Source organism: Trichomycterus rosablanca, chromosome 6 (genome assembly GCF_030014385.1).
Source record: "Trichomycterus rosablanca isolate fTriRos1 chromosome 6, fTriRos1.hap1, whole genome shotgun sequence".
NCBI classification, from domain to species: Eukaryota; Metazoa; Chordata; class Actinopteri; order Siluriformes; family Trichomycteridae; genus Trichomycterus; species Trichomycterus rosablanca.
In genome coordinates, this window is record NC_085993.1 from 36,220,274 (window position 1) to 36,364,452 (window position 144,179).

The following is a 144,179-nucleotide window of genomic DNA, read 5'->3' on the forward strand; positions in this document are numbered from 1 at the left end:
ACACTTGATCTAGAGGGTTTGAGCTGCTTGTAGGACATTGTACTTGCTGATGTCATCTGTGTAGCACAGATCTTAAATCAATCGGGTTAAAATCTACTGCTACATTAAAGGACTGCCTATTTTAAAGATAAAACAGAGAGAGAAATTGTGTAACACATTGTTTTACTTCATTAAGAAGAAAAAGGAGAGGAAAAGGAAACAATAGAAGGTTCATGTCATCTTACTCCAATAAAGACAAATAAGAAATTACTATGTAAATACAGTTAAAATAAATGTACTGTATATATGTAGCTCATCCTACTGTTACTACTACTTGCAGTTTGTTACATTCCTGTTGGATTTGTGGGTCTCTCAGTGTCTCCTCACACCCTCATCCGCTCCGTTTCTTTTCTCTTCACATGCTTTCAACCTCTCCACTCCCCTCCGATCCAATCTAATCTACTCTGATTGGTTTTGAACGGATGTATCGACAGTCCCTCTGCCCTGATTGATCATTTCATTATCCGCGTACTAGATGATCAGTAGGTAAAGCAGCAGCACCTCTTTATTTACATAACCAATCACATCCGAGGTGGAGCCTCCCATTCACACACACACACACACGCCGCACAGTGGCTGAGTTTAATAATCCGAGTAACGGGACTTAAACCTGCTCCAAACGGAAACGTTTCAGTGTGAGTCAGATGGGTAAGGCTATAGGTGTGACCTTGAACACATGTAGATAATATAACAATATAAATAAATAAATAAATAAATAAATAAACTTTTAGGCATATATAGTAACTAGTATAGGAGGCAATACTTAAAGCCTAGAGGCCTGGATTTTAGAACTCAAAATGCACACTAGCTTACTAAAGAGGGTGAAATAATGAGAATGAGACTTCACCTATCTTTAACACCTTGAACTAGCACTGTAATACATTTAGTGCCTCAGAACATTATGATGCAGTACACTCCTTTACTTATTATTATTATTATTATTATTATTATTATTATTATTATTATTATTACAGTCAGACGTTTACCTTAATCAGGTATTTAAAAAAAATCTCAATTTAAATTAAATTTAAATTAAAAAATCTCGTTTAAATGTCTATTTCAAGAACACAATAAAAAGTTAAAATATTAGCTTATTCTGTAGTTAAGTAATTATTAATGACTATATGATGTAATGTGCCAACTACTGTCATTAAAGAAAATAACCCTCTCCAGTGGGTCTTATTAGGTCTAAATGACCAACATTAAAAGGCAAACATGTGTCAAACAAAGAATTTAAGAAAGATGTCAAAAACAATAAAATTAATGTTTATTTTATTTTGACGAACTTGCACCACCTAATCCACCTACTATGTATATATATATATATATATTAAGTTGGCTGTTAAATAGCTTGTCGCGTCTCGTCGCGTTGTAGGTATATATATATATATATATATATATATATATATATATATATATATATATATATATATATATATATATACACTAAATTTATTACCCAAGTTCTAACGCCCCAAATCACACTACTTAACTAGAGATGTTAAAACAGAATCAAATGACAACTTCAATCCCCTGTGTTAAACAGTAAGTAATAGTAATAGTGTACCTACCGTGCGATTTGGGACGCGGCCAAAGTCATTCAACCATACATTCAGCGAAAGCAGATAGTCGAAGAGCGCTATGTACTGTAGAATAAACTAAGTTCGTTAGGGGATTTTTAAGGTTTATTTTTGGCCAAAAACTCAACTAATCCCGTTTTGGGTGATCCGAATAATAATAGTAATAATAATAATAATAATAATAATAATAGTAATAATAATAATAATAATAATAATAAAAGTAAACTAAAAAAAAAGAAAAAAGAAAAAAAAAGTCTAATTATTATAAGTGTGCAGAAAGTCCCAAGTGTGTTCGAATACCTTTGTAAAGTTAGTCGCGTTGTAGGGTCCCGGAATGTATTCTTGAAAAAAAGAAAGAAGAGAGACGGAAAAATGAAACTGGACCAAACAAACAAAAAAAAAACGTCCTCACGTTTATCAGGAGATGCTCCCGGTCGGTGCGCTGCTCCATTATCCCTCCGCGTGTAGATAGGTGGCGTGTGTCGTCTCTCTCTCTCTCTCTCTCTCTCTCTCTCTCTCTCTCTCCCTCTCTCGCTTTCTGTCTGTCCTCTGTAGTATTGCAGAAAAGAAAGGGGAGAGAGAGAGAGAGAGAGAGAGAGGGAGAAAAAATGTCATTAGAAGAGGCGTAACGCGTCAGTCGGTGCCCAGGTTGCTTTCCTGGAGTGGCTGAAAGGAATCAGTCCCAAACCTGAGCGCCAGGAATAACGCTCCTTCCCTCCCGAGCACTTTTTCTTTTCCTTTTTTCACGCTGCTGCCGCTCGCGTTCCGCTCAAGGATCCGCTGCTTTTCTTCAACCGGCTCGGACAAGATAAACCCACACCGAGGTAGGTCTGCCTTCTTTTGTTTACTGTTTACTTTCTTATTACTTATACACATAAATACATGGATGTATTTTATGTATTTTATTTATTTATTTATTTTTGCCCAGTTACGCGTGAGCTTACCTGCGCAGGTGAAAGGTGCGCGTTTTCTTGAGCGCTTTTCAAAAAGTGCGCTCATACTCTACCTGCGCGCTTTTACCATCATCCAGACTAAAACGCTCGTTTATTTACTTAACAAATATTTAAAAAACATGGCTTAATCTTTCAGTCATTAATTACCTCCTTGTAAAAACACTATTTTTTTTTACTTTTTTTGTTTGTTTACTTCACATTTTACTCATTTTGTTCATTTACAATACTTATCATCCCATAATATAACGGCATCCTCTTGTTTGATCCCTAGTCTTACTTTCAAAGTACTTAACAGTTTTACCATGCCATGTGTTTTCTTTGCATTCTTTTATTTACCACAGCAATGCAAATACACATGGCAGAATCAAGACTGGCACAAGTTTAAATGTAAGTCGCTTTGGATAAAGGCGTCTGCTAAATGCTGAAAATGTTAATGTAAATTAGAAAGTCAATCGATTTATTTATTTTACAATGCCCCTAACCAGGACAACCAGGACAAGATATAAATATGAATTTAATCAAATGATGGAACAGTAAACAAATTATATTCCATTAATAATAATAATAATAATAATAATAATACACTTGCTGTGTTTTTCTTATTTATGAATTTATTTATACTAATTTCTTTAGTAAGAATACAGAGCAACTACAAATTCTTGGATTATATTTTAATAAATTTTTCTTTCAACTGTGTCAAAAGCAGACACATGTAGTAAATCAATCTATCTTTTTAATAGAATTTGTGTTTACCTAACTAGAGTGTGAATACTTCATAGTAAAAGTTCAACATTTTATTAGGGGTGTGATTTGTAATAGTAGATTTTGGATAACCAGATCAAATTTGCCTAAATGATACTAAATTATTATAGCAACCAATGTATTACCTTATGTCATGTTTATTAAAAAGGTTTAAATGCAACTGTTTTCAGTTCACACTGGGATTAGGAGTTGGATTTCCATTTTTCAGTGTTCTTTCCAACCTAGCAAGCTCACACTTTTGAGTCTGTTATTTTAGACTAGGATTACTTCCATCCATGTTCAAAATGCATTTGGAATCAGATCCACTTTCTTCAAAGATCCTTTACCCCTTATAATACTGATACTCACAGTTTGTCTGTTCTGTGTTTGCCCTCTTCAGATCCTCGACCCTGCCGTTGCTGACTGAAGGAAAGGAAAGAAGAGTCGCGTCCATGCGAGCCGCTGTCTGATCTCCACGCACCCATTCACACACACGCACACCCGCGCTCCCGATGAGGCAGCACCAGGAGCAGCAGATCATGGCGGATGGCCCCCGGTGCAAACGGCGAAAGCAAGCCAACCCGAGACGGAAAAACGGTAAGAGGAAAAAGCTTGCGAGAAGTTGCGCTGAGTTGAGTGCGCGACAAAATGAAACGCGCTCCCGGTGACCGGGGTGCGCACGTTGGTTCGTTAGTTTATTTATTTGTATTATTGTGTGTGTGTGTGTGTGTGTGTGTGTGTGTGTGTGTGTGTACTTTTATATCTTGTTGGTTAAGCTAAATACTGCAATGGCAATCCTGTGCGCTGTTTTGGTTCGTGTGTGTGTGTGTGGTGTGTGTTGTGCTTTTGCTAGAAGTTAGAGTTAGGAGTGTTCGGAACAAACTTTGACACGGGCGACTTACTCTGTGTGTATTTACTATTATTATAAGAATTCAATTCTCCGCAAAAAAAAAAAAAAATGCACCAGTCGGTGCGCGCATTTATGCATTTTATTTAAAAGCATGTGTTGCGTTTTATCAGTAGGTTTATATCTAGTATACAAGGCAGGTTGTAGACTTGTAGATTTGCCTCTGCTTGTATATGTTATACTGTATATGCACTTCATATGTGTCAGGTTTTAATTGCCGCATGTGCAGAAATATCAATTTTCATCCAATGTATTGCGCATTGTTACTTTGCGATTGTTAGTGATGTATGTACTGAACCCCAGACACCCCATGCGTGGCTGATTTGCGTAAAAGACAAACACTTACTGAACACAAATCTTTCCGGGACGTTTGGCTCATAGCGTGCATCATGTTTGCATCTTCATAAATGCGCATTTTCTGTGCGCTTTGTGTGCATGTGTAACTGCGGCTTTTTGATTAGCCCGTGCGTGTGTGGATGTGTGCACGTGTTGAAGGGTGTTAAGTATTGAGGAGTGCGTATGGGATCAGAGAGGAAGGTCAGTAACCACGCACATTTTTATAATTATATATGATATATTTTATTATTATGCACAAAATGCAATCTGTAGCACTGTTTGAAATATACCGTTTATATGTAAATGATCCGAAATATCAATTTCCATTTCATGTCATTTATGTGTATGTAGCCTTTATGAACATGCATCCTGTGCACTTTTTTCTAACTCACATGCTCCAACTACACGCGTATTGCGCATATTCCTCAGTGTCCTCATGTGCATGTAATGTTTGTATTTCGCATTGTTACACTGTTTGTAAGAGCTGTTTATGTTGGATCCTGCGCACAACTTGCGTGGCTGATTTGCGTGCAAAATAAACACACTGATTTAAATAAATCGTCCAAGACGTTTGGCACATGCGGCTCCTATATCACACTTTAAATACTCGCTATATTTCTACTGCGCAGTTTTGGTTCTTGTATTGTGCGCGAGTGCGGCTTTTTTGCGGGATTTTTGCATGTGAGCTCAAGTTGAGGAGGTGTTGAGGAGTGTGTTGGTGTTTAAAGTATGTATGTCACAGAGGAAAGTAAGCAATGACAGTTTGTTGGTTGGGATATTCATGTTGTATTGAGTGTGGCATGTTTAGGGTATTTTTTGGATATATTTATTACTTTGATATGTAATAAAATTAAGCTATATTAGGTTATGTAAACAAAATTAATTATTGCATTTTGATTGTGCATTAATGATCCATCTTGCTGTTGCATTTGCAATGTATTATAACACACAGGGTGAAGCTTGGGTGGAGCTTATAGAATTATTGTGTAATTTTTATAAGTTTTAGGCTGATATTTCATCCAGTGAGGATTCATGTCAAGTCTGTTCTTTTATGATATGTATTATATGTATAAAAACCCTGTGCATAGATCCTGTAAAATCATTGTCAGTTACTTGTAGATGAACATTCAGAAGTCTTCTGCATATAGGGGTTGCACATGTATTTAAACTCCTAAAACTCCTTCTTTGTTCTCCAATTATATAAAAACTCAGCTAAATGAACAGATATATTGCAAATACAATGTATATAAAATAAACCAGTAGGTCTAGTTTGACACCTAGAACACCTATTTTTATGAACAGTTCATGCTCATGAGAGACCTGTTTGCATATCAATAGAACATATTTTATTAATAATATGACATGCAATATTATAGAAATGATACATCGTGCAGAAAGGACTCACCTTTCAGCTTTGTGCCTTGTCATGTTTCAGCTCCTTTCTATTCTTTCCCGTCTTTTATTTATTAAACCGCTTTGCATCGATCCTGTAAAAATCAATGCCAGTCGTCGAGGGTCTTTTGAGCAGATTCAAATCCCGGCGTTCTACCCTGGATGTGGCTCCCAGATGATACATGATAAACAAACACACTGTGTGTCAGGATGTCACTGTTCCCTGTTTGTCGAAGCTTTATGGTTTGGCAAAAGTAAAATAATAATGATAATAATAATGTAAATAAAATTTGAATGATAACCAGTTCACTGTGACATCTTTGCAAAGCAATTGCATTTTGTTACATAGACAGACCCTTAAAGTAAAGTAAACCCTTTATCTGTTATTTCTCTGTGTATTTTAAGTAAAGTCATTGACACATTGATGACTATCGCCGGGCTATTTTTCTCATCACATCCTCTAGTTTTAAGAACATGCGGCAGTTTATTCAGCCCTCGCCCATGTATCTCTTCCCTGTTGCACCACACCAGGAAAGAACTCCACTCGAGTCCTGTCTGATCCCTGATGGAAGTCATCATCCGAAGAGTGACTTGTGCGCAGTAAAATCCCAGCGTTGAATTAACACAAACAGGTTTACGAGGCCAGCTCCAGCTGGACACAAATAAACATCGTATGAGTTAATTCAACACTGAAGCTTTTATTTTTTTTTTGCTGTTAGGAATGCTGGCAGGATCTTCTGTGCAAGTGGTGTGTGTTTTTGCATGCATGCCCAGAAATATACACAAAGCTGGCTTTCAAACTAGGGCGTAAATTAAATATTCAGTTTTTGTGCATTGTGGCGGCTGAAGTGACAGAATTGTGTTGTAGTAAGAGTGGGGTATTGATTTAAGTCCTGATTGTACACTATTAAAAATAATGCAAGAAAGGATTATTTAGAGCGATGCCATGGATAAACCATTTTTGGATGGTTATTTGAGTTGCGAGCACCACATAGAAGCAAGGATTTTCCCTTCATTAAGAACAACTCAAATCTTAATGTAAACATTTTAGTGAAAAATGATTCTTTAGTTCTTTGACAGGGCAAAATGCCATAAATCTAGGGAACCTTTTATGCCATTTTAAATAATAAAGAAAAAATATATGTATCTATTGTAGTCATGGAATTTATTGTTGTCTTGTACACTTGCACTACGGAACTGCTTTATACATGTGGGACATTTGTTATACTAAATTTGATATCATCAACTCTTAGGATTTTGATGGTTGATAAAGACTCACCTTTTTCCCCGCTGGTATCTACATATTTGCCTACATATTAGTGTTACTAAATAAAGAATATTAATGAATAAATATTAAGATTTAGGCATGTTAAATAGATCCCTCATGTTAAAATTACCCTCAGAATTTAAATGCAAAATAATCATGGTTTCAGTGTGTCCTGTTTTTTACGCCTATATTACTACAGTGGTTATTACTATATTACATCTATATTATTAATTCAGTTTTTTCTAGTCTAGCCTTCTAGTCTTTCTAAGTCTAGTGAACCCTTTCATATCATACCTACATATGTTCTATTATACAGTACATACAGAATAGCACATAATAAATAAGAGTACTGGAATTTTCATCTATAATTATAGATTCAGGTTCTTCTCAATGTTCACACCTGGGGTGTTTACTTAAATATTGAATACTAATACGAGTGTATCATTAAGTTAATGACTAGTCCATGCATACTGGACATATATTATTCTAGATCTTTGGAGGGTTTAGGTGTATTTAACCTGTTCCTTACGGTCACTTGTAGTTACTATAGAGTAGGTTGCAAAAGCACTGAATTTGTTATGGAGGTTATGGGGTTTAAAAGATTAAACCTGTAGCTTTTATATGTATTATATTTAATGTGTTGTAGGGACAGTTAGACACCCTTTAACAGACAACGTAACACTCATTTATAGCGTAACACTAATGCATCACTTCATACATGTCTGATATATATGATATTGATAATGTACAGGACTGGACGGTGGATCAGGACTTACATTCAAGTAATTATTCATTTGTATTACTTAAGAACGTTGAGTTACCGAATCTGGGATGCACGGACAGTTTAAAGGATCAACATTTTGTAATTATGTTCTTTTCTATACCAGTTTCCCTCATTTATTCCTTTTAATAACAAAAAATGTACCTGGATAAAGTGTAAAGTCTAGTCTATAGACAGCTTCGTAACAGAATGGACCAATAGCATCTCCGTCAAACTGAGACCTTGAGACTCATCTTAAAAGACAGATGTCTTATATTTAGTTTTTGTGCCTGCAAATATGCCCCCCTACAGTCATTTAATAGCCAAATTGAAGTACGTTTGTGAGAAGTTAAAGTCTACTCTATAGACATCTCCGTAACAGAATGAACCAACAGCATCACTGCCACGCTGAGACCTTGAGATGCAGTTTTGTGCCTGGATGACCTGAGGCTCGCAGTTCGTGTGTGCTGTCCCGCTTAGTCCTTCATACAGTCGTGCATTAATTATATGCTGGCATGACACTCGGGCTTATATTTCATAGCATGATGTAACTGCAAGTGTCCATCCTAGAAGTGTCCATGCCCCTCGAGTCTGTCCTGCACCGCCCTCTCTTTCTGATCCCCTCGTTTTTTTATCTCTGTATGTTCCAGTGTTAAGTATTGGGTCAGGGTCAGGATGGTGGAATCAGAATCTGCTATACAATCTCTCTCTCTCTTTTCCTCGCACTCTGTTTCATTCTCTCTCTTTTTTTTTCTCCTTTCGCTTGCTCTCCAGCTGTTGTATCCTTCGCCAGCTGTGAACATTCATTACCTTTGCTTTGTGTATGCATGTGTTTATTAATCTAAAGCTACACTCTGTATCCCGCAGCACCAATTCATTTCGGCATGCTTTTATTTATTTATTTTTTTACTTTTCTAACCTAAATGTACACCGACAGTGCGAATCCACTTACAAGCTACGAGTTGCTTTATTTCATGAGTCAGTCGGGATTCTCTCGTCTGGGATAGCAATTTTGCGACTTCGTCGGGGTCTGGGTTTTTAAAACACGGCTCTATACAGCGTGACGGGGCAGTCTGCAGAACCCTTACGCGTTTATTCGACTTCCTGCCGTACGTCGGGCTTTGTACTTGTGAACTTGTCCTACAATGTGCACTGCTGCTGTGTTTCCTGTAACACAAAGCCCTATTCATTTTCAATCATCAGTATCCCATTCAACAGCAGATGCTCCCACTAGGATCTATCGATTATATAATTTTAGTCAGGGGGAAAACAATCTCAATTCTCTGTTACTGGATACGGCTAATACAGTACCTAGGGGTTGATTATAGCGCATTTGGGCTGAACCTGTGGTTTGGGGTGTATGTGAATTTCTGTGTGGCTAGACTTTACCCACAGACTTTCTTTAAGCCCAAACAATAACCCGCCGCCCCCTACCAGTCTAAACAGTTGCAAAGTCTCATACACTCTTTAAGGTGCATTCTTTTCTCTTCAGTCCTCTATGAGTGACACAGGATATATAGGCGAAATTCATGACAGGACACTTTGACTGACAGGGACAGTCTGAGCACGCTACTTGTTTTCGTCATGCGTTTTGGATGTGGCTGAGGAGTCTGTGCCATGCACCAGTGTTCAGGGACGGATTATTTTGTTTCAGCAAGTGAAATAATTACAGCTGATGAAACGTGCCAGGGAAAAGCAGAGGGCATGGGGGCAGGATGCCTGTGCTTCACTAGTATGTCATAACAAGACACAACCTACACAGCAAAACAGTAACCTATCAACTTCTTGACAATACGTGGTTTTAATTTATTTTTGGTTGACAAGTTAATGCAGTGGTTAACCCCCCAACACACACATACACACATATTCATACTGATGATGAAGGATCTATAATTTGGGACTCAGTTATACGGAATAATTTAAATAAATTTAGTTCTAAACTGGAATGGCAACCTGTAAATTTCAAATAAACTTATATGTAAGAATTGGATTATAAAAAAACAGAATCATGAAATGTGCCATTAAATGTTTAATCATTTTTTTAAAAATAACAAATAAAAAAATAAAATAAAAAAATAAATAAATAAAATTAATAAATAAAATTAATCAATAAAATAAATCATAATAAATAAATAAATAAAATCAAAGAAAACTTTATATTATATTTTTATATTTGTATTTTATTATTATAAATATTATTAAATTAAAATTTTTATATTAATTAAAATTTAATATTATTAATATGTTAAAATGAATCTAAATTATACCTAAAAATCATCAATCAAATCAAATATTTAATTATTATTATTAATGTCATTCATTAATTAATTAGTCAAATGATTTGCTATGCTAATGTACAACATATTAGCAAATAAATTTCAGATTATTTTTGTTATTTACTAAATTATTTTAGGTACTACAGATACTACAAATTGAATTAATTTATTTATTTTTTTCAGGTTAACTTTTGCATATAAGTAATAAATTGTCAATAATCCAGATGTGATATGTGATGTGAGCTGTGTGTCAGTATCAATAATATATGATGTTACAATATTACTACAACAGTAGAACGTGGCCATCCATCATGACCAGAAATGAACATTCAGTAAGCTGCATTTAAAGACTCATTTAAAAGAATATTTATTTCTCCTTCCCTTTCTTTTCCATTCTCCTCTGGCTCTGTGTAAATGTGTGTATTGGAGTAAGTGTGTGTGTGTGTGTGTGTGTGGATGGGGGGGATGACTGGACACAGTACGGGCAGTGTCAGCTGGCCCTGAACTCGGCGCTGCGCGGAATGCCTTAGGTATGATTTCACTTTCGCTCACATCAGTCGTGACCCGAATGCCTTTCATATCTGATCCGCCGCGTCTCTGCCGGTAAACATCCCCTGGGGGCGGAACAAAGAAACGCAGCCTCTCTTCTTCCTTAATCACGATGCGGCCTCTCAGCGCCGGCTCGCCCGAATTTACATTCAACCTCCGAAAAGGCTCGCTTGAAAAGCAGGGGGAACAGAAGAGAGAGAGAGAGAAGGGATGAGAGAAGCCAGGGTGGGCGGCGAGAGCAAAATAACTAAGGTGTTTGTACGTGTTTGTGGGGCCTCCCTGGTTACGAGCCTTATATAGGCCTTACTTTACACACAGTGCACCCCCACACGCTCTGATAGTGTTACAAGATGCCATGCCACTACTATTCATGGCCACTCACTCAAAAAAGCTTGTGTGTCTGTCTGTCTGTCTGTCTGTATATGTGTGTGCATATAGGTGACAAGCCAAAGGTGTCAGACCCTGCATAGTTATACACCTTTTATATCAAGCTGATGTAACGAGGGGTGCGCTATGACCTTTAAACGATTACGTGATTTACATTTCAGTACTTTTTTTCCCTCCTCCTCCTCCTGATTTTGAAGTTTTCGTAAAGAAAAGAAGGAAAGGGATTAGCATCACACCTACCCCCCCTCCTGACTGACAGGATTTCGCCGGCTTTAGTTCAGCAAACACCTTCGGACACTGAGAGAAAGAGAAAAAAAGAAAGAGAAAAAAGAGAGTGTTTGGTAAAAGAGGCTTTGTTGAGCTGAAGGCTTTACAAGGTAGCCCCGATATTAAGTTATACACACATACACACACACACTACACACACCGAGGCTTATTAACACTTTATCAGAAATGAGTGTGTGAGGACTGTCCGTGTAGTTTTTAAGTTGCAGATGCTCCACTGGGCTTAAACACCATAAAACAAACCTTGTACTCTAAGCATGTGTGTGTTATCTAGTTAAGTAAATGCCTTTATTTGTCATATATACATATACATACGTACAGTACAATGAAATGATATTTTTGCATATCCCGACTTGTTTGGAAGCTGGGGTCAGTGCACAGGGTCAGCCATTGTACAGCCTTGCTGAATGGCCCAAAAGTGGCTGTATGGCAGAGCCTGGATTTGAACCGACAATCTTCCGATTGATAGCCCAAAGCTCTATCAGGAACCAAAGTTATTCCATGCAGTTTTTAAGACCTGAAAGCTAAGTCCTGTATTGGGCAGTTGTAGCCTAGTGGTTAAGGAACTGGATCAGTAATTGAAAGGTCATCGGTTCAAGTCTCACACTGCCAGGCAGGGGCGTAACTACCGGGGGGGCCTCCACGACATGAACTCAACCCCCCACTGCACTGCCCCGCCATTGGCTGCACTCGCCAGGTCATTATTATTATATTACAATATTGTAGCGGCGATATTTGAGTGACATTCAGCTCAGCCAATCAGAATGCAGCACCCGGTTTATACATGTGCGTTCGGACGTTCTGCAGTGAGTTAGTTTTGTATATGAGACTCACCGTATGGCCCGAGCATTGAACCCAGTAGGTAGTTCGGGTGCTGGAGCTAGGCAGTCTAAAGCATTGTAACGCTCATTAAAGTTTATTTTGCACTGGGGCCCATGAGCTCCTAGTCACACCACTGCTGCCAGGTTGCCACTGTTGGGCCCTTGAGCAAGGCCCTTAACCCTCAATTGCTTAGATAATATACTGTCACAGTACTGTAAGTCGCTTTGGATAAAAGTGTCTACTAAATGCTGAAAATGTAAATGCAGTCAAGCTTTGTATTGGATGTTTAGATCTATAGGACTGTAAATACTTGGTCTATATTTAAAAGGACACATACAGTTTATTACACAGTCTATTAAAAGTTACATGGTTCCCTGTCTCAGTTCAGTAGTGATGAAGGTACATGAACATTCTCAATTCCAGTTCAGAATCTGACCCAAATCTTCTGTCAAATCCTCCATTAAAGTTCCACTACAACGGTTATGGTACCTTCTTAAAATTGGTCGAACCATCACACCTGTTCATTAATAACTCTTCCCTAACAGAGTCTGGGATCAGACCAGTTTATAGATTGCCGTCATACTTGATTGTGTGTAATGTGGAAAAATAATTTTGGTGGATTAGCTGGATCTGTCTTGAATACAGCGTCAAATCCTGCTCACCATGTCAAGATTCTTGAGCAGAGGTGCCAGTAGGTGTAAAGACTTTGTTGTATAATTTCTTCTTAATTCATTCTTGGTTTCTTGGTTCTTGCAGGGAACAAAACATACCTACTATCTGTATTTTACCAAAGAGTCTGATTCTGGTTGTTTTATCAGACCCAAAGTCAGTAGGTCCTTTAGATCTTCTTTGCAAGGAGGTCCTTAACCATTAACGCCCACTGACAGATTTGACATTCTTGGCTTCATATATCTTTATGAGGCTACAGGACTGGAACTTGTGTCTCATGTGACAACAAGACTGGGATTTATGGTCCTACAGGACAACACTACAGAGGCCCTGAGCAGAAGGGCAAAGTAGCAGGCACCTGGAATTGTCCTAATCTGTCTTTTAAGGCACCATACCCAAGGCTCAGGACTTGGTCTCAACTACCTAAATCCCAGTTATTTAGTCCTATATACACCAACCTGGCATAACATTATGACCACTGACAGGTGAAGTGAACAACACTGATCTCTTCATCACGGCACCTGTTAGTGGGTGGGATATATTAGGGAGCAAGTGAACATTGTGATGGCTAGACGATTGAGTCAGAACATCTCCAAAACTGCAGCTCTTGTGGGGTGTTCCTGGTCTGCAGTGGTCAGTATCTATCAAAAGTGGTCCAAGAAAGGAACAGTGGTAAACCGGCGACAGGGTCATGGGTGACCAAGGCTCAGTGATGCACGTGTGGTCCGATCCAACAGTCGAGCTACTGTAGCTCAAATTGCCGAAGAAGTTAATGCTGGTTCTGATAGAAAGGTGTCAGAATACACAGTGCATCACAGTGCATCACAGTTGCAGGGCTGTTTCGGCAGCAAAAGGGGGGACCAACACAGTATTAGGAAGGTGGTCATAATGTTATGCCTGATCGGTGTATACATATCACTGTCTTATTAGAGCTTAATTTTTAATTGAAGTACTATACAGTGTATAATTTCATATCTGCTATCCCACAATATGTAGATCCAGTGTCTTTTAGTTAAGTCATGTAGATTTGAAGTCTTAGGCCTATTGTCCTATTGACTTTTTTTTAAGTAGTAGAGCCTTGTATAGGGCTTTTTTAGTCCAGGCCATGCAATACCAAAGATTTTTGTCTCAGCTCAGTAGTCCTGTAGGAGTCCCAGTCCTGTTTTATAGTCCTACAAGACTTAAGTCTTCAGTCTCCATCTGCTCATCATTTATAGTGTTGTGCTCTTTTAGACTCCTATGTAGACATAAAGTCAAACAGTTCGTCCTATGGACCAATAGAATCCAGTTTTATACTATTTCCTGTAGTTGTTTAAATAAAACACAAACCCTGGGCTTGGCGACAAAGTGATGATGACATGCTGCTGTCTGTCATGGATGGGAATAGAAAGTAAAGCGTTCAGATGCCTAGACACAAATTATTCGGTGGTAAATTTAACTAACAGTGGTGAAGTGCCGTAAAAGAACGGATATACATCTGGCGGTGTGTGTGGTCAGTTATGAAAGCTGTACTTTAAATGCTCAGTCGGGGTGATGAATGAGTGGGTGTCGGAGAGGAAGTGACAGGTGTGTATGCGAGTGTGTGACTGTGTGCTGGGTTCTGTCTCGCTGTCGCCTGGCTCTTAAGATTTGACAGTTCATATCAACTTTGGTCTACGGTGAGGTTCGCCTGAACCACGTCACACTCCCTCAGAGTCGACCCCCTCTCGACGATGTCCTTACAACAGCGCCAAGCAAAGGGAATTGAAACATCACTGGACTGGCAAATAATTGCATGCGTTTTGGCACTTTCATTTATGTGTGTACCGTGCCATGCTAAGCCACCATGTTTTATGCATTCGACGAAAAGTACATTCTGAAATCTCACGCCTCATTTGAGTTACTGGAAAATCAAGGACCTCGCTCCTTCGGTGTTGTCTTCCCAGCATGGCAGTTTAGGTATTATACTGTTTTGTGTCGTTTTTTGAATTGTAAGGGGAAAAGAAAGAAAAAAGAAGAAAAAAGATGCATTCTCAAGTGTCAGCTTTCCCGTTCACACGAAGGCTGGTGCATGACAGTTCGTCTGTAAGCTCCTCAGGTGTAAACACACTTGAGTCTTTAATTCATCCACACAGAGGTGTTTCACAGGTTTGTAATGTATAAATTAGCATAAACACATGATCAGTCTGATGGTCATGTTTTGCCGAGTAGACTCGCTCAATAGCAGCTGACAACACTCTGCTGATGAGCGAACAAGAGAATGAGAAAGAGTGAGAGAGAGAGAAAGCAGGTGTATATATAGCTCATTGTCAGTGTACACCTGCTTTCTTTCTCTTTATATATATATTAAGTAAATGGATCTAAAATCTAAAAATAAATAATCTTTATTGATTCTTGATACTATACATGTCATGTCTAATAAATACATAAATTTAGTTCTAATTTTTGTTTTACATCTAAACTAAAACTATAAGTAAAGAAAAGAGTATAACTATACTGTATATATATATATATATATATATATATATATATATATATATATATATATATATATATTATATACAGTGTGTAAAGTAAGTAAAGAGTATAACTATAAGTATATAATATATATATATATATATACTGTATATATACTGTATATACGTATATACTGTATATATATACATATATATATATATATATATATATATATATATATATATATATACATTTTATATATATTTTGAAAGTAAATAGATCTGCAAAATTGTATTAAACAATTACAATATTGCTTTGATTGGCCTTTATTGATTTATTGATTATTGATATTATACTACGTCATGTCTAATAAATAATATTAATAAATTTCTAATTTACATTATACATCTAAACTACGATCATTGTGAGGAGTCACACATCTTGTTAAGTTGCATACGTCAATAAATACAAGTGTAGAATTAAATTTAAACAATTTTAATGTAACTAGATCAATAATTGTAATAAATAAACATTTAATATTTAATAATGACCAAAATATCTGCAAGTTTTAATTTAGCCATTACAGTCAAAATTACATGCAAATTTCAATCCATTTTCTATGTATTTATTCTTTAATTAAACATAATCAATATTAACATGAGCTTAATTAGATATCAGGCCTTGTTGGTTACACACTTGCTTCATTATATTTACATCGACTCATATTGTATATTGTATACAATACTTCCTATGACTCGATAGATAGATAGATAGATAGATAGATAGATAGATAGATAGATAGATAGATAGATAGATAGATAGATAGATAGATAGATAGATAGATAGATAGATGAAAACATAATGAAACATTGTGATAAATAAGCACAAATCAAATATTGAATAAAATATTTGTAACTATTATTAAAATATTACAAAAAAGCTGACATTTTATATCAGTATTCATTAATCCTGGATAATAATTGTGACTAAAGACAAAAAGCTCACGTTAATACAATTTTTATTGGCTAAGAATGTAAAGTAACTAAGAATTGAAGTAATTTGAACTCTCAAGATTATTGGACGAGGATGCTAACTGCCTTTTTATCGTACACTTTGATTGACTAGTGGTCACTTGGTCTCCATGAGTGTCTCTATGGCATTGTCTGGGCTTAAACTTGCAATGAAAAAAGGAATAAAAAATTCCTAGTGTTTAAGGTATTGGACTAGTAATCAGAGGGTCACTGGTTCAAGCCCCACCACTGCCAGGTTGCTGTTGTTGGGCCCTTGAGCAAGGCCCTTAACCCTTAATTGCTCAGAATGTATACTGTAACTGTAATGTCGCTTTGGGTAAAGGCGTCTGCTAAATGCCAAAAATGTAAACGTTAATATTTTAAAAATGCCATAAATAGCTGTGTTTTTATTTCTAAGCCAATGTAATGTGATTATCAATTTTGCCAAGATTGTTTGCTGGCAAATATAATAACACGAGCCCTGATAATGAGCTTCATGTTTGTAAGTGTGTAGGTGTGTTACGTGTAAGTGTGTGTTAGTACAGGGATGAATCGGGCTTTCAGATAAAGACTTCGTACAGAAGAAGCTTATTTGTAAAGTGAGCTCGGATCAGGTGCGTTTGGGTACTAATTGGTTTGTTGAACACTGTGATAAGCCGCTTTGTCTCCCTCTCTCCTGCATCGAACGTGCAAAGATGTCACCCATATTTGATTATATAGTTGTATTTTTTTCAAACAGGGTGTTGAAAGCAGTTCTCGGTTTGATCTGTTAAAATCAGTCCTGTGAGCACATTGTAGCAAGTCCAGAACACACACACACATACACACACGGTGATGTATGTTTGATTGTCGGGTTGAGAAATACTTCTGGCAAGGTCGCGTAGAACAATCAATAACAGATCGCCAGATTACACTTCGTGACCACCACAATCTGGAGCTGAGGAGACAAACGTAGGCTCCATGGCAACTATATGAATTAAGCAATACATTTTCCTATTTGTTTTCGTTTTACACCCAAACAGAAATGCTAACTGCATCGACTGGACGGGACATTAATCCAACGCAGATCAGCACACAGTCACACATTCGCTTGCTTACTCAGACCTAGTGCCAATTTAATGAAGGAAATCCACCTACTGTATGTTATTGGGAGGTGAGAAAACACATAGAGAACCTATCAAACTGTTTATAGACTGTGCAGACTGTGCAGCACCCATTCTGTCAGCTGTGCCAATGTGCCACCCTTAAACTTACAGTATGGCAAAAAAGACATTTGTAATTTTTACTAATCTGATAGACTTCAAAAAGATATTTCCTTTTGCGTGCAAAGACTTCTTACTCAGGTGTTTTATCTCAAAACTTCTGGCACGGTTGGCAAGGTAATCATTTAATTCAGATTAAAGCTATTTAACAATTACGGGGGTAATAAAATGTACACACTCAATGAAATATAATAGTTTACTGGTTTAAATACTGGGCTATATAATTTATTAACAGTCTACATAAACTGCATGGCCAAAAGTATCTCAACACACCTTCAAATAACTAAGCTCAAGTTTCAGCCATACTATAAAATAAATTAAATGCTTCCAATTTTATAGCAGCAGTTTGGGTAAGGTCACTTCCTGCTCCAGCATGACTGTAGCCTTGTGTGCAAAGCGAGGTCCATACAGTTAATACACGGTTTGATGAGTTTAGTGTGAAGGAACAATAATGAGCTGCACAGAACCCTGACCTCAACCCCGGTGAACACCTTTGGCATAGATTTGAATGCTGATTGACAGGACGTTTCGTCCACCATTAGTGCCTTTTGATGTGGGGGACACATGGGCGGCTAATCTATGTGTAATAAGAGATTTAAGACGGTCAGTGGTAGGGGGTTATCAGAAGTCTTGTTAAAGTACACTATAAGGTAACATGGATATTTTACCTACTACAGCTATATTTGTATCCCACTGGTGGTCTAGTGGGTAGGATTCGGCGCTCTCACCACCGCAGCCTGGGTTTGATTCCCAGTCAAGGAACTTCTGCTTAGGGAAAGTGGTAGCCTAGTGGTTAGAGCTTTGGGCTATCAATTGAAAAGTTTGAGAGTTTGAATCCCAGCTCTGCCATGCAGCCACTGTTGGGTCCTTGAGCAAGGCCCTTAACCCTCTTAGCTCCAGGGGCGCCATCCAATGGCTGACCCTGCGCTCTGACCCCAGCTTCCAAAACGTTGTGTTGTACACCTGTATATGTATATATAACCAATAAAGGCATTCTACTCTATTCTATATATACAATATATGGCCAAGGGTATGTGGTCACATAACCATGGCATAGTTGGCAACGTATAGTTTTGGTCACCACTTTGCAGATGTCACAGCCTACTCTGTTCGACAAAGGCTGTAGAAATTTGTGCACATTAAGGAAAGAACATCTGTAAGATCAGACATTGATTTGGCCTGCAATCGATGTCCTGAATTCCTCTTCAGGTGTTCAGTAGCATTGAGGTCAAGGATTTATGCAAGCCAACATATTTCCTTTCTTTATTATCCTCACTTTGTCAAACTGGAGTAGGATAGGGCCTTCCTTAACCTGTTGCCACTGTTGAAAGCAAAAAATACAATATCTATTAATAATTAGTAGGGGTGTCCACATACTTTTGGCCATATAGTTAGTATATACTGAATATGACTGAAGAAAATTGAGAAAATTGGGTTCACCTGTGCCTGCACACCCATACACACCCTCCTTAGTAAAGAAGAACAAGAGGTTAACACTCATACGCCCTCTTCACTTTTTTTTTTTTACTGTGTGTGCTGTCTACATGTGTTGTGATAATAGGTTGTGACTCAAGACAAATTCGTGTGCTGTCACCCCTCCACATCACGCAACTGTCACACACAAATGTCAAACAAACACCTCTTCAGGTAGCAGCCGCCTAATCACAGCGACAGTCTGTCTTTAGCCTTTCCCAGACACATCTACACACCAGCACACACTATTAAAGACCGGAGGCTGTTATTCAGGCCCAATACCTGTGTGTGTGTGTGTGTGTGTGTGTTTTCCTTCAGTCTTTCAGACAGCCCTGCTCAGCAGTGAGGAGGTGGTTATCAGTCTGACGTCTTGTTCCAGCATTCCTCAGATAAACTCAGAAGCACTTTGTTATTCTTACTACTTAGCTCTAGCAATTAGCAAAGCCATCAAAGCTTCCTGTGTGTTTCCTTTCGATAGCGGTTCATATAAAATAAATCTCAGTGAATCAGTGACCAAGGAACTGTTAGGTCCAGAACCGAAGATTTTACCTTAGTTTTTGTTATAGCTAAAAACGGGCACTAACACGACTTAATGGTACTTGGGACCGGGTATAGCAGCAGAGCACGGTGGTAATAATGTTTTAACAGGTATTTGATCTCAGTCAACTCCCAGCTTTCAGCCACTTACATCTTATGACATAGTCAGGATTTAAACTCTCTAGGTCCATATAATAGGGTGAACGCTTTTCTGTTTTACCACATTAGAGCCTCAACCTAAAGTCCTTTCTTTTACATAATGTTTACAACTTTACTAACGTTACCCTTATGACATGTTTTACATCCTTTTTGGAATCTATTTTTAATATTAAAATCTATTTTTAATTACATCCAAAAATCAACATTCTTTACTGTATGTAATTACATAGCACTTAGCAATATTTTCTATTATAGTATAGAAATAGAAATAATTTTCTATTATAGGTAATTATAGGTATTTTTTCCGTAGGTAATTACATGACATGTAACATTATTTTTTCCATAGGTAATTGCATAGCATGTAACAATTTCTCCCGTAAGTAATTACATTTACATTTTTGCAATTTAGCAGATGCTTTCATTCAAAGTGACTTACAATTGTACAAAGTACAATGCCAGTAACAATATTTTCCATAGGTAATTACATAGCAGGTAACAATATTTTCCATAGGTCATTACATAGCAGGTAACATTATTTTCCTTAGGTGTTTACATAGCAGGTAACATTATTTTCCTTAGGTGTTTACATAGCAGGTAACATTATTTTCCTTAGGTGTTTACATAGCAGGTAACAATATTTGCTGTAGGTAATTACATAGCAGGTAATAATATTTGCTGTAGGTGTTTACATAGCAGGTAACAATATTTGCTGTAGGTAATTACATAGCAGGTAACAATATTTGCTGTAGGTAATTACATAGCAGGTAACAATATTTGCTGTAGGTGTTTACATAGCAGGTAATAATATTTGCTGTAGGTGTTTACATAGCAGGTAACAATATTTGCTGTAGGTAATGACATAGCAGGTAACAATATTTGTTGTAGGTAATTACATAGCAGGTAACAATATTTGCTGTAGCTAATTACATAGCAGGTAATAATATTTGCTGTAGGTAATGACATAGCAGGTAACAATATTTGCTGTAGGTAATTACATAGCAGGTAATAATATTTGCTGTAGGTAATGACATAGCAGGTAACAATATTTGCTGTAGGTGTTTACATAGCAGGTAATAATATTTGCTGTAGGTAATGACATAGCAGGTATTAATATTTGCTGTAGGTAATGACATAGCAGGTAATAATATTTGCTGTAGGTAATGACATAGCAGGTAACAATATTTGCTGTAGGTAATGACATAGCAGGTAACAATATTTGCTGTAGGTAATTACATAGCAGGTAATAATATTTGCTGTAGGTAATGACATAGCAGGTAACAATATTTGCTGTAGATGATTACATAGCAGGTAACAATATTTGCTGTAGGTGATTACTAAGCGGGTAATAATATTTGCTGTAGGTGTTTACATAGCAGGTAATAATATTTGCTGTAGGTGTTTACATAGCAGGTAACAATATTTGCTGTAGGTAATGACATAGCAGGTAACAATATTTGTTGTAGGTAATTACATAGCAGGTAACAATATTTGCTGTAGGTAATTACATAGCAGGTAATAATATTTGCTGTAGGTAATGACATAGCAGGTAACAATATTTGCTGTAGGTAATTACATAGCAGGTAATAATATTTGCTGTAGGTAATGACATAGCAGGTAACAATATTTGCTGTAGGTGTTTACATAGCAGGTAATAATATTTGCTGTAGGTAATGACATAGCAGGTATTAATATTTGCTGTAGGTAATGACATAGCAGGTAATAATATTTGCTGTAGGTAATGACATAGCAGGTAACAATATTTGCTGTAGGTAATGACATAGCAGGTAACAATATTTGCTGTAGGTAATTACATAGCAGGTAATAATATTTGCTGTAGGTAATGACATAGCAGGTAACAATATTTGCTGTAGATGATTACATAGCAGGTAACAATATTTGCTGTAGATGATTACATAGCAGGTAACAATATTTGCTGTAGATGATTACATAGCAGGTAACAATATTTGCTGTAGATGATTACATAGCAGGTAACAATATTTGCTGTAGGTGATTACATAGCGGGTAATAATATTTGCTGTAGATGATTACATAGCAGGTAACAATATTTGCTGTAGATGATTACATAGCAGGTAACAATATTTGCTGTAGGTGATTACTAAGCGGGTAATAATATTTGCTGTAGGTGATTACATAGCAGGTAATAATATTTGCTGTAGGTGATTACATAGCAGGTAACAATATTTGATGTAGATGATTACATAGCAGGTAACAATATTTGCTGTAGGTAATTACATAGCAGGTAACAATATTTAATGTAGGTAATTACATAGCAAGTAACAATATTTGCTGTAGGTGATTACATAGCAGGTAATAATATTTGCTGTAGGTGATTACATAGCAGGTAACAATATTTGCTGTAGGTAATTACATAGCAGGTAACAATATTTGCTGTAGGTGATTACATAGCAGGTAACAATATTTGCTGTAGGTGATTACATAGCAGGTAATAATATTTGCTGTAGGTGTTTACATAGCAGGTAACAATATTTGCTGTAGGTGTTTACATAGCAGGTAACAATATTTGCTGTAGGTGATTACATAGCAGGTAACAATATTTGATGTAGGTAATTACATAGCAGGTAACAATATTTGATGTAGGTGATTACATAGCAGGTAACAATATTTGATGTAGGTGATTACATAGCAGGTAACAATATTTGATGTAGGTAATTACATAGCAGGTAACAATATTTGCTGTAGGTAATTACATAGCAGGTAACAATATTTAATGTAGGTAATTACATAGCAAGTAACAATATTTGCTGTAGGTGATTACATAGCAGGTAACAATATTTGCTGTAGGTAATTACATAGCAGGTAACAATATTTGCTGTAGGTGATTACATAGCAGGTAACAATATTTGCTGTAGGTGATTACATAGCAGGTAATAATATTTGCTGTAGGTGTTTACATAGCAGGTAACAATATTTGCTGTAGGTGTTTACATAGCAGGTAACAATATTTGCTGTAGGTGATTACATAGCAGGTAACAATATTTGATGTAGGTAATTACATAGCAGGTAACAATATTTGATGTAGGTAATTACATAGCAGGTAACAATATTTGCTGTAGGTGATTACATAGCAGGTAATAATATTTGCTGTAGGTGTTTACATAGCAGGTAACAATATTTGCTGTAGGTAATGACATAGCAGGTAACAATATTTGCTGTAGGTGATTACATAGCAGGTAACAATATTTGCTGTAGGTGTTTACATAGCAGGTAACAATATTTTCTATAGGTCATAACATAGCAGGTAACAATATTTTCTACAGGTAGTTACTAAGCAGTTAACAAGGTTTTCCTTTGGTATTTACACAGCAAGTAACAATCTTTTCTATAGGTAATAACATAGCAGGTAACAATATTTTTTTATAGGTCATAACATAGCAGTTAACAATATTTTCTACAGGTAGTTACTAAGCAGTTTTCAACAAGTTTTCTGTTGGTATTTACATAACAGGTAACAACTTGTTCATAGGTAATAACACATCAGGTAACAATATTTTCTACAGGTCATTACATAGCAGTTAACAAGGTTTTCCATAGCTATTTACATAGCAGCAGGTGGTTATATAGCAGATAACAATATTTTCTACAGGTAATTACATAGCTGTAGGAAATTACATAGCAGGTAACAGTATTTCCTACAGGTAATTACACAGTGGTAGGCAATTACATAGCTAGAGGTAATTACATATCAGGTAACAATATTTCCTACAGGTAATTACATAGCATTTAACAAGGTTTTCCTTTGGTATTTACATATACGTAGCAAGTAACAATCTTTTCCATAGATAATAACATAACAGGTAACAATATTTTTTTATAGGTCATAACATAGCAGTTAACAATATTTTCTACAGGTAGTTACTAAGCAGTTAACAAGTTTTCTGTTGGTATTTACATAACAGGTAACAACTTGTTCATAGGTAATAACACATCAGGTAACAATATTTTCTACAGGTCATTACATAGCAGTTAACAAGGTTTTCCATAGCTATTTACATAGCAGTAGGTGGTTATATAGCAGATAACAATATTTGCTGTAGGTAATGACATAGCAGGTAACAATGTTTGCTGTAGGTAATGACATAGCAGATAACAATATTTGCTGTAGGTGATTACATAGCAGGTAACAATATTTGCTGTAGGTGATTACATAGCAGGTAACAATATTTGCTGTAGGTGATTACATAGCAGGTAATAATATTTGCTGTAGGTGTTTACATAGCAGGTAACAATATTTGCTGTAGGTGTTTACATAGCAGGTAACAATATTTGCTGTAGGTGATTACATAGCAGGTAACAATATTTGATGTAGGTAATTACATAGCAGGTAACAATATTTGATGTAGGTAATTACATAGCAGGTAACAATATTTGCTGTAGGTGATTACATAGCCGGTAACAATATTTGCTGTAGGTAATGACATAGCAGGTAACAATATTTGCTGTAGGTGATTACATAGCAGGTAACAATATTTGCTGTAGGTGTTTACATAGCAGGTAACAATATTTTCTATAGGTCATAACATAGCAGGTAACAATATTTTCTACAGGTAGTTACTAAGCAGTTAACAAGGTTTTCCTTTGGTATTTACACAGCAAGTAACAATCTTTTCTATAGGTAATAACATAGCAGGTAACAATATTTTTTTATAGGTCATAACATAGCAGTTAACAATATTTTCTACAGGTAGTTACTAAGCAGTTTTCAACAAGTTTTCTGTTGGTATTTACATAACAGGTAACAACTTGTTCATAGGTAATAACACATCAGGTAACAATATTTTCTACAGGTCATTACATAGCAGTTAACAAGGTTTTCCATAGCTATTTACATAGCAGCAGGTGGTTATATAGCAGATAACAATATTTTCTACAGGTAATTACATAGCTGTAGGAAATTACATAGCAGGTAACAGTATTTCCTACAGGTAATTACACAGTGGTAGGCAATTACATAGCTAGAGGTAATTACATATCAGGTAACAATATTTCCTACAGGTAATTACATAGCATTTAACAAGGTTTTCCTTTGGTATTTACATATACGTAGCAAGTAACAATCTTTTCCATAGATAATAACATAACAGGTAACAATATTTTCCATAGATAATTACATAATTACATATACAACTTTTCTGGTTATTATATAGCAGCTAACAATTGTTTCCTTAGGTAATTACAACAGATTATATTTATATATATATATTTTTTTGTTTGTTTGTTTGTTTGTTTGTTTGTTTTTTCATTGGTAATTACATTTACATTTTGGTATTTAGCAAGCGCTTTCATCCAAAGCAATATTTTCCGTAAGTAATTACATAGCAAGTTAACTTTTTCGTAGCTAATGATATTTTCCTTAGGTAATTACAACAGGTAGCAATTTTAAATAGGCAATTACATTTACATTTTTGGCATTTAGCAGACGCTTTCATCTGAAGCGACTTACAATTGTGACCAAGTACAATGCCAGTAACAATATTTTTCATAGGTAATTACACAGTGGTAGGCAATTACATTGCTAGAGGTAATTACATAGCAGGTAACAATGTTCTCTACAGGTAATTACATAGCAGGTAACTAAGTTAATTGTTAAAAGAGTGAATTAGACAAAGGAAGAATGGTAATCTGTGTCCTTTTACTATGTAAAACTGACTAAAACACTGACCTGTCTGCTTTTCAACAATAATGCAGTTTGTTTACATGTTATAAACTTTCAATTGGCCCCCAGTCTGATAAAAAAATCAGGTTTAGCTGGTTTCTTTTTGGATTCTAGATTTGAAATGTAAATCAGAAAAAGTGAGAGGAACAAATAAGCAGCAATGGGACAGATGTCTCCCTCTTTCACTTTGTTCTACATGGCAGGTGTTAGTTTTCCGTTCGCTGTAAAGTCAGCTCCCTCATTTTCTCTCTGTCTTCGCCGTCTCTGCCACTGATTGTTTCTTTTACCTTTGTAATTTCTTGCCACAACATCTAGCGTTCCGCGGTAAACTGGCAATCACTGAATCTTAAATGTTATTACCGTTCATAATTAGTGATGCCTCCCTGCCTCCCCTCACTCTCTCTCTCTTTCATTCTGACTGCTGCAAAAAAGGACTATGTTGGAGTAATTAAAGTAATGAAATATTCATTTCTACCTTTTCCAGCCGTGGCACAAATGAGGCAGGCGGCGTTAATGTGTGCCACGCTTGCCGTTTTTATTGTTATGGCAGACGGGCTCAGCTGCAATTAGCTCGGTCACGCTGACAACGACACTACGCTGCGAGAGGGGACCCCGACCATTACGGACCGCAACCTTACTGTCTCTTTAACCTTATGAGTGTGTGTAAGGGTGTGTTTTCGTCTCTGACGCTGAGGTTACCTTTTTTCCGGCGGTGCAAAATCGGCTTGACATAACTGTTCATCAGGCTGGGGACTCTCCCTCGAGGTATTTGCATCAAATCAACGCAGTCAAGCTTCACGCTAAAATTGGCAGGCCAAACCAGACAGGGAGGGAGAGAGAAAGTTAAAGAGAGAGAGATGGGGGTCTGGGGTTGGTGTTCAGGGGTGAAATGAAGCCATGTGGAATAAGTTCTGTATGTGTGTGTGTGTGTGTGTAAGAGGTGTAAGAGCCTAGAAAGAGCCAGGTCAAAGGCAAATAGGCGTACAGTTCAAACAGCAATTACACTGTAATCATTTCTTTTATCCTTCTCATATTTCTTACTAAAACAGCTTCGGTTTCTTTCTCTTGGTTGTTAGGGCTGAGTCGAACCATGTGTCTTGCTGCCAGTGTGTGAATGTATCATATATCATGTATCATTATGTATTATATATAATGGCCTCATCCTGATCAGAGTCACCATGGGTCTGGGGCCTTTCTAGAGATACCGGGTACAGGTTAGGAATACACTCTGGATAGGGCACCAGACCATCCCAGGACAAACATTCACCCATTTATTAACTTACTTTTGTCTGTATATATAGTTTAGTATGTCCTCTTCAGGGACAGTGGTAGCCTAACGGGTAGAGCTATAGGCTATCAATCTGAAGGTAGGTTTGAATCCTGGCTCTGCCATGCAGCCACTGTTGGGCCCTTGAGCAAGGCCCCTAACCCTGTCTGCTCTAGGGGTGCCGTACAATGGCTCACACTGCGCTCTGACCCAAGCTTACAAATAGAGCTGAGATATATGGAAAAAAAATGTAATGTACTGTACATGTGTAGGGTGGCACAGTGGCTCGGTGGGTAGCACTGTCGCCTTACAGCAAGAAGGTCCTGGGTTCGATCCCCAGGCGGGGCGGTCCGGCTACTTTCTGTGCTGAGTTTGCATGTTCTCCCCGTGTCTGTGTGGGTTTCCTCCGGGAGCTCCAAAAACAGGTTAGTTGCAGCCAGGTTAATTGGAGACACTGAATTGCCCTATAAGTGAATGGGTGTGTGTATGTGTGTCTGCACTGCGATGGACTGGCGCCCCGTCCAGGATGTTACTGTGTGCCTTGCGCCCATTGAAAAACTGGGATAGCCCCCCCACACACACACACACACACACGACCCTAATTGGATAAGCGGTTAAAAAAGTATGTATAATGGCCTTCTTCTATATGCTTCATGCAGAGATCTTTCCGTCATTGAACTAGTGTTACTGTTACGCTGTAGAAATGGCCACATAGCTAAAAATGAGTTAATATATACAAACTGTTTTGTTTGGGGTTGACACATATTATTTCATCATAACAGTTAAGAACCACTTAGGTTCAAGTATGCAAATACAGACCTTACAACCCCAGTAAAGAGGTTGTTATTAGTCACTCAATGGTTTGTAGGCGTTTCCTGTTTCCAGTACCAGCGTTTATAAAATAGTCATGGGTAAATAGGCAGGCATGTTAAATATTCCATTTCCGATATTTAGCAGATGCTTTTATCCAAACATGCAACCTTCTGCTTACTAGTCCAGTACCTCCAGTAAATCGAACCCAGGTCTCAGAACAATAGTTACTACATTATCATTTTCAGCATTTAGCAGATGCCTTCAAATCAAGTTGGGTGATTTCAAGACGTTGTAACCCAGGCCGAATGTGGATGAAAAGCCTTTGTTACAGACACAGAGGTTTCCCTATTCTTTATGTTGAATATTCCAGTGTAGCCGAGCTTACTGTCCTGACGTGATGAAACTTTCAGAGCTGCTCCAGTTCTGTCTCTGACGTTTAGCGCCTTCTTTGTAAAGCAGTTGAAATCCTTTAAAAGCAGCCTACTGGATGAAGAAGCCTCTTGACTTAGAGTTTTATTAACTAGCATTCATATTTGTTCTGTTCTTTTTATCTTATAAATACTGTATAAAATAGTAAAAATGGAAATAATTCATGCGCCATATTTCTTTCTACGTGGGTTTGACTGCTATGGGTTAAAGTCCTGTAACAGTGGCAGAGTTTAGTTAAGCACTGAACAAAGAGCTTGCTCACTGCGTTTTGGCCCCGTCGTCCTCCTGCAGGATTTAATGCTCCGTTTAGCTCTCTGGGCCATGCCAACATTCACCCGGCCACTCGCCTCTCCAATACCTTCTTACGCCAGCAGAAAAAAATATGACATTTTCCAGAGAGTTTAGTTTCTTTCCAAAGGTACACCTTAAAAGAAATGTACATCTCTCATGTAAGAGTAGTTTGCAGCATGTCTTTCCTTCATACACATTTATATAGAAGTATAAATTATAGGTCAAGCAGTTTATGCTATCATTTTATAGTTGTATATGATGCATATGTACAAAAAACATGCACCATAATCAAACTGCCAGCTCTGCTTGATGCCAGGTGATGCTAAATCCCTTTTTTTTAACCATACCTGTTATGCACCACAGCTTCAAGTTCATACAATATTGTCAAATCATAAAAAACCTACATGATTACAAGTGCTAATCTGGTGTAGCTCACATTTCTGTGACCCTGTAATATGTTGTGCTTACTCAATTCAGTCATTTAGAGCTATATTTTGTTCCCAATGTCTTGTCCATCCACTGTGATTACACTGTGGTCCAAAACTCGCAACTTGGGTCTCTTCTGTGTTCCACATCCATGCAAAAGGTGAATTAATTATTCCACAATGACTCTAGTTGTAGATTACTGAGTTAATAAAGGCATGGGGATGTCTGTTTTCCTTCGCACCCAGTGTTTCTGGGTAGCACTTGGTCTGTGACTCTGTATTTGAATATAGAATAAAATAGAATGCCTTTATTTGTTATATATACAGATACACAAGTACAGTACAATGAAATTCCTTCTTTGTATACCCCAGCTTGTCTGGAAGCAGAGCGCAGGGTCAACCATTGTATGCCGCCCCTGGAGCTAAGAGGGGTAAGGGCCCAACAGTGGCTGCATGGCAAAGCTGGGATTCATTTCTCAACCTTTCAATTGATAGCCCAAAGCTCTACCCACTAGGCTACCACTGTCCCCATTTAAAAATTCAAATTTCCCCATTTTTACCATTTGAAAGTGTAAGCAGTGACTAATACTGGCGAATAAATACAATGATCTTTAAAACGCATTTTCATTCTACATTCAAAGCAGCACTTTCGGGACAAAATGGTTTAATAGGTAGAAATATTTGTGTTAAATGGACTCCTGGCTCGAGCAGGAACTCAGGAGGAATCTGCAGAGCACCGTGGTATGGCAATCACGGGGTTGAAGGAATTAAACAATTTGCAAACAGATGAAGTCAGTCAATCTTTTTTTATTTGCAAAACAATTACAAAATTACAGTAGATAAAAACTGTTCTCTGTCACTATTTATGCAATCAACATAACGAAGAAACAAAACAATTTAATGTGGGAAAAAAAAGCCCCGTCCTTCATCTGCATTATAATTACTTCTTTTTTCACATCTACACGCCGGTTAATTAAAATTGTGATTAAATGCGTCTGCGCCGCCTAAGATGTCTTCCCCCAAACAGGTGGTACGGAATTTAAAAGTAAAGCGTAAGAGAGAGAGGAACGTAATTAGCATTGGAAATGGAGAAATTGCCTGCAAGAATCGGTGTTAATTTCAGCCTCTGATGAGGTAATTTATAAAATGCGCCACCGCCGAGACTCCGAGTACGCGCGATTGCCATCCGGACGCCACGTGCTGTTTTTCCTCAGCAGGCACACACAAAGTGTTTGCAAAATACTCCATCTATCGTAAGGATGCTCACTTTGACTGCTGCTCCGATTGTAAGACTAAATTCTTCATAATGCTGATGGGAATTTAGTCTAAATTAAATTTGCCATACCTGTGACCCACTTTTGCCCTTGTTAAAATTTTATGATGCTACAGTGTAAGTAAGAAGCTGTTTAATATAGATATCTATAGGACTGGTGAAAGGTGCTAATAATAATACAAGGGGGGCACTGCTGGAGGGGTCCCACCAACATTCCTCGAGTTTGTTGTAAAGGGGGCAAAAAGTGCAGATCAATATTTTTTATGAGGGTTCGGCATTCTGAGCTATGCCTCGGGGTATGTGATTTGTGGTTTGTATTGGATACAGTATGTTTTATGAAATGCTGCTAATATATCATAACCAATGGATATTGGAGTATTAAGGGCAGTAGCCTAGCGATTAAAGTACTGGACTAGTAATTAGAAGGTCATTGGTTCAAGACCTACATCTGCCAGGCTGCCACTGTTTGGCCCTTAAACCTAAGTGGCTTAGACTGTGTACTGTCACAGTAATGTAAGTCGCTTTGGATAAAAGTGTCTGCTAAATGATATCATTTAAATCATATCAATGTGCCAATCATAAAGCCTGTATATGATGTACTCATGGTGTTTATTCATTAAGCATTCTGACCCTTTAAAGCTTGGGTGGCACACTGGCACACTACTCCAGGATCCATAATTCAAATTTCCATTGGTGCTATTGGCCAATTGTGAGTCTACATATGGACATGATTGCTATATGATAGAGCTTGAGAGTATCTGCCATGAAAAATGACATAAACTGCCTAAATCCAGATGTGCAAAGATTGTAGATATGTATCCACAATAGACTTTTTTGGCAGCTGTCATTGCTGAGAGTATCATATATGGCTGATCTTCTGACCCTTCGAAGCTCGAGTGGTGCAGGAGTAAAATGCACTGGCACACTACCCCCGGGATTCATAATTCGAATTTCAATTGGTGCTATCTGCCAGTTGTGCATCTACGTACAGACATGATTGCTATATGATAGAGCTTAAGAGTATCTGCCATGAAAAATGGGATTAACTGCCTAAATCCAGGTGTGCAAAGCTGATGTACATATGTATCCATAAAGACTGTATCCAAAAGCTGTAATTGCTGAGGAACAGGCTTTTACTAAGCATAAATTAAAGGGTCTGGATACATTTGTGAATAAGAGACTCAGCAAATGAGGTGAAAGCATGTTTTCCTGTCATTATGGGTGATTAAGTGTAGACTGATAGGTACATATCACAATATGCAACACAAAAAAGTGCACATAAAGTAGGATGTCTGAACAACCCACTGTGTACACCCCAGTAAATAGTGGAGTGAAATATGGAGATGATCCACAGCTGAAGAAAAGCCCAGCAAATGTATGTGGTGGGTGGAATATTGTAGCCCACAGCCAAAACAAGTTTGCTCTTTGATGTTTGATGCTTTTTGAGTTTTAACTGACATGTATTGGACATCTATGTGACCGAAGATCTTATTCTATAAATATATCACTAAGTTTTAATACACTTTTCTCAAACAACAGTTTCACACCCAAAAAAATTTGTTTTTAGATTAAATTCTACAATTAATTTTGCCACCGGGTGGCACGGTGGCTCGGTCGGTGGGTAGCACTGTCGCCTCATAGCAAGAAGGTCCTGGGTGGTGGGCGATCTGGGTCCTTTCTTTGTGGAGTTTGCATGTTCCTCCTCCGGGAGCTCTGGTTTCCTCCCACAGTCCAAAAACATGCAGTCAGGTTGATTGGAGACACTGAATTGCCCTATAGGTGTGTGTGTGTCTGCTCTGCAATGGACTGGCGCCTTGTCCAGGGTGTTACTGTGTGCCTTGCGCCCATTGAAAAGCTGGGATAGGCTCCAAACCATACATTTACATTAGTTTTACAATGCTCTGAAATGATTTTCCATTCTGTTCATGGTATTATTTTAAACCTGAATGGAGTTCAAGGAAAACTGAGTGGTAGATCCATTACCCTTGCAAAACTAAAGAGCCAAACCCTAGACACTGACCATGTCTTGTTCATTGACTACGTCTGCAGAAAGCGTGGCATTGCGTAATTCTTGCGTCTCAAAAAATAATATAGAATACATATATCGTATATGGCTGCCCCATTGTCCACTGTCCTGCTTAGGTTAGGCAGCTAAAGCTTTTCACTGAGAGAGGAGAGACACACTGATGGCTCTTCCTCCTAACATCCACCATCTTAATTACACAAGTGCTCGTCATCAGCTCAGACTGATTACAGGAGGACTAGAGAGTGCGCAAGAGAGAGAGAGAGAGCGAGCGAGAGAGAGACTCGCTCGCAGTGATCATTATTGCTAGCGGCAGGGTTTCACTGGGCTAGTTACACATTAGATGTCATTGAGTATGAAACAGCAGAGGTGCTTTGCTAATCTTATTATAACGTGGCACGCTGGTAGATTTATAATGCCATGCTGGATGGCTGCTCGAAAGTGAATGCTGAACTGCAAAATGGGCTTTGTTTAATTTGTAAACACAACCACGGTTGATAAATGAAGCTTGGGGGCTGAACAGCTTCTTTTTCACACACTCTCTTGGAATCCTTTTTATCCTGTAGCTTGTTGCACAGTGAAAAGCTAATAATGGCTAACAAATGTGTACACACATGTGCTTCTTATAGGGTGGCCAGGGTGGAAAAAAATCACCTGTTTTTTTAGTAGGTTTTGGATATGTTTATGCTGGTCGAGCTGGCTGGCAGCTGGTTATGCTGGTTGTGTTGATTGGTTTGCTAGATTAAAACCCAATTTGGTCAAACTGCTTATGCCAGTCAGGAGGGGAACAACCACATGTGGCAACATTTTAATTTCATGACCGGTTCTGTGATGCCAAAGCTTTAAAAAAATCACCTAATTGTTCCATAAAACTATTTAAATGTCATTGTTGACTATTTGTCACCGAAAACCAAACTCCCAAGGATAAGTTTGGTGTGAGGTACAAGCAGCCTGCAATATATAGTTCAGTTCTTGTCTGCTTGTCTGCTTGATACAGAGACAGCAACATCATTGGTCCAAAAATAATAAATAATGCATAAATAAATAAAAATACAAATATGAAAAAGTCATTTTAAGGATTTAAATAAATAAATAAATAATATAAATAAATAAACATTTCTGACCATATTGTTTATTTTATTTATTTATTATTTCATTATTATTATTATTATTTTTTTTTTTTTTTTTTTTTTTTTTATTATTATTATTTTATTTATTTATTTATTGCTATTAAAAAATATAATAATTTTAAGGACCTTCTAAATCACCTCGTACAACCTCTTGAAAAACTTACTTATATATATATGTGTTTGTATATATATATACATACACTGGCTATGGTCTGTTAGCTAGACACAAGTCCCTGAGACAAATTGTCAGGGCTTTTTTTACACACCGATTTTACTGTAGGCTGCATTTACACGGGTTGCTGCCCTCTGAGACCTGTGATGGCCCCCTTCACTGGCACATGTCAAATAGGGCTCACCATGCACTCCCATCCCAGCATATCCCTTTATTACGATTTTACTGTATTCCTTTCAGAGCTACTTGACTTGGCCGGGTCATGCTCTACCTGACAGACGTTCCAGCGTTTCAAACACAGATTGCTCAGTGTGTACCTTAACAGGGCTGAACACACACGGAGACACACTGAGAGAAAGAGTTATGTATGCAGTAACTGAGGTACATGCTGCTCATCGGAGTGTGGAGAATAAGATCCAGGGCAGCTTTAGGTTTTTTTATTTCCTCTCATTGTAGGATAGCAAAGCAGATTTTGTTAGTAGATCTTTATCTTCTCACTCTTCCAGTGGTCTCTGACCCCACTTGGATCCAGCTAATATATAAATTGGAGAAATTAGCACTGTACTGGATCATTGGTTGGACCTAAATGAGACATTTGCTTTGAAGTAATGTAATGTAACTTTATCTTTTTACATGAAGTATTGATACATAGGGGATACATAGTACCGAATTGAGGTGTGACATGGAACGTGGGGTTAATCTTAGTAGATTAAGAAAGTGTAACCTGCAGGATGTTATATTTTATTTATTTATTAGGATTTTAACGTTATGGTTTACACACTTTGGTTACATTCATGACAGGACAGGTAATTACGGGTTACACAAGATTAATTAATTTAAGTCTTTAATGTCAAACACAGTCATGGACAATTTTGTATCTCTAATTTACCTCACTTGCATGTCTTTGGACTGTGGGAGGAAACCAGAGCTCCCGAGGAAACCTTCCTGCTCCCAGGACCTCTTTTAAATATTGTGTGTCCCATTAGTACTGATTCATTGGAAAGCACTGTAAAACCTAAACAACAGTAAAAAAAAAAGGTTTGCTTTACTACACTGGTTTTATAGTTCTTTAACACAAAAGAAGCTAACTAGGGGCACTGGGGTGGCACAGCGGTAAAACACGCTTAGCCACCAGTGCTGACATTTCAGTGCTGACTCGTATTGGCCGATCAGGCACCTAAAAGAACAACAACTGGCTTGGATTCTTCAAACTCTTGCAGTTACAGCCTCTGCTAGCTGTTCGATCCGCCTATACAGGGACGGGTGATAATGGAGAGTAGTGCATTAGTTCATATGATCCCCATATGAACTCACCTCATGCAGGGTCAAAGGGGGTGTCTCTTTGGTCAGGAACCGAGGTCTGCAGCAGTAGTGGTAAAATATGATCAGATGATTGGATACCACTAGATTGGGACAAAGTTGGGTTAAGCTAACTGGTATGATGTCACTAGTCCATGACTCTCATATGGTGTCAGCAATGACCTTCTTGGGATTCTAGCTAAAGAGAAAGAAGCTATTTTTTCCTGACATCTCACCTTACAACTGTGGATACAAATTATAGGTTTGTGTGAGTAGTATCAGTGTAACATTAGCATTACACTGGTATAACATTTGTATAACATCAAAGTAATATAAGGTAACAGCTATGTACTGTGGTAAGCTTGCCATCCTGGAGGTAGAAACTATTAGTCGGAGGTGCGTTATTGAATTTGAATCCACTATAGCAGCATCTTTGCAAGATATTGAATACTGTATGTGACTCACATATATATAATACTCATAAATCCTTGAGTCACTCACAAGTGCGAGACACCAAGAAGAAACCTGGCACCGGCACCTCAGAGAGTGTTAGCGCACACTGAGCGAGCGAGCGAGCGGTGGCAATGGGTGGACTATGTGAGGATTTCACAGGTAACCGGATTACGTGGGCACATAATTGATCCATTTGGGAAGAAAATGGCAGCGCCCCGGAGAGGCCTTAGCTTCGTAGATGGACTTTATAAAACAGGCGTTCGTAAATTCAACCGAATCAATATGTCAATTTTATTACGTCTCCGGGCCAGATGGGTTTTAGAGGAGCATTATCAGTCAGTCAGCATCTCTATGAGTGTGTACGTGGACACGTGTGTGTAAGTGGTTTCGTGTTTGCGATCCATCTCAGACAGAAAGGTCCTAGGTGGCCATTTTCCTTGATGTCATCATTTTATTACGTGTACGAGATGCTTTAAGGTTGTGCTCTAAGTAGCGTTTGGGGATCGGTTTTTAGAAAGACATTTACATTAGGCAGATGCTTTTATCCAAAGTACCTTATGAAGTAAGGATACAGTTCAATACAGCTGCTCACAATACAATATGATATTATTGAGTGTTGTTAGCGACATAGTGGAGCAGCAGGTATTGTGAACATTGCACAGCTCCAGGGATCTGTAGACTTGGGTTTAAATATCTGTCTGTGAGGAGTTTTGGGACTTTTAGACTTTAGAATTTAGACATGAAATGGGTGGTAAAGGCCTTGCTTAAGACTTTGCAGTGGTTGGGTTTGAATCCTTAATCTTCCTAGCGGTAGTCCAGTACATGAACTGCTGAGCCACCACTGTCCCAGTAGCCAGTAGATGTACTGGCTACTGTAAACTGCCTCTAGTTTTAGAACGTCTAGACTTTAGGCATCTAGATTTAAGAACTTTATCTTGTATTTAATGATGAAGATTGCAGATTGACCAATTGTTAGTGATTCTAGAATTTGTCACTATACATTATATACTGTATGTTCTATACACCAATCAACCATAACATTAAAACCACCTCCTTGATTCTACACACATTATCCATTTTATCAGCTCCACTTACCATATAGAAGCACTTTGTAGTTCTATAATTACTGACTACTGACTGTCTATCTGTTTCTCTACATACTTTTTTAACCTGCTTTCACCCTGTTCTTCAATGGTCAGTACCACCACAGAGCAGGTATTATTAGGTGGTGGGTCATTCTCAGCACTGCAGTGACAATGACATGGTGGTGGTGTGTTAGTGTGTGTTGTGCTGGTATGAGTGGATAAGTTTTAAAATACTGTGTCCTCTCACTGTCCACTCTATTAGACACTCCTACCTAGTTGGTCCACCTTGTAGATGTAAAGTCAGAGACGATCGCTCATCTACTGCTGCTTTTTGAGTTAATCATCTTCTAGACCTTCATCAGTGGACACAGTATGCTGCCCACGGGGCGCTGTTGGCTGGATATTTTTGGTTGGTGGACTATTCTCAGTCCAGCAGTGACAGTGAGGTGTTTAAAATCTCTATCAGTGCTGCTGTGTCTTATCCACTCATACCAGCACAACACACACTAACACACCACCACCATGTCAGTGTCACTGCAGTGCTGAGAATAATACCTGCTCTGTGGGGGTCCTGACCATTGAAGAACAGCATGAAAGGGGGCTAACAAAGCATGCAGAGAAACAGATGGACTACAGTCAGTAATTGTAGAACTACAAAGTGCTTCTGTATGGTAAGCGGAGCTGATAAAATGTTTTAATGCAAATATGATTCTGCTGTTAATGGCAGCCTATTAATTTCAGTGTTGGTCTAATATCCTAATGCAAATCAATTATGCATCGAACAGTTGATGCATATAACAAAGATAGTGTCTCACTTCAGAAAAATAAATAGAATATGATCAATACGGGTTAGCCAGCTCAATCGTGGAGCATTAACTAGTGGGATTCCACATAGGCAAGTGGAAATAGGGGGAGAAACAGGAGGAAAAAATAGAGGATGCAATAAAAACATGTAATTATGAAGCCTAGTTGTCGAACAGCGCTCGCTATTATATGAGTTCATATTGCAGTAAATAATAAGAAGTTGGTGATGCTTGCGTTTTTAATTCCGCTCTCGGTTTTGTTCTGCTGGCTGAATGGCATCTGCTATCAATGCCGAACAGGTGTGTGTGTGTGTGTGTGTTTGTGTGCAAGAAGGCTGATTAAGGTGCCTGTAGATGTTTTACACACAGAATGGGTGACTGCCTGCGTAGAACGCAATTACATCAGCCACATGTGATGCACAAACACAAGCAGATCAGCAAGCACACACACACACACACACACACATTTAATATCACACGATCATGCTTTTCCTTATTCAGGCCTGACATGAACGACTTCTGAAAAGGTGTGCTGATGAGTCGAGTTGGTTTTAACAATGAGACGGCACACTGTGGCACTGACACTGGTTCACTCTTTCACACACTGTCACACACTCAGAGCCGTCACACTCCTCCATTCCCACAGAGCAGAACACACGAGGGCCGACTGGAGCGGTCACTCCGCTCCTGTCAAAACACCTCTGACGGTTTGAATCCACTGTGCCTGATAATGAACCGTGTGTGTGTGTGTAGGTGTGTATGTGTGTATCAGCAGGACTTCAGGATCCTCGGTCTTCACTTTAACAGAACTTTTATAACAGTTTTAATTAAGTGATTCACTGTAACAGCTTATTAAACAATTAATTGAAAGCCACTAACACAAAAAAAGGACTTTCACTAATATATAAGGTGGCCAAAATAACAGAAACACAGTAACAAATGTAGGCCATAAAAATATCCACATCACATAGCAGAGAAAGTGGACAGAACAGGGATAGTGCAGAACTGAGAACTGATTGTCACAATAAGACAAGCTGCTAACTGGAAAGATAGAAAAACCCGAAAAGAATACTGGCACCACACGGCAGTGGAAGACTGGGCCGGCCCAGTATCACAGCTTCAGAGAAATGCAAGTGTGCCAACAAAGCAGCTGGCAAGTCTTAAAGGGAGAAACCGTGATGCATAGAAAAACTTCCACCTGGAGCAAATTAAAGCTTATTAGGCCCAGGTGATTGTAAAATCAATAATCTGTGCCGCCTCTGCCTACCAAAAATGGCAACACAGTGGGTCACCGACTGCCAAACCCATTAGAAGATGCCACGTGACATAAAACATTTTACTTTATTTTTTTGGATTAGTGCTTTAATATGTAAAACAAATAAACACATAGAGGTTATATAAATATATTATAAAATTAAGTACTTATTATTATAAATATAAAGATATAAAAATATATATTTATATTATTTAATTTAACAAATATAATAATAATAAATAACAATTAAAATGTTAAATAAAGTAAATAAATGTTTAAACACAACCTTAAACAAACACTACTAAATTTATAATAGTAATAATTGTTATTTTTATTTAATTGTTGTATTATTATTATTATTATTATTATTATTATTATTATTATTATTATTATTATTATAAAAGCAACCTTTGTCTTTTTATAAGTGATTTAGTTTTTTATTTCTTCTCCATATATTTTGTTGTTTGTTTATAATTGCATGTACAGAAACATGTCCTTTTAAGACGTCTATCCATCAGTGCCTCTCTTCAGAGATCCTATCAGTAGCCAATCTTCAGAATAGGACCCAGAACATGGTATAACACTGGCAGTGAAACACAGCGAGGTCTTTCAGGTCAATCAAACCAGAGCCAGAACCAAAAAAAAGCACAGCTTATTTTTCCTCATGGTTATTTTTCTCACTCTTCCTCCCATGGGCATTGGCCAAAGAAGTAAAAATAAAAGTTTTGAATGAGACTGGGAAGCCCGCCGGGGGTAGAAAGGAGGTGGGTGGAAAGGGGGCACCTTTGATAACCTTTCAGGTTTGTTGTTGACAGTTTAAAACTTCTGCTTTTGCTCTCATGCAGTGTAGCATGTCTGTTATGGAGCTGTTGTAACTTATGACTGATTTGTAAAAAGGTGTGTGTGTGTGTGTGTGTGTGTAGGAGCATAAATTCACTCCCTTCTCCTGTTGATGTTCTCTAATCAGATGTCAGATGACATCCTCTCTTTAGATACTAAAGCTAATTACATAAGTGAAAGTTGAGCAAGCACACATACACACACACACGTTTTCCCATAAACACAGAATTAATAAGCCGAGTACCCATACATCCATTGTGTGGTTTTTGTTTTACTTAATATAAATGTGTGTAAGCACTTGAAGTAGTCAAAACAAAATATAAGACATATATGCACAAAAATTAACATTTTACAAAGGCTTAGTTTCATAAATGTCTATCTTTTATCTATTATATCTTTAAAAATAATTAAGTAACTAAATTAATCAGCAGCCCTGGTTTTAAAAGTTACCTTTTTAAAACAAATCCTAAATTACAAACTTTCTAAATTCACATTCAATAGGGAATCAGACCATCCTTTTAAACATATAAACAGATGATACTTGTACTAACCAAGCTACAATGGTTTATTAGTTATTAACAAAGGAATGGTTAAGGTTAAAGGTTAAATAAATAAATAAATAAATAAATAAATAAATAAATAAATAAAGAAAGAAAGAAAGAAAGAAAGAAAGAAAGAAAGAAAGAAAGAAATGAAGGAAGGAAGAAAAAGAAAGAGCAAGGAAAAAAGGAAGAAAAAGAAAGAAAGAGGAAGGAAGGAAGGAAGGATGGAAGAATGAGAAAGAGAGAAAGGAAGCAAGAAAAAGAAAGAAAAAAAGAAAGAAAAAAAGAAACAAATAAAGAAAAAAGAAGGAAAGATAAAAAAAGAAAGAAAGAAAGAAAGAAAGAAAAAGAAAAAAGAAACTAAGAAAGAAAGATAGAAAAAAGGAAAAAGAAACAAATAAAAAAAAGGAATAAAAAGAAACAAAGATAAAGAAAGAAAGAAAAAAGAAAAAAACAGAAAGAAAGAAAAAAGAAAAAAAAAGAAAAAGAAAGAAAAAGAAACAAATAAAGAAAAAAGAAATAAAAAGAAACAAAGATAAAGAAAGAAAGAAAGAAAGAAAGAAAGAAAGAAAGAAAGAAAGAAAGAAGGTAGGATGGAAGGAAAGAAAGAAATAAAGAAAAAGAAAGAAAGAAAGAAAGAAGGCAAAAAAGAAAGAAAGAAAGAAAGAAAGAAAGAAAGAAAGAAGGTAGGATGGAAAGAAAGAAAGAAAGAAAGAAAGAAAGAAAGAAAGAAAGAAAGAAAGAAAGAAAGAAAAAGAAAAAAGAAATTAAGAAAGAAAGATAGAAAGAAGGAAAAAGAAACAAATAAAAAAAAGAAAAAGAAAGTAAAAGAAACAAATAAATAAAAAAGAAAATAAAAGAAACAAAGATAAGAAAGAAAGAAAGAAAGAAAGAAAGAAAGAAAGAAAGAAAGAAAGAAAGAAAAAGAAAAAAAGAAAAATATCGGTACGTCCTTGTGTTCTAACTTAAATAAAACTTTCTGATTTGTTAGATGGTAATTAATCAGGATCATTATGTATCTGCTACATAAGTCTCAGTGTGGATCAGAAGAAATCATTAAGGTGAAATCTGAGATGTCTGTCAGTCTGTGTGTGTGTGTGTGTGTGTTTCAGAGATGGGGGGGCTGGTTTGGGCTTAGGGTGAAGATTCCTGTTGACCTCAAATCTGGGTTAAATGCAAATAGAGAGTTTTACTGAGTAGCAGACAGTGATAATTGCTATCCTCCATCTGTGCAGTGCAGCAGAAGATCTGTACTAAAATATCTGCTCCACAACTACACTAATTATTATTTAGATTCAATATGCTGCTTCAGAATCAGTCAGCGTGGCATGTTTGGCCTTCTTTTTTTTTAAATCAAAGCTGCATTGTATATGTGTTATGATGTACAGATACTGACTGATACGCTGCTGTTACTCTCACTGATGCTAGATAACCTTTTGTCAGCTTGTTTTGTGCGTTGATAGAATTGTGTATCTACTAAATGTCATCTTTGGGTGATATCTGTCTCTCAGGTTTAACAAAGGATTTTGAAAGATAACACCAAACACAACATTAATCAATACAATCTTTTTTCTCTCTTTTTTCTTTGGTGTCGTGTGGTGGTCCAACTTGTTGGCGTGCTGTTGCGTCTGAAAGCAGGTAAGCCCTTTCTGATTTTTATCTGCCCAAATGGGAGACATAAACACTCACATACAGACACACGATGCATACAGAATTCATACGGGTCCATTACAAGTAATAGTAATACAATAATATTTACTGATATTATTGAGTTTAGGTGCTCCGGTGTCATAGCAGTCTGTTACCCTAGGCTGCCACCTCTGAAATTCGAACCCTGGGCATCTACATGGCTGTGTTTTAAGGGGGTGGCCAAAGCACTGCAATGGACTGGCACCCTATCTAGAGTATATTTGCCTTTATAAATTGGCTTATCCCAATAAAAAGTACACAGAGCACAAGCTAATGGATTTATCACCCTAAAAATTGTAAATCGTTACATTTGCAGTTTAGGACAGGTCTTATCAAGTCACACAGGGCTGAAACACCTGTATGACCCAGTTTTTAATGTCATCCTTTAATATGATTCCAACCCATCACCTCTCAGCATGAATACTCTTAATACAACTGCTTACAGAATCAGACTGGGAACCTGAACATGCCATATGGCAAAAATATGTAGATGTCCTTTCTAATAATTGATGTTCAGGTTTCACCTTGATTCACATTCGTCGTGGTTAAACATTCCATCCTTTTAACATAAACAGGTTGAAATTGTTAATATAGGTTAATTACAGCAACGGAATGGCTAAGGTTGAAGTTAGGGTTAGGGTTAGGACTAGTACTGGGTTCATCCAGCCTTAAAATGTGTCAAAAATAGTTTGTTTATGAACAATATGGACATTTATGACTGGTCGTGACACCCCATATAAATTAATTATATTATATGATGTTTTTTCAAGTCCAGCTGTGTACTGTTAGAGTTATACAAAACATCTAATCAAGGATCTCTGCAGAATGAATAGTTTTCAGGATTGGGTCTAGTGATAGCCTAGTGTTTCCCAGTGAAACCTGTTCCAGGGCACCAGAGGCCTAGAGACCTTGGTTCACATTCAATAAGGAATCATGTGGTTAAACATTCCAATAATAATAAATAGAGGAATGTCTAAGATTGAAGTTAGTAAGTAAGTAAGTAAGTAAGTAAATTTTATTTATAAAGCACTCTTAAAACAACTTACGTTGACCAAAGTGCTGTACATCGAATAAGCATACATAACACAACATTATATTAAAAAAGTAAGAACCAAATAAAAATACAGAGTAAGAGACAAAATAAAACAAATACAAATAGACTAAACAATTAAAATTAACACAGCTCCTCACTGTTCAAATGCCAGCTTATAAAGGTATGTTTTTAGGGTTGGGTTAAGACTAGAACTGTGTCAAAATGTGTCAAAATTAGTTTGTTAATGAACAATATGGACATTTATGGCTGGTAGTAAGATCCCATGTAAATTAATTATATTATATGATGTTTTGTCAAGTCCAACTATGTACTGTTAGGGTTATACGAAACATCCAATAACAATCTCAGCAGAACAAAACGAAGGTGCATTTTTAAATTGGGGAAGTGCATTTTGATATCAAGTTCATGAACTTTGCGTACCTAATTTAATTACAGTTTTCAGATGATAGTATTCAGGTTTGGGTTTAGTGTATAAAGCATCTCTCTGATTTACATCATGTTGAGACACTAGTAGCTGGGTACCTGGATTCAAACCTAATCTCTGGTCTGAGAAGTCTGACATGTCACGTGTATCCCAGTGGAATAACAGAATAGAAAGTTCAAAGGCTGATCATTAAATCATCTAAAATGATGCGACGTTTATTTGTACCTACCAAATTCACACATCTTCCACTGCTCTCAATTTGGAGCTTGTTAAGACCTCCCGGTTAATTGCAATTTATTGGATCCTCTGTCGGCTCTTTCCGTCCCGTACTTCCTCTCCTTTATCGCGGCTCTAAGTAATTTCTTCAAATAAGGAGCTTTTCAGACCGTACGAGTGAGAGCCTCTCAGCTTTCAGTCATCAAACTTTAATCTGAGCTGCATTTTAGGTTTCCCCTTTTTTGGCTTTGAATAAAAAACATTTAAAAAATTTAGATGCAAATTATCCTGCATTATTCATGCCTGGCGCGTCCTTGTAGATTTAAACATTTCCGAGGCCACCTTGATTCAAGTAATTACCTAGGCACGGGCCGCTCCATCATGAATAAGGTATTTCCTACAAGCACGGGCAGCGCCTGATGAGCTTTTAAAGTGGCTTTACACTCGACTTGTGTATTGCTTCTCCTGCATGAGCGACTCCGACATGCGCGCCAATCCGTCTCAGGTGGCGAATTCTGCCGGAGTGTGGAACTGAATGACAGACAGAAACGAGTCCTCTTTTCTTCTACTTCTCACTCCCACCCTCGCTCTCTTACTCTTTTTCTAACGTTCTCTTTATATCACCCCTACTCTTTGCCACTTCTTCTTTCTACATCAACATCCATTATGCCACAAAAGCACCCTGATCTCTTTAGATCTCCTCCTTAATTCAGCTCAAGAAGTTCCTGCTCTCACCTGAAAGCCTCCAAAAATAACAGGAATAACCGCCGGCTTTGTCTGAACAAGCCGATAAATCTGTGTCAATGTGCATTTGCTTTGTGACAGTGAAGAGCTGAACGTCTTCAGAGAGGATTCAAGCCTAAGAGAGTGGCAAAGTGAGCGAGTGCTTTCTTTTTAATTGGCTGACATGGATTGTCACTGAGAGTATGTTGTCAGTATCCGAGTGCTTCCAGATTATTGATGGCCGTCTATACAGATTGACATTTGGGATCAATTTTAATTTGCTTTGCTTTTTTTTTTCTCAGTCGTCTGCACATTTGCAGATGAGCTATTAGTTAGCAGAAGCTTGATTTACTGGATTTTGCTGGAGAGTTTGATGAAAGTCATGCTAGAAACATCATGTCAGTGTATTTAAGTACTTACATTACATTAAAGTAATGGTTTAGCCACACGTTATGCTGCGGTGTGAAACATTTTGAAGTAACCAGCATTCTAAACCTTTGTTTTGAAACTGGAAAACTTTAGGCATGTTTACACCAACCTGGCCAGAATTTCAGTTTAGGACTTTATTGCCAAATGCATTTTAGTTCCTGCAATAGAGTTTGCCACTAGGTTTAAGATTTTAATAATAATTAGCACTGTGAAAATCCTGTCAGTGTTTTTGATTTATTCACTGGGATTAAAGTAATGGATGGATGGATGGACGGACGGACGGACGGACAGACAGACAGATAGATGTGTGGGTGGGTAGATGGATGGATGGATGGAGATACAGTAGGATAGATAGATAGATAGATAGATAGATAGATAGATAGATAGATAGATAGATAGATAGATAGATAGATAGATAGATAGATGGCAAATTTTTGCAACATATGATAAAAACAAAGTACCTGGAGCACATTTATGCTAAAACCCATTGTGACTTAAGGTCTTTGAAGCCATGAGGGGCTGTACCTACCTGATTTGAGAACAGTACCATGGCTTAACCTTTTTATAGTGAAAAGTTAGCAGTGTTAGAAACCAAACACACAAAACATATGTTTAAATTACAAAACTATTTGACACAGCTTGGATGAGACACTAGTATAACAGCAAAACAGCTTCCATTACTTGTTAGAAATATTAACCTTCAAGCAGTGGTGAAAACTTAAAGAAAACAACAAGAAAAAATGGCATTAACAGCATTGTGTCTGAACTTAAACATGAGAAAGCTTTTAACGTTCAAATCAAACTTCCAGTTTGGACGTTTATTACAGTGGAATGCAGGAACATTCTTTTTCTGGTGGGTAGAAAAGAGGCAGAGGAGAAAGAAAAATAAATAAATAAATAAAAATAAAGTAGTTGACACTGCGCCTCGATCATCTTTACTACCCGATGGAAGAATTAATATTTAAACATTCTAATAATGCAGCCTGCCTTGCATGCACTTTTAAGCAAAGCAACAATATTTTTCACCTGGGGTAACACAATGATTTTTCTCCCCGCTGAGCGTAATTTCCCTTTCTAATGCGCCCGTGAGGCTTCCACTCTACAGCTGCACTGGAAAACACACACTCCATTCTTTATCATTGCCCCTCGAAAAAAATTCATAGAGGTAAATATATTGAAATGAATGTCTCCCTCCATAAGGAAGAAACAGTTCAGGCTGTTTTTTTTTCAGCAATAATGCAAAATAGTTTCTCTTGAGAAATGAAATGCAAAATGATTCATGAAAACAGAAAACGTTATAAAGAAATGTAATGTATATATTTTTATATTTATTTTGTTTTGGATCCCTAAAGGATCTGCAAAGGCTAACATCTCTTAAACAGGTGTACATGACAGGCTTTTTGAAACCCACATGCTAGACATGAAAAATCGAGCAAGTAGCTCCCCCATGGAGCGATCTCAACAGGAGGGATATCGTAGATCTGGGAGCCGTCAAAAGAAAATGCATTGCGGATGCCCGCAGCCGTCTTAATTGATCATGAAAATGAATTGCAGAGTTGCGTGGGCAAATTGAACCATATAAATATGAGTTATGGCCGTTTCCCTTCCTCTTTTGTTTATGTCTAGCTGTAGAGTCATGGGGGGGAGAGGGGTGAGCATGTAGATACGTGTGAGATAGAAGATACAATAGTGTATTGGAAATAGGTAGACAGCGAATTGACCATCTGTTTTGATGGGCTTATCATAGAAACCTTTTCAGTTCTACATCTTTCCACCAGAGATGGTTCTACGGGAGTGGCCCGGTCAGCTTTTAGTTCTTTTAGAAACTATTCCATCTAGCAGCATTGAAGGTTTATTTAAAAAGCTGTAATAGCAATTTTCTACTCACAAAAATAACTCTGTTCTGTTCGGGTTTCTATGAACCTTAGTGTTTTTTAGAGAACCGGCCCGCGTTTCCACCAGTGGAAACCAACAAAAGTAAAGAGTAGCACCATGATGGTGGAGCGTCTTTGTGCTGTTGTTACAGATGTTCGCTTTTATGCAAAAAGCATTGATCGGTGGGTATATTGCTGCTCACGCCTCCTCCAACACGCGTGCATCCCCTAGTGTAACCCTTATTCACCCATGCATTCTGCACAGTCGCCTCTCTGTCTGCTAATCGGGGTCCTTACACAGCGTTTTGAAGACCCCATCCACAGTCCGGTCATCCCGCCCTAGCAGAAACGTGTCTTCTGCAGGCACTGCCAATAAGGGACAGTGGTAGCCTAGTGGGTAGAGCTTTGGGCTATCAACTGAAAGATTGGTGGTTCAAATCCAGTCTCTTCTATGCAGCCACTGTTGGGTCCTTGAGCAAGGCCCTTAACCCTGTCTGCTCCAGGGATGATGTACAATGGCTGACCCTGCACTCTGACCCCAGCTTAGAAACAAGCTGGGATATGTGAAGAAAGAACTTCATTGTACTGTACGTCTGTATATGTATATATGACAAATAAAGGATATCGATACTTATATCAATTATGCCGGCTAGATGGCGACCAGCCGACGGGTGGCAACGCCGAGTTTCAAACCAAGAATCTCGTTCAGAATCTTGTTCAAAATCTCGGCGCTGGTGGGCCACCTGGGCGCCCAAATCCACTCTAAAAGCATCCACATATACTGTATCTATTTTTAGCTGTATTTACTTCACTGTGTAGTGGTTTTACTTTTAAACTTGTGTTATCCAGCTCAGGATATGACACAGATGACATCATGGTTCGCACTGAAAAACCTAGTATTCTATTGGTGCCAGCTGTGACCGGTTCAAAATCAAGTTCGTGAACCGGAACGGAACTCGTCCCGAGTCGGTGGGAAAGGGGTGTAAATGAAACAGTTCCCATTTGAAGTGCAAACAACCCACTGAGCAAAGTGTGTTTATCAGCCAAAGAATCATTGCTGACCTTAACTGCTTAGCAAATACCTTTCTATGAATTTAGGAACCTTGTGCATGTTTTAGGGCCAATGTTGTGTCACATTTTTAGTACCCGCTGTAGCGGGTACAATTGACAGTGCTTGCAGCAGACACACATTGGCCACTTTGTCTGCTGGGTGGGGAAATGACCGGACTAAGTGGGTGGGGTCTTTCAACGCAGCGGTCAGCAGACCGAGGCCTCTGTGCAGAAAGTGGATGACCCTCGTTGGCTCATCCACTTTGACGTTCTACCTAGGGCAGCTGATTAAAAGCCAAATGCAGACCATTAGCTAACACTTTACCTTATTAACATAGCAGCGTGACAGCAGTAGGTCGGTCTACACCTCTCGGACCTTTGGTCGCTCACGGACCTTACATCGCTCACATAAGAGACGTTCTGACACAGCAAGGGTAATTGACTGAGGCTTATTTTTACTGTACAGGGGCTGTCGGCTACACACACACACATACCTAAACGGCAACACCAAGGTGAAACCTGAGAGGATTTATAATAAGAAGGTAACAGTTTAAGGCCACCGTGCAGGCAAAAATAGGATGAAGGTTCTACTTCAGCCACTAGGATTTGTTCTATAATTTATAATTTATATCAAAAGGGTGACCAGTTGGATACCACTTTTCCCAAAACATCAATAAGCTGTGAGTAATATCGCACACTGAACTTTTTGTCTAAGTGTAGAAGCACAGATCAGCTCTCTAAAAGTACCACTGTGGTCCCAGTTTGTCCATAAATTTTGAATCACTGAGTAGAATTTCAAAAGAAAAGTTTGCTGTAGTTACTAGTTTAGGCAAAATCTCTGAAACTTTGTGTCAGCCTGTCAGCAGTGTGTGTGTGTGTGTGTGTGTGTGTGTGTGTGTGTGTGTGTGTGTGTGTTGAAAATAGAGTAGGCTGTGTAAAATGTGGTCTAGACAGACGGGGATTTACGCCCGGTTTGGACCAGATGACATTCAAGTATTGGAGTAATCACTTACAACACACACACACACACACACACACACACTTAATAAGTACTCGCCTTGTACATGCCACACATAGTGCCACTAGCTGTGAACATCTGAAGAAGAACCCTCAGAGATGAGACTACCTGATGTGCCCTTCACTGACAGTCTGTAGCTCAGCGGTTAAGGTACAGGACTAGTAATCAGAAGGATGCTGGTTCAAGCCCCACATCTGCCAGCTTGCTACTGTTGGGCCTTAAGCAAGGCCCAATCCTCAACCCTCATTGCTTGCAATGTATACTCTCAGTTGTAAGCTGCTCTGGATACAATGCATCTGCTAAATGCTGAGAATGTAAATTATTATATTATTATTATTAATTTACTGTCAAGTTTGAGTTTTTGATGTCTAATATCTAAAGCTTTACTTGAAAAGTTAATTTTCCAGACAAAACGCTACATTCCGACTAAAAATTGACAAGTGACAACAAAAATGTGATTACTATATTGGTTCAGGCATATGTCTGGTCACCCATGTGGTCCTCATCAGCAGACTCATCACTGACTGTCTCTCATACAGCTGTAACAACATACAGTCTCATCCTCACTCACCTTTAACACAGGTCACAAGCTCTCTCTCACACACACACACTCATGCTGAGTTAATCCGAACCCTGCCAGCGATTATCACATGACCACAAAAAGTCTGAGTCAGAGATTAAACACACACACCACACACACACACATACTTGTCCTTGATACAGACTTCACTCTTTGTTAGTGTGTGTGTGTGTGTGTGTGTGTGTGTGTGTGTTTGTGCATTCCTTTTGAACTCAGGGGTTCTGCATAACAAAAACTGCATCTGTCCCACTGCTTTGTCCCACGTCCATGTCCCCCCATTTATCCCACAGTAACAGAGAGAGATCACCAAACCTAAATCAGAATCAGCACATGCTCATATATCTGATCAGATCCACACACACACACACAAACATAGACACAATTAGGCTGCTACCTCTTTGTCTCAATCAGCACATACTTGTACAGACCTCCCTTTTTATCGCTCTCATATGACCAACACCTTCCACCCCCTTCACACACACACACACACACACACACACACACACACTTATCAACCTGCTTTAGATAGGCAGCGGGGCAAAAAAGTTTCAGGACAGAAAGAGAAACAGAGCCTACACGGTGGATTTAATCTGTCCATCAAACAGACACATGCTAGAGTAATGGAGACGACAGGATCATGTTAAGTTGCATAATCTATGGTTAGGTTTGTGTGTAAAGCATTAGTAAGACATGTTTTTAAGGTTAAGGTTACACAAATGACATCGGTCACGTGTATGATCTATGGTTTTGGGTATCTAGATGTCATTATTAATAAAACAAAATGCAAAATCCAGGTCTCAGTGTTAAAATATGTAATCTATGGTTATGCAGATCGTATTGTTACATTTCATAGTTAGAGGTAGCCAATGTTAAGAAACATAATAATAATAATAATAATAATAATAATAATAATAGTAATATTAATAATAATAAAAATAATACTATTAATAATAATAATAATAATATTAAGAATAATAACAATAATAATAATAATGATGATGGCAATAATAACAGTAATAAAATAAATAGCAAAAATAATAATAATATTAATAATAATAACAATAATAACAATAATAATAAAGATTATGACAATAATAATAATAATAAAATTAATAGTAATAATGATAATAATATAATAATTATAAAATTAGTAATAGTAATAATAATAATAACAATAATAATAACAATAATAATAATGATGATATTAATAATAATAATAATAATAATAATGTGCGACAACGTGGCTTGGTTAGTAGCACTGTCGTCACACAGCAAGAAGGTCCTGGGTTTGAATCCCAGATGGAGCGATGTGGGTCCTTTCTGTGTGGAGTTTGCATGTTCTCCCTGTGTCTGCGTGGGTTTCCTCCAGGAGCTCCGGTTTCCTTCCACACTCCAAAGACATGCAGTCTGAGTAACTGGAGATACTATAAGTTCCCTTAGGTGTGTGTGTGTGCCATGTGATGGACTGGCGACCTGTCTGGGGTGCACCCACTGCGACCATGACCAGGATAAAAATTAATATTTTATTTTATAATATTATTCATAATATTTATAATATTAATTATTAAATTAATAATAATAATATTAATAATAATTTACATTAATAATAGTTTTGGCATTTAGCAAACACCTTTATCCAAAGCGCTTACAATACTGTGACAGTATACAGTCCGAGCAATTGCTCAAGGACCCAACAGCAGCAACGTGGCAGTGGTGGGGCTTGAACCAGCGACCTTCTGTTTACTACTCTAGTACCTTAACCATTAGGCTACAACTGACCTATAATGATAACAATAATAGTAATTGCACAATGCCATCAATGTTGTGTAATACAGTTATTTCTACCACTTGTACAGTATGTTCACATGTGTATTGGCCTTCGCATCGGGCAGTGACGTGCACGGTGCAGTAAGGATGGTCCGGCCATGTGAAATGGCAGCTGTCTCTCTCTTCACTGACCTTGATAATTGTGACGGTAATTACAATAAGTGGTCATTATTCTTCAAGGTGCAGTGCGTCATTATAAAAATCAATGCATGTCACCATCAATTCGATCATATTTCTAAGACAAGGCTGCGAAGAGAACGATCGTGCACCCCCGCACATACCGCTAATGAAACGCTGTTATTGTGATTGGATTCCCTACTGTCCTCCGCACCAATCAATATTAACAGCTTGTAAAAAAAAGCCAAGTGCAGAGATTAGCCTGAGAGGTATTTAAACAAAGTCTACTACATCAAGCCTTTTGGAGCGTTGTTGTTGTTAGCATCTGCTACACTTCATAGCTGAAAGTTAAACACCCCTTTAGGACTGATCCACCTGCGCGTGTTTGTGTCTAACCGTACGATCTGTCCCGGATGTCTCTAATGGTCTCTGAGGATGGTTTAGAGCTCTGTGACTGACACACACACTGAGTTTCATCAGCTCTGGGGGATCGTCGATCTCTCTGAGGCCTCGTAAAAAAATGCACCTGCAGTCTGTCGCAACGGTGCGTTCCTCACAAACTGCCGAGCGAGGCACTTCTCTCCTCCCGGCCTTGGCCATCAGCTCAGTTTAGGATCTATTAATAAAAGTGGGACAATTATTTGGCACCTGGTTTGATCTATGTAGCCATTCGGAAATTGCCTCTCCAGACAAAGAAGCAGCACTTTTCTCCAAAAAACACCAAAAGACCAAAAGAATTAGGCATGGGCAATTAAAAATAAATAATTGTGCCCAGGTGGCGCAGCAGGATATTCTGCTAGCACACCAGAGCCGAGATTCTGAACTCCTTGGTTCGAAGGTAAGGATGACCGGACTATGTGGGCGGGGTCTTCAAAAACGCTGTGTATGGACCCTGATTGGTGGATTGAGGCGCCTGTGCAGAGGGCATGAGTGGAAAAGGGTTCCGCTAAGGGCTGCGTGTGGGTCGGAGGAGGCGTGAGCAGCAATGTACCCTTCTCAACTGCAAAAAATCGTGGGATCCCCAGCAGCGGAAGACAAATTGACTACACTAAAAAAATGGGAGAAAATGGGAGAAAAACGCATAAAATATATATAAAATAGTTTATGCAATACTTTGATCACAGATTAGCATATCCATTAAAATTTAAAAAATAAAATAATAAATAATAAGAATAAATAATGAGAATAAATAAATATCATTCATTCATTTTCTTATCCGCTTATCCAATTAGGGTTGCAGGGGGGTGCTGGAGCCTATCCCAGCTTTTCAATGGGCGCAAGGCACACAGTAACACCCTGGACGGGACTCCAGTCCATCGCAGGGCAGACACATACACATACACACACACATACACTCACCCATTCACTTATAGGGCAATTCAGTGAATCCAATTAACCTGACTGCATGTTTTTGGACTATGGGAGGAAACCGGAGCTCCCGGAGGAAACCCACGCAGACACGGGGAGAACATGCAAACTCCACACAGAAAGGACCCGGACCACCCTGCCTGGGGATTAAACCCAGGACCTTCTTGCTGTGAGGCGACAGTGCTACCCACCGAGCCACCGTGCCGGCAATAAGTCAATAAATAAATATGGGCGTGCATATGGGTGTGCTAAAAGCTGCTGGCAATACAGAGACAGGGAATAATGGACATCAGTGCGAGACTCTCCACACGCCATACTGATTCCTCTGTGAACCCGCCTCAAGCAAGTGAATAGAAGTGATTGGCAACTGCACACGTGTCAACTGCGCAATTGGATACAACTAGATTAAATTTAGAAGTTAACAGCCAGTCTAATGCACTTTGAGGCCCAAATAGTATCACTTAATGCAATAGTTACAGTTGTCAACTCACTGTCAGCCAAAATCTGATGTATGTTATGGACCTACGACCAGTTCCAGTATTATAGTGAGTAACAATAATGTTATTCTGACACGTGACAAAACAAGAGAAGCCTGAGATGTAGCCAGTGGACCTAACTACTCCAGAATCTGATTAACCAGCATGGGGGCTACCCCTCTGTCTCCAGCTCTGTCATCAGGTTTTTGGTCTTTTGCGAGTCTGTTGTTACTTACTATAACAAGAACTAACACCTGATGGAGGAGACTGTAAGAGACCCTTGGTTTTCACAAAGGCCTAAAAAAAACGTAGACTTTGGTTCCATTGGAGTGGTCTTGATCACCCCTGACTACCTATTTTTCTACCTATATTTCTAGAGTCACCACTACTTGACCATACCAGCCATATTCACTATACTGCATTAATGAAGATTCAGGCTGATATTTTGTACATGATTAGATTTTTATGGCTATATTTCCACTATAATCTTCTTCCATTATCATGTAAGTCTGTTAAACCGTGAACATGTTTCTTCGCTACACTAGGCTAAACTGTGTTGATAATGGATCTGTGTTGTTATTGTACTACTCCAATTGCGTTATTGTGGCCCGTAGTAATTTACAGCTGAGGTCAACCCCAACAAGACATGTTATACATGGCATTAATATGCCCCCTCCTCTCTTTCTCATGGCAGTGCCAGTTAAAACCGGCTGCAAACCTGCAATTATTGCAGTGACCTTAATTGTTGCCAGGCAGGAAGATGTGTAATTAGCACCCGTTAGGCAGAGGCACACCTGCATCGCGGCGACGCAAGCGGCGCGAAAGACACCCGGCTGGTGCCTGTCACATGCAGGGAGAGTGCGAGAGGGGAGAAGAAAGGGGGAAGAGCCATTCTTTGGCATTTCTTTAGGACTTAGTGCAAGGCTGTAATGGGCATTTACGTGGGCGCACAATAGAGACTACATTACCCCAACACTGGTGCCATTATACCAGCTCATACCTTCTGCCCTATACACACTCATTCTGCTGCCTGGCACGTATTGTTAGCTTAGAATAGCTAAGCAATCTCATTATTCGGGGTATTAAAACAGCAATGACTAGGTAATCACAGAAAGGATGTCAAAGCGGTGTTACATGCAGATGCACACACCCGGTATATATCCTATCTGCACAGCTAGGAGAAATTGATTTTAAAATATGGATGGATAGCGCTCTATTTAGCAGTCCTGAATACACACTTACACACTGGCAGAGAGTGAATATACCCACCTGATAACCCTGCGTGTTTAGATTAGCCCTTACAATAGGGAACACACTTCTATTTTTTTTTCAGCTCGGTGAATAGAAAGACCGGGTGACATCAAGAATGAATGGAAATGAGGAGCCACAGGGATGTTGAATATATATACATTCAATATACAGTATATTATATATAAATATATTATTTTAAATACCGTGTCCACTCACCATCCACTCTATTGGACACTCCTACCTAGTTGGTCCACCTTGTGGATGAAAAATCAGAGACGATCGCTCATCTATTGCTGCTGTTTGAGTTGCTCATCTTCTAGACCTTCATCAGTGGCCACAGGACGCTGCCCACGGGGCGCTGTTGGCTGGATATTTTTGGTTTTTGGTGGACTACTAATATCCTAAACATGTTCAAATGATATAACAATTACAAATAAAACACTAAATTAAGTTGTGATTAAGTCTGAATTACTATAGTGATAATCACATTATTTTATTAAATAATGTTGCTGTTACTGTTCAGCATATCTAGCAGCGATTGTTCGAATTTTATAAATTTAAAAAGCTGAGCCAGACTATTATTACATCACAATTTGGAAAATAAAAGCATTCTTATTAAAATTTCATGACAACAATAATTTGGAAGCTTTTTCATTGAAATCCCATTACTGTCCAGCTGTGAGACAGTCGTCCAATAAGCTGCGAGCACATGTTCAGATAAATTTTTTACACCGAGGAACACGTTCACATCTTTCAACTCAGTAATGTGAAAGGGCAAGTAGAAAAAGAGCAGTGAGAGAGACAGCCAGAAAAAAAAATCCTTGAAGACACAAATTCCGGCCGTACGCATCACCGAATCTGACACGACCTAACATTTTTAGTTTGTCTTTTTCCCATCATCCCGTTTTTCTCTTCACCTCAGGGTTTTCTCAAGTCAGTGTAGAGGGGAGGGAGTGATTTGGATTTGAGGGGCCGTGAAAGGTGGGAAAAAAAGGGAAGGAGAGGACCGTCTTGCTTACCTGTCAGACCGAGGCCTCGTCTGATGGCTTCACTCGCTCCTGCAGCTGCTCGTGTAATTGACAGTTGGTACAAGCAGAGCTTACAGAGCCGACACGCTTGTAGGTTTAAATGTCTGTTTGATCCTCGGCGGTCGGGGCCGTTAACCGCGCACGTACCTTTTCACAGAGGTTACATTCACACTGTAGTGTGCTACATCTAGCAGCCTAGCCTGTACGAAATCTAATTAAATACGTTTTAATCAAGTTTAGCTAAATAAATAAATACAAAATAACATGGCTATAACTAAGACCGGTGGTTATAGTGAGACCTAATGATACGTTTTGCATTAATGTAAACTTTTTGCATTAGTGTGACCAGTCTGTAGGGGTCTACTTTAGGCTAGTAGCCTACCTGAACTTTATCACTGGTTTGGTTCACATAGACATGAGGCTTTATATGGATTAATGTGGTCACATCTGCTTCTCTGCTTCTCCCACCTGTTTTTTAGCCCAGTTCTCAAACTATTAGTCTTCAGCTGTCTCACTTTCTTGACTCACTTTGTTGAAAAGCCTATATTTCCTTTTAGCATTGGTGAACAGCAGCACTTAGTCATTTACATTTTAAGCATTTAGCAGACGCTTTTATCCAAAGCGACTTACAGTACTGTGACAGTCTAAGCAATTAATGGTTAATGGCCTTGCTCAAGGGCCCAACAGTGTAAACATGGCAGTGGTGGGGCTTGAACCAGCGACCTTTAGATTTCTAGTCCAGTACCTTAACCACTAGGCTACAACTGCCATAGTCATGAAAAGTCATGGAAACCAGTTAACTATAACATGTCAGTCACCTGACTACTACAACAACAAAGGCATGAGTTTGATTCTTTAGCTGGATGGCATATGTCCTTTCTGTGTGGAGTTTATAAGCCTGGGTTTCCTCCTTGTGCTTTGGGTTTCTTCCCACAGTCCAAAGACATGGAGTCAGACCAATTAGAGCTTCTAAAATTACCCTGTGTATGTGTGTGATTATGTGTGTGTGTGTGTCTGGCCTGTGATTGACTGGCGTCCTGTCCCGGGTGTTTTCTGCAATTTGCCCAATGAATTTGACCCACCGAGACCCTGACCAGAATAAAAGCAGTGATAAAACAAACAAACACACATTTGCATTGCTTTTTATTTAAAAAAAATAATAATAAATAAAAATAAATAAATAAAAAATAAATAAATAAATAAATTAATTAATAGTAATAATAGTAATAGTAATAATAATAATAATAATAATAATAATAATAATAATAATAATAATAAAAGTGATTATTATTATTATAAATAAGTACAAAGGATTTAATCAGATTTTAGATGTTTTCTGTTCAGACTGTGATAAAAAATCAGTTTCATACAGTAGATCTGTATTAGAAACAAAATGTGAACCTGAAGTTTTACTTGCCATTTTATTAACCTTCAGGCTAATTATAAATAGAGCTCTTAAGCAGTCCGGACCTAGACCTATCAGTCGTCCAGGTTGCCAGATTTACTTTCCCCGATCCCCCCTGGGGAAACTCAGGCACCGTTTTCCAGCCTGTCATATCACAGGGCGGAGAAAGAGAGAAAAAGAAAAATCAATTGGCAATTAAACGCTGCACCTTTCGAGAATGACAAAAGACATTCGGGTGTCGAGGGGGAGGGGAAACGAAGCCCTAATGACTATTCATAAGCAATTCGCGGGGCCTCGTCGCTCCAGCCGAGTAGAGAGATGATGTGCCCTGCAGACCCTCCGTGCCTGTCACTTCCTCTCACCTCGGCTCGTCTGCTGACATCACCGAGCGTTACCCAACGGTCCCCGAAGCAGCGCTCAGGTCACACAGTCCTGCTCACACATCTGGCTCACTATAGGTGTCACCGCAGGACAAAATACTAGAATCAGTAAAGTGTAAATACGCAAGATTGACAGTGGTGGATACCTTTTTTCTGCCTTGTACTTTAGATTCTGTATAAAACATAAAACTGTGTGTGTATGTGTGTGTGTAAAAGAGAGAGAGAGAGAGAGATAGAGGGAGAGGGGATTTATGACCGGGGGCAGATCCAGCAGTCAATAGGTAGATACTCTGTGATAGAGACTTGCTTTAAATCTGGATGGCAGTAGGGCTTTCACACAGTGACGGAATAAAATACTCCCCCGTGACCTTTTTCCTCCCCAGTGGCTACTTAGAGAATGAAGAAATACAGCTATATTGAACACATTTATTCATGCTCTGCTACAAAAGTCCATGCACTTTTAAAAACATACACTGTCAGTGATAGAATGCCTTTATTTGTCATATATACATGGAAGCTTGGGTCAGAGAGCAGGGTCAGCCATCGTACGGCACCCCTGGAGTGAAGAGGGTTAGGAGCCTTGCTCAAGGACCCAACAGTGGCTGCATGGCAGAGCTGGGATTCAAACTCAACCTTTCAGTTGATAGCCCAAAGCTCTACCCACTAGGCTACCACTGTCCCATGATGTTGCAGTGATTACCTTACAAGCCGTGTCCATGAGGTACATGGCATTTCATAAAGGTGCTAGAAAGGTCTTTAGAGTAATGCCAAAATAGTTCCAGTGTTGGAATGCACTCATATTTTTAATTAGCTAAATTATCTGTTGCAGTACACATACCCCGCACAGGGCACCAATCTATCCGTCCCACCCCTCAGACATACCCAGTCATGTTTGTGTAGATACATCCAAGCCCATATCACCACTGAGATTCAAACCCGGCTCGTGAGTGTTAAGCTAGCGTAATAGACCCCTGCACCACCAGTAAAGCTACAGTACATATCATCCCCGAGCAAACAAACTATTATCGTTATCAGGCTGTATCTCCAGCTCTGCTCACCTTATCTAAGGTAAACACTACAAGAGGGCTCATTAGGGCCGACTTTCTAGCACTGTTTACACAGAGAGAAGCCAAGCATAACGCAGCCTAATTTTACTCCACCAGGGGTTTGAGGGGGTTCTTTTCTGTTCTAATCTGTAACATTTCAACATGCAGTCTGGCAAACTGGAGTTAGTTTTAGAGCAACAGTCTATAAAAAATAGGTAAAGGGATTCTTTAAACTGACACATTGAGGTAATTCAAAGAAATGTTGGTTTAATATGCCATAGTGTCGTTCTGTTAATTTCATGGGTTTTGATATTAATAAATTGGTGCAACTTATAATTATCAGTTAAATAATCAATTGTTCATATTGTTTATCACTAACAGCACTTCCTCCAGCAACTCCATCCACACGGGTCAGCCAGAGCTTTACTCACTCACTCACTCACTCACTCACGGTCTTAAACGCTTATCCAATTAGGGTCGCGGTGGGGTGCTGGAGCCTATCCTAGCTTTTTAATGGGCGCAAGGCACACAGTAACACCCTGGACGGGGAGCCAGTCCATCACAGGGCAGACACACCTACACACACATACACACACACCCATTCTCCTATAAGGCAACTCAGTGTCTCCAATTAACCTGACTGCATGTTTTTGGACTGTGGGAGGAAAGCGGAGCTCCCGGAGGAAACCCACGCAGACACGGAGAGAACATGCAAACTCCGCACCAGAGCTTGATAGTGTGAGATAAGAAATAAATTTGATGTTCATTTATTATTTTGTAAACACATCCTGCAGGTCAGGTACAGTTACATTACCAAATGCATGCAGGAGGGTTTAGTTTAGGTTTTTATGAACCACCAGGGTGAATTTTAATTGGTAAGTCAGGCTAAATTTGGGGGCCTACAAAGACAATTACATCCAAACTTATCAGAATATATATATATAAATCACAACAAACATGTGGGGAGGCACGGTGGCTAAGTGGGTAGCACTGTCACCTCACAGCAAGAAGATCCTGGATCCGATCCCCAATCAGAGCGCAGGGTCAGCCATCGTACGGCACCCCTGGAGCAGACAGAGTTAAGGCCCTTGCTCAAGGACCCAACAGTGGCTGCATGGCAGAGCCGGGATTCGAACTCTCAATCTCTCAATTGATAGCCCAAAGCTCTACCCTCAAGGCTACCACTGTCCCTAATTTAGCTTAAACTTTTATCCAAAGCGACTTACTGTACCATGATAGTATACTGTCTAAGCAATTGAGGGTTAAGGGCCTTGCTCAAGGGCTGGACAGTGGCAACCATGCAGTGGTGGGGCTTGAACCAACAACCTTTATATCACTAGTCCAGTACCTTAACCGCTAGGCTACAACTGTCCTATTGAGATGTACTGTAGTTGTTGCCCTGTTTGTTTATGGAATAGCTGTAGAATAAGAATAGCTATCTGAGATTTTGACGATGTCCCAAAGCTAGATCACGCCAAGCTTTATTGCTTTTGCCAGAAAAGAAAGTGCAGTCAAAAAATCTTTGCTTCTACTGCTTCTGTCTATAAACTTTATGAAGCACCGAGGCAGTGTTTGCTAAATCGGTGCAATGATTGAAGAATCGAAAGTAGTGTGTACCCGCCAGTGAAGCGATTTGTCAGATTAGGGCTAACAGTTCCCCCAGTGCTTACAAGTTGGGTGTGGATTGAAGCCAAAATGCTAATTATGCCTATTAATCTCTATCGATCAGCTGCTTATTGGATGAGTCAGATAGAGATATAATGAAGCAACTTCTCAGATATTGTCTTTCTGCTTTCTGGTTGCCGTCCATCGCTGACGTTAGTACAACTCTCAGTGTTCTGTCTCTAAGAAAAAAGCTTGCCACATACTTAACTCTCCCACCCATTCTGCTTTTAAATCAAGGGAAACTGGAAAGAATGAAATAGTCGCAGTTCAGCTTTGATACCTCCCTGGGGTGGCGATTAATTCCAAGCTTTTTATTTGTCCGTTTGGCCTATAAACCACTACAGAATCCTTAAAAATCAAGCTCTTGTTTCCTCTCTTTCTCCTCACGGTACGATGTCAGCGCTGTCAGTCGAGCCCATAGACTGTGAAAAAGAATATCAGGATGAGAACGGGGTTAGTGTGAGGCTAACGGCCACCGATCCGCTAATGGAGGTCTAGAAAAGGTGACGATCGGTACTTACTCAAGTCGTTACTGCAACTGCCCTTACACTTCCCCCTTCTGTAACACAGCGTGTTAGTGCAGTGACTGTTTTAACAATGACTAGCTTTTTATCAGGACCGAATAGTGCTGGCAAAGCCATTCTATAGGGCAAATGCAATCTCATCAGCACATGCAGAGTTTTGCTAGTGCAAATTTTACCCAGAATTCTACTAATAAGGATGCTGAACTAACACTAGACTTAAAGGTGGAATCAGCAGTTCTTAAGTCAGAAAACTGTTTGCTGTATCTGTTAAACTTCTTCTTACAAGTATGTGAAGGAAAACAGTCCTGCAGAGTTTAAGACTTTCCTTAGTATCAAAACATTTTACTTTCTGATTTTGTTATTAAGCCCATCATGAGCTGTGACAGTGGGCTTCCAGGATTGACTTTTGTTTTATACTACTTAGGAACAGGTTTTTTCCTGAATGGCTACCTTTACCATTTCAAGGCTGGATAATAAAGGTGCTTTAACCTACTACTAATACTATTATTATTATTATTATTATTATTATTATTATTATTATTATTAGTAGTAGTAGTAGTAGTAGTAGTAGTAGTATAGTAGTAGTAGTATTGGTATTATTATTAATATTATTATTACTGTTTGTTGTTGTTAAATTAATAATAATAACAATAATAAATAATTTATGTAACATTTATTTATTTTTTTTTATTTATTTTTTTCCATTAAAACAAAATAAATAAATGTATTTATAAATAAATCATTGTAGTTGCTACATTAAAAAGTAAATAAATAAATATATAGATATATTGATAAAAATGTTGATATGTAAATACTCTTTCTTCCACTATTACTGCTCCAACTAACCTACTACTAGTGAAAATAATAATAATAATAATTTATGTAACCTTTACTTATTTATTTATTTATTTTTTATTTATTTTTCCATTATAATTCGCATAAATACAATTTCACTTCTGCTTATGTCATTTATAGGCATAAAAATTAAATAAAATAAATAATTGTATTAATAAATAAATGTGTGTAATTACTAAATTAAGAAGTAACTAACTAACTAAATAAATAATTAAATAAGTAACTAACTAACTACCTAAATAAATAAATAACTAAATAAATGTATAGAATAGGGCTTCTGTAAATACTCTCTCTTCTTCCCCTATTACTGCTAATACTAACCTACTACTAGTAGTAGTAATAATAATAATAATAATAATAATAAAAATAATAATAATAAATGTGAAGAAGAACAATCCATAAAAGAAAAGAAAATATGAATATCTACCCCATTAACGATAATGAAAATCATTACATGGTCATATCCATCAGCACATGTTTAATTAGAGACCCAGAATATTTAGATTTAGAGTCACCATACTAAAATATTCATAATGCTGACTGTATTTATGAGCTCTGCCCCCATGCCATCTCTTTTGAACCTACTGTACTGTAACAATACCACCCACCCTGCTGATGTGCCCCCTCCCTCAGACTGAATTGCCTGTCTGTCTTTGTGTGTGAGGAGGTTAGCTTGCCTTTTTCTGCTGTTTGCTTTTGTGCATGAAGAGCCATGAAGAGGTACGAGGAGCGCTCGAGAGCACGCGGCATTTAGGAAGTGCGTTCAAGAGAGTGTTGTGTTCGAGTCTCAGCCTCTCGCCCGGTGCTCGAGGGCTATCGGAGTGTCTCTGATAAAGTGGCAAACCTTTGTGTTCCGGGAGGTGTCATCATCAAGAGCTTTTTCACAGTGCTCACTACGGAGCACTAAGAATACACAGCGGTTGTATTTATTTTCTAAATGTCTGCAATTGTGATCCGATCCCCTCCCTCGCCGAATAGGGGAGGAAGAAATCAAGAGAAGAGGGATGGGAGTCTTTCCTTATGGGAGTGTAATTAGAAATCATGCAGCAATCTCTCTTCCTGCTCTCTTTCTTTTGCCCTTTCTCTCTCGCTCATTCTCAACAGCTGATAAAAAGCTAGTTAGTCTTAATGAATGCAGGTTTGAATGGAATGTGGCATGCAAGAATGGGAGCACCTCAGCCCAACTGATTCACAAGAATGCTCAACTGCAAAGACTTATGAATTATTGAATATGCAAAATATACCATACAAACCTAAGATGCCTTTACTGTTAAGATGTATGCATGTAACTGCACCCACTGTGTACATCATTGGACACAAATGCTTTCAATCTTGGTTTCAACCCTGGTTGTAGTGGTCACATGGTGTTGGAAGGCAATCTGATTAAGCAATTGATGATCAAACAAACCTACCCAATATTAACTCACCCAGTTCTTCTTTCAGCATGTCAAGTCAACCACTGCAACTTTCTGAACTACATCATAGAGAAGCTGCACATGCTTAGAGGAGAGCACTAATACCCTTCTGATCTACAGAGATTCCAGACACTAGTGAATACAATCCTTCCTAATTGACTTTATACAATGGATCTTCAAATAGTTTCCGCACTTTTATATTTTGGTTGGAAATGGTGAGGGCAGGAGGAGTATTATTCGGTCATGTCTGAGAGACTGAAAGAGAGCTCATAGCACCATCTGATTTCCACTTTTGTGGACCACTCAGATAAGCTTTAAGGGGAAGAATATTTTCATGTGATGATGATGTTAGAGCAGCAAAGCATCAGTGGTTATGTGCTCAACCAAAAATTCACAGATCAGCCATAACATTAAAACCACCTCCTTGTTTCTACACACATTGTCAATTTTATTGGCTTCAGTTACCATATACAGTAGAAGCACTTTGTAGTTCTACAATTACTTACTGTAGTCCCCCTTCATGCTGTTCTTCAATGGTCAGGACTCTCCCTGGACCACTACAGAGCAGGTATTATTTCGGTGGAGGATCATTCTCAGCACTGCAGTGACACTGACATGGTGGTGGTGTGTTAGTGTGTGTTTTGCTGGTATGAGTGGATAAGACACAGCAGCACTGATGGAGTTTTAAACACCACACTGTCACTGCTGGACAGAGAATAGTCCACCAACCAAAAATATCCAGCCAACAGCGCCCCGTGGGCAGCGTCCTGTGACCACTGATGAAGGTCTAGAAGATGACCAACTCAAACAGCAGCAATAGATGAGCCATCGTCTCTGACTTTACATCTACAAGGTGGACCAACTAGGTAGGAGTGTCTAATAGAGTGGACAGTAAGTGAACTCCAGCAGCACTGCTGTGTCTGATCCACTCATACCAGCACAACACACACTAACACACCACCACCATGTCAGTGTCACTGCAGTGCTAAGAATGATCCACCACCTACATAATATCTGCTCTGTAGTGGTCATGTGGGGGTCCTGACCAATAAAGAACAGGGTGAAAGCAGATTAAAAATGTATGTAGAGAAACAAATGGACTACAGTCAGTAATTGTAGAACTTCAAAGTGCTTCTATATGGTAAGTAGAGCTGATAAAATGGACAGTGCGTGTAGAAACAAGGAGGTGGTTTTAATGTTATGGTGCCCTCTTGGACTCATGAACTCACTGTTGCTCATAGTTACAGCTACTGATAGAAAGAAACCATGGACAGTTGGAACACTTGAGGTTTCATTGGCCTCAGTGCTGGTGCAAGAGCCTGACCTGAGATGTTTTCGGCTTTTCTACTGCAACGTTGCCATTCTCAGCCAAACCTAGACAGTCTATAAGATCATAAAAGGCAAGTTTCTGAAAGTTGCCAGCTAAGTGTACACTTTATTCATCAGAGAGTCCAGGAATGGACAACAACCTAAATAGGTGGTACGTTGGCAGTGCTAATGCTAATAAAACTTTGCTTGAGCAGCTACACACAGAATAAGCAACTAGAAGGATCTGATTACATAATGCCTTGGCTCTCAAACTGGTAGAAATGCAAGCCTGTTCTAAAAATGGGGTACCACACACATAGAAATAAATGCCCCTTGTGAAAGTATATGGAAAGGTGCTACCCCAGGTATTCCCTTACTGTAGAGAAAGTCAGTATGCACTCTTCAGCGTTTTACCATGCATATATCACCCTTACAAGCCTACGTTGTGAGCTGGAATTAGCATAGACCTGTTAAAAAGGTACCCACTGGTGTGTGACCCCACTAAGCCACATCCCCCGAGACCCATGAAATTTTTTTGTGCTTTCAGAGGAAGTTAGGAGGACATGCCAGGCTGTGTGGGCGGCAGTGGGGCGTTCTGGGGTCACGGTTTAAGCGTGTGTATATATGTGCATACTTGTGTGTGCACACAGAGGTTGTGACTCTGATGCAATGTTGCTGGCATGCATGAGGTCCGTGGGCCGGGCCGCTCAGCTGACGATCTCCCAGCAGGCTTTGCTGCCTCGTTTTGCGTTGGTGTAGTCAGCCTCCGTGGAAACAAGTTCAGCTCTCTTACATGGAGAGCTGGAGCCAGGTGGGAGATCCAGCCATGGTGATTTTTTATGGCTTATCGACTAGACTTGTACTTGGGTGGCCACTGATTGTTAGTGAGGATAAAATCTGTCACACGTGACGCGCTAACTTCTATCTTTTTATTAATGTCAGTTATGTTATTTTTAAATAAATAAATAATAAATAAATATAATAAATAAATAAATATAATAAATAAATAAATATAATAAATAAATAGATATAATAAATAATGAATACAATGAATACATAATAAATACAGATACAATCAATGAAAAAATATAATAAATACATAAATATAATAAATAAATATAATAATAATAAATAAAAACATAGAAATAAAAATAACAAAAACAAATGCTTAATTAAAAATAAATATTAATAATAATAATAATAATAATAATAATTAAAATGAATAAATGTAAAATCTTACATTTATAATTAAATTCAGACCCCATAACCCTATTTTTTATTTTTAATGCATTTTCTTTAATTTTTTCCCAATTTAATTTGTAATTCAATTAGTCTTCCGCTGCTGGGGGATCCCTGATTGCAGTCAAGGTGGGTATATTGCTGCTCACGCCTCCTCCGACCCTTAGCCGAACCCTTTTTCACACATGCATTTCTATCTGCTAATCAGGGTCCTTACACAGCGTTTGAAGACCCCACCCACATAGTCCGGTCATCCCGCCCTAGCAAAAACGTGTCTGCTGCAGGCACTGCCAATTATGCCCGCTAGATGGCACCCAGCCGACTGGTGGCAACGCCTAGTTTCGAACCAAGGAGTTCAGAATCTCGGCGCTGGTGTGCTAGCGGAATATCCCTTAGCGCCAGCTGGGCTCCATAACTCTCAGTGTCACCAATAATCTCTAAAAACATCCTCACAAAGTCTGTTTTTTTCCCAAACAATTTCTTGCCCTGTGTTTCTAGTACCATTTTTTTTTTTATCCTAATCATTAGAACCTCTATTATTGGTTAACCTACACTGGTAGATCTGATAACATTCGGATTTAGGGATACCATGTGTCTATCCGCTTTCTTTAAACAAAAAAATAGTGACGCATAATTCCTCTATGGCTCATATTCCGTCTTTCTACCCAGTAGTTACTGTTGAAGTGATGTAAGTAAATGATTTAATGTTGAAGTCTATTTTTATCTGATTGTTCCCTCTTCCGTTTAGCATGGCATACAGTAGACCTGGTATTGTATGGCTACTAAAGGCTTTTTCGGCTGTTCTTGACTGGCCTGTGTGAGGTCAAAAGTGATTAGGAATCAAACATAACTAAGTGTACATTATACAAGCATTACAACTGCAATGTTTTTATTTTGAAAAGACTGCTGTTATTTCAGTTTATGTCAGTTTGTAAGTTTGTGGAGTGTAAGTTTGCGCTAGTGTACACTCCACTGTAGTGCGTTGGTAAACAGTGCTTAGGACATGTGAGTTAGCTTCTAGCCCTTAAAAATGTCTCCGGATGAATGTTAAAGTAGAAAGATTGATACAGAAGGTAGAGTATCTAAGTAGTATCTAAGTACTCTAAGTATAATTTACTGTTTTTTATAAAGTATAAAGTTAGGCCCTTCACAACAGTCCCAGTTTCTCATGTGGCACCTTGAGAAAATTAATTGCCCAATCCTGGCATACATGGTCACAATTTTCAAATGCAACCTGTTCACGGATCCCACAGATTCACACTGTCCATCTGTCATAGACATTTTATCTGACAAGTTTGATCAATGTTAGGAGTACACAGTGTACTTTGTAAGAAGCAGTAACACTTTAGGTCATGGATTAAGTGCAGGTCATATTCCATCTGTCTTTTAAAAAAAGCATATTTGGTGCTTATATTATAAGGGCACGGGTCAGCAACAGTACTGGAGTTATCATTAAATCAGTAGCTGAATAGAAATACATTTATTTATTTGCCTTTTTCTTTAAAATCATGCTTTTTTATAGTCACCTGGATTGTTTGGATTATTTACTCCCCCTACCCCCTACACACTCCACTCTCTTTCTTTTGGCTGCAGTAAAGCCGAAAATTGCTTCATCATGCCAAAAAGTATGCATCTATTATTTAGTTAAACCTGAGAAAATCGGGCTTCTCCTTGGCAGTTTGATCTGATGTGGGCTGCTTAAATTTCAGAAGTGTGGACAGTTTCTCTCAAAGCCACATGGGAGCGGATGGAAATAAATAAATAAAAAGATGGAGTTTAGCTTTCTTTTGCAAGTCTTAAATGGTCTGAGCTGTATCATTTACAGAAAGGGGGATACATGTACAAAAAGAGATGGTTGTACACTAGTTTTGTTGGTAAAGAGACAAAAGGATCATTAAACAGAGTTATATTAAAATATGCTCAGCATTGTGGGCAAATTTAAAACATACTTATATTTAAATAAAAATAAATAAATAAAAATATACAATAACAAATAAATTAATAAAATTATTTTAAAAATAAATTAATAAATAATTAAATAATAAATAAATAAATAAATAACTTAAAAAACAGCCCAAGCACAAATCAGAATTTAAATAAGTTCTCTGTTAATATAGAAATGGTACAAACATACACACTTGGTCACACTTTCCATAAAAACACCTTTGTACGTTTAAGGATGAAGTTTAAATTTAAAGTAAAATGTACATTTTACTTATTTATTGGGATAGCTGTTTAGAACTGTTTCAGAGACACCAGTAAAGTGTTGAATACTGTAAGCACCCCCTCCAAAAAATAAATAAATAAAATAAATAAATATAATAAAATAAATAAATTGAAAATAAATAAACAAAAAATTGATTTCAAAAATTGTATACAATTTATTATTATAATTTCTCTTTTAATATAGAAATTGTACAAACATACACACTTGTTCACACTTTCCATAAACACGTTTAAGGATGCAGTTTACTGTATCGTATATTTCTAGACCCTAAATTAGTGTTTATAAAAGCCTGAGTCACCTTGTTTTTTACACTAACAAAAAGATTTTACACCGCTCACCCCACACACATGCATTCATAAATGCACACACACACACACACACACACACACACACACACACACACAAACATAAATCATGTAGTTTATAGCTCAGTCTTATCTCTCATGTACAGCTCCTGCCATTACTCAAGCATACGTACCCCTCTCTCTCAGCTTCCTCTCTCCTTAACGCCTGCTAATACGCCAATCCTAATTGAATGAAGCTGCTCCCTTCAAATCCATTTCCTATTTGTTAACAGCACTTTTGGACACTGTGTGTATTGTGCCCTTTTACCTCTTGTTGTGAACTTCCTAATGGTACACATAATTGAGCACAACCAATCAGGATTATACATCTTAAGAATAAAGGGAGTAGGACTGCATTGTTGAAGGGGAACAGTCATCTTTAAATGTCTTTTTATGGTAGAAAAGGCTAAGAATTGCATTATTTCCCTTCAAAAAAGCCAGAGAAAACTGGACCAATCGCCTGGCTGTGTCTGTACTGTTGGGAGTTTAATTCTTTCCTTGTGTGGTAAAGGCACAGTGATCATTGGCATGGTTTGTATATACTAATAAAATAGACTTAATTTTAGCTATAATCATAGTTTTTTGACTTTTTGAATTACTTAAACATATTTGGCTCCTGTATTGCTGAGCACAGGGCAGGAATACCCCAAACAAGGTGCCAATCCATCAAAAGGCTTCTGTTAAACACATAACCAATCATGTTGGTGTAAACTTCCAGCCAGCCAACAGCACCACTAAGATTCAAACCTGGATCTCAGCAGTGGTGGACTAGCATAACAGACTGCTGCACCACGTAGGTGTAACGGGTCGATTACCTTCATCCAGCGTTTCTCACGGCAGGAAGCGTAGATCGGCCCGTTCCAAAAGAACTACAAGTCCCAACAGCCACAGCTCTGATTAACACTAATACGTAGCACCTGCGAGTTAACCTATTTAAGCAAACCCCGAGCATTGCACTGTGCTGAGTCAACCTCAGTGGGTAAGGTAGTTGGCCGGTGTGCGTTTGCTCGCTCCTTACTTTAATTGACTTTAATTTACTTAATGTAAAGTACCGCTTCCGTCACTCGTACTGAAGTGAATCCCCTTGCGAATTGATTCATCGGCTAAATCGGACTCACGAGTCGATTCCTTGCTTAAACTATTATTTCCCTAATTTTTCTTTCTCTTTAGTTTAGATTTTGGGAATAAGCATTAGGGATCTCGACTTGTGCGTTAGTTGATTGGTGGACCGAGTAGCTGGTTGGCTGACCACGGTCGTAGGTCCCACCTAGGGCTTTTCCCTTCTATTAGTTATAGTTAGGATTTATTTTTGATTCCTTTTTGTGCCCTGCATCTTGAGTTCTGTTTTTTCCTCGGCGGGTTTGTCTTGGTGGTAGCAGCCCACCCACCCCCGCTCATTACACTAGGTGTCTATAATTTTATGTATTTATTTAATAACAATGAATTATTGCATTTAATGCATTATGTAAGAGAGTTAGTAAGACATGGAGGAAATGTAGACAAGCTTTATTGGGTTTTGATGGTGTTTCTGTACATTGAACATGGAGAACTATTAATGCAGCAAGACTGCAAGACTGTGGGTGTTGATCTCAGGGTCTGTGCTCACTGTAGACAGATGTGGCTCGGTGTTGAGCGTTGATTGAGATGCAGACTGTGTGGCGCGGTGGAACAGCAGAGCAGCTGTGCATCATCACCACAGTGTATCACATGGTAATGTTGGAAGTCGATGAGAATGAACTCTTGGTCTTTGTTTAAGGGGTTTTTCTGGGATTCTGGGAACATACATAATTTTAGGGATCAGGACCTTTACCTCTACATTGATAACTCTCTGACAGATGAAATAGGTGGCTACAGTTGAGACAGGAGGAGTCCAGAGTCAATGGAATCTTAATCTAAGTCTCACCAAGTGTAATCCTCTCAGCGCAACCAGATTAGCACAAATGCTAACTAAACAAAGCAACCCGTTTTCACCCCCTTGCCAAAACTTATTATATAATTGAATTATATTATACACTGATCAGCCATAACATTAAAACCACCTCCTTGTTTCTACACGCACTGTCCATTTTATCAGCTTCACTTACCATATAGGACCACTTTGTAGTTCTACAATTACTGACTGTAGTCCATCTGTTTCTCTACATACTTTTTTTTAACCTGCTTTTACTCTGTTCTTCAATGGTCAATAGCCCCACAGAGCAGTTATTATTTGGGTGGTGGATCATTCTCAGCACTGCAGTGACAATGACATGGTGCCCACAGGACACTGTTGGCTGGATATTTTTGCTTAGTGGACTATTCTCAGTCCAGCAGTGGCAGTGAGGTGTTTAAAAACTCCAGCAGTGCTGCTGTGTCTTATCCAATCATACCAGCACAACATACACTAACACACCACTACCATGTCAGTGTCACTGCAGTGCTGAGAATGATCCACCACCTAAATAATACCCGCTCTGTGGTGGTCATGTGGGGGTCCTGACCATTGAAGAACAGGATGAACAAAGCACACAGAGAAACAGATGGACTACAGTCAGTAATTGTACACCTACAAAGTGCTTCTATATGGTAAGTGGAGCTGATAAAATGAACAGTGAATGTAGAAACAAGGAGGTGGTTTTAATGTTATGGCAGATCGGTGTATATTCTGTGGTTGATATGATATCTATGACACTCCTACCCAAGTGAATATAAATCACCCTGTCTGATGCTAACATTAAATTTCCACTCGATATCCAAGCTCTGTTTTAAATAAATAGTCTGCAGCTCCATTTCAGTCCAGCTCGCCTCACTAATGAAGAGGTGCACTCTTTTTTTTTACACATGATGGGCAAAACCCGCTCTGTATAATGGTCCTTTGGCACCTTAAGTTCAGTATGAAGCCAATTTGTAACTGTGACTGTGTGGGGTTAGCACAATGCTAATGCCACACTGGTTTGGTTCAAGGTGTAAAAGCCTGATTAGTTCCTCTCTGTGGTGCTGTGACCTGGAGGATGTCACCAGACAAAAACACCCACACGCTTTTCATCCTCGGTACACCTTACACACACACCGAAACACAACAACACACACACAAACATGTTTGCTAACCACATAGCTATTAATACAGTGTATCACAAAAGTGAGTACACCCCTCACATTTCTGCAGATATTTAAGTATATCTTTTCATGGGACAACACTGACAAAATGACACTTTGACACAATGAAAAGTAGTCTGTGTGCAGCTTATATAACAGTGTAAATTTATTCTTCCCTCAAAATAACTCAATATACAGCCATTAATGTCTAAACCACCGGCAACAAAAGTGAGTACACCCCTAAGAGACTACACCCCTAAATGTCCAAATTGAGCACTGCTTGTCATTTTCCCTCCAAAATGTCATGTGATTTGTTAGTGTTACTAGGTCTCAGGTGTGCATAGGGAGCAGGCGTGTTCAATTTAGTAGTACAGCTCTCACACTCTCTCATACTGGTCACTGAAAGTTCCAACATGGCACCTCATGGCAAAGAACTCTCTGAGGATCTTAAAAGACGAATTGTTGCGCTACATGAAGATGGCCAAGGCTACAAGAAGATTGCCAACACCCTGAAACTTAGCTGCAGCACAGTGGCCAAGATCATCCAGCGTTTTAAAAGAGCAGAGTCCACTCAGAACAGACCTCGCGTTGGTCGTCCAAAGAAGCTGAGTGCACGTGCTCAGCGTCACATCCAACTGCTGTCTTTGAAAGATAGGCGCAGGAGTGCTGTCAGCATTGCTGCAGAGATTGAAAAGGTGGGGGGTCAGCCTGTCAGTGCTCAGACCATACGCCGCACACTACATCAAATTGGTCTGCATGGCTGTCACCCCAGAAGGAAGCCTCTTCTGAAGTCTCTACACAAGAAAGCCCGCAAACAGTTTGCTGAAGACATGTCAACAAAGGACATGGATTACTGGAACCATGTCCTATGGTCTGATGAGACCAAGATTAATTTGTTTGGTTCAGACTGTCTCAAGCATGTGTGGCGGCAATCAGGTGAGGTGTACAAAGATAAGTGTGTCATGCCTACAGTCAAGCATGGTGGTGGGAATGCCATGGTCTGGGGCTGCATGAGTGCAGCCGGTGTTGGGGAGTTACATTTCATTGAGGGACACATGAACTCCAATATGTACTGTGAAATACTGAAGCAGAGCATGATCCCCTCCCTCCGGAAACTGGGTCGCAGGGCAGTGTTCCAGCATAATAATGACCCCAAACACGCCTCTAAGACGACCACTGCTTTATTGAAGAGGCTGAGGGTAAAGGTGATGGACTGACCAAGCATGTCTCCAGACCTAAACCCAATAGAACATCTTTGGGGCATCCTCAAGCGGAAGGTGGAGGAGCGCAAAGTCTCGAATATCCGCCAGCTCCGTGATGTCGTCATGGAGGAGTGGAAAAGCATTCCAGTGGCAACCTGTGAAGCTCTGGTAAACTCCATGCCCAGGAGAGTTAAGGCAGTTCTGGGAAATAATGGTGGCCACACAAAATATTGACACTTCAGGAACTTTCACTAAGGGGTGTACTCACTTTTGTTGCCGGTGGTTTAGACATTAATGGCTGTATATTGAGTTATTTTGAGGGAAGAATAAATTTACACTGTTAAATAAGCTGCACACAGACTACTTTTCATTGTGTCAAAGTGTCATTTTGTCAGTGTTGTCCCATGAAAAGATATACTTAAATATCTGCAGAAATGTGAGGGGTGTACTCACTTTTGTGATACACTGTATATGGTCCTTAATCATTTTGGGGCTAGAATTAGTTTGTTTATCCTTAAAAATCAGGGGAATGGTTGGCTGAGGTGCAAGATACAAAGACATCCTGGACAAATCGCACACCGCACACTCTTATTACTCCCCAAGTACCCTAAAACCCCACGTGAGGATTTCATGTGAAGAAAATGACAGATAGGCCGCTCAGGTGGCGCAGCGGTAAAAACACACACTGGAACCAGAGCTGGGATCTCGAATACATCGTATCGAATCCCAGCTCTGCCTGCCGGCTAAGGCTGAGTGGCCACACGAACAACGATTGGCCTGTTGTTCAGATGGGCAAGACTAAGCCAGATGGGGTCTCTCTTTCTCATGAGAAAAGAGTGCTCTCAGGGTGTGTCTCTCCGTACACAACGCTGAGCTGCACTGCACTCGTCAAAGTGTAGGTGATAAGATGCATACGGCTGCTGCCCACGTGTCGGAGGGGGCGTGGTTTAGCTTGGTTCTCCTCAATCAGAGCAGGGATTGGCATTGGTGGAGAGGAAGCATGACGCAATCGGGCAATTGGACGCCCTAAAAAAGGGAGAAAAAGGGGAGAAAATACATAAAGAAAATAAGAAAATGACAGATTACTTATACAGTATGGACAAAAGTTTTGGGACACCTGACCATGAGCTTATTGGACATCCCATTCCAAAACCACATGCATTTAAATTGAATTGCTCCCTTTTTTCCTGTGTAGCTTCAATATCATCAAGAATGTGGTTCTCCCTTTGCAATTATGACCTAGCTGTAGTCCCACTGCCCATGTGACTTCCCAGTCTTGTTTGCTTTAACCGAATCAACAAACAGCCAAAGGAAAAAAGAGGGGGGAAATAAGCAATAGGAGAGGAGCAAACCCTGGGAAGGGCACAGGTTCAAATGATTTTTACTTCCTGTCCAGATTATGAGATAGGTGACACGACAATAATTCACCTCCAGTATTTGGTTTAGTGTCTCCCTTGTGAATTACACACTCAAAGAGGAAGGAATAGAGGAACGACAGACTATTAGACGGATGCATTAGGAAAAAGAAAATAAGATCTGTAATTATACAGCATTATCTTATATTAGCTAGCTTGCTAGTGCATCCGTTCGCTGGTTTTAATTGCACAATAACAATATTTAAATTAAAAACAATTTCCGAAAAGCTTTTTATGACGTCCCTTGCAAAGTGTTTTTATTACACAGTGAAGTATGTTCCCTAAAATTTGCTAATTAGCTAACTTGCAGCACTAGTACGAGTTTACAGTACAAGCATTACATGTAAAATACAAGTACAATAGCTCATATATCAAAATATGCTTAGCAGTGCTAAATATGCAGATAGCTAATGTTAGCCTAGCCATTACGATACCATTGGCCTACTATAAACTAATGGCTATATGTGGGCATTGTGGGCTAGGGTGTGTGGTGGTGTGTTAGTGTGTGTTGTGCTGGTACGAGTGGATCAGTTTTTCAATACTGTGTACACTCACTGTCCACTCTGTTAGACACTCCTACCCAGTTGGTCCACCTTGTAGATGTAAAGTCAGAGACGATCGCTCATCTATTGTTGCTGTTTGAGTTGGTCATCTTCTAGACCTTCATCAGGGGTCACAGGACGCTGCCCACGGGGCGCTGTTGGCTGGATATTTTTGCTTGGTGGACTATTCTCAGCCCAGGAGTGACAGTGAGGTGTCGTCTCTGACTTTACATCTACAAGGTGGACCAACTAGGTAGGAGTGTCTAATAGAGTGGACAGTGAGTGGACACAGTATTTAAAAACTCCAGCAGCGCTGCTGTGTCTTCCACTCATACCAGCACAACACACACTACCACACCACCACCATGTCAGTGTCACTGCAGTGCTGAGAATGATCCACCCCCTAATTAATACCTGCTCTGTGGTGGTCCTGACCATTGAAGAACAGGCTAAAAGCAGGCTAAAAAAGTATGTAGAGAAACAAATGGACTACAGCCAGTATGCTTCTATATGGTAAGTGGAGCTGATACAATGGACAGCGAGCGTAGAAACAATGTTATGGCTGATCGGTGTATTATGAATAGTCTTTATTTTACATACCCTGTTGACCCAGTGATGCTTTTGCCTCAAAAAACAAAAAATCAGGATTAGCTTTATTGCTAATAGTGATTTTTTGTTCTTACCCCGCATCCACACAGAGTGATTTGACAGAAATGGATTAAAAGGAGTTATCTTTACCATATCTCTGAATCTAAGGCTACTCAAACCCCACTCTCACTCTAGGCTGCCAGTAATTATCTGTTTTGAGTTTGCTAATAGCTAGAGGAAGGGCGTTTCGGCGGGATTTAAAAGGCCTCTGTATCTTGCGTTCAAAGCGACAAAGGGGGCATAGTGGACGTGGCGAGTGAGATACGTTTCCCCTTTCTGTGCCGACCCTGGAGACAATAAGCCAACTTCCATATCAGGTACGCACTTAAAAAGGGGGTCGTTAAGAGCGTGCCGTCTCGAGGAAAAGCTGCGCCGAGATGAAAGCGCAGGACTCGGCGCAGGTTTCCTGTGGACTACCGCAGCTACTAATGTACTCGATTTGAGCCGTCCACTCTCCTCTTCCACCCTCCCTCTCTGTCCTCCTGTGCTGTTTTCAAGAGGGAAAAGTAAACTCTCCTAGCTCCCTAGATTAAGCACAGAGATGGCGACAGGAAGCAGGCGGGAGAGAGAAAAAAAAACAAAGGGTGGTCAGGGTAAGGGATGCTGGGAGTTTTATCAGGTTGGCGACGGAACGGAAAATGCCGGTTTGTCTAAGGTTTTTTTCTTTTCCTTAAAAAAAAAGTCCAAACAACAGCCTCCCTCTCTGGTTTTCTCATCCTCTTCTTCCCCCACACATGTTCTCCTCCCTCCTGTGATGACACTCTTCTGTCCTTTTTGCAGGGGCACTGGTTTGGTAATTAAGGAAGAGAAAAAGCTTTCATTATTGTCCTGCTTATCTGTACTGGAAGGAGGAACGTGAAAATCCCCCAACAAAGAAAGCGTATATAAGATGATTATGGCACACAACTGAAATATTGAGAAGGGGGAGAAAGTGTTTCTGTGCACTTATAGAGTGTGCTGAGGATTATAAGAGAACTCCTCTAGGTTACTGATTGAGGAAACTACCGAGAAACTTTAAGCTTGACCTGCAAATTGTTTGTACTACCAGCCAAAAACACATTGAATGAAATACATATATTAAATAATAATAATAAACAGATACATGTTTAGAATTTGATGCCTGCAACACACTCCAAAAAGTTGGAACCGAGGCAAAATGAGAGTAAAAGCTTTATAGTCTAGTAATATTCAAAGTACAGCGTACTGCCACAATAGGCAGGTCAAAGCAGGATCAACCGAAAGATCTCAAAGAGAGATCTGGACAGATCTCAGGCTGTGTAGGGCAAAGCCAGAAACCACTGTTAAATGTGTGAGATCTTTGAGACCTCAGATGGCATTGCATGAGAAACTGTCATGCTACTGTGATAAATATAGCCACATGGGCTTGGGAGTACTTCAGAAAACCGTTGTCACTTAACACAGACCACCGCTGCATCAAGAAATGCAACCTGAAGCTCTGTTACACCAAGAGAAAGCCTGAGTAGGGCAGTTGTAGCCTAGTTGTTAAGGTGCTGGACTAGTGATCAAAAGCTCCACCACTGCCAGGTTGCCACTGTTGGCCCATGAGCAAGGTCCCTAACTGTCAATTGCTTAGACAGTATACTGTCACCGTACTGTAAGTCGCTTTGGATAAAAGTGTTCTGGGCTTGAGCTTATTGTAGATGGTTTGCAAGACAGTGTTAAAGTGTGCTGTGGTCCATGATTTAGGTTGTTTTTGGGAAATGATAAAAAGGACCGTCCAAACTGTTATCAGTGAAAGGTGCAAAAGCCAACGTCTTTCATGATATGGGGGCGCATCAGTGCTCATGGCATTGGTGACTTGCATAAGTGTGAGGGTTCCATTGATGCAGACGTGTAGAATTATGCCATCAAGGCAACGTCCTGTCCTAAAAAGTCTATGATTATTTCAGCAATTATTACAACCGTAGACACAGAATGCATGTGGCTTGACTGGCCTGCCTGCAGTCCAGATCTGTCTTCTATTGAAAAGGAATGGGGGAGCATAAAGAGGACAGTCAGACAATGACCACTGACTATTGAGGAGCTGAAGTCTTAAGCTGGGCAGTTGTAGCCTAGTGGTTAAGATATTGGACTAGTAGTCAGAATGTTGTGGTTCAAGCCCCACCAATGCCAGATTGCCCATGTTGGGACCTTGAGCAAGGCCCTTAACCCCTACTGCAATTCGCTTTGGATAAAAGCGCCTGCTAAATGCCTCGTATTAAGCAAGAATTGACAAATTTCACTTGCAAAACTGCAACAATTAGTGTCCTCAGTTCCCAAACCTTTAAGAAGTCTCATTAATAGGAAAGGTGACTGAACACAGGGGTAAACACACCTCTGTCCTCTGTACATTTGTTCATATTTACACAATACAATCACACAGTTGATCTACTTTAATCAGTTGAATAAAGATTCTAAAAAATAAACATGGTAAAAAAAAAGATGTCCCAACATTTCTGGAAATGGGGTTTGTACAAAGAAGGCAGAGACCAAAAATGACAAAACAGAGGCATGACAATATGTGTAGAGGTTGACAGTGTGCAGTCTGGTTCAAGTCTTCAAAGCCTCAGAGTAGCATGCTGAGGGTTAAACAGTGGCATGTAGTGGAAGTGTTCTTCCGCAGCATGCTTCCTATGGATAATAAAACACAAATCACATGGCTAGTGAGGCCCCCGCTCGCAGACGGGATTAATACGACCTCCGTTGTAGATAAAGATCCGACGCAGACAGGACTACCGGGCCTTCCGCACGGACGTAGCTCGGGAGATGCCATCGCGATCCGAGTTCACCGCGATGACTCGCGGACATTTACGCAATACTTCATTGTGAGTGTATGTACTCCCGCTGAGCCGGGCTATAACGGGAGTCCATAATGACAATAATGTGTTTAACTTGTAAACTAGTCTGAGACGGATTACCGGTGTCCGCGTGAAGTGCGCAGAGGCGACGATTCAACTGTTCACCTTTTTCTACCACATCTGTCCTCATAATGACCTGTCCTCTCTCTCTTTTTCTTCCGCTCTGTCTCCCGCTCTTGTTACCTCAGGCATCTTCTCTCCGAGCCTTCATTGCATTTCCCAATTAGACTCGGACTCATTATTAGTTTATTAGCAGTGGCAGGGGCTCGGCAAAATGTGTTTGCTGATATTCAGTTGTTAATGACCAAATTCAAACCCTATTGAATATACTCACAGCTGTAAGAGGTTGGCTAATAATAGCTTCCCAAAGACAAAAGATGAAGGAAATGGCATTATAGGGGCATAACAATGGAGGCCCATTGGAGCTCTAATGGCATGCCCTTTCATTTAGAAATTGTTTCCTTTTTTCCCGAGCTGGTGCAGGTTTTTGTAAAGACTTTTTCCTCACTCCACAGAGGCATTTCTTTAGGTCAGAAAAACATAGTGCACGTTCAAGCGCACGAGTGTAAATGACGGTTTCTAAAAGGTATCTGTACCTAAGGGAAATACCCCCCCCCCCCCCCCATACATGCACCGACTTCTCGAATTCTCATTCTCATTTCGCCGTTATATGATTGCTTCAGTTGGCATTAGCATGGTCTCAACAAGGCAGGTAAATTGTTCATTAGGGTGTAGGTAAGGGGGTGGGGGTTGCAGCAGAGGAGCGAGCACAGTAAAAGTGAGAAGAACAAACAAGTCGAGGCATTTGTTCACAGTGTAATCTACACATCAATTATCCTGCTGCGCTAATTAGCACCTAGCCGTACCCCAGGTACCTGACGCTAACACAAGCCCCAGCTTTTATGCCCCTGATCAAAAAAGAAGCAGATTGACGGTTACATGGGGAGGATAAACTCAGGGGTTGGGGATAGAAGGGGAGAAAAAGAAATGCCTTAGATCTAAATTTCCTTTTCTACATATTGAAATCCGGTGTCAAATCCAACCACAGCTCGGGAAAGTAGTCAATTATGTAAGGGGACATGCATGCATATTGTATACTGTGTACTCAGTCAAGAAGCTGTCATGTGTTTTGTCCTTGTCCTGTCTTTTGGCTAGCAAAACAAACATGTACTTTTTCCCTTAATACTTTTTAGGTAGCATTGCAATGAATAGGCACAGAATATATTACAGCTCCATGACCTGGTAAGCTAGTTCATTGTCCTCGTGCAAGAATGCCTAATGTACCATAAATTCAAGATGAGTTATGCTTTCAGTACGGCAAGATGGATATAAGGTCCTTTGTCATGCTAACAGCTTCTGTTGTGCAATAAACGTATAGGGGGCCATTTTGTTTAACTGGCCCGGTTGAAGATTAGACATTATAAAGGTGCATTTAGCATGTGAAAGAGCAGCAGGAGGTTTCCTCGGTTTGTTAGGGTGGGGGGATTGTCTCAGGTCGTCAGCGCTGAGCTGGAAACCAGTGCTCTCCGTCGTGATGAAGGCTAATTAAATACGTGTTGTGTGTGTTTGTAGAACAGGCGACAAAAAGGTAGGTGAGACAGCAGAGGGGGAGGGAAGAAAGAAAAAAGCACAAACGATGCAGACAAAACTGCTCTGTTTGTGTTTACACGCACCTGCTCATGCATTAGTTATAGGCTGGGGATTGGTAAGAACTTCCATTGGTGCTTTTTTGCACATCTTGGCGCTTCCTTGAGGGTGGCTCACCTACAGTGCACCGGTAGCTGTGTTTGTAGAATGTTGCAGTGTTTTGTAAATGATAGGTTGTCTTGTAAACATGTTGGTATAGAAACAGAATCCATATGGTTGTCTGGGCAGTGATAATAGACTAGTAATCAGGAGGTGGCAAGTTCAAGCCACACCACCACCTGAGCAAGACCCTTAACCCTCAATTTCTCAAGCCATGTTCAGTCATAATTGTAAGTCGCTTTGGGTAAAAGCATCTGCTAAATGTCGCAAATGTTATTGCCAGGAGTCGGAATCGACTTGGCAGCACGTAATAATAACAAGATTAAGTAAAAAGTATGCTGGTCTGGTTTTGGTAAGCATGTTTGTTTCAGATATTAAATATAGGATTAACATGATGTTGGGTAAACCTGAGATTGGTTAAAGCAATGGTTGGGAAGTTAGGATAAACTGCTTAGGTTCAGTTAAGAATTTAGGGTTATTATAACATTAAATCATATTAAATAAAAGTTTATTTGTCACATACACAGTCATACACAATACAACTAGCAGTGAAATGCTTTTGTGACTGCTCGGCCACATTAGTAATTAGACAAAAATTATACAAAATTGGACAAAAAATATTAATCCAGAATAGAAATGTTTTATTTTTCATGTAAAAAGTGTAGAAAATTAGTGTAAAAAGTGTAGAAAATGTGTGTGAAAAGTGTAAAAAAAGAAAAGTGTAAAAAAAATTAGTCAAAAGTGTAGAAAATTAATGTGAAAAGTGTTAAAAAAATAAAGTGTAAAAAGTGTAGAAAATTAGTGTAAAAAGTAGAAAATTAGTGTGAAAAGTGTAAAACAACATAGTGTAAAAAATGTAGAAAATTAGTGTAGAAAGTGTAGAGAATTAGTGTAAAAGTGTAGAACATTAGTGTAGAAGATTAGTGTAAACAGTGTAGAAAATAAGTGTAAAAAGTGTAGAAAATAAGTGTAAAAAGTGTAGAAAATTTGTGTAAAAAGTGTAAAAAGAAATTGTGTAAAAAGTATAGAAATGTACTGTAAAAAGTGTAAAAAATTAGTGTAGACAATTAGAAAATCTACATTTAAATTAAATTAATTAAAAAAGAAGCAATTTACAGTAGAAAAAAAAAGAAATGTAAAATGACAAAGTTGTGTAAGAATTAAATATAATACTGTGATTATTATGTACAAATGGATGGATGGATGGATGGATGGATGGATGGATGGATAGATGGATGGATAGATAGATAGACATGGAGGGCTATAAGTGTTTAGAGTAGCTATACATTGATTTAGGCAGGAATTATTGGCCTCCCGGGGCACAGGGTAAACATTTGATGTTCTGGTTGACGTAACGTGTATGGTTAACACAGCATAGAGTAAACATCTGTTCGTTTGACTTGAGTCAGTGTTACGAGGTGTAGGGGTTAATATGTGTTGATATGGTTGAATGTAGAATGTAGTTTTTTTTTTTTGTATGGTTGAGGGATGATATCATAGATGGAACAGTCTACGATTGCTCTTGTTAAGATCTGGTACACATTAGCTGTCGTTGATGTTTTAGTTAGTTGAAGGAAGTCGTTGGTTACTTAGAGTTAGCACTAGCTAAACATTTAATGGTGTAGCTAAGGTAAAACATATTCATTTGAGGTGTTGAGTTGAGTGCAAAACTGGCTCTACCAGTCCCTCTTATTAGCAACATCCAGTTAGCTGGACTCATCGGGGAGTGTAACAGTGTCAGGTGTGAATTGCTACAAGAGGGAGGGCTTTGGGGCTCCTTGAGTCACCAGGGCCTCATTTGCTGATTGGAGAGTAGAGGTAGAGGGATGAAAAGGGCCCGTTTCCTGCTGCTTGTTTGATACCTGGTGGGGAAGCTATTCAGGTGACAAAGATCCAGCCTGGCAGGGGGGGAACAGATGTGCTTTACTCACTCATTAGCATTTGAATGAGCTGCTCAGATTGGACTGGCTAGGGGGGCTAAGCCCCTCACCTGGATAGTCCCCCTCTGATCTTTACACCATCTGTGGACTTCGGCCCCCTGTTTCTGCACAGAGCTATCCCCCCAACCCGCACTCAAACACATTGATCTGACCCCCTCTATACCCTCTCCCCACCTTTGTGACCCCCTGGCTCCAGAACTGGCAAGAGTTTTATGACACTAATCGACCTTTCTTCAGCCCGGAGCACAGATGCTATGTGCCGTCACACCGATTATGCTGGGACGGTTTGGCTTCACAATAAATCCAAACAAAATAATAAAAGAAGTTGATGAATTGAGCGTTTTTTGTTGTTGCTAAACTCGGCAAAAACATTGTTAAATATAACGGTCTTTTCAAACTGTTGTTTCTGTGAGTTCATTCGCATCAGTCACCGTGCAGCCTGGCCATGAATCTCGCATAAAAAAATAAACATAACAAGCCAGACACATTTTGTTTTCACAAACCTCTGTGTTTTGATTGGTCAGGAGTCAGTGACAGACTGATAACGTTGATCTTCAGGTGCTGGCGCTGCCTTCCTCTGATAAATGTTACACTTTTTTTCCAAAAGGTTGTACCGAACCGCTGGCGCAGGAATGCGAAGCAACCTTGACCAGCCGAACGTGTTATTTTCACTTTTGCCTTATCTCCGAGTCTGCCTGATAGTTTAGGCGGCTTGTAGAAAAGGTGTTAAGCTGTGGTGGGAACAGAACCTAGACAGTTCATTAAAAAAAAAGAGAGAGATAAAGATAAAGGAATATAATTTTTCATACTGTACTAAAACACCACAGTGCTTACCTTTTGGCTCCTGTTTTATTCTAATTAATACACAATAAAAAGAAATAGCTGTTTTATAGGGAATAATTACTGCAAAGGTCCAGCTTGGCTATTATTAACAGAAACGTCCAATAATCTGCTTTGGCACAGCAATATGTTACTGTAGCATTGTAATTAATCTTACAAGAGGTGTAATAAATTTAAAATAACAGACCACAGTAATACTTTATATAGATTTATTAAGGCTTTTAATCAGTTCTGGAAAAATTAATTTTGCAGCGATTGCTTACATTTACATTTGCATACACTTAGCACACCTAATTTATTTTTATGGATTCCTTTTATTAAAATTGGGCATACGGGCCTTGAGCAGCAGCTAGAAAAACGGGGTGGAAAATACATACATGAGCCAAAAAGCATATTCATTTTAGCAATACGACAAGCTGCTGCAAAACTCTATTTTGTATTCAGACTCTGCCAGATATTACCAGGTGGGTCGATTACTCATTTCATTGCATCGTGTATTGTTGTATTTATGATGCAAATATTTGCATGCATGGTTGCATTTAGGTGGTGTGGTTAAAATATGATTGGGATGGGAGGTTAAAGTGTAATCTGCATTGCTTTTTTTTCTGATATTCTCTCATAGAGTTGCTTAAACAGTACATTTGTGTAGTATGATTATATGATATTAATATTATAATATATTGTATGATCATGATCGTATCACTTTTCAGACTGTTGTATTTCTTAGGTGTTAGTGCTGTCGTATTTATATTTGTACATGTGCATTTGCATTTTTGGCATTTAGCACATGCTTTTATCCAAAGCGACTTACAGTACTGTGACAGTGTACAGTCTAAGCAATTGAGGGTTAAGGGCCTTGCTTAGGGGCCCAACAGCAGCAACCCTGCAGTGGTGGGGCTTGAACCAGCAACTTTCTGATAACTAGTCCAGTACCTTAACTACTAGGCTACAACATGTGTATCTGATGTTTCATTACTCTGCTTTACTTAGTCCATGTTTATGATACAAATGCTATTGCGACTAAATGGACACAAACTCCTACAGACTCCAAAATCCTGCCATAAGCTTGGTTACAGTGTGTAGCTGTACACTTACACCGATCAGGCATAACATTATGACCACCTTCCTAATATTGTGTTGGCCCCCCTTTTGCTGCCAAAACAGCCGTGACTTGTCAAGTCGTGGAGTCTGACACCTTTCTATCAGAACCAGCATTAACTTCTCCAGCAATTTGAGCTACAGTAGCTCGTCTGTTGGATCGGACCACACGGGCCAGCCCTCACTCCCCACATGTATCAGTGAGCCTTGGCCGCCCATGACCCTGTCGCCGGTTTACCACTGTTCCTTCCTTGGACCACTTTTGATAGATACTGACCACTGCAGACCAGGAACACCCCACAAGAGCTGCAGTTTTGGAGATGCTCTGACCAGTCGTCTAGCCATCACAATTTGGTCCTTGTCAAACTTATTTTTTATGCTTCTAACACATCAACTTTGAGGATAAAATGTTCACTTGCTGTGTAATATATCCCACCCACTACTAGGTGCTGTGATGAAGAGATAATCAGTGTTATTCACTTCACCTGTCAGTGGTCATAATGTTAGTCAGTGTATATTTAGTGGTAATGTAATTATATATGTAATTCTAATAAGTAGGCCAATAAGTGTAGGATAAAGGAAGTTGGGCTTCAGTCAGTGTTTGTTTATTGGTACACTATATTGGTGTAGCTCGTAAAATGGTCAATGAATGTACATACATGATATATCAAGCTAATAATTAAATAGTCGAGGTCAAGTGACCTGTAGGCTTTGACCTCAGCCCTATTGAACAGCTTTGAAATGAATTGGAACATCAATTGAGGCTTTCTTGAGCTGCATTAGTGCCCAGTTTTACAAATGCTCTTTAGACTGATCGGGCACAAATTCCCGCAGTCTTGAAGACAAGCTATTGTGTTACTCTATTTTAATACCATGTGTTTTTACAATAAGATGTCCAAATACTTTTGGCCATATAATGCTGATTAGTGTTATTATTGTACTGTGTGAATGGTGTGTGTATCAAAAACGCTGCAAACTCTATCTGAGCAGATCAGCGCAGTCCTCTCTCATCAAATTACTACTGATAACACCCGACTGTACACTATCAATCTGGCGCCCACTGTACCCACATCAAACCAACAACAGCTCACAATGACCCTGTCAGCACATTCCACTACCTGGGAGTGTGTGTGTGTGTGCGAAAGAGATTGTGTCTGTGCCAATGTGTAAAAGAGCATTGGTAGGGGAGGTGGGTATGGCTTGTATCATGGCACTTTGCCATGCTATGTCTCAGCTAGAGACAGAGCTATGCTTAGGCAACAGTGACAAGCTGTTAAAAAGACACAGTTTGTGTATTAGATTTTTATTTTAACTTTATATTTAGTTCATTAGACATTAGTTTTAGTGCTTTATCTTCCATGCCTCTTTGTTAGTTCTTACTTTGAACCTGGTACATATTACACATGAAGTAAAAACTATATTCTATTTTTAATATAGTTATTATTTATTTTTTTAACATTAATCCAGCTTTTACAGCTCAATTACTAAATGTTTTTTTTTCTTTATTTGCAGTTAAAATCTAGTTTAAATGTGATTTTTCTTCCACTATTTAAATATTTATAAACAATATAATAATAAATACGTAATTAAATTAAAGAGCAGACAGTGAATCTGCAATTATATTTGATATTTACTTTTTACTTTATATTTAATTATATTTGATATTCACTGATCTGACCCGGAGTCAGTATCTCTAAACCGGTGGATGGCAGCTGAGCACTTTTTCGGGGTCGTAAATATTTGATGGCCGACCTGATTCAGACGATTGGAGCACCATTTCACGCTGCCTTTCATGCCTGCCGCTGCCAGATCTGCTGCCTTCCTCGCTAACACAGAGCGCGCGCCGAGAACAGATTTAGGTAGGACGACGTCAACAACCCAGATACGAGGAACACCAGGGACCAGGTGTCTTACTGCACTCGTCGCTCGATTCGAGTCGCGGAGTATGAATTCTATTTATACGCGTTTATGGAATAAACAGGGCCGGAAAAAGAAATATGAAGTATCCTGAGCGTTAGAGTCGTTAAGTGTTTAAACGGTTGAGGCATAAAGGGTCTTTTCAGATACGAGAAAATAACGCGTGTTGGTGCTTTTGTGCGATGAAAGCAGCGGCTTTTCTGGTGGTTCAGAGGAGAGCTTTTTTATGCTAAAGGTTTTGTGTGTATTTGGTTAGTTACAGCAATTATGGCCAGTAAGTGACAGTCAAAAGCACGCCAGAGAGAGAGAGAGAGTGAGAGAGCAGACTGCTTCCCTGTGCAAGACTCCTCTGTCGAACATCTGCTGAGAGATTTGCATATTAATTAACCCATATTAACTCTAATTATTCTGGGAAATTATCAAATAAATTAAATTTTCTAATTTTAACCTTTCCTTTGCTTGATGCATGTCAGAGCAGAAGGAAACCTGGAAAAACCTGCACTCAGCTGGGCAACACACACCGCATTTTCCTTATTTTTTTCTGCTTCTTGTCTCTATTCAGTTTTCACACTGTCTCTTTTTTTCGAGGCTGGTCCTGGGGGCAGCCAAGGGAGCTTTTGTGTGCCTCTCTCTTTTTTTTTTTTCTTGGCTCCCGTGTCTGGGAGGTGGGAGGAGTTGGGCCAGGAGCATGTGTGTGTGTGAGTGTGTACAGATGGCAAACCCGGGCAGGACGGCTACAGGAAGAGAGGTGGGCCACCGAGTAGCCCGTCGAACCTCTGAGCTTTCTTTTTTTCCAGCCTGTTGCTCCGGCCTCAGCAAATAAACGCAACTTTAATTCAATTAGGGTCCGGCTACTGTGGCTGGCTGCCTCATGGTAGGAATTATTGAACATAACAACCCCTTCCTGACACACACAGGCACACATGAGGGCCCAGAAACACTCCTTAGTTGCTTTGCTTTCCACTTCACTGGGTTCTTCGGCGTCCGGCCTGCCAGTCTTTTTTTAATGCTTTTGTTAACTCCTGGCACTCTCCTTCTTTCCCTACCCGTCTTTTTCACCTCACTAATTCTTCTGCACTACATACTACAGAAAAAAAAATGTTAAATTAATTATTACTTACTTTTTTTGGGAGATCTTACTGTAAATAATAATAATAATAATAATATTTATTATGATATAAAGTTATATCATAATAAATATAATAATGATAATTATTATTATAATTATTATTCAAATAATAATAATAATAATTATTATTATTATATAAAGTGAAATTGTAATAATATCAACATTTATTATTATTATTATTATTATTATTATTATTATTATTATATTTATTATTATGTTTAGTATTACTGTTGTTATCATTATTATTATTAATCACCACCACTTTATTCTGGTCAGGGTCACGATGGATCCAGTTTTCCTGGAATCACTGGCGCAGTGCAATAACACCCCCCCGAACAGAACTCCAATCTTTTGGGGCCTTGCCTATTTATCTTTTGGGGCCTTGCCTATGCCCCTTACCTTCCCCCTGACAAAGCAAATCAAGTTTGTAAGTAGACACTCAACTGGTCAATAGCACTGCTGGGGATTTAAACCCAGGATTGAGAAAATAAAAATGATTAAGAATAAAACTTGAGGTATTTTTTTATTGTTTGTTTGTTAATTAATTAAATTAATTTATTAAAATAAATTATTATTATTTATTTATGTTTTATATTTATTATAATTTTATATTGTTATTAGTATTATTATTATCACTATAATTGTTATTATTATTATTGTTATTTATTTATTTATTTATTTTTTCATAGTATTTTTTAATTCCCACTTCTTTTCAATTTAAAACACTTCCAGGAAATATCTTTAGAATAATTTACATTTACCTATCTTCTGCAGATCTTACTCATATCATCTTTTTTAACTTGATATCATAACTTGATACAATGTGGGGAAACAAAAAAAACCACATTATTTTCCCCTGTGATAGGATTTCCTGACCAGAATTAATGATCACTTCCATTCAGACCTTTAAAGTGCTAAATTATAACAGTTTACATACCAGTGCTCAGTGAATAGCCTGTGCTTATAAGTGTTTTTTACACCCCCCATCCTGTCACACACATACTGTGAACCCCCCGTGAGCTATTCAGGTGATCTCTAGGCATGAGACATGCAGAAGAGGGCATGCTTATCCTCCAATAGGGTTAGCGTTCTCACCTATTAGCCCTGCTGACACACTGGGAAGCCACAGCAGATGCTCCTGCAGGCAGTACATATAGGAATAGCTGCATCACTTCTAGTGCTAACCCATAACCAGAGGCTTTCGCTGAGCATCAGTGCCGACTTTCCAAACCTAGATCTGGATCTGCTAAGAGTGGTGGAAAAAATCAATGCCCCTAGGTCGGGTTGTTTGGATGGAGACGCTTACTGCATGGGAGTCTAAAAGACCGTTAGACAGGATGAGATGTTTGCACAGTGGTGAAGGTATGCGAGCCATTCTTGGACTGTCTGGTTTGATTAAATAGTTTGGGACTCTGCCAGGTTGCTGTTGTGGTACATGTTGACTGGGTATGCTCAGCTGGGGTGTTAAAATAATTGTCTTGAGGTATTATAATAATTTACTTTGTATACATCTTGTTTAATTCCAGTTAGGCTTTGCTGTGATGCTAAAAACAACTACAGTATCTTAGTGCCTGGGATGCAAAAAATAATATATGTTTATAGGTTGATTTAGTGTGGGAGTGTAACCTTACATACTGAATAAAAGTGTATGTTCAAACATTTAGTATCAGGAATCGTGTACATGTAAATATATTAAGAAGAGTGAAAATTTACCACACTGTAGTGGTAAAAATAAAAAACTCTCAGACTTATCTTGGCATTTTACCTTATTTTATGGTGCATTTTGCTTCCTTGCTAATATCTAATTGTTTTGCTTCATTCTGTTGACTATATTTGAAGAAACAAAAAAGCTTTACTCCATTTCTACCAAAATTTCTACCTCAGAATCTTCATCTAAAGTAGTGGCACTACAGTAGCTACTAGGCGCTAGTCATCATAATCAATACCAAACACACAATACATGTCATTAGCGTCTGCCCTGTGTATGGTCTAACTGACAGGCCAATATGAACGCTGTGAATAGGTTACGATGTGGAGCGCTAAGCCTAGCATTAACCGAGACTAGGGCAATTAAGGGTGTCATTTTAATTATCTGTAGCATTCGAGTGAGAGATGTTCCTTTTATTTACTCGAGATCAAAAGCTAGCAGAGAAAAGCCGGCAGATGTAACAGGTAGCATCGAGATGTAGAATGGCAGGCGTAATTGCCTTTGTTGCGGCTGACACTTGGACGAGGCAAAACCAAATAGCGCTTGTCATCTGAGGAGAACTTAGCCGAGAAGTAAACATTATCATTTCTTTGTCTCTGCGTGCTAGCAACACAAAAGATTGATTAGCGAAGAGGTGAGGAACAGAAATAATGGCTGTAGTGACATTAGCAGGTTGGAATTATTGTGTTGAAGCGTACAATGCCAGCCAAGGAATGGCTGTCTGTCAGAGATGCCATTTAAACAATACGCACTCTGTAAAGTATTTTTTTTTTCTTCTTTTCTCTTGTATGAATTAGCAAAGTTCTGCCCTCCCCCGCCGTAATTGTTCTGGCTGTTCAAATCATCCAAAAGTAAAGTACCAAGTCCTTGACAGGTTTTAGCTTCTGCTCATGACACTTTAAATTCTGGCTTTCTTTATACAATGGCATCTTAGCCTTATGACTCAGTGGCTTAGTCATACATTGTATGAGTGAGTTTTGTTAAATTTGGAAGATTTTAGCCAGTCAGATAGACAATTTACATCAAATTACATCAATATACAAACGCTATGACTAAAAAATCAACATTAATCCCAGTTTCTTTAGCTGGGTTTATTAGAAAGGTAGTTTTTTAACATCTACAATCAGTAATCATGTTTAAATTTTTTTGGTTACCTTGTTGTTCAAATGATCACATGATCAGCCTATCCTGACGTTATTATACACAAAGCGTAGGCTCATGCATTCCACATCACATACAACTCTACCTTGCCTAGCAAAAGTACAGTAGTACCTTGAAACTCAGTTGGTTCTGGAAGTGGTGTTAAGTTTCAAGGTATTTTTTCTCATAAGGATGTATGGGAAACCTGTTAATGCGTTCTGTGGTCCCATAGAACTGCATAGATTTTAGACGCATGTTTTACACTTTTGGTTACACTCATGACAGGAACGGTAGTTACTCATTACACAAGATTCATCAGTTCACAAGGGTATATCAAACACAGTCATGGACAATTTTAAATCTCCAGTTCACCTCACTTGCATGTCTTTGGACTATGGGAGGAAACCGGAGCACCCCCACACAGACGGAGTAAACCCACACAGACACGGGGAGACTCCGCACAGAAAGGACCCAAACCGCCCCATCTGGGGATCGAACCCAGGACCTTCTTGCTGGGAGGTGACAGTGCTACCCACTTAGCCACCGTGCCGCCCTTAAGGCTCATGTAAAACAATGGGGTTGTTTTTGGCATTTATACACAAAAATTACACTGAAATACAATTGAAAAAAATCACGAGCCCAATGACTCCACAGTCCATAGGAAACAACGGTATAGCCGGTGCATTAAAGATTATGCCGCTTCTCATGTGAATGTGCCCTAGTGCACACCCCTTTGTTTACATCACACACAAACATGTTGAGTTTAAGAGAAACGTCAAGTGTAAAGGTACAAATTTCTCGACAAAGGGCAACGACTTTCAAAGATTTTAAGTTTAGGGGATGTCGAGTTACAAGGTCTGACTGTACATCAGTAATTATGCCACAAATATTCAATACTTATCCTTCCAATCAACCAACCAACCAACCAAAAATAAAAAAAATAATATACACAACTCAGTGAATTAAAATACACAAAAAAACTAAAACAATGATCTAATTATTAATCCTGCTTTACTACTTGGTTGAGAAAGTTATAATATTGAAGTATTTAAAAACACTTTGGCCTCACAACTGGAAAACATCAGCAGCAATATGAATTTAAGATTCAAAATAAGATCACTGACACCTCTAACACTCCACAGAACAGCACCTCTAGAGACCCTTTATCCCCTGGATAAATGTGTCTCTTCCCCTGGGCCCCCTTTTTTCCCAGGCTCCTTATTATTATACCCAGCTCTGTGAAATCCCTGCTGGAAAGTGAACTGATTGTGTCGGTATGTAGATGAAGCTGATCATAGGGTGCTACTTTTTGCCTTTACTTTTGTTCTAGCATCGTTTTATGTTTTCCTGTGGTACAGTCCAACAAAGTATGAGATGTGTGTGAACATTCAGGTGTCAGTTGCCTGATAGATGAATATATTGTCCCTTGACCCTACATTGACTGCACTGTTTTTAATTCAGCAGATTACGTCAACCCTGCAGTTTTTCCCCAAATATTGCTTTATTAATATAAATATTCCCAAATCAGACAGTTCCCACTGGAACTTAATGTGTGTGGAGGGGTAATCTTAAAAGAAAGCTTTTTAAACCTGTCCAGCCTTAGATAATTTCATTCAATTTGGGATCAGTTCTTAAGGGGGTGTACCGTGGGCTTCCCAGGCCTCCCATTTCTTTGTGTCATGTCCTAACCTTAGACACCCGCAGACAAAGCCGGCGAAACACAGCCTGTCCACCCATCACTAGGTAAAGAAAGAGTTAAAATCTTTTTTTACGTAGGTGGAGGGGTCAGAGCAGGGTGGGTGCAAGGTTGAGGAGGCAAAAGAATCACATTATCAATCTTGCCAAAGGTATATCTGGACCACACATCAAGATTTCAATGTCTCACTTTCCTTTCTCTTTCTATTTCTTTCTATTCTCTGTCCACCCCCTCATTCTTTGTCTTCTATTCTTTTTTTTCCTTACCCCCTCTCTATCACACAGGGCATTACCCAGTCTGAACTTGCCTAAACCCTTGTGGTCACACCTCTTGAAAAGGTTTTGTTTCCTCCGTCAATTGGTATTCAGCCCAGGTCAGCGGATGCCTCTGGCCTCGGCTCCGTCGCCGTTTTCATTTTAATTTGCACCTGTTGTGCAGTTGTTTGGAAAAGGCAAGTGCAGGCCGGCGGATTAGCCAGAGATCATGTTATGAACAGATATGCCCGGTGTAATCTTTTCTGTCCACGGGGAATGCTAAGAAAGGCTGCTTTTCATGAGCCCCCTTTTCTTCCTACATTTTACATCTACAATTTATTCAGTGGGCTGATATGTTACATGGATGAAAAATCAGGACTGAAGAAAGTTAGCGACATCATTATTTTCCTTCCCAGGCCAGGAACAAGCCTGTGCATACACGCCTGGGCTTTCTGCAAGTGATTCAATCTAGCCAACAAATATAGAACTGACGAGAAACTTAAAAACTCTCTTATTTATGTTATTATACTTGCATTTGTTTTTCTTTGGGTGGTTTCCATGATTCCATAGTGCTACGGGTATTTGTGCTACAAACGTGAGCCATTCGTTCATATTCACTCAGTTTAATTGGCTTATTTATTTGGTTTATATCAAATGTGCAAATTGTGCCAAAACTCAATTTAACTTAAAAAAGTTAAACAGTTTGTGTTTTTGAACTTGAATACATTTTTAATTATTAAAGAAATATGTGTTTTTATATATTTTAGTAATTTGCTATTTTTTCAATAGCCTAAATAAGTGATTTGTTAGCTCCACAATTCATTTATTATAGAATGTAGACAGTCTGACTTAGACATAATCAAATAGACATTAATCAGATATATAAGTCATATTATTTATACAATATAATAAACAATAGCCAATCACCAGAAAATAAAGAATACACAGTCACAGAATTTTTTTTATTTATTATTTATATAAATAAATTTATTATTTATTATTTATTTATTTGTTTTATTATTATTAATATTATTTTTATTATTACTACTAATAATAATATATTTAGTATTATTATTATTAATAATAATAATATATTTATTATTGTTGTTTTGTTGTTGTTGTTATTACTATTATTATTTTTCATTATTTGTTTAATTATTATTATTAATATATTTATTATTACTGTTGTTATTATTATTATTATTATATATTTTATTTATTATTATTATTATTATTATTATTATTATTATTATTGATATTGTGTTATTCTTCCTGCACTTATGTATTGTCTCTCAGGTTTAGGCAGAATAGGCAGGTCACATCACAATATTTCATGTATATCCTCCACCTGAACATCAAGTATGTTTACACTGTTAAATGACCATCACAAAGTGTTTAGTCTATCTTTAAAACACAAATTACAAAGTAATGGAGCAAAGGTATTTTATAACATGTACTGTAAACTGTCTCTGTTGATATAAATATCTAAAGCTGATGGCATTTGAAGCACGATGAGCATGCTTGTGATCTTAATGCCACTAAAGGTGCAGCTCACTGCAAGGTTATTTTGGCACACTGGAGCAACAGCTGGTTGCTCACACTGATGTACATGTGTACACTTGTCTTGTATTGGCATCTTGTAAATAGTTAATCCCATGTATAATTATAGAGAGATATGAATTTTACATGTTCTCACTTAACAAAGCAAAACACTGTATTACACTGTATGTACGGTATTATGAAGACATCACCAAACTCACCTTGTAAACCTAATCGGGCCTTTTATTACAGATTTCCTTGAAAGACTAAAAGGTCATTATTGTAGAACGGTGTATAACAGTGTATTTGTGTGTGTTTCAGTACTGAACTATGAGAATGTGGTGGAGACCGGTTCTGAGACGGAGGAAGAAGACAAGATGATGGTATCAGAGGAGGATGGCCTGCTTAATGGTGTGTCCAGTCCGGCCAGCTTGGCCAATCATGATCCAGTGTTGCCTCTCTCCCCGAGACTGGGCCACGCCCTGATGACGAAGGTGGATGATGAGGAAGATGAGATGAGGGACAGTGGTGTGGAACACGTGTGGAATGACAATGACCTGCTAAGAGGATCAGTCAATGGTACCGGTAAGCAGGGCAAGATTTTTTTTACCCTGTCCTTTATATATTGACATGTGCATACATCACTCATAGTGTGGTTATTATTTTGGCATAATATTTAATAGGTAGTGACCGGGAATGTAGCCAGGAAATGCAGCCGTGGTGCAAAATGTGCATCAGATTAGTAGTAGTTTACACCGATCAGCCATAACATTAAAACAACCTCCTTGTTTCTACACACATTGTCCATTTTATCAGCTCCACTTACCATATAGGAGCACTTTGTGGTTCTACAATTACTGACTGTAGTCTATCTGTTTCTCTGCATGCTTTGTTCACCCCCTTTCATGCTGTTCTTCAATGGTCAGGACCACCACAGGACCACTACAGAGCAGGTATTATTTGGGTGGTGGATCATTCTCAGCACTGCAGTGACACTGACATGGTGGTGGTGTGTTAGTGTGTGTTGTGCTGGTATGAGTGGATCAGACACAGCAGCGCTGCTGGAGTTATAAAATGCTGTGTCCACTCACTGTCCACTCTATCAGACACTCCTACTTAGTTGGTCCACCTTTTAGATGTGAGAGACGATCGCTCATCTGTTGAGTTGGTCATCTTCGAGACCTTCATCGATGGTCACAGGACGCTGTACACGGGGCGCTGTTGACTGGATATATTTTTGGTTGGTGGACTATTCTCAGTCCAGCAGTGACAGTGAGGTGTTTAAAAACTCCATCAGCGCTGCTGTGTCTGATCCACTCATACCAGCACAACACACACTAACACACCACCACCATGTCATTGTCACTGCAGTGCTGAGAATCATCCACCACCTAAATAATACCTGCTCTGTGGTGGTCCTGTGGGGGTCCTGACCATTGAAGAACAGAGTGAAAGCAGGTTAAAAAGGAATGTAGAGAAATAGGAGGACTACAGTCAGTAATTATAGAACTACGAAGTGCTTCTATATGGTAAGTGGAGCTGATAAAATGGACAGTGTGTGTAAAAACAAGGGGGTGGTTTTAATGTTATGGCTGATCAGTGTATTCATGCAATGAATGGGTGTTTAATTCTAAATCATACATATATTTTTATAACTGTAGCTTCTTAATATTGGTCAGCTAACATAATAACTAATAACATTATTTAATAGTTCTGATTCCTTAAGAAATGAATGACAGTAATACTTGACATTCAGACCTGAAGTCTAAGCTCTTCTTAATTAGCACTGAGCGCTTCCTTCCAAACGTACGATCAGATTCAGCGAGTGTGCGATCTTCAGCGGGGTTTACTGACACCCTCATTTGTAATTAGCCTAACATTAGGACGACGGAGACCCGGCAAACTTTGTACATTTTTCCTGTGAGCGTCATCGCCGAGTGAGCGGCAGTCACGGATGCTTGAGAGATAAATACTTTTAATTAGGGGGAGAGGGTAATCATTAAAGGAAGTCAGGCTGCTGCAAAAGTCGTTAACAATCTTAAATGAAATTTTTATTTTTATGATAGCCATTTACATGTATAATAAGAGTCAATGATTCTTGGAAGCATGTGACAGAAACGGAGTGTGGCGAGAGCTCGGCGTAAGACAGCCCATTTAAATGAGCCGGGCTTGGCTATTCATTTCTGCTAATGAACTAGCTGTGCACCGGAGAGGCGGGCGGAGAGGGAGCATTTCAGGAGTCTAAAAATTTAATACGCTCAAAATAATACGACCATTTACCGAGAGGAGCTCGCCTTACCGGCATTATTATCGTTATTAACTAAAAAAATTCCCTTCAGGAGACGATCTGCGATCATTAATTGCGATATCCCTCCTCTACCCCGCCTTCTTTAGTTTGGACAGGGTTACTGTAATTTTTTGGTTTTTTTCAAGGTTGTAAATCACCAAAGATAAACAAGTGGCTGTTTGAGAGAGGATTGGTTAATTTGATAAAAGCTCTCGGAGCCGGAGTGTCTGTGATTCAGCTGTGTTGCAACTTCCAGATAGTGTATGTGTGTGAGAGTGTGTGTGGGAACAGCGGTGTTTGAGTGTGTCTTGATAAAACCTGAACGACATATCTAAAAGGCAAGGGAGAAGTTCATTAGCTCTGGGTGAAAGAGGCAATCCCTTCCTCCCTCTCTCGAAATCGCGCCCACTTTCACTCTCAATTTTTTTATTAGTTCGGTGCCTGAGTGTCTGCACTCGTACCTCAGTGCATATTTTCAGATAAGGCCTCTCTCTCTCTGTATTTCTCGGTGTCTCTCGACAGTAGTTTCTTAACGTTGCCTCTCCGCCAGCGTCCTTGACATTCTTCTATCCCACAATGCACTTCACACACTTTTTGCTGAACAAGCCTGACATCATATCGCACGAATTAAATTTTAAATAAATCACCTGCAGTAATGGTTTTGTTTTTGATTCAATGGCCATATCAAACCTCTGTGTATTTAAAGATTAATGACTATCAGTGATCTAATATGGACAGTTCAAGTTGAAAGTTTAAAGACACTCACAAGGGACGTCTACATCCTGTCTGAACAATTGGAATAGATAGTTGTTAACTTTTATGCTTGACTGTATCCAGTCAGACTCCATGATAAATTGGCGTCCTGTCTGTCACTGGGATCCTGACTAGAATAAAGTGCTGATAACCAATGACATATCTAGTCATATTCATCGTGCTGATATAAATAGGGCTAGTTTGACTTAATCCTTTTAAAAAATTACCTAAGCACTCAGGTGGCGCAGTAGTAAAACACGCTAGCACACCAGAGATGAGATGGGCGCCTGCATGAACATTTACATTACATTTGGCATTGAGCAGACGCCTTTATCCAAAGCGACTTACATTACAGTTACAGTCTGAGCAATTGAGGGTTGAGCTCGCCTCGTGTAGGTGAAAAGATGCAGTCGGTACTGCACACATGTCGGAGGGGGCGTGTGTCAGTTGTGGCGGTCCTTAGTCAGCAGGAGGGGAAGCGTAATGCAATCGGGGTTATCGGACACAACTACATTAGGGAGAAAACTAACACCTAAAACTGTGGTATATTGCCAGAGTCCAGAAGGAAACCCTAATTCTCATGTTATGTTGGAAGGAATTTTGCTTCAATGGTCAAACAATCATAAAACCATCAAAAACATATCGCTCATAAGTTAGAATCTTCTGGAAAACCACTTTTCACAGTCAAGCAAGCATTATATTGCAGTAACCTAAAGAAAGAAGCTCATCTAAAGTCTGTTGCTGATCACACATAGACAAAGAAAAGCAAGAGCAATCCAGTTTAACATGACTGATGTGATGATTAAATAGATGTCTGTGATAATTACATCTGTAATGACAGATCTGTAGAGATTTGGTTCTTTAAAACAATCCAAGCTCTTACACCCTTTCTGAAAAATGTTTAATAGAAACCATTAGGAAAGGTTTTCGGGCCATTTTTTAGTGTGTGTGGGGGGGGGGGGTAGTAACAAAAGAGCGTCGGAACATTGTATTTTCACAAAGCAGGGTTCCAGGGCTAAGCGGCCATAAAGAAAGGGAATGTTTTGAAAAGAAACACTTCGTGTGCTGTTAGGTAGGGAGTGTTTGGCGACTGGGGTGAGAAATGGTGGCCGACACCTCCGGGGTCACATCGAGAAGCCAAACTCAGGCCTCTCGCCCCTCATTCTTTCTCATTCCTGGTCTCTAGTGACCCGGTGTATCTGCGCTGATTTATCCCACCCAGACACAGGAGCCAGACACACGGGTCTCTCTCACATGCTGACGACTATAAACCTTTCTGCCCAGATAAACCTTACAGCCCCGTTATGTTATGTATGTACAACCAGGGTACGGCCTAGACCCTGTTTCCCTCCTGCTGGAGTACAGATCCGCTCTCTACAAACAAAATAAGCAAAAGCACTGCTTTATACTGGTCAGTTTTGCTGTGGGTCTGATTCATTGTCGAAAGGTGGGAAACTCCCCGGACAGGTCGGCAGTCCATCACAGCTCACACACACACACACACACACACACATAGGTCAATTTTTGTAGTTCCAGTTAGCCTGACTGCATGTCTGTACAAAAAGAACACAAGATGAACAAAAGTATGTGGGTGTTAAAATAAATAATGTAGTTTCAACAGTTTAGGGAAGGTCTTTATCTGTTTTTCCACATAATTTTGCCCCATGTACAAAGCAATGTCCATAATGACATGATTTAATGAGTTTGGTGTTGAGAAACTCCCTATCAGTAAGCCTATTAAACACATTTGGGATGAGTTGGGACATCGATTGTGAGCTAGACCTACTTGTACAATATCAGTGTCTGAACTTACAAGTGGTCTAGGGTTAGGGTTGAAAGGCGCATGTTCCATCCAAAATTTTATGAAGAACCTTTCCAGAGAAGTGAAGACAGCTTATATTAATACCCATGGTTTCAGAATGGGATCCAACAAGCTCATAAACTGGTATCCACTTACTTTTGGCCATTTAGTTTTGCTTTTCAGGTCAAATATCTATCATTTCCCCCATATTTAACTTGTTTTTAATTTCATCTCTAAATCTAGTTGTATTTTACAAACCACAGTAGATAGAACTTATAATCACTTATTTAGATTCATTATTTAGATTAGTTTTATTACATATGGTTTGTATAGCTGTGTGTTATTCATTAGCAATATTAACCTTATTGATCATGTAAGTATTCTAAAGAAAAATAAATAGAAAGTCTTGAGTAATCAGCTACACTGTAGAACGAAGAGAAATCAAAATAGAGGAGCGCCTCTCTCATTTCGGGAAAGCTTCAGCAGAGACTGGGTTTTGTTTTTCCGAATTGGTTGGCCGTGTTTATCTGCTTGTGGCAGGAACCAGACTCTCTGTTCACGTACTGGGTCTCCTAATAACTACTACAAGTCAAAGGAAATATGCAAACAATTTTGTTTAAAAAAATCAAGTTACATTCTGTTCTGCTTTAAAAACAATTGCTGCCAATCAATGTTTTGTATTGAATAGAACCCCAACATATTGCAAGATTGTCTTAATTTTAGTTATATTTTATATGTGTACTATTTTGCTTCTTAGCTATACCACTTAAAAACAAGGCTTATTATTTATTAAGTAATTTCAAGAGGATTCAGATAAAAGTAAATGTTTCTGTATAAGCTCAGCTGCTATTATTTTGGTATTTTGCCCTACACTATATTTAATTAATTTTCTTTATTTTTATTTTTGCTATTTTTTATATTTTTATTTAATTGTATTATTATTATTATTATTATTATTATTATTATTATTAGTAGTAGTAGTAGTAGTAGTAGTAGTATTGTTAGTATTATTAGTTTATTATTATTATATTGTTATTTTTGCTATTTTTTATATTTTTATTTAATTGTATTATTATTATTATTATTGTTATTATTATTATTATTAGTAGTAGTAGTAGTAGTAGTATTGTTAGTATTATTAGTTTATTATTATTATATTGTTATTTTTGCTATTTTTTATTTTTTTATTTAATTGTATTATTATTATTATTATTATTATTATTATTATTATTATATTATTATTATTATTATTATTAGTAGTAGTAGTAGTAGTCCTAGTAGTAGTAGTAAAAGTATTATTATTATTATTAGTAGTAGTAGTAGTAGTAGTAGTAGTAGTAGAAGTAGTAGTATTGTTAGTATTATTATTATTATTAATAGTAGTAGTAGTACTAGTAGTAGTAGTAGTAATAGTAAAAGTAGTAGTAGTAGTATTGATAGTATTATTATTATTATTATTAGTAGTAGTAGTAGTAGTAGTATTGTTAATATTATTAGTATTATTATTATTTATTATTATTAGTAGTAGTAGTAGTACTTGTAGTAGTAATAATAGTAAAAGTAGTAGTAGTAGTATTGATAGTATTATTATTATTATTATTGTGTTTGTTTGTTTTTTGAATAAAGAAAAATCATAGTGGTTCTTCATAATCAGATTGTGACTAGCAGTCACAGGAGAGGCCGTGGGAGGTATTTCCACAATAGCAATATTTATTACACCCTCTGTCTTCTCGGAAATACCTTAGTTTAATCTAAATCTGCAACAGAAGGACCTAAGAAGGACTAAGTTAATTGTGTCCGGGACTCTGACATGACAATGTGCTCTTGACTTCACATCCTCTAAAAAAATATCCCAAGTTGTGTTTTGTTTATGGGGTGGTTTGTGCGTGTGATGGCTTTATTTATGGCTGTCCTACATAAGGTGTGCTCTTTTGTCCGGAGGCAGCATGCATTAAAGAGATTGCTAAGGCTTCATCATGTGGTCGCTTACCGCTTGTCCAGGTGGACTGAGATTTATTATTACTATTAGTTTTATTCATTTATTCATTTTTATTAATCATTTACTCTGAGTTGGGTTGTGGTGGCTGTAGATTCTATCCAGGAAACACTTGGCATTACGCAATGTATGTACACAGCAATCTTAGAAGAGCATTGAACCCAGAACCTCAGGAATTAAGAGCATCATGCCACCAAAATTGCCGTCTGTACCAGGATACTATCAGTGACTTGTATGTACTTTGTGCCTTACAAAACAATACCGTAGTCAAACACTTCATCATTTTATTTAAGGTAATTAAGGCAGCATAGTACAAAGCAGGTAGTGTTGATGCTGCACAGCTTTAAGGACATGGGTTTAATCAACTTTTTCTGATTTACTACCACTTTAACCTGGTTAGTTTTGCAGTGGGTCACACACCTAGGTAAATTTTTGTAGTTCAAGTTGACATGACTGCATATCTTTGGATTTGTGGGAGGAAACTGGAGCACCCGGAGGAAACCCACACTGTCACAGACAGGGAATCAAACCCAGACCCTTCTCGCTGTGAGGCAACAGCGCTACCCTCTCCGCCACCATGCCACCACGTCTGTGTAGAGTTTTAAATGTTATATCTGTTTCCTTTAACAAACCCGCCAGTAGGTTAACAGTTTGCAACAGTGGTAGTCTAGTGGGTAGAGCTGGACTATCAATTGAAAGGTTGAGAGTTTGAATCCCAGCTCTGCCATACAGCCACTGTTAGGTCCTTGAGCAAGGCCCTTAACCCTCACTCACCTACTGTATATGTATATATGACAAAAAAAGGCATTCTACTTAGCCTTGCTATGGCCCTAAGTAAACATGATGTATGAATAAGTGATGGAGAATGTGATTTATACCTTAACTCACCTTGCTTTCTGTCCCCTTCTCTCTTCCTCTAGATGAACTAAAAGACGATTTTGACAGCATGGTACCGGGCACCCCTTTACAGCCCATTGGAAATGGTACAGGTAAGTTTTTATGTAATGCTACACTCAAATCCTGCCACTTTTAATCAAGCTTAATTCTACATTCCACCTACAATGCTCTGAATCATTATCTCCCGCCTGCATCACATCATCACAGGCAGTCTCTGATTGGCTGTGGCGCCGACCAAGTGATTGAGTGCTATTAAAAATGTGGATTCTTGCTCTCTTCTCAAACCCTGCCAGTGCTTAACCGCAGCTCTGGCTCAGGACCTAAACCGGGAAACTCTTCAGTGTGGAAATGGAATTTTAATAAAGGTTTCCATTTGTGATGTTAGGCTCCTGGAAAGCGAAACACTCGGATTGTTTTTGGAAATCCGCCGGCGGATTACATGCGATTTCACTCCTGAACCGAATGTCTGTTTTAGCTCTTCGATTTTATGAGACAGATAGGTAGGCATACTATATAGCCAAAAGTACATGGGCATTGAAACACTACATTTCAAAACCGGCCACATTAATTTTGAGCTGGTCACCCTTTGGTGGGTTTTCTCCAGATTCTAGAACCACAAATGAGTTGCGTAATGGTTGGGAGATAAGTTATGTCTTAGTCTGTGTTTTTTACATCTCAAAGTAATACGACGGGTTTGGGGTCAGACCAGACGTCTGGTCTGTGCAGACGTCTTTCAGTTCGAACCATATTCACATCATATTTTATGGACCTTGATTTGTGCATGGGGAAACGTACATCCTAAAACTGAAAAGGGCATTCCCAAACTGTCGCCACACACAGATCTGTAAAACGTCACTGTGTGCTGCATCATGAGGTTTTCTGTTATTAAAAAAATATTATAAAGTAAATAAATAAATTAAAAAATAAATTATAATAAATAAATTGTGAATTAAATAAGTTATTATAAAGTAAATAAATTATAAATAAATTATTATAAATAAATTATAAATTAAATAAATTATTATAAAGTAAATAAATAAATAAATTAATATAAAGTAAATAAATAAATAATATTATAAAGTAAATAAATAAATAAATAAATAAACAATTAAATAAACTATTATAAAGTAAATAATGATAAATGATAATGATAATAAAAAAATGATAGCATTCTGTTGGTATTTAAAAAAAAAAGAAGCTTTTATTTATTTAAACAGAAAGCATTCCCTTGACATCTATACATGATGCGGAGACTTATGGTTGACATGTGTTCCACTTGTATCCATAAAAGAGCAAAAAAGTGGGTGGGATATATTAGGCAGCAAGTGAACATTTTATTCTCAAAGTTGATGTGTTAGAAGCAGGAAAAATGGACAAGCGTAAGGATTTGAGCGAGTTTAACAAGGGCCAAATTGTGATGGCTAGACGACTGGGTCATAGCATCTCCAAAACTGCAGCCCTTGTGAGGTGTTCCTGGTCTGCAGTGGTCAGTATCTATCAAAAGTGGTCCAAGTAAGGAACAGTGGTAAACCGGCGACAGGGTCATGGGCGGCCAAGGCTCATTGATGCACGTGGGGTACAATGGCTGACCCGTGTGGTCCGATCCAACAAACGAGCTACTGTAGCTCAAATTGCTGAAGAAGTTAATGCTGGTTCTGATAGAAAGATAGTTTATTTGTTCACGCGCGTTTAGTTCCTCTTTGGGCACAAAGTAATCAGCAATGGATCTTACAAGTGAGTCTTAGGTACATTCACGCGTTTATTTTAATTACGCCTGATAACCACGGCAGACGAGCTCTGCATTTATACACTCCAGTTCCTCGCGTCTGAAGAGGGGAGCGCGAAAGGTCCATTGGCGCTTTGACATTTTCGAGACATTTTTGACATCGACACAGTCCACTACCTTGACCTTTTAGCAAATTAGCCCATAAAATGTTTACTAGCTGACAAATCTCAGTACACAGTTTACCTTTCGCTTCGGCGTGCCCTAATTAAAAGGGTGGCTCCTAAAAATCTCCCAGCGCTGTCACCTTCTCTGTAATATCTAGCTTAATTGACAGATGAGATGGGGGGGTTGCCAGACCTAGGCGCTAATCTCTATACAAATAGAATGAATAATGAAGTGAGCTCGATAAAACTGGGCAGATTTCAGCCTCACTATTTAAATTCCAATACAGACACTTTCGAAATCAATTATTATTGTTTGTTTTAGGCATTTTTAAAGAACGGAAATGATTCTTTTAATCATGTGCCCAAATTCAGACTGGACACGGACTGCTTAATGAAATATCTTGCACACATCTTGATATCGTAACTTCCTGTAATTCGGAATTTAATTTTCAGAGCAGTCTGATTAAAGGGATCGGAAGTAATGCCTGGCTTGTGGCAAACATTATTCTCTTCCCCGCTCACACAGCACCTAATACATTTAAAGCACAGGCGAATAAAGGGCTTACGTTTCAAACCTTTTCACCCCTGTACAAATCAAAAAGCAGTCCAGCTAGATTAAGCCATAATTCTTGTTTTAGTAGCCATTTATCGACAAGATAAGGCTGTAATTTAGACATATGCCTTGCGACTCTCCAGTAGCTACCTTTTTTATTACATCTAGGACATTGTTTCTAATGCCCTGCTTTGTCACCTAGTTCATTCCTTCACCAGCTCTCCTCCTTTCTCCCGTTCACTATAGTAAAAAGCATGGATTGCACGTCTGAGTTCGAAGAATTCTTCGCCAAGCGGAAACTGCCCGACAGCGACAGCCACGTCGTCAGCATCGCCGAGTATCTGCAGCGTACCGACACGGCCATCATCTACCCCGAAGCTCCGGACGACATCGCCCGCCTGGGCACGCCCGAAGGTCCCGGGCACGAGGAAAATGGTAAGGATGCACTGTCCTGCATGCCAGAGTGTTTACCTTCTGAGCGGTGCAGCTGTTGGAGCTGAAATCAGATCTCTCTCCTCAGGGAGAGTAAGGCAAATTGCACCAGCTTTGCCATACATACCTCAGACATGAGGAAAGTGGAAAAGTTAGACGTGGGAAAGACCACCAGGTGCCAGTTGGAGGCTTAGAGACGGTCAGAACGGCCCGATTATTCATTTATGAGGCAGAAAAAGGAAATATATCATGTCATGTCATGGAGTATGAAAATATGTCCAAAATATGTCCAATAAATGTATTATAAATACAGAACTTTAAAAGTATCTAAGATCTGACATGATGTACGTTTATGTAGGACTTGGTGGGTGGGAGGCTTAGTGGGTGGGACCTAATACAAACAAACATAGTATTGTACTGCATTGCTAGATATAGCTAGATGTTGTTTGGCTTCTGATGCTATTAATAAACTCTCCATATGTAACAATAATAGAGTTTTCTCTTTATTCGGCATGCTCAGCAAACCGTGTGCATTCAACTGTACACACAAGTTCATGCATGAGTGTGCCGCCACCAGTGCCAGGCCCGACGATGGCACTCGGTGCAGCAGATTGTACAGATACCTCCCATACCAGTCCAGGCATAGTGCCAATTAGCTGCCATTGATTTGCTGACCTTTTGGCCCACTGCCTCTCTCCAACTCTCCCACCCTCATTCACTCGTTCCCTCGTTCCCTCAGACCTGCCACCTGGAACTCCAGATGCCTTCGCCCAACTGTTGACCTGCCCCTACTGCGACAGGGGCTACAAGCGCTTGACTTCTCTGAAGGAGCACATCAAGTACAGGCACGAGAAGAACGAGGAGAACTTCGCCTGTCCCCTGTGCAACTACTCCTTCGCTTACCGCACTCAGCTGGAGAGACATATGGCCACACACAAGCCCGGGCGAGATCAGGTGAGCGTCACATGTACTCTTCTGTCCTCCCTCCCTCCCTCCCTCCCTCCTATCTTTCTCTCTTCAGCTCTCTCATGTGCTCGCTCACCCATCCCTTGTTCTTTCACTCCATATATCTCATCCTCTCTCAATTTGCCTGCCTTTCATTTACTCTCACGCTCGCTCGGTTTCATATAAGGCTTCCCTGCCTTTTATACATTATTCCTAATGCGCTGTATTCCCACGGAGAACAGAGATCATTTTGATTGGCGATCATTATTAATTTTTCATGGCATTTTGAAGATGCAGATCTTTTACTGGTAATAGCTTTAATAGAGGCCTAAATGGTTTTTTGATGGCCTGCTGATATCATTCCGCCGTCTTATGTTCACGATCGAATGATTGTTTTAATTTCCAATTTAGAAATTTCATCAGTGCTTTAGATTCACTCTTATATATTTTTTAAATGTTCTTTAAAAATCAGCATGTCTGCCAATTAGGTAAAGTAGTTTATATTTTTAGGTAAGGCAACATGGAGCAAAACACTAAAAATCGAACCTTTTAATGATTTTGGACACTTAATGTATAATATAAATACAGTATACCAGGTCCTGGGTTCGATCCCCAGGTGGGGAGTTTGCATGTTCTACCCGTGTCCCTACTGGGAGCTCCGGTTTCCTCCCACAGCCCAAAAACATGCAAGTGAGGTGAATTGGAGATACTAAATTGTCCACGACTGTATTTGAAGTTAAAACTTGTGAACTAATAAACCTTGTGTAACGAGTAACTACTGTTTCTGTCATGAATGTAACTAAAGTGTGTAAAACATGACGTTAAAATACTGATAAACAAACAAACAATTTGAATTATATTTCTCTAAACTTATGGCAACATTTTTGGTAAGAAACTTTCTATTTCAGCAACATTACAAATGGTTAGATTTATTCATTTAGTATTTATTTATTATAGATTTATTTATTATTTATTAACTAAATTGGCCTAAATTTCCAAAGCTGTCCAAATACTTTTAGCCGTATTGCATACTTTTAGCAAAAAAAAATAAAATGAATAAATAAAAATAAAAAATAAAATACAAAAATGAAATAAATAAATAAAAAATACTAAATACATCAATAAAATACAAATAATAAAATACAAATAAATAAAATAAAATAATAATAATCATAATAAAAAAATGTAAAATATACAATTAATTTAAAAATTAATTAATTAATTACAAACAATTATACAGGAACAGTGAATCAGCCATTCAGTGTAAAATAACAAGTAGAGTTTTCTCACCTTTAATTTCAAATTCCTCAATTTGTTTGCTATTCATCCCATGCTGCATGTTGCAATTTTTTTTTTCATTTATTAATTTTATTTTTTTTAACTTTTTGCATAAGATAATGTTCCAGTTCTAGCAGAGTGATTTAATACAATGCGGACTGGCAGCTTGCTCACCTGCCATCCCCAGTCTGCTCAAAACGCGAGCAGATGGCCCATTCTACCCATGTAACCCGCTAATCCACAAATTACTTCCTATTTATTGTTTTTTGTTTGTGTACTTCCGTCACATAGAAAGTCTTTTCTGTTAAACGGTCCCTCGGTTCCACTTCATCTTGCTGCGTTGTGCTATAATCTGTGTTGAAATTTGCATTTTTTTTAGTCCAAATGCACAAGCTTCACGGCTCGTGTGCAGACTTCTTTTGTTCTAGATTTTAAACATTTGGATTTGCTGTTTCTTTTTTTCCTTTTTATTTATTTATTTTTATTTTATTTATTATCACAAGCAATTTCCATAAGTAAGTTCATTGCTAAAGCCTGTAACAGGCTCGTAACATTTTAGAATGATCAGTTCTGTTGTTTTGGAGCAGTTGTATGAAGTAGGGATCCATTCATATCCAAGAACTTGGTCAGGTTTCCCACCCGAAACACGGCTAACATGCCACACGGGACCAAAACAGCTCTCCGCTGCCATTCACAATTAGAGCTTAATGGTGGAACTGCCAAACTCAACCTTCATCCTCATGGGGTCCCCGTAAGAGAGGGAGGCTTTGGGGGTGGTGATATTAGGGGGTAAAGCAGCTGTTGCTGTTTGTTTATGCAACTCGGCAACATACGAGAGTAGTAGGGACCTTCCCTGGCGCAGGGCCGCCCCGACTCCCCGCTTGATATCCGAAGGTTGCCGCTGTTTGAACAATCCTGCCTGTGTCCTGCCTTCACACCATCTGTCTCCTGCCGGAATGCGAGCCCAGTTGTCAGGGCCGATCATGGGCGGCTCTCCTTGCCACCGCTCGCGAACCTTTTGTGTTCCCCTAGCCATTTAACATATTTACCTCCCACTCTGAATTAATTGTGCACGCCTGGTGTGCTCCTGCTTCCCTGCACTTACACGCTGTATTGTTGTTGTTATCGCTATTATATTTTGATTTTTTAATGCAAGCCCTGCTTTGAATTGCAAATCAGAGCAGCTTCGATGTTTTATCTTTTTGAACAGCCCAGCCTACGTTTTCTACCCACATGTTATTAAAGACATGTTTGAACAGTTTAACTGGCCTGGAAATTCACTTGTAATTATCAAAACGTAACATTTACCCATGCCCACCTTTTTGTCTAATTAAGTGTATTTTCAGGTAGATCGAGGCGAGGCTTTGTTGAATATGCAGGATCTCGTCCGAGTGATTATCCCAAATTAATTAACGCGGAATAGATTGCCTTCTCCTAATGAGGGGAAAAAAAAAACTATTTAAAATAGCGGCCTTTTATTTATTTCTTGCCGCTGCCAGATTCTAAAGCTGCGCTCCGCTGGCACGCGAGTCAGGAAATTAAAAGGTATGCGCTTCTCTATTATCGCGGCCGTGCTCGCGCTGGCTCAGTGAAGCCGCAAGAAAAGTGAGACGCGGCATCGCGACGCGAGCCATTTGGCATGTTGAGCTACACGCCGATTGTGATTAAGTACTAAACTCTTCCACCGTTTCGTTTGTGTAGAGCTCATGTAAATATCCTCTTTTCCGCAGCACCAACTGCTGAACCAGGGAGCTGGCAACCGCAAGTTCAAATGCACAGAATGTGGCAAGGCCTTCAAATACAAGCACCATCTGAAGGAGCACCTGCGGATCCACAGTGGTGGGTAGCAACGGGCCAGTGCGCTCGTTTTGAATATTCATCACCTCCGGTTAGAATTGTTCTGCACCTCAGAGGATGTACGAAATCATACGAGTGTTGATTTTTTTATTCATATTTTCCGCCTTACTCATTAGGGACTTGCTCGTCTTCCTGCCTGATGCTCTACTTTGTTAATCATCATGTAAAGAAAATATTTATTTATTTTTTTCTGGTTCTTTGCCCAGTATTGATTGTTATGAAATGTAACTGTAGGAAGAAATGCATAATTCATATATAATAGGTTTCCTCTGGAATATAACATATATATTTTTCTTGTTGCTTCACAGGGGAAAAACCATACGAATGCCCGAACTGTAAAAAGCGCTTTTCTCATTCCGGGTCTTACAGTTCTCACATCAGTAGCAAGAAGTGCATTGGCTTGATCACAATTAATGGCAGGATGAGAAACAACATGAAGCCTGGCTCCTCTCCGACCTCTGCCTCTTCCTCCCCGACCAACACCGCCATCAGTCAGCTCAGACACAAGCTTGAGAACGGCAAGTCTCTCGGTCTCCACGAGCACTCGAACCACCTTAACATCAAATCCGAACCGCTAGACATCAACGAATATAAGCTATTAATGGCATCACATGGTTACAGCACACCGGGCCCCTTCTTGAACGGCAGTATTCCTGGAGGAAGCCCTCTAGGTGTTCCTAACTCTCAAAGTCCTCTGCAGCACTTAGGTTTAGCCATGGAGAGTCAGATGCTGGGTTATCCGTCTCTAGCGAACAACCTGAGCGAGGTCCATAAGGTGCTTCAGATTGTAGACAACACGGTGTGCAGGCAGAAAATGGACTACAAGCCAGAGGAACTCTCCAAGCTTAAAGCCTACATGAAGGAGCTGGGCTCTCAGATTGAAGAAAAGAAGCCAGGGCTTGGATCACCTTGTGGTCCTCAGACAGGTCTTCCAGTGATTAGCCACAACGGTGCCAATAAGAGCATTATCGACTACACGCTAGAAAAGGTCAACGAAGCCAAAGCTTGCCTTCAGAGCTTAAACATGGACTCTAAGAGACAAATTAGCAATATTAAGAAGGAGAGGAATCACACGATAGATTTAGGTATGGAAGACAGGATGCACGAGAACAACATAATGTTTACACCGTTTTCTTGCCAGTATTGCAAAGAGACCTTCCCAGGTCCCATTCCATTGCATCAGCATGAAAGGTACCTGTGTAAGATGAATGAAGAGATAAAGGCCGTGCTGCAGCCCAATGAAAACATCACACCTAACAAGCAGGGAATGTTCACAGAGAAGCATGCCCATCTGCCCTCCTCATTCATCTCTGAAAAAGGCATTACCAGCCCCATTAGCCCTTACAAGGACCACATGTCAGTGCTTAAAGCATATTTTGCCATGAACATGGAGCCAAACTCAGAGGAACTATTGAAGATCTCCATAGCAGTTGGACTTCCTCAGGAATTTGTCAAGGAGTGGTTCCAGCAAAGAAAGGTATATCAATACGTCAATCCTAGAACCCCTCCTTTAGATAGGAACAGCATGGAGATCGGCCTACCCGCCACCAACCACCTTCCAAGCAGAGACTCCATGAATGCTCGGTCTCCTCTGTCTCTGATCAAACACATGGACCGAATGACTTCACCCGCCATCGCCGAGTTCCACAACATGAACAACTGTGACACTCCTCTCAGGCTTTCCAAAATGCCCCAGTTTTCCGGGCCCAAACAGCTTGGCGAAAAGTTGGACCACTCCAGGAGCAACACACCGTCTCCTCTCAACCTCTCCTCTGCATCTTCCAAGAACTCTCACAGTAGCTCTTACACCCCCAACAGCTTCACCTCCGAGGACCTGCAGGCAGAGCCGCTGGACCTCTCACTACCAAAGCTCATGAAGGAACCCAAACACGTGCTTTCTGTCAAGAGCCGGTCCAAGCCCAGCAGCGTCCCCATAGACCACAACCCAATCGCGTCACCCCGGGAACATCTGGAGGAGCCTCTTAATCTCGCATACCTGTCCAAGAAAGAGTTTGGCAGCCCAAATGGCAGCCTGGAAAAAAGCACTAGCCCGATGTTTGGGATTAATCCCTTTGCTGCCAAGCCACTCTACACTTCCTTACCCCCTCAAGGTGCATTTCCTGCAGGGCCTTTCATGCCTCCAATGCAGGCCAGTCTCCCAGGACTCAGGCCTTATCCTACGCTTGACCAGATGGGCTTCCTGCCACCCATGGCCTACACCTATGCAGCGGGAGCAGCCAGCTTTGTCGAGATGCAGCAGCGAAGAAAGTACCAGCGAAAGCCAGGATTTCAGGTAAGACAACAAAAGTGATTTTAAGGTATAAATGCTTGTGTCTGTGTTGGTACCCTGTATCAACCAAGGCTGTACCTTGGGTCTATCTTGTTTTTGCAAATAATCTCTCCTCCCCTACTTGAACCCTGCATGCCTGTATCATGCTCCGCCACTTTCTGCCAGTAATTAAAAGGTACTCAGAGTGAGAGCTCACCTGCCACCACCATGAGCAACGGAAGAGCACAGTGAGAGCTATATGTTAAAGAGGGGTAAGCAGAGACAAACATCTGTGTAGTGGCCTGTAGCATCACCAGCTCCTGTAATGGCACACACCATTAGCATTACCACTTAGTAGCTGTTTTAACGTTGACAACCAGTAAGGGCTAATGCTTACAGAGCATCTGAGTGAATACGGGCAGGAAGCGACGTCGTGCCAGATGCTCTGAGCACTCCTCGAAGTGTCATGCTGCATCTGAGGTGCATTTTCGGTAGCTTTCAATTTTCAGACCTCCTTCAGGTGCGAGAGTAAGTCAATGACTTACAGCAAACCCTTCAAAGCTATTTCTGTTTCTCTTTTAGCGCATCTCTAAAGAGAGAAAAGCCAAAATGAGTTTGAACACATGGATTAATAATGCACACTTGCCGTGTTCATTACAGCGCAGCGCTGAAGGCTGTTTAACATAGAGAGAACCATTCTGATAAAAAAGTATTAATAATGTTTCCTATTCTAAGTTATTAAATTAGATTTAAAAATACAGCTACGGGCATTTAGCTCAAATTGATTGCAAAATGATAGTACCGAGCTTTTAAAAAGCTGGGGTACGCAACGTCTGTTGAATCATTGTCAGACCTGAGCAAGTACTCATAATGAGGGCAAGGGCGCTACGCAATTTTGGTCATTTAGTGCACCTCTTGATTTAATCATTACCGCTTGGAAATTAGAAGACTGTGATAAGCAATATGCCCCGCCAAGGCTTTCTCTTATTATTCTGACCCTCTAATGCAATAACATTTTTTCCCCCCATTAATTTAAGTTTAAGCCTATCGGGGTAATCTTCTCCGTAAAAAGAGCAGAGCAGATAAATATAGCATTAACACTCTTTCATGTATAAAATTAAACCAAATTTGAATGCAAATATATGAAGAAAGGTAATATTAATCGTATTCGGAGAGGGAGAGCTCATTTGTAATATCCGGCCTTTTTATGCAATTTCTGCTCACAAACATTTTAATATTTAATTCTAGAAGATGTGCTGCTCACTTGCAAATTTGTGCAGTCTAATGAATCTATTACCTTACCCAGAAATATGTGGTTTTATGAAAAGAAATCTTGCAGTTGATTATTTTTATTAATTTATTTAATATGTTTGTTTCCAAACAGAATATTTATTAGTTAAATAATACATATATTTACTGATTTATATCCCTTGCTTATTCCTTCATCTACAGTATAAATACACTTTGAGATGTGTATGTTATGGCAGGGTTAGGAATGCAGTGAATTTAGCAGCTGGGGCCAGTGATAGCTCAGTGGTTAAGGTACTGGACTAGTAAGCAGAAGGTTGCCGGTTCAAACCCCGCCACCACCAAGTTGCCACTGTTGGGTCCCTGAGCAAGGCCCTTACCCCCAATTGCTCATTGTGTTCCGCTCACTGTGTAAGTCGCTTTGGATAAAAGCGTCTGCTAAATGCTGAAAATGTATGCAGCTTCTTTTTATGTAAATGATATACACCGATGAGGCATAACATTATGACCACCTTAATATACATACGCAACAAACTGTGATGCACTGTGTATTCTGACACCTTTCTATCAGAACCAGCATTAACTTCTTCAGCAATTTGAGCTACAGTAGCTCGTCTGTTGGATCGGACCACACGGGCCAGCCTTCGCTCCCCACGTGCATCCATGACCCTGTCGCCGGTTTACCACTGTTCCTTCCTTGGACCACTTTTGATAGATACTGACCACTGCAGACTGGGAACACCGCACAAGAGCTGCAGTTTTGGAGATGCTCTGACCCAGTCATCTAGCAATCACAATTTGGCCCTTGTCAAACTCGCTTAAATCACATCAACTTTAAGGATAAGATGTTCACTTGCTGCCTAATATATCCCACCCACTAACAGGTGCCGTGATGAAGAGATAATCAGTGTTATTCACTTCACCTGTCAGTGGTCATAATGTTATGCCTAGTTAGTGTAAACTTATAAATTACTTGTTACCTACAGACAGCTACTCGGTTTCTATTACATTTGGTCATTTGTCGGTAGTGTATTTTCTAAACTAGTACTATACTTTCTAGTACCATCATTTTGTCTAGAATTCTAGAGTTCTACAATGTCATTTAACTATCCCAATGTTCACAGTCAAGTGAGCTTTATATTGTAAGCTTTAAAGTCAGGCTTTACATTTACATTTACATTTTTGGCATTCAGCAGACGCCTTTATCCAAAGCAACTTACAGTAAAGTGACAGTATACAGTCTGAGCAATTGAAGGTTAAGGGCCTTGCTCAAGGGCCCAACAACAGTAACCTGGCAGTGGTGTGGCAGTATCTATCAAAAGTGGTCCAAGAAAGGAACAGCGGTAAACCGGCGACAGGGTCATGGGCGGTTTGTGGTCCAATCCAACAGACGAGCTACTGTAGCTCAGATTGCTGAAGAAGTTAATGCTGGTACTAATAGTGCATCGCAGTTTGTTGCGTATGGGGCAGCAAAAGGGGGACCAACACAATATTAGAAAGGTGGTCATAAGATTATGCATTATCGGTGTATATAAAACAAACAACCAGCCATTTTTTAAAGTGAGATTAAACACTCATCAGTGGACGTGACAGATCTAATACTGAGTCAAGCTATCCATTTAGGTTAGAAGTACAACATTCTAATACGTTTTTCTTCCTCTTTTTTTCAGGGGGAGTTGCTCGACGGCACGCCAGACTATCTCTCCGGCCTGGATGACATGACAGACTCAGACGCCTGTCTGTCCCGGAAGAAGATTAAGAAAACAGAAAGTGGTATGTACGCGTGTGACCTTTGCGACAAAACATTCCAGAAGAGCAGTTCCCTCCTAAGACACAAATATGAGCACACAGGTACATACTGTTCCAGACAATTATTTTACCCCAATGCTTTCATTTCTGTTTGTCTAATTAAACCCCCTATTTTTTTGTTTGGATTTTTTTCCCCTTGCTTATTTTTTTCTATTCACTTTTAGTTGGATGTGAATGGAAAACTAATGCGTTTTTCTTCTATTAACAGGCTGAGAAAAATTATAGCTTAAAAATAAAGTATGATGCAGGGATGTAAAGGAAATTAATAACGCAGGGGATCGAAAGACAAAAAAATGTCCATTATTATGTGTGAAGAGTCATTGAGGTAGTGAGTAGAGTAGCCAAAAAATCTCAAGGTAAGTTGAAGTATATAAAAAAACCTAATTCTGGCATCATGGCTCCACAGCTGGTAGAGCAAGTACTACATTTACATTTTCGACATTTAGCAGACGCTTTTTATCCAAAGCAACTTACTGGGACAGTATATTATCTAAGCAATTGAGGGTTAAGAGCCTTGCTCAAGGGCCCAACAATGAAACCAGGCAGTGGTGGGGCTTGAACCAGTGATCTTTTGATTACTAGTCCAGTACCTTAACCACTAGGCTACAACTGCCCATACTAGGGCTGGTTACTATCTATGAGGAGTGAACCGTGTTCCCCAGTGTCTAGGTGGGTGTCTCCTTGTTACTCTAGTTTCTTCTTGCCTCTCCAAAACTTGCAAAAGTAGATTGGCTGCTTTAAATTGGGTAAACCAGGTACCTGGTTACATTTTCAGAATTTAGCGGACGCTTTTATCCAAAGCGACTTACAGTACTGTGACAGTATATTATCTAAGGAATTGAGGGTCTTACTCAAGAGCCCAACAGTGGCAACCTGGCAGTGGTGGGGCTTAAACCAGTGATCTTTTGATTACTAGTCCAGTACCTTAACCACTAGGCTACAACTGCCCATACTAAGGTACTAGTACTAGGGTACTAGTTCTCATCTAAGGTATATTACTGACAGTATATTATCTAAGCAACTGAGGGTTAAGGGAACCAGTGACCTTTCGATTACTAGTCCAGTACCTTAACCACAAGGCTACAACTGCCCATACTAGGGTACTAGTTCTCATCTCTGGTGACTATCTATGAGGAGTGAACCATGTTCCCCAATGTCTTGGTGGGTGTCTCCTTGATACTATTGTTTCCTTATGCCTTCCCAAAACTTGTGGATTGGCTGCCTTAAATTTGGTGTGAACGGGTACCAGGTTGTAGTTCAGATTTGCACCCAGGGTTTAATAATACAAATGCAAAACATTTTCTTTACGTAAGTGCATACAATGGGAGCAATAATGTTTAATGTCCTCTATAAACAGTATAGCCACCCTGAATCTCTACAAAGGCCCGGTAGCTACTACACTGCACATAACATTAGGTCTTAAACTTCAGATTTTCTGGACCATACATACGTTTACATACAAAGCTTCCACATTCAGATATAGAAATCCCATAACACAAAATACAATGCCAAAAGTATAAGTACACTCCTTGAGTAAAAGTAATCAAAGTAAAAAGAAGTTCTATAGTGAATGTGATGTTATAATGAATATAACATTTTTACCCACTTCTGATCTTGCATTAAAAAGTCCTACTCTGGCATGTCACCCACTCTCATAAAAACACCACATACCCCTGGTCCCTGACACTTTCAAACTCATGCCTGTGTCTGCACAGTCTCTTTAATTGGACCAACACATAATACACAAATTATGTATAAGAACCAAAGATCAAACAGCAGAATGCACCCTTCCTATTAATGCTGCTATTCTTACACTGGGTTGCATCACGCCATACTGGAAGGCTGCTTTAGATGGAATAGTGAGCGATCTATCTTTTTCTGTTTTACTTTCTTTCCCTCTGAGCAAGGGTGATGGGACACGGCATGGTGGCAAGCAGCATTCCTGTGCTATTTGTGGTCTGCGGTTGGCCAGATGTGTGCTTTCGAGAGCACCACTTGATAAGCACTAGCACGGGTGGACTAAAATGCCAAAAGAGTGGGTGTGATCAGTTGTATATTTCAGAACGGACTTGTTACGACTTTAATTCCAAACCCACAAGATTTGTACCCACCTTACCCATATTCCCACTTGTATATATACACCGATCAGGCATGACATTATGACCACCTTCCTAACTGACTGGTCTGCAACTGTGATGCACTGTGTATTCTGACACCTTTCTATCAGAACCAGCATTAACCAGCAGAACCACACGGGGCAGCCTTCGCACCCCATGTGCATCAATGAGCCTTGTCCGCCCATGACCCGGTTGCCGGTTTACCACTGTTCCTTTCTTGTACCACTTTTGATAGAAACTGACCACTGCAGACCGGGAACACCCCACAAGAGCTGCAGTTTAGGAGATGCTCTGACCCAGTCATCTAGCCATCACAATTTGGCCGGTGTACACACTAATATGAATCTATTTTAATATGTAATGCATTTATTTCTTAGTTTTTGCCTTTCGACCACCCTGCACTATTATTTCCAGCTACCTAAGATGCATCTTTCTGATAATTAAATAATAATAATAATAAACACACACACACACACACACACACACACTACATCTTACTTCTTATAACCATAGCTCCAACAGATTAAAAATGATTTATTGATGGGTACTGCTCTTAAAACAGTGGTTTAAACTTCTTTTTTAGTTAGGACAAGATACTTAGATACTTAGCTTTTGTTTTCTTTGTTTTACCCCCCACCTCATAACGTTTGTTGCCTTTTAAAAGCAGTTCTACCTCCATAGTCCATTTAGTCTGAGCCTCAGACCGCATACTATTACCTTGTGTTGTATTGCAAATTAGTACGCAACCAAATGTTACATTAAATGGGGTTTGGGACACAGCCTGTTATTGGTTAAAATGACCCAAACAAATCTATAGTAGAGCAAACAAGGGTACACAAAAGGTACAAATCAGCATCACTATGTGCGCTACGACATCACAGTATGAGCCTGCAGTTCAATTTCAGCTTTTTATTTGTTTGTTCCTTTCGCAGCGACTTGCTGTGTTTGTTTGCTTTGTGCTAGTTTATTTCTGTTGCATTCCTGGCAGCTCCTGTCGTACCTAAAGTGTGTATTTCCACTCTTTCATACTTCACCTCTAGGAGGGAATTTCAGAAACGAAACGCACAAACACTCCCAAAAGTGTGTCGGTGTGTATGTGTGCAAATTGAAAGCAGAGTAGAGAAACATGCAAGCACTTCATAACATAAAGAATATGTTTAGTTGTTTTTCCATCGGCCATTTAATCAAGTTTGGATGTTTCAGCTTTTTGTATTACAGCCTTGCACTCGATATCTTGTACTTACGAAGGTCTGTTCTCGTCTTGTGTGTCTGCAGGTAAACGGCCACACCAGTGTCAGATCTGCAAGAAGGCGTTTAAGCACAAGCACCACTTGATCGAGCACTCACGTTTGCATTCGGGAGAGAAACCTTACCAGTGCGACAAATGCGGGAAGCGCTTCTCCCACTCGGGCTCGTATTCGCAGCACATGAACCACCGCTACTCGTACTGCAAACGGGAAGCGGAGGAGCGCGAGGCCGCCGAGAGGGAGGCGCGCAAGGGCACCCTGGAACCCAGCGAGCTTCTCATGAACAGGGCGTTCCTGCAGGGCCTGACGTCCTCTGGCTACCCCGATCACCAGGAGCGGGATCCTATCCTTCGGGACGGGATCAACGGTGTCGCCAAAGAGCCGGACACGGCGTACACCAAGCTGGGGCATACGGGGGACGATTTTGAGGAAGAGGAGGAAGAAGAGAGCGAGAACAAGAGCGTAGATACGGACCTTGATACGCCGCATGGTGACGAGAACGGCGAGCACTCGATGGACGAAAGTTCGCTCGACGGTAAAACCAAATCGGACCACGAGGACAACGCAGAGTACGGCGTCTAACAAGACTACTGTGTTCTTCGAGCTTATTCTCCTTATTCTTTTTGTTTTTTTTATTTTACCACAGCAGGCGGACACGCACGCTTCTCGATTCAGACTGAAATCTGAATAAGGACTGAAAAAAAAAACAGACTTCAGGGAGGGGAGGGGGAAACGGGTGCATTATGCAAAAATAATAAATAAAAAAAATTAATTGTACAGTATTAAGGCCTAAAAACTATGTGTGGTGCTACCATTCTAAAAAAAAAGCTGTGTTCATAGTATTTATAGCACAAAACTATTAACTTGTACAAAAGAAATTGCACTCTGCTTATAATCACTACAAAATATCGCCTATGTATATTTCTACAGTGTTAAAGAAAGAAAAAAAAAAAGGAAAAATAATAGCGGTGGAATTTCTGCCGTTTGTCAGTATTAGTAACTCTCTCACCTTCACTGTGCCCTCTGTTGATTATCATCCTGTTGTTTACTGAACCAGCCACACGTTTTTAGGCCTCTAAAATTCTTTCCTAATATGAAGGACTTAAATGATGTCGAAGACGTTTTGAAGTCTTAAACAGACTGTGTAGAGGAAGTGTCTCGAGACGAAGGATGAAGGAAGAAGGGACTAATGAAGGAGAAAGCCTTTGTAAGGTTGTTTTCTTTTGTATTAAAGAAGATTAAAGAAAAACAAAGCCTTATATGCAAACCTTTTAATCTGTGTGTTTCTACAAGTGCCATCCATGTACAGTGTTACCGGAGGACCTGGTGTTGCTCTCTCTCTCTCTCTCTCTCTTGCCAGCATCAGTCAGAATTCTCCTCCTCAGTATTAAACCTAGGCACTCTGTTCTTTAGTTTACATCACATTTTGTGCAATTTTGTTCTTTTTTAAAATTCTTTGACAGTATTATGCCAAACTGTTTCACTCCAACAACAAAAAACATTTTCTTTTATGATGTAGGTTTTAATAAAATTTTATTTATGTGGCCCATTTTGTATTTCCTAATTTAATTTATTTCATACTGTAGTGTACAGTATTATAGTTCTTCAATATATAGATATATTTTAGTAAAATGAAACATTGGGCAAGATTTTACGGAAACAGAGCATTTATTGTGTTTGAGATATTAGTTGTGAGATGAGAATTCAGCTTGATTTTGATTTTGTTTTGTTTTTCCTTTTATGTTTTTCCAGTTGATTCCGAATTTGGGAACTTTTGATACGATATTGTGAAACACTGTATTTTCGACTGCGAAAAAAATAGAAAAAAATTCCACTTTCTTCATCCTGTTTTTTTCTTTTTTGTAAGCTAAAAAATGAAGAGGGACTGTTAAATAAATACAATGTATTATACCATGAGAGTAAAAAAAATCTTTCCTGAAATGTCTTTGTAAAAGTATTATTGAATTTTTAATTTGTAATTCCTCTTGGAAATGACCATGCTCGAATAAAAGTAGCCAAATGAAAAGAGTGATATGGGATTTTTATTGCATGTATATTTAAATGTGTGTATGTGTGTGTGTGTGTGTGTGTGTGTGTGGGGGGGGGGGGGGGGTAGCACTGTCACCTCACAGCAAGAAGGTTCTGGGTTTGATCCCTAGGTGGGTTTTCTCTGGGTGCTCCGGTTTCCTTCCACAGTGCAAACACATGCAAGTGAGGTGGACTGAAGATAATAAATTGTCCAAGACTGTGTTTGATATAAACTTGTGAACTGATGAACTTTGTGTAATGTGTAACTACCGTTCCTGTCATGAATATAACCAAAGTGTAAAACATGACCTTAAAATCCTAATAAACAAACAAACATGTTAATAATAATAATTATAATGAACTTTTTTAGGTTAATGAACCTGAGACATAAATATTATGATAGGTTACACAGTATTCTTTTCTGATCCCAATAATAATAATAATAATAATAATAATAATAATAATAATAACAACAATAATAGTAATAACAACAATAATAAGAATAATAATAGTAACAGTAATAGTTGATGGTTTGAGGTTGCGCTGAAAATTGTTAACGTAATACTTTATTATTCTATTCACTTTTGTTAATGCCAGTTTTGTCCGCCAGTTACAGTCAGTACAGGCCAATTGACAGCATCCATAAGCTGTTCCGGTAGGTCTGTGTCCCTATGCAAAAAAAACAAGATCCATAAAAACGTTAACTGTGAGCCAGGCTCACAGAACCAACATCAGTACCTGGTCTGCAGAATGCTCCTTTTTTTTATATATATTTTCTCCCATTTTTCTCCCTTTTTAGTCCAGTCTGCACCAGTCATGGGAGAGAGACCCCATCCGGCTTAGTCCCGCCCATATCTGAACAACAGGCCAATCGTTGTTCATGTGGCCGCTCAGCCTTAGCCGGTAGGCAGAGCTAAGATTCGATACGATGTATTCGAGATCCCAGCTCTGGTTCCAGCGCGTGTTTTTACCGCTGCACCACCTGAGCGGCCCTCCAAATGCTCCTTTGACTAAATGACTAAATTCCCACACACACAAAATTCATTCATTCATTCATTTACACCCAAGGTAAATTAGCTCCTGTCCTGACTGTGGGAGAAAAACAGACATGAGGAGAACATGCAAACTCCACACAAAAAGGACCCAGACTGCTCCACCAGGGAATCAAACCCAGGACCTTCTTGCTACCCACCACTACCAGACCTCCCACCATAGACAACAAAACACCCCTAAATCATAATACAGTAGACCCTTAAGTTACGAACGGTTTACCATACAAACATTTCGGGTTATGAGCGATCTTTTTTAACTTAATGTACGAACACATTTCGGATTACGAACAGAAATTCGCGAAACACATGACGTCACAAACAAGTTGACTCTGAACGTCTCTCTCTCTCTCTCCCTCTCTCTCTCTCTCTCTATATATATATATATATATATATATATATACAGTATATACAGTATATATACTGTATATATACACAGTAAGCGAACATTTGGACAGCGGATGATGTTTTTCCTGTGTTTTCTTTATATTTTGTAAAATTCAATATTAAAATGTCCCGAAAGAAGGTGCAGAGGAAGTGCAGTGGTGAGAAAATGAACAAATCTATTATTATTTGTTGTGTTGTATAATAATTACTCCTGCCAGTAGCTGTCACTGTGTATCAGACAGAGGGGACAGTGAGTGAGAGAGAAGAAGGAACTCGGCTGAGTAAAGTATTATTTCTTTCATGCAATTACACCTACAAAATACAACACTACTGAAATAAAGACAGAAATAATAGAGAAATATGAGTTATTGTTGTTGTATGGTACAAGCACACGTACTGTACTGAAATGTAATGTGTGTTTTTTATGTACAGTACAGTACTACTGTGTATTGTTGTTTATTATTGTTTATTACAGGAATGTCTATTCTATAATTTAAGATTTAAGGGAAAAAGACCATTTAAGACATTAGAAAGGTTAGGTAAGGATGTGGTTTGGGAGGTCTGGCACGGATTAATTCTATTTACATTATTTCTTATGGGAAAAATAGGTTTAACAATGAACATTTTGACTTAAGAACAGCCCTTTGGAACCAATTAAATTCGTAAGTCAAGGGTCTGCTGTACTACCATCACCATGCTTATTGTATTGTTGGGTATCAGTACCTGGTCTCTGGAATGCTCCTTTGACTAAATGACTAAATTCACACACACACACACACACACACACACACACACTCCAAAAGCTTCTAAGAAGCCCACACAGGCATTTCAAAATAGCCTGTAATTATTATTATTTTATTTTAATTATCTATTTTTTCCCACTTTTTTCCCCCAACTTTTATCCCCAATTCTAATCGTGTCCAATTACCCTGATTGTGTCCTCTATACTGATTCGACCCTTTTGCCGCTGACTGAGGACGCCACTCAACTGACTTGCGCCCCCTCCGGCACGCAATCAGTACAGCCTGCATTTTTCACCTGCACGAGCCGAGTTCATACACCGAGAGACACTGCGCACAGAGGGTCACACCCCCCTCAATGTTATTCCTCAGCCCTGTGCAGGCGCCGTCAGTCAACCAGCAGGGGCCGCAGTTGTACCAGTTATGAGGACCTATGCTCCGACTCTACCCCAAGCCCGTGAACAACAGCCAAACGTTGTTCATACTGCCGCCCAATCCAGTCAGAAAGGTAGAGCTGAGTTTCGATACGATGCATCTTGAAACCCAACTCTGGTGCGCTAGCATACTTTACCGCTGCGCCACCTGAGCGGCTAATAGCCTGTAATTTAAGTAAAATGAAGTGGGTGGAAAACTCATATTAATGCCCATTGTTTTTGATTGAGATGTTTAAGTTTATGGTTAGGTAAGTGAGTATATACACTTTTTTGCCATACAGTGTATTTTTAATCACATAAATCACTAAAAAAACAGCTATAAAAAGTAAAAAGAGCCATAAAAGGAGTAAATTATATTAACACTTGTTTAAAATCAGCCACACCCACACACATAAACACACACCCACACACACACAAGCAGGATTTTGTTTAAGAAAGCAGAAATTGGGTGCTGTTTCCATGCTACAGTGTCACACTTTTTTCTCAAGCCAGACCTCCATTTATGTTTTTTATTAAAACTCGCAGCACTCCAGCTTTCGTCCGTTTGTAGAAGTGCCAGGCAGAGTGACATCATGCCACCATTGTTTTTTAGGAGCGCTCTGGAATTTCCATTTGTGCCTTTTGGCTTTTATAGTGCTCCCAGACAATGCAGTATTAACTTTATGTGGACTGTGAGACTCAGCCTGGTGTACTGGGTTCACACTCGCTGCCGTAGGAGGACCGTGGCCTGTACGTTTGCTGGGGTCAGTCATTTCAGGCAGGGTTCAGCTATTTCAGCCACAGTTATTGTCAATGCGCATAAAATAAAGAAAAGAGCAATGCAATCTGTATGAATATACAGTACATCATGCCTAGTTCACACTACATGATTTTTACCCTGAATTTTACTTGCCGACAGATGTGCCAGCTCAGAGGCAAAACGGCGTTTGCTCGGGGCTTGAAAATTGCTCTCGATTGCTATGTGTGAACTGTTTAATGACTCGCAGACTCTAGCATGCTAAATACACCGATCAGCCACCTCCTTGTTTCTACACTCACTGTCCATTTTATCAGCTCCACTTACCATATAGAAGCACTTTGTAGTTCTATAAATACTGACTGTAGTCCATCTGTTTCTCTACATGCTTTGTTAGCCCCCTTTCATGCTGTTCTTCAGTGATCAGGACTCTTCCAGGACCACTACAGAGCAGGTATTATTTGGGTGGTGGGTCATTCTCAGCACTGCAGTGACACTGTCATGGTGGTGGTGTGTTAGTGTGTGTTGTGCTGGTATGAGTGGATAAGACACAGCAGCGCTGCTGGAGTTTTTAAACACCTCACTGTCACTGCTGGACTGAGAATAGTCCACCAACCAAACATATCCAGCCAACAGTGCCCTGTGGGCAGCGTCCTGATGAAGGTCTAGAAGATGACCAACTCAAACAGCAGCAATAAATGAGCGATCGTCTCTGACTTTACATCTACAAGGTGGACCAACTATGTAGGAGTGTCTAATAGAGTGGACAGTGAGTGGACACGGTATTTTAAAACTCCATCAGTGCTTCTGTATCTGATCCACTCATACCAGCACAACACACACTAACACACCACCACCATGTCAGTGTCACTGCAGAGCTGAGAATGATCCACCACCTAAATAATATCTGCTCTGTGGTGGTCCTGTGGGGGTCCTGACCATTGAAGAAGAGCATGAAAGGGGGCTAACACAGTATGTAGAGAAACAGATGGACTACAGTCAGTATTTGTAGAACTACAAAGTGCTTCTATATGGTAAGTGGAGCTGATAAAATGGACAGTGTGTGTAGAAACAAGGAGGTTGTTTTAATGTTATGGCTGATTGCTGTATATTCTATGTTCTAGTAACTTTGTGAAAACAGTTTGGGGAGTGCTCCTTTCCCATTTCAGCACAAGGAAATATAGGGAATATGATTGGAAAGGTCTAAGAACTGGCTCTAACTAGACATCTTTGTCATTAAATAAAAAAAACATCAACTGATTAAAGGCCTAGTGCATAGCATTACTGTCAACAACTCAAATGCAATCCAAAATTTCCAAGCTTCACAATCTTATCTCAGAAGAGTTGAGTCTGTTATAGCAGTAAAGGGGGGAACCAACTATAAATGAATGCTGAGAGTTTTGGATGTAATGCTTGAATGTCTACATACATTTTGCAATGTACTGTAGTGAAACTGTGTGTGTGTGTGTGTGTGTGTGTGTGACCACTGGGTAGCTTGGTGGTATGTTTGGAGTTATTCCCCTCTGATGATTTACCGCTTGCAGCTCCCTAAGATTTGCACATTTTCTTAAGGACACAAAATCTCTCTCTCTCTCTCTCTCTCTCTCTCTCTCTCTCTCTCTCTCTCTCTCTCTCTCTCTCTCTCTCTCTCTCTCTCTCTCTCTCTCTCACACACACACACACACACACACACACTGTAAAGACTGAGCTAATGTTGCCATTGGCGCAGCGGTTACGTTCTCTGACATGTAGACTGCGATACATAGCCTCCTTAAATCTTCCCATGTAAAAACAACCATCAATCTACATCGCTTTCCAAACCACAATCACATCACAACCACATAGAGCTGATGAAACCTTTACCTACTGCAAACACATCCAAAGTTCTGCCCGGGGGCCAAATACGGCTTTTCTTTTGGCTCACAGCGTCTCTCAGAATACATTCATCCTGTAGGTGGCCAACAATTCCTATGCACTGTTACACTACTGTAAACTTACCCTAGCTTAAAACACCAGACTCACTGGACAGACACTCACATATTTCCTTATCCACTTAGACCAAGAGGCAATTTTAATATGGCTGAGTTTGCAGGTTTTGGAAGATAGGAGGGTTCGTCAAAAAGTTTCCACATTTATTAATAAATAACTCTATTTATTAAGAATTTCAAAAATAAATGACATCACTTTTCTACATAATCACCTTCCGATGCATTTTTCCCAGCGTCGTACCAACTTTTTAATGCCATCAGCAGAAAATGGTTGAGCGTGTAGCCACTGATGCACCTCTGCTTTCACATCATCATCACATGAAAATTTTCTTCCCCTTAAAGCTTCTTTAAGTGGTTCAAAAAGGTGGAAATCAGATGGTGCTAAATCCAGACTATAAGCTCTCTCTCAGTCTCTCAGACACGACCAATTACTACTCTTCCCGCCCACACAGAAATTGAGAAATTTGTACCCTTACTCGAAAACTCGACATTTCCCCTAAACTCGACGTGTGTGTGACCGCCGCTCTGTTTAGCGCTTGGCTTGAGCGTACTGTCGCCTCACAGCAAGAAGGTCCTGGGTTTGATCCCCAGGTGGGGTGGTCTGGGTCCTTTCTGTGTGGAGTTTGCATGTTCTCGCTGTGTCAGCGTGGGTTTCCTCCGTGAGCTCCGGTTTCCTTCCACAGTCCAAAGACATGCAAGTGAGGTGAATTGGAGACACTAAATTGTCCAAGGCTGTGTTTGATATAAACTTGTGAACTGATGAACCTTGTTTAATGAGTAACTACCGTTCCTGTCATGAATGTAACGAAAGTGAAAAAAAGACGTTAAAATCCTAATAAACAAACAAACAGTGTATTAGTGTCAAAAACAACCCCATTATTTTACATTAACCTAAAATATATGCAGTTCCACAGAACCATGAAACGCATTAACAGGTTCCCCATACATCCTTATGGGAAAAAATACCTTGAAACTCAACGCCTTTAAAACTCAACTCCACTCACAGAACCAACTGACGTTGAGTTTCAAGGTACCACTGTATTTAGCAAACCGGCAGAAGTGCATTTTTTACCTCGTGCCCTACATGATGGCATGCCCCAGTTCAGCAGCGTCAGGCGCTCAGCTCTGTTCGAGTCTGTTGACCTTGTTAAATAATTTACACAGTCCATATGCTGGTTCTGGAATTCTGCAGCCAGGGAAATAACTGTGTGTGTGTGTGTGTGTGTGTGTTTGAGTAAAAAAAAAGGCTCAGACCTGGCAATTTTAGAGACAGTTCAATGTCAGGAGTGGCAGATAGAGGGATGACCAGCAGGGATTAGCCAATCACACTGTTAGAAGAGGGGCCAGCTGTTGCTCTGGATGGAGGAGAGAGGGTCTCAGAGCAGGTGGTCACTCACTGTGCCAGCCAAAAAAGCCAGAATACACACAAAAAAAAACACATTACACACCAACTAGCTCTATTGGGACACCGGTACACCCTGTAGAGGGAACATGTCTGTGAGTCTGCGTGTTTCTCAGTAACTGAGAGGTTTTTGCTGAGAGTAGCACTGTCCATCAGCACTGACAATCAAGGTCATAGAAAGTACTGCACATCAAATAAATAAAATACAAATAAAAACTGCACTAAAATAGGAAGAAACAGCATATACATGTGTACAATACATATACCATCAATCTGATACCACTGACTATCACTTGGAAAATTGTCAGTTTAAATCCAGGCTCTACCATGCAGCCACTGTTGGACCCTTGAGCAAGGCCCTTAACCCTGTCTGCTCTAAGGGCTCCATACAATGTCTGACCCTGTGCACTGATCCCAGATTCTAAACAAGCTGAGATACACGGAAAAAGATTTCGCACTGTGCACGTGTGTATGTACACTGATCAGCCATAACATTAAAACCACCTCCTTGTTTCTACACTCACTGTCCATTTGATCAGCTCCACTTACCATATAGAAGCACTTTGTAGTTCTACAATTACTGACTGTAGTCCATCTGTTTCTTTACATACTGTTTTAGTCTGCTTTCACCCTGTTCTTCAATGGTCAGGACCCCCACAGGACCACCACAGAGCAGGTATTATTTAGGTGGTGGTAAGTGGAGCTGATAAAATGGACAGTGAGTATAGAAACAAGGAGGTGGTTTTAATGTTATGGCTGATCAGTGTATATCACAAATAAAGGCATTCTTCTTAGGGCGCTCACTATTCCTTGACTATTATATAGACTTAATAGACACTTCTTACATATAATGTATATTATAAAAGGCATGTAACTATACTGTATAAAGGTTCTGAATGACTTCTCTGTAAGTTGTTGTTCTTTTGTAAGTTTAGCATGGGTTTTCTGACAATAAGCAGCATGGCAGTGGTCAGTTAGTGGTTAGGGTACTTGACTGTTAATCAGAAGGTTGAAGGTACAAGTCCTACCACCATTAAGCTTTCAATGTTGAGCCATTGAACATGGCCTTTAACCCTAAATTGCCTGGAATGAATCAGCATTTACTTATAGTTGGTTCCTCTGTTTACTGCTATAACAGCCTCTACTCCTCTGGAATAGGTTTGTGATAGAAACTTTGGAACTTTTAGATTGCATTAGATAAGTTGAGAATAATGTTATGCAATGATGTGATGTTTTGGTTAATGAAGAAAACATGTTTAATTAAGTTATGGTCACATTATAGCCAGTTCTCCAATCACATAATGGGAATTACTGTGCTGAGCCTGAAAAGGAACACTCCCCAAACTGTTTCCACAAAGTTACTAGGACATAAAGCAGCATGCCTTTATTTGTCATATATATGCATTTTTCCCAGTGTTGTACCAACTTTTTAATGCCATCAGCAGAAAATCTTTTTGGTTGAGTGCGAAGCCACTGATGCACCGCTGCTTTCACATCATCATCACATAAAAAATTTCTTCCCCTTAAAGCCTCTTTGAGTGGTTCAAAAAGGTGGAAATTAGATGGCGCTAAATCCAGACTATAAGCTCTCTCTCAGTCACATTATAGCCAGTTCTCCAATCATATAATGGGAATTACTGTGCCGAGCCTAAAAAGGAACACTCCCCAAACTGTTTTCACAAAGTTATATGGACATAAAATGGCATGCCTTTATTTGTCATATATACATATACAGATTTACAGTATTACAAAATTATTTTGCTGCATATTCATCCCAGCTTGTTTGGAAGTCAGAGCACAGGGTCAATAGGGTTACGGGTCTTGCTCAAGGGCCCAACAGTGGCTGTGCGACAGAGCTAAGATTCAAACCCTCCAACTTTTAATTGTTAGCCAAAAGCACTGCTCACTAGGCTTCCACTTCCACCAATCAGTATTACAATATATTTATAAACAGAGACTGCAGTGCCAACAATGCTGCTCCTACTAGATGGGATGGAAACCTGGCGTGTTTGCACCAACAATGTCCAGAACTTACAACTGACTTTATCACAGACTGGACTGAACAATGATGAACTCTAATTATTATTTTGCTAGTGATACCTTTCACTTCAATTTAATTTTGTGTGTGGATGATTTGTGTAAATCCTATTTATTCAAATTATCCCAGCAGGGGGTCCCTGCTGAGTCCGGTTCCTCCCAAGGTTTCTTCCTGTAATTTTAAGGGAGTTTTCCCTTGCCACTGTTGCCCTTGGCTTGCTCAATAGGTTTTTTTTTTTGTCTGTTGGTCCTGGATTCTGTAAAGTTGCTTGGAGAAAATGTCCATTATAAGCACTATATAAATAAATTTTACATGACTAATATACAGTTGTTTTTCTTGGTTAACTTTGCTGAAAGCACAACTGTTATTAATTATTACCTTGTGAACAAACAAATAAGGCTCCTTGGACTAAAAGCCATGTGGAAAAAATTGTGTAGACAACCATTTATTTTAACTAGAAAGGTTAAAAACATTTTTATAGCCTGTTCAATATACTGTAATCTCCTGACAAAAAAGTAGGGAGAGGGGGGACGCATAAAAAAATTAGTCAAAACTCACCTGCTGTGTGTAATTTTATTCCGTTTAATCCAATCTGAGCTAAATAAGATATTAGCTTCCCAGTCCATCCTTCACTCATTAGCCTCATTTATCCAGGTGAGCTCTGTAAGAGCACACTGTCACTAAACACCATTTATTTATTCATTTATTTATTTATAACAAGAGCATAAGACGTTGTATTACAGGCAAACTTGTTGTTCTGTAATTTACTGGACTGTAAAATGTACTTCATGACCAAAAGTATGTTAATTCATTCATTGTCTGTTTTACCACCACTTTAACCATCACAGGGCAGACACACACACACACACACACACACACACACACACTTTATTTAACACTTCATTTTTTAAAAACAATTATTAACACCTTGATAATATTCCATTAATTCTTTATTTGCATTTTTGTAACGACCTCTTAAAGATATTTTAGCAGACTGGTCATTCTTGGGTGTCATGGATTCAGCCCCTCTGTGCTCCCGGAGTATGTTCTGTGTGTAGGTGCCACGCCCCTCTCACCAGGAGCACCCTCAGACTCAAGCCAATGCCCCTTTTTTGATTGGTCTCCAGCAAATTACCCACAGCTGCACCAGGGGATTTAAGAAGGCAGATTGGAGAACATGGTTGAAGGCTAGTTTGACTTTGACTCTGGCTGCGGCCGAAATCGCATACTTAAACGGTATGTTCTAGATTCGAGGAAGTATGCACTGCTCAGCCGGTAAAGCAGTAAGCTTTTTCAGTACTCAAGTATGCAGCTTCAGACGTACTACGTCCGTCATCTTACCAACGTCACGTGATTCATGACGTTACATTGCCGTAGTTATAACAATTTTAAAAACAGACAAAATAAATTCTGTAGTTCTCCACAAAGCTACTAATAACGTTACTCAGGGTTGTACGCAATAATACATTTTTTAATTTTTGTCTTACTTACACTTGTAAACAGCCGACTCTCTGCTTTCCACCATCTATCAGCTCCAGTTGAATTATGGGATACATTAGCGGACCGCATGTGTGCATCGTTTGCATACTCAAAAATGGCTTCTCATGAAGTAGTTTATTCAGGTACTTTTCGCGTACTCTTTCATGTATACTATGTATTCAGATATACTAACCGCTCTCGCGTACTGCCTTCGCGTACTGTTTAGTATGGAAGTATGCAATTTCGAATGCAGCTTCTGTCATGCCTGTTTGCCTTGTTTTGGTTTGTTTGTTTGTTTAGTTTGTTTTGTTTGTCCTGTTAGCTCCTGTCTGTTTGTTAATGTTCATGCCTTGTTTAGTCTTGTTTCTGTTTTAGTCTAGTTCTTGTTTAGATTAGGATTCATGTTAGCTTAGCTTAGGGTTTAGGTTTAGTTAGGTCCATGTTTCCTGTGTTTATATTAGCTTTAGCATTAGCATTTAGCTTAGCATTTAGCATACGTCCTTTGTTAATGTGTCTTGTTTAAAATAAATAGTGTAAACATTTCTGCGTGTGTGTCCAACCCCTCTTGTCTCCTCCTAGCCCTAATACTTTATACAGGGTAGACTTATCATAGCTTTAGGTTTCCTTTACTTGAAGACAATGGCTCTCACTGTGGTTTGTTGTAGTCTTAGAGACTTTAAATGGCTTTGTAATAATTGGCTTAATTGGTTTATTCATTTAGCTATGCGAGCGTAGATATTGGATGGTTGGTGGGCAGTACCTTAACACGGAGTATCTCAGCGTTAAGGTACTGGCCTGCTAATCAGAAGGTTACTGGTTCAAGCCTCAGCACCAGCAGTCTGCCACTATTGGGCCTTAACCCTGTAAATCATTGTGGATAAAAGCTTCTGCTAAATGTAGTTCATACATTGAATAATAGGAACAATCAGAACGTAGGGAATTTGGGGATTGTTTTTTTTTTATAGCATGATATTCAACAAGAACCAAAAATATACTTAGGTTTGATTGTCCACATACTTTTGGCATAAATATTAGGAGTTTTTACTTTGTGCTGCACTTCTGCCAGGAAATAAGGTCATACTCACCTTGCCTATTCACCTACGAGTACCCCCAGACATGGATGTAAATTAAATCTGCATTTTGGCATGGCATGTACTGAAGATGGGTAATTATGTGTTTTGCCAGGATGGTTTATGAAGCCTTTGATATGCACAAACAAAAATTTAAATGCACAGTGAGTGTGTGTGTGTGTGTGTGTGTGTGTGTGTGCGCACACGCGTCTAAAGGCTGATTAGAATGCCCGATCATGACTATGACTGTAGGGCCCCAGCTGGGGAGCAGGAACATCAGTCATTATGCATTTCCAGGGGAGTGTAATTGTGATTGTGCAGCAGCGTGTCAGTGGAGGTATAATCATATCTGCTTACATTAGTGGTCAGTTATCCTGACACGCATCCCGTCGTGCTACTGGGATGCTCAGGTCTCATTACCTCAGCTAACACAGACGCACTGACACTCTGTACACTCCACACATTCCTACGATCCTTTACTCCTACACTAACATGCACTCCCAAACACAGGACAAGTTCAAGTTCAGAACGATGCCAGCATATGTAAGTATATAAGTAACAGCCTGTGAGCTGCATCATGGAACTTAAGTTACTTTAATGGGTGAAGTTTTGCGCTACAGATGATGGGTAGCAGCAGATCAGACAATCCACCTGACATTTCATTTATCAGTTATGTTTATTTTAGTCACCAAAACTGGCAAACACTAGGTAATACCCAAGCATGGATTCTCTCCAGGTACTTTAGTTTTCTTCCATATCTCAGAAATCTGCAGAAGGTGGACTCAGAATTAGTTTAGTGGGTGAGTGAGGGAGTGTGTGTGTGTGTGTGTGTGTGTGATAGACTGATTACCTTTTTTATTTTGCTCTATTTACAGATGCTGGTAAACCTATCACAATCCTGACCAGGATGAAGAGGTTAGTTAAAATAAATGAGGATGGATGGATGGATGGATGGGTTGATGGATGGGTTGATGAATGGGTGGGTTGGTCGAAGGATGTATGGACAAATAGTTGAATGGATGAAAAGATTTGGATATATAGGTGGATGTATGTATGTATGGATTAGTTAAAATAGATGAGTGGTAGAATTGATGGATGGATGGGTTTGGATATGTAGGTGGATGGATGGATTGATGGATGGGTTTGGATACATAGGTGGATGGATGGATTGATGAATGGATTGATGGATGGATGGATGGGTTTGGATATATAGGTGGATGGATGGATGGATGGGTTTGGATATATAGGTGGATGGATGGATGGATGGGTTTGGATATATAGGTGGATGGATGGGTTTGGATATATAGGTGGATGGATGGATGGATGGGTTTGGATATATAGGTGGATGGATGGGTTTGGATATATAGGTGGATGGATGGATGGATGGGTTTGGATATATAGGTGGATGGATGGATTGATGGATGGATTAATGGATGGATGGATTGATGGATGGATTGATGGATGGGTTTGGATATATAGGTGGATGGATGGATGGATGGGTTTGGATATATAGGTGGATGGATGGATTGATGGATGCATGGATGGATGGATTGATGGATGGATGGATTGATGGATGCATGGATGGGTTTGGATATATAGGTGGATGGATGGATGGATGGATGGGTTTGGATATATAGGTGGATGGATGGATGGATGGTTTGGATATATAGGTGGATGGATGGATGGATGGATGGATTGATGGATGCATGGATGGGTTTGGATATATAGGTGGATGGATGGATGGATGGTTTGGATATATAGGTGGATGGATGGATGGATGGATTGATGGATGCATGGATGGGTTTGGATATATAGGTGGATGGATGGATGGATGGTTTGGATATATAGGTGGATGGATGGATTGATGGATGGATGGATTGATGGATGCATGGATGGGTTTGGATATATAGGTGGATGGATGGATGGGTTTATGAATGGGTGGGTTGGTCGAAAAATGTATGGACAAATAGAGTTGGATATACAGGAGGATGGACGCACGGATGGATGAGTTTGGATATATAGGTGGATGGATGGACAGATGGGTTTGGATATTTAGATAGATGGAGGGATGGATTTGGATATTTAGATGGATGGCTTTGGATATTTAGATGGATGGGTGGATAGATGGATGGATAGGTTTGGATATATAGGAGGATGGATTGATGGATGGGTTTGGCTGTTTAGATGGATGTATAGATAGATGGACGAAACTATTTGGATATATAGATGGATGGATAGGTTTATATATATAAGAGGATGGATTGAAGGATGTGTTTGGATGTTTAGATGGCTGGATGGATGGACGAAATGATTTGGATATATACTGTAGGTGAATGGGTGGATGGATAAAAATATTTGAAAATATGGATGTATGAATATATGAATAGAGTTGTATATACAGGAGGATGGATGGATAGATGGATGAAAAAAAGATTTGGATGGACAAATGGATGGATGGATGGACGGACAGATGGAAGAACGGATGGATGGGTTTGGATATATAGGTGGATGGATGGAAGGATGGGTTTGGATATTTAGGTGGATGGATGGATGGGTTGATAAATGGGTGGGTTGGTCGAAGGATGTATGGATGAATAGAGTTGGATATACAGGAGGATTGATGAATAGGTGAATGGATGAATGGATGAGAAAAATTTGATATAAAGGTGGATGGATGGATGGATGGAAAGATTTATATAAATAGGTAGAAGAATGGATGGTTGGATGGGTTCATGCACAGATGGATGGACAAGTCTTTTGGATATATAGATAGAAGAATTAAATGATAAATAAATATAATGGTTAAACAGACTCATGAATTGAAAGATCTTGTTGTATGTATGTACACACTAATAATTTAATAGATAATTGATTTGAGTGGATTTGTTATACAATTAGATTTATATATTTTAAATGTTGAATAATTGATTGCAAGGGGCCAATGCCAGTTCATTTGCACTGTTACACTGTTTAAGACTGAAAGAGAGAGAGAGAGAGAGAGAGAGCGAGAGAGATTAAGTCTAGTCTGTTTCTCAGTTTTTAATGGACTTAATGCTGCTTCTTCGCTTATAGAGAGAACAGATAATTACAGAAGCGGCAGAATTGTGTGGCATTGTGCAGAAGTCAAACCTTTCCCAAGGACAAAAACGTAAGACATTTTTTTACCCCCGCTCCCTCTATATGTAATTTTTTTTAAGGCAAGCATTCACATGTAGCCTTTAGGGATTAGGCCTAATGACAGAACTTAATTATATTAAGTGTAATTTTTAAAAACAGTTCATGAACCGCAAATTATACTTAAGATCAATCCTTAATGCTCTTAACAGTAATTACAGGTCTTAATAGTGTATTAGAAATGAAGAAGCTGTACAATAAACAGAGAGATGTAAGAAACGGTTTATACATAATGTTTATACGTGTATGTAAATTACTACAGTAAGTAGTACGTAGTATGTTGTCTAGTCTAGTGGGACATTGTAGGATCAAAATGTATTTCCGATTAATCAGTGCAGCGATCATTTTATTGGGTTAAATCCATGAATCATAATTCAATTCCATAGAACAGGTCAGTTCACAAACAGTTATTAGAGGTAAACCTACAATTGTATATTAGGGGGCAGGCAAAGGTCAGGCCTCAAGAAATCCACAGAACAGTGATACAAGAAACAGGACACAGGAGCCAAGAACATAATATGGGAACCAGAAGTACTTATATTAATTGGGGTGTTCTTTATAACAGGTGAGAAAATCAGAAAAACCCCAAATCAGAAAAAGTTGGGACTGTAAAGCAGTTACCACTTTTAATGTTGTTATTCCTTTTCACCACACTTAAAAGACATTTTGGCACCGAGGAGACCAAGTGATTTAGTGTTTCAGCTTTTATTTTGTCTCATTCTTCCTGCAAACACGTCTTAAGATGTGCAACAGTACGGGGTCGTCGTTGTCACATTTTTCATTTCAAAATTCTCCACACATTCTCTATTGGGTACAGGTCAGGACTGCAGGCAGGCCAGTCCAGTACCCGTACCCTCTTCTTCCACAGCCATGTCTTAATGTGTAATGTGTGCAGCATGTGGTTTTGCATTGTCTTGTTGAAAAATGCATTGACGTCCCTGGAAAAGATGACGTCTTGAAGGCAGCACATGTTGCTCTAAGATCTCAATGTACTTTTCTGCATTAATGCTGCCATCACAGAAGTGTTAATGACCTTTGCCAAGGGCATTGACACAGCCCCATACCATGACAGACCCTGGCTTTTGGACTTGTTGCTGATGACAGTCTGGATGGTCCTTTTCGTCTTTGGTCCGGAGCACACGACATCCATTATTTTCCAAAAAATACCTGGAATGCTGATTCATCTGACCACAATACACATTTCCACTGTGTGATGGTCCATCCTAGATACCTCGGAGCCCAGAGAAGTCGACGCTGCTTCTGGACATGGTTAACATAAGGCTTCTTTTTTACGCAGTAAAGTGTTAAGTGGCATTTGTGCATGTAACTCTGTATTGTAGTGCTTGACAAAGGTTTGCCAAAGTAATCCCTCACCCATGTGGTTATATCAGCTATTGTTGAGTGGTGGTTCTTGATGCAGTGCCGTCTGAGGGATCAAAGATCACAGGCGTTCAGCTTAAGCTTGCACACTTGGCCTTTACGCACTGAAATTCCTCCCGATTCCTTGAATGGTTTAATGATATTATGCACTGTAGAGGGAGAAATATGCAAATCCCTTCCAATCTCCAAACTGGAGATCCTGTGATCATCTTTGCTCATCAGAGACTCAGCCTTTCCTGGATGCTGCTTTTGTACCAAACCATGATTACAATCACCATTTTGGAATCACATCATTATTTATTTTTTTCACCTCATTACTAGCCCTAAATTTCCCTCATCCAGGCTTTTTTTGGAATGTGTTGCAGGCCTGAAATGCAGGAATGGAGGTATATTAACAATAAAATGAAGTTGAGTAGATAAAACATGAGGTCAAGTCAAAGTAAATGTAAGGAACACTGCTTTTTTTTAATTAGCATTTTCCATACTGTCCCAACCCTTTCTGATTCTGGGTTGTATTAGCATTTACATGTATAAATGCTAAATCCTGAAAAACTCTGAAATAAAAAGACATGTTGCAATGAAACCAGCCTAAAACTGGTATTTTATTTTAGTATCAAAAGTGTGTTTGTGTCCAGCCCCAGGCAGATAATCCCACCCCATGCCGGAATCACATTAGCAACCTCATTAGGTTTTTAAACTGCAGATAATGTCTTAAAGTCCCATGTTCTGCATGCAGATCTGCACAGATAACACCTTCCTTCCCAGGATGCACTGTGTTATACATATAAGCCTAGCATACTATAAATGTTTTATATTTAAGTATGTAGGTCTTTGACCTAATATCACATATGGTGTATTAATAGAACTTCCATAAAAGTCTCTTTGAGACTAATTTGCGTGAAACCCTATTCAAGTACTAGTTAGCCTGCACACGTTTATTTGGCCGTAATTAGAACTACATCTATATCCAATTCACATTCAGTACTAAGGGTCAACGCTTGCAAAGAAGAACTATCAATTTAAAACAAGAGAACAAGAGGTTTATTTCCCATTGTTTAATTTGTTGCTTTGAAACATTAATCTGGAAAGATTCTACTTTCCCTACCCCTCTAATACCTTCATCAAAGGGTCGGCGCTGAGGCACGTTCATTCACCATCACCCCCTATTTTTCAAAGCCCAGTAAAATAGCATTGTGAAAGTGTGAAATGGTCTCTCTGAAAAAAGGTTTAGAGGTTCAATTACTAACTTATTCGCTAATATAGTTATATGCATACTTAATGTGCGACCGATTTTTAAGGGAGAGTCGGTTAAGGAATTTTACCCAGTAATTGCTCGGTCAAGTTCTTTATGAGACCTGGGAACACTGTGTCATTGCAGTACGCTCATTTTCTCTCTTTTTAATATTGGTCCTTCATTTTCTACCAAATCCCGATGTTGGAAAGGCACCCGAAGAGATATTTATTCTCCACTCACTGGCTATTATAAGGTACTTAATTTAAAACTTGTGATGCTGCAACCTCACTGGAGAATACAGTTAAACTAAATGCTTACTATCTAAAGACATCAGACTGAAATTTTGTTAAAAGATCAAGATACCCAAGGTTTTCTATTATTAATTAATTAGGTTCTTATATTAGATGGATGGATGGATGGATGAATAGATAGATAGATAGGCAAGCAAAGAAAGAGAAAGTAATACTAATACAAATAAAGAAAGCAAGTAAGGTGTAGCGAATGTACAATGTGCATATATACAATATATGGTACGCAAAAAAGTTTGGGTACATCGGGTACATTATTAACAACATTTTTCTCAGTAAATATATTTCTGATGGGGCTATTGACATGAAATTTTCACAAGATGTTAGTAACAACCCAAGTAATCCACACATACAAAGAAATCTAAACAAATAAGTCCATAAATTAAGTTATGTGTAATAAAATGGAATGACACAGGGAAAAAGTATTGAACACATGAAGAAAAGGAGGTGCAAAAAGGCATTGAAAGCCAAAACACCAGCTGAAATCTGTCAGTATTTAGAAAGCAATCCTGCCCCTATCAGTGCAAATTAATATCAGCTGGTTTAGTCCTAATTGATGGCCTATAAAAAGGTTTCTCATTACCAAGGTGTCACACAAGAAGCATCTCATGATGGGTAAAAGCAAAGAGCTCTCTCAAGACCTTTACAACCTTATTGTTGCAAAACATACTGATGGTATTGGTTACAGACGTATTTCTAAACTTCTAAATGTTCCAGTGAGCATTGTTGGGGCCATTATCCGGAAGTGGAAAGAACATCATTTCACCATAAACCGGCCACGACCAGGTGCTCCTCGCAAGATTTCTGACAGGGGAGTCAAAAGAAAAATCAGAAGAGTTGTCCAAGAGCCAAGGACCACCCACAGAGAGCTTCAGAAAGACCTGGAATTAGCAGGTACAGTTGTTTCAAAGAAAAGTATAAGTAATGCACTCAACCGCCATGGCCTTTATGCACGCTCACCGCGCAAGACTCCATTTCTGAAGAAAAAGCATGTTGAAGCTCGTTTAAAGTTTGCTGCACAACATTTGGACAAGCCTATAAAATACTGGGAGAATATAGTCTGGTCAGATGAGACCAAAATTGAACTCTTTGGATGTCATAGCACACATCATGTTTGGAGGAGAAATGGCACTGCACATCACCCCAAAAACACCATACCAACAGTGAAGTTTGGAGGTGGGAACATCATAGTGTGTGGCTGTTTCTCAGCATACGGTACTGGTAGACTTTATATAATTGAAGAAAGGATGAATGGAGAAATGTACCGAGACATTCTTGATAAGAATCTGCTGCCATCTACCAGAATGCTGAAGATGACACGAGGGTGGACATTTCAGCAAGACAATGATCCCAAACACACAGCCAAGGAAACTCTCAAGTGGTTTCAGAGAAATAAAATAAAGCTGCTATAAAGGCCCAGTCAATCACCTGACTTGAATCCAATTGAAAATCTATGGAAAGAACTGAAAATCAGAGTTTATAGAAGAGGCCCCCAGAACCTTCAAGATTTGAAGACAGTTTGTGTGGAAGAATGGGCCAAAATCACACCTGAACAATGCATGCGACTAGTTTCTCCATACAGAAGGCGTCTTGAAGCTGTCATTACCAACAAAGGCTTTTCTACTAAATATTAAATACATTTCAATAAGCGTGTTCAATACTTTTTCCCTGTGTCATTTCACTTTATTACACATAACTTAATTTATGGACTTATTTGTTTAAATTTCTTTGTATGTGTGGATTACTAAGGTTGTTTCCAACATCTTGTGAAAATTTCATGTCAAAAGCCCCATCAGAAATATATTTACTGAGAAAAATGTTGATGCGTTCAATACTTATTTTCCCCGCTGTATACAGTGTATCACAAAAGTGAGTACACCCCTCACATTTCTGCAAATATTTCATTATATCTTTTCATGGGACAACACTATAGACATGAAACTTGGATATAACTTAGAGTAGTCAGTGTACAACTTGTATAGCAATGTAGATTTACTGTCTTCGGAAAATAACTCAACACACAGCCATTAATGTCTAAATGGCTGGCAACATAAGTGAGTACACCCCACAGTGAACATGTCCAAATTGTGCCCAAAGTGTCAATATTTTGTGTGACCACCATTATTATCCAGCACTGCCTTAACCCTCCTGGGCATGGAATTCACCAGAGCTGCACAGGTTGCTACTGGAATCCTCTTCCACTCCTCCATGATGACATCACGGAGCTGGTGGATGTTAGACACCTTGAACTCCTCCACCTTCCACTTGAGGATGCGCCACAGGTGCTCAATTGGGTTTAGTCCATCACCTTTACCTTCAGCTTCCTCAGCAAGGCAGTTGTCATCTTGGAGGTTGTGTTTGGGGTCGTTATCCTGTTGGAAAAGTTTTCGAAGGGAGGGGATCATGCTCTGTTTCAGAATGTCACAGTACATGTTGGAATTCATGTTTCCCTCAATGAACTGCAGCTCCCCAGTGCCAGCAACACTCATGCAGCCCAAGACCATGATGCTACCACCACCATGCTTGACTGTAGGCAAGATACAGTTGTCTTGGTACTTCTCACCAGGGCGCCGCCACACATGCTGGACACCATCTGAGCCAAACAAGTTTATCTTGGTCTTGTCAGACCACAGGGCATTCCAGTAATCCATGTTCTTGGACTGCTTGTCTTCAGCAAACTGTTTGCGGGCTTTCTTGTGCGTCAGCTTCCTTCTGGGATGACGACCATGCAGACCGAGTTGATGCAGTGTGCGGCGTATGGTCTGAGCACTGACAGGCTGACCTCCCACGTCTTCAACTTCTGCAGCAATGCTGGCAGCACTCATGTGTCTATTTTTTAAAGCCAACCTCTGGATATGACGCCGAACACGTGGACTCAACTTCTTTGGTCGACCCTGGCGAAGCCTGTTCCGAGTGGAACCTGTCCTGGAAAACCGCTGTATGACCTTGGCCACCATGCTATAGCTCAGTTTCAGGGTGTTAGCAATCTTCTTATAGCCCAGGCCATCTTTGTGGAGAGCAACAATTCTATTTCTCACATCCTCAGAGAGTTCTTTGCCATGAGGTGCCATGTTGAATATCCAGTGGCCAGTATGAGAGAATTGTACCCAAAACACCAAATTTAACAGCCTTGCTCCCCATTTACACCTGGGACCTTGACACATGACACCAGGGAGGGACAACGACACATTTGGGCACAATTTGGACATATTCACTGTGGGGTGTACTCACTTATGTTGCCAGCTATTTAGACATTAATGGCTGTGTGTTGAGTTGTTTTCAGAAGACAGTAAATCTACACTGCTATACAAGCTGTACACTGACTACTCCAAGTTATATCCAAGTTTCATGTCTATAGTGTTGTCCCATGAAAAGATATAATGAAATATTTGCAGAAATGTGAGGGGTGTACTCACTTTTGTGATACACTGTATATATACAGTATATACACACTGATCAGCCATAACATTGAAACCACCTCCTTGTTTCTTCACTCACTGTCCATTTTACAATACAATTACTGACTGTAGTCCATCTGTTTTTCTGCATACTTTTTAGCTCACTTTCCTGCTGTTCTTCAATGGTCAGGACTCTCACAGGACCCCCACGGAGTAGGTATTTTTTAGGTGGTGGATCATTCTCAGCACAGCAGTGACAATGACATGGTGGTGGTGTGTTAGTGTGTGTTGTGCTGGTATGAGTGGATCAGACAAAGCAGCGCTGCTGGAGTTTTTAAATACTGTGTCCTTTCACTGTCCACTCTATTAGACACTCCTACCTGGTTGGTCCACCTTGTAGATGTAAAGTCAGAGACGATCGCTCATCTATTGCTGCTGTTTGAGTTGGTCATCTAGACCTTCATCAGTGGTCACAGGGCACTGTTGGCTGGATATTTTTGGTTGGTGGACTATTCTCAGTCCAGCAATCAGCGCTACTGTGTCTTATCCACTCATACCAGCACAACACAACTGCAGTGCTGAGAATGATCCATCACCCAAATAATACCTACTCTGTAGTGGTCCTGTGAGAGTCCTGACCATTGAAGAACAGCATGAAAGGGGGCTAACAAAGCATGCAGAGAAACAGATGGACTACAGTTAGTAATTGTAGAACTACAAAGTGCTTCTATATGGTAAGTGGAGCTGATAAAATGGACAGTGAGTGTAGAAACAAGGACGGGTTTTAGTACTATGGCTGATCGATGTACTTTTGGCTATATAGTGTATGTTTACTTAATAGACTGGTATGTATTTAAACCCCTTGTTAGCTCCTAAAAAGTATTTTCCATCATTTAATTTATTTATTTATTTATTTTATTTGACAGACTGCAGATATAAGCCGACGAACGCTCATGATCATCCGCAGACCTCCTGCTGGGATGGACTTCAAATGTTGCATATTTATCTGCTCTTTCTTAGCATCTCCTGCTTTGCTTTTCATGTTTAGCAAGGTAGGATGCTTTAGATCTAGTCCATGTCAAATACTTTCATTTCTGCATTTTGTAATCTTTCATTACAGTTTGTTTATGCATGAAATGTTGATTTTGCATTAATGTGGCATTTATGTATTTATTTAATTATTATTTGGTTCCTGACTCACTTGCGTACTTTTATCCTGGTTTGTTCAAATTGGTATGCACCGAATACGAGTAAGCTCGATGAAGATTAAAGCCTCGTAATGAAGAAATATGCAGGAAATCTTTATATTTTTTGCATACCTATTCATACTGTACCTATTCCTTTGGAGTCACAGACCACCCTCTGTTCGCTTATCCTTAATCAGCTCTAAATCTGCTCAGTAAAATTTGCGACCCTGTGTGGGCGTTTTTTTGACTTCATTAAAATCAATCATTAAGTTTGGAGCCTGCAAGACCTTTAACACCGGAGATGCAAGCTGGCTATCGTCACATACACCACACTGAAATAAAACATGTGAACAGTTTAAAGGAAGATTTCAGCCCAAGACACTAAGAATGATTGGAGATCCAAGGTGATTACTGAAGATGATTGAAAGATGTACTCTGGTTGTTAAATTATACACTAAATATGGAAATGTACACTTTTGAAAGATATGCATTGTCTGGCGATCCTAAGACCCCAGTAAACAGGCCTTGTGGTGGATTGTGTCCTGTCTGTTACTACAGTGTCCCTGTCACGTATCCAGCCTGTATGTGCCCCTCTCTCCAGGAGCACATGTTTGTAATGTTTGTATTCAGTAGCAAGCCAACACCCCCTTACTATGATTGATTTTCTGCTGATTATCCACAGCTCAGTCAGTGGAGACTATTTTGATTTGGTTTTGTCAGGCTTTTGTTAGTTTTGCTCCTATTAGTTTGCGATTGGCTCCCGTCTGTTAGCTCCTGTTTGTTAGCTCCTGTCCATGTTTAGAAGTCTGGTTTAGAGTTAGTCTTGTTCATGTTTTGTGTTAGTCAATGTTCTTTGTTAGCCAGTGTTATCTTAGCTTAGGGTTTAGGTTTAGTTAGGTTCATGTGTCATGTGTTTAGCAATTAAGTGTTAGCATTTAGCATAGGTCTTGTTTTACTGGACAACGGAGCAATGGAAGGCGGCGGCCTGGTCTGATGAATCACGTTTTCTTTTACATCGCGTGTGCGTCGCTTACCTGGGGAACACATGGCACCAAGGGAAGAAGGCAACCCGACAGAGGCAGTGTGTGATGCTTTGGGCAATGTTCTGCTGGGAAACCTTGGGTCCCGCAATCCATGTGGATGTTACTTTAACATGTACCACCTACCTAAGCATTGTTGCAGACCATGTACACCCTTTCATATAAACGGTATTCCCTGATGGCTGTGGCCTCTTTCAGCAGGATAATGCGCCCTAACAAAGAGCAAAAATGGTTCAGGAATGGTTTGAGGAGCACAACAACGAGTTTAGGGTGTTGACTTGGCCTCTAAATTCCCCAGATCTCAATGTAATCGAGAGTCTGTGGGATGTGCTGGACAAACAAGTCCGATCCATGGAGGCCCCACCTCACAACTTACAGGAGTTGAAGGATCTGCTGCTGACGTCTTGGTGCCAGATACCACAGCACACCTTCAGGGGTCTAGTGGAGTCCATGTCTTGATGGGTCAGTGTATCTATAGGAAACCACTGTACTAAAAAGAAAAGCCATATTCTCCTAATAAAGGAAACAACAAGGTTTAGCAACAACCAGCCAAAAGCCATAAAATCACATAATATTAAAGAACACATTTGAGAAACTCCAGATGTTTGTGGCCTCAATAAAACAGCATTCGTTTCTCTACAATACAAAACAAAATTGGCAAAATAGTATTAATGGAAGGGAAGCAAGAAGGAAAACACTGCTAACAAAGAGAAACATTAGTGCTAGCCTCAGAATTAAAATGTAGCCACTCAGATGTACCATAAGTATCAGATGTTTCCTAAACAGAGCTTATGGGTCTCAGATAATTTAAGTGGTCAAACATAGGAGTCATTCTTCAGTCAGAACAAGCTTCGTCCTTTCTAACCTTCACCTGTCACTGTCTATCTGGACTGACACTGCCAAAGACGTTTTGGCTGGAAGTGGCTGACTGAATAGATGCCGGTCAGGTGACATCATATAACATGTCACAGGTTTCTTTGCCTCTTCTAGTCCATCATATTTGACTCATATGATGTGCTAGAGGGTAGAGGGTCCAGCCAATGACTACCCAATAACTTGTGTAGCCAAAGGGTTGACCAGTCAGAAGAAGTAAAGTCATTGATCTTGATGAAGTTTTCTTAGTGGTTTTGTGTAGATCAGCAGTCTACATAGAAAAGGCATGACCAGAGTTGACATGATGACTTGGTATGTACAGTATAACCGATAGGCATGTCTGTTGTGTGTAGTATACATCTATCTGATGAAGTGATGCCACAGTTGGCTGACAGTCCCGGAAAGATAAAAGTGTATGAATCATAACAATCATAACAACCTAAGCACAGAAGATGATGTGATGACTAACAATTATATGTGATGCAGATTGACCTTGGATATCTGTTTTATCAGTAGACTTGTTTTATCCAAATAAAAATATGAGCTTATTTCCTTCCACAATGTAACATTTTTCTAAATTAAATCAAATATATTGGTGAAAATAAAGTACAGTAAATGTAAACTTTTGTTTTTTTTCACATATGTTACCTGTAAGGTGATATATTACAACCCCAAATCAGAAAAAAAAGTTGCGACAGCATTTCTTACATTTACTTTGACTTTTATTTGATTGCAGACAGGATGAACCTGAGATATTTCATGTTTTATCTGCTCAACTTCATTTCATTTATTAATAAACGTCCATTCCTGCATTTCAGCCCTGCAACACATTCCAAAAAAAGTTGGGACAGTAAAGCATTTACCATTTTCCATGTTACCATTCCTTCTCACCACACTTAAAAGACGTTCTGGCACCGAGGATACCAAGCGATTTAGTGTTTCAAAATTCTTCACACATTCTCTGTTGGGGACAGGTCAGGACTGCAGGCAGTCCAATACCCTCTTCTTTCGCAGCCATGCCTTTGTAATGTGTGCATGTGGTTTTGCATTGTCTTGTAAATGTAAGGAATGCTGCATTTTTATGTTATTTGCATTTTCCATACTGTCCTAACTTTTTCTGATTTGGGGTTGTATTATACCATACATATATCCTCTGGATATACTGTATGTAGATATAGGTTTATAACATGTATGAAACATCCATAATGAAATGTTTGTATGTACACACATTAAACATACAGGTATGTATAGGATTATTTTTTATATGGTATTATATGTTGTATCCATATATGTTAGCATATATATTTAATTTAAATATGTAATTATATTAACATAACATTTACGAAAAAGGCTGTATGCAAACATATGATTGTTTTAGTGCTTACATCCAAGCTTGCTGATTGGTGCAATTACATTATACAGTAAAAACAGTATAACACATAACTGGGCAAACAATAAAAAAGGCAAGGGGAGGGGTGCTATGCCTGGCTTTATATGTCTCAGGAAGCAAGTTAGCTCTCGTTTTCAACATTTGTAGCTATTATGAGATATGGGTGATACAGTAAATGAGTGGAATATGGAGACTAAATAAAAAAAATACAATAGTGGTACAAAAAAGCACCATTATTAATACAGCAGCTTCCTATATTTTATACTAGTGTCGTTTATGTGATATTTAAGCAGTTTTATACAAAAAGATCACTAATGACAAACCAAAATGTATAAGAATACAGTGGTAGCTTAAAACTCAACGTCAACTGGTTCTGGGACTGGCGTTGAGTTTAAAAGGTGTTGAGTTTCAAGGTATTTTTTTCCCATAAGGATGTATGGGAAACCTGTTAATGCGTTCCATGGTCCAGTGGAACTGCATATATTTTAGGCTAATGTAAAATAATGGGGTTGTTTTTGACACTTACACAGTAAAAAAATATAATATAGGAAAACACTGAAATAAAAAGCTGATTCTTACAATTACTCAGAACCCCAAGCTGTAACACAAGTTTAAAAGTGAAACAGTGAGGAAAATTCAGGACTGGATTTGACGGTTATTCCACACAAATGCAGATTCGTCTCATATGCACACTTTGATGACGTTTTATCACATCACTCAAGCAAAGCGCTGAGCAAATCAACTGTTCATTGTTAATTTGAAATTAAATAAATAAATTTTAAAAAAACAAACTGAACACATTGAGTTTAAGGGAAGCGCTGAGTTTAAGGGTACAAATGTCTTGATGAAGGATGTTGAGTTACAAGGTACCACTGTAATTCAATTTAAATTGATGCTGTTAATTTACACACTTTAAGTCTTTAAGTTTATTTGGACAGAAGTAAGGATTTGGGGTGACAGAATTTCTGTCAAAAGCATAAGCAGTCCAAACCTCACTGCCCAGCTTATCATCACCATGTCCCCTGGTGCCATATGCAAATAGTAGGTATGAAAAGATCTGATGCTTTTATTAAAGAAATATACCCTCAGGCATCTATCGTCTGAAAGCTCTGTTTCAGTGTGAAATAAATAGTTGCTAAAAGGATCACATGAGTTTGTATCTTAAAAGATGAAAAGCTAATTGACATGAATAATTTATGGTGATGCAATATTACATATAAATCAAACACTAGCCGGGAGAGTGAAAGACAGAGAATGAATTAAAGCAAAGTTCAAACATCTCATATTAAGTGCGACCTCAGAATATTCATAAGAAATGATTTCCTCTGGATTAGCCTGACTCTTTAATCTTATTGTTCCTTGTGTCCTCAGGTCAATGAACTACAATTACCATCTGACACCAGACGGACTCTCTAAGGTATTACACAGCCATAAATGATTCATCTCCCAGCTAAAGAACCAGACGGGCAAATGTAGGAACATATGAGCTATAACTGTAGTGCTGAACAATCTCATTTACCTAAATAATTGCTGTGGCTTAAATTTACACAG

At 39.2% G+C, this 144,179-nt stretch overlaps 1 protein-coding gene across 2 annotated transcripts; it reads left to right on the plus strand.

The window, feature by feature from the left end:
* The first annotated feature begins 2,272 nt into the window (after positions 1 to 2,272).
* Positions 2,273 to 116,140, plus strand: zeb2b (zinc finger E-box binding homeobox 2b). 2 transcript variants are annotated; one of them, XM_062997785.1, is made up of 10 exons: positions 2,273 to 2,443; positions 3,714 to 3,910; positions 92,236 to 92,499; positions 99,672 to 99,740; positions 102,338 to 102,526; positions 103,263 to 103,477; positions 106,477 to 106,585; positions 106,912 to 108,896; positions 111,791 to 111,971; positions 115,322 to 116,140. In XM_062997785.1, exons 2-10 carry the CDS (start codon positions 3,826 to 3,828, stop codon positions 115,873 to 115,875), a joined length of 3,651 nt encoding a protein of 1,216 aa, XP_062853855.1. In that variant the 5' UTR covers positions 2,273 to 2,443; positions 3,714 to 3,825; the 3' UTR covers positions 115,876 to 116,140. The 2 variants fall into 2 exon arrangements, with proteins under 2 accessions (XP_062853855.1, XP_062853856.1); XM_062997786.1 differs by having other exon boundaries at positions 111,791 to 111,893.
* The last annotated feature ends 28,039 nt before the right edge of the window (positions 116,141 to 144,179 follow it).

Bases quoted from the DNA above. Each gene is read 5' to 3' on its own strand.
- zeb2b (XM_062997785.1), top strand. From the start codon at position 3,826: ATGAGGCAGCACCAGGAGCAGCAGATCATGGCGGATGGCCCCCGGTGC. The intron at 92,500-99,671 runs GTAAGCAGGGCA...CTCTTCCTCTAG, and splicing joins AGGATCAGTCAATGGTACCG to ATGAACTAAAAGACGATTTT. The intron at 103,478-106,476 runs GTGAGCGTCACA...TCTTTTCCGCAG, and splicing joins ACAAGCCCGGGCGAGATCAG to CACCAACTGCTGAACCAGGG.